General features: G+C 44.0%; 4 protein-coding genes and 1 non-coding gene across 11 annotated transcripts in view; 1 reads left to right on the forward strand and 4 right to left on the reverse strand.

Annotated features, from left to right (window-relative positions):
• Window positions 1-7653: 7653 nt before the first annotated feature.
• On the forward strand, window positions 7654-56024 carry ZDHHC3 (zDHHC palmitoyltransferase 3). Of its 4 annotated transcripts, XM_028750266.2 has the most exons (8): window positions 7654-7887; window positions 26965-27109; window positions 35182-35511; window positions 37466-37590; window positions 38969-39065; window positions 41422-41503; window positions 43197-43327; window positions 51344-56024. In XM_028750266.2, exons 3-8 carry the CDS (start codon window positions 35206-35208, stop codon window positions 51581-51583), a joined length of 981 nt encoding a protein of 326 aa, XP_028606099.2. In that variant the 5' UTR covers window positions 7654-7887; window positions 26965-27109; window positions 35182-35205; the 3' UTR covers window positions 51584-56024. The 4 variants fall into 4 exon arrangements, with proteins under 4 accessions (XP_028606099.2, XP_028606100.2, XP_077772545.1 ...); XM_028750267.2 differs by lacking the exon at window positions 26965-27109 and having other exon boundaries at window positions 7655-7887; XM_077916419.1 differs by lacking the exons at window positions 26965-27109; window positions 51344-56024 and adding an exon at window positions 48902-50565 and having other exon boundaries at window positions 7661-7887.
• A 592-nt stretch (window positions 56025-56616) lies between these two features.
• On the reverse strand, window positions 56617-89868 carry TGM4 (transglutaminase 4). Of its 2 annotated transcripts, none has more exons than XM_077916416.1 (14): window positions 89192-89861; window positions 81601-81780; window positions 80139-80245; window positions 79284-79413; window positions 76067-76185; window positions 73299-73406; window positions 71733-71907; window positions 69824-69962; window positions 69433-69536; window positions 67500-67751; window positions 65670-65972; window positions 62295-62464; window positions 60273-60409; window positions 56617-57464 (listed from the first exon to the last, which is right to left on the reverse strand). In XM_077916416.1, exons 1-14 carry the CDS (start codon window positions 89205-89207, stop codon window positions 57323-57325), a joined length of 2082 nt encoding a protein of 693 aa, XP_077772542.1. In that variant the 5' UTR covers window positions 89208-89861; the 3' UTR covers window positions 56617-57322. The 2 variants fall into 2 exon arrangements, with proteins under 2 accessions (XP_077772542.1, XP_077772543.1); XM_077916417.1 differs by lacking the exon at window positions 56617-57464 and adding an exon at window positions 59767-59895 and having other exon boundaries at window positions 60268-60409; window positions 89192-89868.
• Window positions 67167-67282, reverse strand: LOC114607939 (U5 spliceosomal RNA). Its single transcript, XR_003709259.2, has one exon. It is a non-coding gene; the product is annotated as a U5 spliceosomal RNA (small nuclear RNA).
• A 10654-nt stretch (window positions 89869-100522) lies between the features above and the next one.
• TMEM42 (transmembrane protein 42) lies at window positions 100523-112092 on the reverse strand. Of its 3 annotated transcripts, none has more exons than XR_013390255.1 (4): window positions 111886-112091; window positions 105485-105631; window positions 103741-104014; window positions 100523-101002 (listed from the first exon to the last, which is right to left on the reverse strand). XR_013390255.1 is itself a non-coding variant. In XM_077916420.1 (4 exons), the coding sequence occupies exons 1-3, from the start codon at window positions 112042-112044 to the stop codon at window positions 103877-103879; spliced, it is 444 nt and encodes a 147-aa protein (XP_077772546.1). In that variant the 5' UTR covers window positions 112045-112092; the 3' UTR covers window positions 100523-101002; window positions 103867-103876. The 3 variants fall into 3 exon arrangements, 2 of the variants coding, with proteins under 2 accessions (XP_077772546.1, XP_028606518.2); XM_077916420.1 differs by having other exon boundaries at window positions 103867-104014; window positions 111886-112092; XM_028750685.2 differs by lacking the exon at window positions 100523-101002 and having other exon boundaries at window positions 102184-104014.
• A 7400-nt stretch (window positions 112093-119492) lies between these two features.
• The window catches only part of KIF15 (kinesin family member 15), a 40992-nt gene continuing 17760 nt past the window's right edge, over window positions 119493-142724 (reverse strand). Inside the window, exons 15-35 of the mRNA XM_077916421.1 lie at window positions 141290-141422; window positions 140807-140948; window positions 140048-140242; window positions 138846-138953; window positions 138442-138547; window positions 137164-137329; window positions 135676-135826; window positions 134518-134603; window positions 133786-133861; window positions 133580-133666; window positions 132926-133030; window positions 131836-131958; window positions 130319-130465; window positions 129492-129596; window positions 128973-129128; window positions 128572-128681; window positions 126708-126780; window positions 125534-125571; window positions 121491-121656; window positions 120847-120978; window positions 119493-120099 (exon numbers count right to left, since the gene is read on the reverse strand). Of these exons, the coding sequence (XP_077772547.1) occupies window positions 120028-120099; window positions 120847-120978; window positions 121491-121656; window positions 125534-125571; window positions 126708-126780; window positions 128572-128681; window positions 128973-129128; window positions 129492-129596; window positions 130319-130465; window positions 131836-131958; window positions 132926-133030; window positions 133580-133666; window positions 133786-133861; window positions 134518-134603; window positions 135676-135826; window positions 137164-137329; window positions 138442-138547; window positions 138846-138953; window positions 140048-140242; window positions 140807-140948; window positions 141290-141422 (2477 nt within the window). The 3' untranslated portion in view covers window positions 119493-120027. The remainder of the gene's footprint in view (window positions 120100-120846; window positions 120979-121490; window positions 121657-125533; window positions 125572-126707; window positions 126781-128571; window positions 128682-128972; window positions 129129-129491; window positions 129597-130318; window positions 130466-131835; window positions 131959-132925; window positions 133031-133579; window positions 133667-133785; window positions 133862-134517; window positions 134604-135675; window positions 135827-137163; window positions 137330-138441; window positions 138548-138845; window positions 138954-140047; window positions 140243-140806; window positions 140949-141289; window positions 141423-142724) is intronic.

Below are 142724 nucleotides of genomic sequence, written 5' to 3' on the forward strand. Positions count from 1 at the left end.
GGCTGGGGACCCACGTTTGAGAAACACTGCGAGTTTAATGCCCAGTTTTCAGTTCTGGAGAAATCCTACGCTAGCCAAGGGAATGGATTCAGGGCAAAGGCAAGAAATCTCAGCCTGCCCTCAGCAGTACAGTGGTGCCTTGGTTCTCAGACTTAATCCATTCCGGAAGTCCATTCCAATACCAAAACGTTCCAAAACCAAGGCGCGCTTTCCCATAGAAAGGAATGCAAAACGGATTAATCCGTTCCAGACTTTTAAAAACAACCGCTAAAACAGCAATTTAACATGAATTTTACTATCTAATGAGACTACTTATGCATAAAATGAAAGCAACAATCAATGTACTGTACTATAAAATAAACAAGACAGTATTGTAGATGATAAAAAATAATTTTTTTTACATGCACTGTTGATACAGTCTTTGTTTGGATGGGGGGCTTTTATCCATTTCCGCAGTCACACAATCTATCAATCAACAGCTGAACTGAAGAGAGAGAGGAAAGGGTTGCTTTTTATATTTTGTACCTTTGCTTTCTATATTTTGTACCTTGTACCTAAGAAGGATCTTCATATGTACCTAAGAAGGATCTTCATATTCTTGTATACCTTGAATCTAAGTCAATTTCTGAGCTAGAAATAACTTCACCTGCAAAAAGGCCCCTCGAAGGAATGCAAGATAAGACAGAGACTGTAAGCTAGAAATAGCCTCGCTTTTTCACTTTAGGAATGCAAGATAAACAAAAGAGACACAGACGGGAGGAGACGGGAGGAGACGGGGGGGATGCAGGACGCTTAGAAAGACACTATAGGGAACAATAGGGAGGGCTGTTTAGAGGGCTATAGACATGCTAAAAATAAGTTGAAAACTTTCCAGTTGATTGGGAAAGTTTCTGGAGGGCGTGGGGAGGAGGGAGGGAGTTTCCTCAAGGTATAAGAAACTCTGCAGAGGCGTATTTCGGGGCAGCCAGATTTTTCAGAATCTATTCTGCTGGCTGTCTCTCTGTGCACAGATAATAAACTGCTTTCCTCCAAAGAAGAATCTTTTCTGGTGCTTTCTTTTGCTCTCTCTCCGGATCTGGGGACGCGGGTGAACGATTCCCTGGCATGGACTAGGCTCAGCCTACATCTTGGTTCCCTGACCGGGAATCTGCCCCACCTCAGAGGGCTGGGGAGAGCCAGGCTCGACCTCGGTGGACAGCTCGGATCGGCATTGCAGGCTCCACGCGCACCCTGCCAATTTGTGGGGGGAGCCAGCCATACCGCTCCGGAGCAAGGACCCAGGTCGAGGGAGGAAAGAGGACGGCGCCAAGGGGAAGGGAATCCGCAGCGGAAAAGGTAAGCCCGACGGAAAGGGCAGCCCGACGGAAAGGGCGAGGCCTGATCAGCCTCACCTGGTTATGCAGTAGTGTGCAGCCAGGAAGGGAATGGTTATGCAGTAGTGTGCAGCCAGGAAGGGAATGGTTATGCAGTAGTGTGCAGCCAAGAAAAAGGGGAACAGAGGCGTGGCAGTGTTGTGCCACCAGTAAGGTTTGGTAAAAAGGGGATTGGCTGCGCAGGAGAGTGCCAGCCACCAGGAATAAAGGGGACTGGTTGTGCAGGAGAGTGCCACCAGCAAAAATTTGGAACAGAAGAAGGAGGGGAAATTATTTTGGTGTGTTTTGTGTACTGCATGCTGAGGTTATTTTGGTGTGTTTTGTGTATTGCATGCTGAGGCTATTTTGGTGTGTTTAGTGTGTTACATGTTGAAATTATATTGATGTGTTTTGTATGTTGTATGTTGCATGTCAGATACTCTAGTGACTGAATGTGCGTGTGGGGACACTCCAGTGAATGTTTTGAGTGTGTGAGACGTTGAAAGCAACGTCTGGCCTGTGACTGAGTGAAAAAATAACGTTAGGAGGAGGGAGTGTCCCAGTATCCCAAGTGTCCAAGTGTTCCAGGGTCATGGAGAAAAAGCAGTAAAACAACTCCCATGACCCCCCTGCAATGCTTCCCTGAACAAATTGAAAAGATGCCACGAAGGGAGAAGAGTGGGGATTTTAAAAACCTGATGAAAAAATAGACTCCAACACTTATGTGGAGTTCCTAACCGTCTCCCATGGCTTAAGAAAAGTAGAACTGTGATTACCTGTGCCATGCCAAACTGTGCCCAGTATGGCAGCAAGTACAAGTTAAAAAGCCAGCAGTTTTGCCAGTCCCAGAAGAGAAGTCCCAGAAGAAAAGGAGGAAGGAATAATTAGCCCCCCTCCACCCTATGCAGCAACTGCACCAGGGCTAAATGAGGTTTCCCCTACCCAACCCCCAAGAAAAGAGACTGAGGGAGAAAAGAAAGAGAAGAGGAAAGTGAGGAAGAAGGTGGTATAGAGAATGAAGAATTCAGAAGGTGAAGTGGACAAGCAGTCCAAAAGAGTGTTTCAGTATGTAGAACCATGTGGCTTCTTGAGTTCTAGAAGCAGCACAATGCAAGGATGTGAATTGGCAGACAGAAAGAAACAGAGCAGAAGGCTTTGAGAGCCGCATGGGACAGAACTGTTAAAAAAAAAGAGACAATTAAACCCGAGGGATCAAAGAACCCTGGGATTACAATACTGACCATTGAGGAAATCTGCAAGATAAATGCCCTCAGGGCAGCGGACAATACTGATGTTGCAATTGAGGCAGCTAATAGTTGCAATTGAGGCAGCTAAAACTCCACTTTGATGGCCCCACTCCACTGAGTGTACGACCCCCTGGAGTCATCCGATGCCCAGGACCACAGACCTCCAAGCACCTTAAATCAGAATCCTTCTTTCGAAGAGGACCTGGCCAAAATAATTAGGGGTTTGTCTTCAAACAGCCAGAAAGCCAAAAATGCAATCTCAGAGCGAGCGAGGGTGTCCACGGGAGGGGCAGAGAACGCCTAGGGAAAAAGCCAGTGCGCCATCTGCAGGCAAGAGGGTCACTGGAAAATGGAATGCCCAAAGGCCCCACGCCCGACACACCCCACTCCCCACAGGGTGGGAACAGTAACCAAAGTTCCGATGCCTATGTACCCAGCCATGAGCCTCAGCATTACAGCCACAAGCCCAGCTCTGAACTCCAGAAAAATCAAGGCAGAGGGCAAGAACAGGGATCTGTGCAGGGATACCCCATGGCCTGAACCCCACCTCTCCAGTCCTGAGAGACGGAAAAAACTTACTAGGATAAACCAGGCCCAACAAACGCAGGTTCCCAGAAGCTGCCTGGCCCTGGTCCAACAATGGTTGCTCGGCACACAGAATGAGGTTTCTGAAAATGATTTGCTCAAAGACTGTTGCAGAAGCAAGTGAACTAACTGTTTCTCATTCATGCAAGTAACAGGACATCAGCCCCCCCCCCTTTTGTGCCAGGCGCTTGGAGGTAGCTTCAGAGCGTTATCTCTTGGCAGCTATTCCAAGAAGGACACTGCTGCATTCAGCCAGCTACCCTGAACCTCACACTTTCTGGATTTACAGTTCAGCCAGAAGGCCAAGAGTTACCCATCCCCCCTGCCCAAAAGTATTAACCTGAAGAAGTGACTTTCTTAAAAGCAAGTGAATGCTTTCTGTGAACTTTGTCAAGTTTTTCTTTTTAAGGTGCAATTTTACTCTGAAAGAGGAGCCGCAGCATAACATAGAAATTGATATTTTGAGGAATTTGAAGCTTTGCCAGAAGCAAGGAGCGCATTGTTCTTTCTACAGACACTGGCAAATGAACTGAAATTTGCAACATGGCTTAAAGCTCTGAAACCTAGAGCACACAAATGAGACTTTTAAAAATCTCAGCTGGCAAAACTTAACCCAAGGAACAGAACTGTTAACCCCTTGTGAAGTTTCCTGCCAAGCATACCTTTTGAATTAATGTTTGCTAGGCCTATTCCTTATGTGAAAATGTTATCTATGCAGTCGTTCTGCCGTGTGTTGTTTTCTCTTCTCTTAACAGGTGAGCTTTTGCTGGAACGCCTTGTGCCTTGGTCGAGCCTCTGCATCCCTATGATGAGGACCCAGATTTGACCCAGACGCCCAGACATTGCTCCAGCCTTGTTGGAAGGGACCCAAGATGCCCAACACCCACCAGACGACCCGACACCCACCAGACTACAGCCCTGCCTACGTCACTCCGGACGCTGACGCTTGGCACGGCTCCAGGATCCAGCATGGATTGAAAGAGAACATTTTCACATTTTCTTTTCTTTCCTTTCGCATAACTGAACTTTATTGAAGGTACCTGGGCCTGGTTTGCTTTACGCCACCCCTGCAGAGGAGGGTGTCTAGTGGGTCTTTTCTTTCAGCGTGATTATACCCCACTCTCTAGCACTTACCTAAGCCCCTCCCTGTGCATACAATGGCTCAAATACGACTGTGGGTCCCCATGCTGGTATTTCTGCTGCCTTTGACCTTTGAAATGCCAATACCACTCACAGTGACCAGACAACTGCTGCAATCGTGGGGGGGCCCACCACACATATAATAAGTGGATTCAGGTTGCTGAGATGGTTGCGTTCTCTGCAAATCGGACCAATTGTGCCGTCTGCACTCTGGCCCCTGTAGATGCTCTGGGAGGAATGCCACTCCTCCCTGTGCCTTGGAATGAATCCTTGGTTACAACTCCACTTGTTGCCTTCCAGCCTCTGGGCAACCATTCTTCTTTATGGAATCATTCCGTCCCTTTCCAGGTTCACAGGATCACTGGCTGCCTTTGTGTCAACAAATCAAATGACACAAGTGACGCTCAGACCTATGTGGGCACTTCCCACTGTGATCGTACCTTCCCAGCCCCGACTAACATGTTTGAGTCCGAGACAGGAACCTTTTCTGGTTCCAATTTGATTGCATGCCTGGCCTGCTTGCTGAGAGGCACCATATCTGCCCATGGTCAGGACGTTTACTGGGTGTGTGGCAGGAAGGCCTATCATGCCCTCCCAAGAGGATGGTATGGGGTCTGTTTTCCAGCCTACTTAATACCCCCCATGTGGATTCTTGACCAGATTGCCTCTGCACCCCGTAGAAGGAGGCGTTCGGCTGACCTGGCAACACTTGCAGGTGGCAGCTCCCAGAATTGGGGCAAAAATCAGTGGCCTCCGGAAAGGATACTGGCCCATTATGCTCCAGCCTCATGGAATCGGGGAGAGAAAATCTCTGGGGCAAGGGGGCCGATCTATAACTTGAACCGCGTAATCAGACTCCAGGCAGTGGTAGAGATTGTTGCTAACACGACAGCCACGGCCCTTAGGCTAATTGCCACGCAATTGGATGAGACACGCAATGCGTTTCTCTCAGTCCAATTAGCATTGGACTTTCTCCTGGCGCAACATGGAGGCTTTTGTGCAGCGTTAAATCTCACAGGTGGAGCATGTTGCTTCAACATTTCAGACCATGGCGAGGCTATCCGTGATCTGGCAGCAAGCATTGAAAAGGTAGCACATGTCCCTGTACAAACCTGGGAGGGCTGGGATATGTCTTGGTTGGACGGCATCTTCCCAGGTGGATGGATGGGGAGGGTATTTACTATGGTGATAGGTCCAATAATGCTTCTATTGCTTTTCTGCTTCTGTATGCCCTGCTTGATGCAATGTATGCAAAATATGATGGAGAAGATGATGTCTCGCATGATGGGACCTCGCGTGATTGCTTTCATGAGAGATTATAGACCCCTTCCCCAGAACGAATCTAAGTAATAGATTGTTCATAAGAAGAGGAGGGAGTGAAGAGAGAGAGGAAAGGGTTGCTTTTTATATTTTGTACCTTTGCTTTCTATATTTTGTACCTTGTACCTAAGAAGGATCTTCATATGTACCTAAGAAGGATCTTCATATTCTTGTATACCTTGAATCTAAGTCAATTTCTGAGCTAGAAATAACTTCACCTGCAAAAAGGCCCCTCGAAGGAATGCAAGATAAGACAGAGACTGTAAGCTAGAAATAGCCTCGCTTTTTCACTTTAGGAATGCAAGATAAACAAAAGAGACACAGACGGGAGGAGACGGGAGGAGACGGGGGGGATGCAGGACGCTTAGAAAGACACTATAGGGAACAATAGGGAGGGCTGTTTAGAGGGCTATAGACATGCTAAAAATAAGTTGAAAACTTTCCAGTTGATTGGGAAAGTTTCTGGAGGGCGTGGGGAGGAGGGAGGGAGTTTCCTCAAGGTATAAGAAACTCTGCAGAGGCGTATTTCGGGGCAGCCAGATTTTTCAGAATCTATTCTGCTGGCTGTCTCTCTGTGCACAGATAATAAACTGCTTTCCTCCAAAGAAGAATCTTTTCTGGTGCTTTCTTTTGCTCTCTCTCCGGATCTGGGGACGCGGGTGAACGATTCCCTGGCATGGACTAGGCTCAGCCTACAGAACTTGGGTTCCACACAGTCACAAAAGCAAATTAACCAAAAAAGCCTCAAAAATGCAAAATAAATAGCAAAAACAAAATCGCCAAATACAGTGGTACCTTGGTTCTTGAACTTAATCCATTCCGGAAATCTGTTTGACTTTCGAAATGTTCAAAAACCAAGGTTTGGCTTCCGATTGGCGCAGGCGCCCCGGAAACAATAGCTAACAGCCGCATCGGACGTTTGGCCTCTGAAAAGCGTTCGAAAACCAGAACATTTTGTGTTGTCATTATTTTCCTATGCTGAACCGCCCTGGGATTCTTGGGTCATCAGTTTGACAATAATAAATGCCTCTTTTTCTCCCTGGCATTTAGCTGATTAAGCATTTTGCGGCCTTTTAAATGTATTTGTGTGGTTTATTATTGGTTCATTATTATTATTATTATTGGTTTGTTTTTGTTTTGTGCTGTTTATTATTAGATGATGATGATGATTGGTTTATTTTTGTTTTGTGCGGTTTATTATTGGATGATGATTAGTTTATTATTATTATTGGATTATTATTATTATTATTGGTTTATATTTTTATTATGTATTTTGTGATGCCATTGTTATTTTTCTATGGTGAACTGCCCTGGACTCTTCTGGCGAAGGGCGGTATAAATTTATAATATAAAACAAATAACAATGAAGCAACAAAACCTTTCTTTGTAACCAGGCCTTGGGCTAAATAATAATAAGGATAATAATAATGATAATAATAGTAATAATAATAATAATGATAATAATAATAATAATAATAATAATAAATTACTTATACCCCGCCCATCTGACTGAGCCTCCCCAGCCACTCTGGGCGGCTTCCAACAGGATATTAAACCTCCTATGGCCTTTCCAATGTGTTTCAAGTGTGCGTGTGAGTTTCCCGCTGGTTTTTGCTTTTATTCCGTATTTTGTGTCTTTTTCCCTGTGGTGAACCGCCCTGGAATCTTCGGGCGAAGGGCGGAAACTAAAAAAAGGGCGGCGTTCGGAGCAGCCCGGAACGTTTACCCCGCGCACAACGCCGGGCAGCGAAGGGACGCCGCCTCTCTGGCAAGAGGAGGAATCGGACGGGGGGAGGGCGTGGCCTCTCTGGCAAGAGGAGGAGTCGGATGGGGAGGGCGTGGCCTCTAGGGAAGAGGAGGAATCGGACTGGGGGAGGGCGTGGCCTCTCTGGCAAGAGGAGGAAGCGGATGGGGAGAGGGCGTGGCCTCTTGGGAAGAGGAGGAATCGGACGGGGGAGGGCGTGGCCTCTCTGGCAAGAGGAGGAAGCGGATGGGGAGAGGGCGTGGCCTCTGCGCTGCTCACTTCCTGGTTCCTTCTCCTCCTCTCCCGCCCGCCCCCGGGAGCGTGAATGTAGCGCGTTGGTGGGAGAGGAAGGTGTAGAGGCGCGCGCTTGCCGGGGCGTCGCGAGCTGCCTTCCGCCGCTGGCGGGGCGGATGGAACGTCTGGCTGGGCGCTGGAAGGTTGACCCGGGAGGCGCGAGCGGCGGCGGCGGCGGCGGCGTGTTGCTCCATCCCCAGCCCTGGTAGGTTGAAGGGAGGCGAGTCTGGAGACCCCGGGGGCGAGGGAGGGGGATTCCCGGCGCGGGGTGGGGAGGGGGAAAGAATTGGCAGGACCCGGGGGGGGGGGGGTTGGCAGCCGTGGGCTGCTCTGCAGCAAAGCAAATGCAGGCGAGGTGGGGGTGCGCGTGTCGCGCGTGCACGTGTGAATGTGGCTCAGGAAGCCGCGGGCAGGTCCTGGGATGCCGCTTCCTGCAAGGTGAGTCGAGTGTCACACGGGCCATCTAGCCCAACCCCTTGCAAAGGCAGGGTTCTTTTGGCCGATGTGGAACTCGAACCCACGACCCTGAGAATTGAAATATGCTCCCCATATTGAGATATACAAGGCCTCTCGCGGCATATGTCCTTTGCAGGCAGTCTTGGGGCTACTGTGCCAAGTATATGCTGTACAAAACCACAAAATACATAATAAAAATAACAACAACAACCCAATAACCCCCCCAAAACTCCACATTTTAAAAGGGCATAGGATTTTAATGTGAACCTACCTAATAGGAACTTTTTGAATCAATATGCCCCCCCAAGCCCCATGTGTAGAATGGTAGAGTTAATCATCATCACCAGTGCTTTTTTTTTCTGGGGGACGCATACCCCTAAACATTTTGTGAATCTTTGTACTTTTGTCCGTTGGCTGTATTTGTTTTTCCCGATTTGAACTATAAAATGGTGATTTTCTTGAGTCGAAATGAGAGTACCCCTAAACATTTTTAGGAAAAAAGCAGGGGCCCTAAACATTTTGTGAATCTAAGTTTGGCCTCATTGAGGGGCAGAATTTCAATATGAGTAGGAAAAGGAGAGTATACCCCTAAACATTATTTTTTTGGGGAAAAAGTGCCGATAATAATAATTTATTACTTTTACCCCGCCTATCTGGCTGGGTTTCCCCTGAAGGGAGCTGAGGGTCATCTATCTCAACCCCCTGCAATACAGGAGGCCCGTACAGGGGATCGAACCCATGACCTTGGCGTTCTCAGCCCTGCGCTCTTAAACCACCTGAGCTAACCGGTTGGATTGTATGGTACTTGTTTTGGATGAAGTTTAACAGGGAAAGGGGTTGGATGAAACGCTTGAACCGCAGGCTGCTGGCTTGCGTTTGCTGGGCTACATTGCTTGCAATAATAATAGCAGTAAGAATAATTTTATTATTTATACCCCACCCATCGGGCTGGGTTGCCCCAGCCACTCTGGGCAGCTTCCAACACATACAAAAACGGAATAAAGCACAAGAGTTATATTCTTAGGAAAAATACAGAACTACTCTGTTTCCTTTGCTAATTTCTGTTAGCAGAAGTTCACGTTCACCTGCTTGGTGATCCTGGTGGAACTATACTACCATACAAATCTACCATCTATCTGTGTTGTGTTAGTTGGTGAAGCGCTGGAATTTGGGAAGACTTTGGGTCAAACAGGGTTCAAAATTATCAAGGCGCATTTTGCACCTAAAGATTCTCCATTTGCGAGCGCCTCCCAAAGTCTGGGTGCCGTTTTTTGCGCTTGGCTGACACTCAAGAATTACTGAAATGTACGGTATGTGCTTTGAAGCTTCCAACAATATATTAAGGAGTTTAACAATAAAGAGTGTTTTGAAAACTCAAGGACGGTACCAATATTTTTATTGTAAACACCAAATTAAACATGTATTAACAATTTCTGAAAAAACGTCGTATTAACAATGTGTCACTTATGTGAATTGCATAGTAGTTCCTGCTTATTAAAATAATAAATAAAATGTGTTGCCAATTCTCCCTGCCCTTGGTGGCGACTAGACATTCAGTTTTGGCACCTACAACCCAGGTCCGAGAAACCATTTGGCTCCTAGCTTTTCTATTCTGGGTTCTAACACTCGGGTCAAATATCTGCATATTTATGAAGTTCTCTTTTTAATTTTTTTTCATTTTTAAAACAATATTCTTATACATTCACACCCCAACCCCCGGTTTCCAATTTCTCCCTATTTTTTGCATCTAATTACATTTTTCCAATCCATATTATCTCCTTTTTTACCTTCAGTCATATTGCAAGTGCTATAACAATCCTCCTAATGTTTTTAAGTATACACAGCGGTTCTTAAGATATTCTGTAAACTTTTCCCGCTCTTGACTGAATTTCTTGTCCTCTTGGTGCCTGATCGTCACGGTCATCTTTGCCATTTCGGCCTAGTCCATTATCTTGGTTATGCACTCTTCTTTAGTTGGGACTTTCTATCTATGAAGTTCTCTTGAGTGATGTTGGACTGGTTATCATCTCTCAGCCTGTCTTGCGGGGATAAGGGACGGACTTATATGTGCCACCCTGAGATCCTTGTTCAAAGGGCAGGAGGAAAACATACCGTATTTTTCGCCCCATAGGGCGCACCGACCCATAAGACGCACCTAGTTTTTTGGGGGGAAAATAAAGGAAAAAATTTTTATTCCCCCCCCCCAAGGCGCTAGGCTGGGGAAGCCCGAGCTTCCCCCGACCCCAGCCCCCAGAACAGGCTGCTCTCCGCAAGCCCCCGCGGCTTGCGCAGAGCTACCCAGAGCCCCGGCGCGACTGCTCATCGCGCCAGGGCTTTGGGATAAGAGGCAGCTCTGCGCAAGCCGGGGGAGCCCTCCTGCGGCTTGCGCAGAGCTACCCGAAGCCCCGGCGCGATGAGCAGTCGCGCTGGGTAGCTTCCGGATAAGAGGCAGTGCTGCGCAAGCCGGGGGAGGGCTCCCGCGGCTTGCGCAGAGCTACCCGAAGCCCCGGTGCGACTGCTCAGCGCGCCGGGGCTTCGGGGTGCACACAGCGCTGCGCAAGCCGTGGGAGCCGGGGGGGGGGACTCCCCCGGGCTCGCAAGGCTTGCGGATAGCTTCCTGAAGCCTGGAGAGCGAGAGGGGTCAGTGCGCACCGGCCCCTCTCGCTCTCCAGGCTTCAGCGAAAGCCTGCATTTGCCCCATAGGACGCACACACATTTCCCCTTCATTTTTGGAGGGGAAAAAGTGCGTCCTATAGGGCAAAAAATACGGTAATAAACTATGTTATTAGCCCTTTAAATTCAGCGTGCTCTCAAATGGGGAAGTGTAATGATCAACATTAAGTATTGCGGTGATGCTGGAACTGAAAAAAGCTCAGCCTGAATTTACTGGCAGAGGAATTGCACGTGTGCATACACACGTGATGAATTCTGTGGGACAAAAAGGACGTTTCTATGAGACAAGAGCTCCAATCTCGACACACCCTTATTGCGTAGAGGAGTGTTGCAACATTATTCGGTCTCTGGAAAGAAGAAGCCTTCTCTTCATGTACTAAGCCCATGAAGTTACTCTCTTATTTTTGAGGACCTGGGCAAATACTTATAATGGTCGGGTCTGATTTTCCTGCTGCAGTAAATTCCAGAAGATAAAAGTTAAACACGGCATATTTTCCTGATAATCGGACAGCAACATGTTGCTTGAAGGGTAATTTTGTTAAATATATTCTGGATGGTGAGGTTTTTGTGTCCTCAAGGTTTGCCTGGTAAATGAATGTGTGGACCCGATAAAAGATTTCTCCTGTGTAGGTTTTTTCCTTCGTTGTTAAATTGATGGTTGAGATGGCTGGAAGGCTTCAATAACTCAAGCAATGTTTGCAGTGCTGAGCAGTGCTTTTCTTTTATAATGCTAGGGTCAGTATTCAGATCTTGATTTGTAAGTGGTTAATTGATCAGTAACCTAAATTTTAAGAGGAATGTAGAAGTTTGTCACTGTAAGCAACAGTTCTTTGTTAAATGTACAGTACTCTGTAGTGCAGCCTTGAATTATTTTCTGTTAGCATTCTTCAATATCCCAACAAAATGCTACTCTTTGGCCTGAACACTTAAAACAAATAGAAAGTTTCAGGAAGCACTTTTTTTAGATTGTTTCATCTCTTGGATTAATTTGTGATTTTTTAAGATATGTAAATTAATTTATTGCAGTGTTTTTCAAAAGGAGGCAATTGTATAAATTTGCAATAGGAGTACATTTTGAGTGGTGAAATGCTTATTTTTCCATTAAGTTTAGCAATGTATATCTGTAACTTTTCTTACTTGTACAGAGCTGTTTTATTCTTTGTTACAGCCTGTTCATGCTATCTAGACTGTGGGTAACCTTTAGTTACAGGATTTAAGATTTGCCTTTGTGTGGGATAGTAAATAACTTTATTCTGATCATCTGTTTGCTCTTTTACATGAGTGTTACTTCTTATCTGAGGTTGCAGTCCTGTGATAACATATTCTTAACCTGGGAGCAACTCTCATTGCACTTCAATTTGCATTTCAGGAGGCCATGTCTAGGACTGTGCTGTTAAAGAAACTACAGTATTCATTTTATACACACGTTCCGTTTTTGTCATTCTCCTCTAAGGTGTACTCCTGTTTTAAGTTAATTGGTTAATCGCATGAATGCAAAGAGAGAGTAGTGATCCAAAACAGGGATGGCAGAAGCATTGCATCTGCATAATCTGGCTCCGTGTAACTTGATCACACACAAATTAAAGTACAGTAAAAGCATGTCTGCCCTGAATTGTGATACCATAAGTGTATCACCTTTGCTGAACTAGTAGTTCCAAAAAACGTTCAGTCGACTGGTTCTGGCAGCTCCAACAGTAAACGGTTTCATATCTAGGATCACGGATAGATTTGAAGCATGTTTGGGAACAGAAGAGAAGCTACGCAGAATTTAACATATTTCGAGTCATAAATTTCCCTTGATTTTCCTATTAGAAGCAAATTTTATGTCCCAAGACATGTTGTCTAAGGTCACATGTCACTCCCCTGCAGTGCTCTTCACATCTGTTAGCCACAATAACTGTATGTGAAGGAAATTTTATGTGTTGTAGTTAGTGGATGAGGCCACAACCGGAGAGGCCAAGCTCACTAGATCTCTTGGCCTGTCCTACTTCACAGGGATGTTGTGAGGCTGCCTCGAATTCTCAGCGGGAAAAGTAGGATCTAGGATGCAAATGGAACAAACTGACGTATGGGATTTAAAACGATGGAAAATAAGATTGAGAGCTCATTTTGTTCCAGGCTTTGCGTGCTGGCGAAGTTCTAAATGACCCCTATAGTATTGCACAAATACACAGATACACCAGTTTTCGTGTTGTGGCGCAGAGTTGGCCAGGGGAAAGACCGCCGTCTTGACAAACCCTCAGACTCCTTTGGTACTTGTTGTTTGGCTTTACAATGGCTTCACAGAGCAGTTTCACAGGATAGTTACTGTGCGAAGCCACAGCGTATGAATTAATGGATTTTAGTATCTTAAGGCTAGAGTAAGCGTTAAATGAGATGAGTACGACGAGTAAATTGCTTTTCATTTGGCTGTACACTGTGTTTGCATAGAAGTAGCTAGGTGGTATTTTGTATCCCCATTATCTTTAATTTCACTCCCTTAAAGCAGTTTCTGCTTGCAGGAATGTGTTTACAGTGGTACCTCGGGTTAAGTACTTAATACGTTCTGGAGGTCCGTTCTTAACCTGAAACTGTTCTTAACCTGAAGCGCCACTTTAGCTAATGGGGCCTCCTGCTGCTGCAGTGCCGCCAGAGCACGATTTCTGTTCTCATCCTGAAGCAAAGTTCTTAACCCGAGGTACTATTTCTGGGTTAGCGGAGTCTGTAACCTGAAGCATATGTAACCTGAAGCATGTATGTAACCTGAGGTACCACTGTACTGCCTTTTCAGCCCAGTTATGGCAATCGGATGAAATAGGATGTTTCTTATGATCCCTCCGGTAGTCATAAACCAGTAGGTTTCCGAAGTAATACAGTGATTTCTTCTGAAGCTACAGGTGAATATAGTAGCTTTTCTGAAAGATAGTGACCAGTCCTGTATGTGGCATAACCTAATATGCAAAGAAACACACAGGGTGATACTATTTTTCCTTTCAGCTTGAGCTGAAAGCCCTGATGCAAACTGCGCATAAACAGCTCAAGCACCTGCCAGAATGAAAGTGTCACAAAGCGCTGATATACACTGAAATAAAATTATATGAAGATGATGTACCATTGGTATTTAACTCCAAGTAACTTCTCTTGGATCTCTAGCACAGGGGTCAGCAACCTTTTTCAGCCGTGGGCCGGTCCACCATCCCTCAGACAGTGTGGGGGGCCAGACTATATTTTGGAAAAATAATAATGAACGAATTCCCATGCCCCACAAATAACCCAGAGATGCATTTTAAAGAAAAGCACACTTGCTTCCTGGAGCACTTTTGCTATGGGGCAGCTGTATAAATTAAGTAGGTGAAGAAACATGGGGAAAGCAAAATGTTACTTGGAGAATGAGTGGGGAGTGCAGTTGAACAAAGATAAACAGGCAGTTGATGCTAAAGGAAGATTCAGCAGTACAATGCATTATGTACCAATGGAAATCTACATACAGCCGCACCTTGGAAGTCAAACGGAATCTGTTCCGGAAGTCCGTTCGACTTCCAAAATGTTCAGAAACCAAAGCGCGGCTTCTGATTGGCTGCAGGAAGCTCCTGCAACCAATCGGAGGCCCTTTCAGACGTTTGGGTTCCAAAGAATCTTCGCAAACCGGAACAGTTTGCGGCGTTCGGGAGCCAAAACATTTGACTTTCAAGGCGTTCGGGATCCAAGGTACGAATGTATGCGGACATGGTCTCAGAACACTCGATCGATATTTTGGACATCGCCTTAAATCACACAGATGTGTCAAACCCTGGTTAGCAGATCCTCCAGAAGAGTTGAGAATTCAAGGAGCCAGGATAGAGAGCACCTTTGTGATTCTTGCTGCACCCTCTGATCCACCTCAGATGGCCGGTGAATAGAGGAGATTTCATTACAGGAGATTACTTATCTCTGGTCTTCTCCGCAACTCTGGACAATGAAGGCTTTATTACCTTGCTTTGCTATGACTGGTTAAGAGATATACCAGTGGCTTGATGTTATACCCTGCTGCATCTGTTTCCAATTGCAATAGTTCAGAAAATAGGGTTTTCTGTTTCTGATAAATCCAGGAACACAGGGAGAAGATATCCTCCTGTGTTTTTAAACTGCTCATTTCGATCAAGTTTTTGTCTCGCCAGAGTGGTGCATGCTCTGGTTATCTCCTGCTTGGACTACTGCAATGTGCTCTACGTGGGGCTACCTTTGAAACTGCAACTAATCCAGAATGTGGCAGCCAGACTGGTGACTGGGAGTGGCTGCCGAGACCATACAACACCATCCTGAAAGACGTACATTGGCTCCCAGTACATTTCCGAGCACAGTTCAAAGTTGGTGTTGACCTTTAAAGCCCTAAATGGCCTCGGCCCAGTATACCTGAAGAAGCGTCTCCACCCCCATCGTTCAGCCTGGACACTGAGGTCCAGCTCCGAGGGCCTTCTGGCGATTCCCTCCCTGTGATATGTGAGGTTACAGGGAACCAGGCAGAGGGCCTTCTTCGTAGTGGCACCCGCCCTGTGGAACACCCTCCCATCAGATGTCAAGGAAATAAACAACTATCTGACTTTTAGAAGACATCTGAATGCAGCCCTGTTTAGGGAAGTTTTTAATGTTTGATGTTTTATTGTGTTTTTAATATTCGGTTGGCAGCCGCCCAGAGTGGCTGTGGAAACCCAGCCACATAGGCGGGGTATGTATGTATGTATGTATGTACAGTGGTGCCTCGCAAGACGAAATTAATTCGTTCCGTGAGTTTTGTCATCTTGTGATTTTTTTCGTCTTGCGAAGCACGGTGTCGGAAAAGTTTTGGAAAAGCTTCAAAAATCACCAAAGTCTTCAAAAACCTCAAAAAAGGCTACCACACCGCGTGCTATGAGTTGCTCCTCGAAGTCAAGTCGCAACTGTATTAACGGTGTTAAGAAAAAGGAAACAAACTTGCAAGACGTTACCGTCTTGCGAAGCAAGCCCATAGGGAAAATCGTCTTGCGAAGCAGCTCAAAAAACAAAAAACCCTTTTGTCTTGCGAGTTTTCCGTCTTGCGAGGTACCACTGTATGTATAAATAAATAAATAAATCTTCTTCTTCTTCTTCTTCTTCTTCTTCTTCTTCTTCATGACAGTCTAGTTTACATATATTATACTGATTCTCCAACGGCACACATGGAATACATAGCAGTCTTGCCCGCATGGCAGTTTTCCTGCCACTCTGTGTGAAAAATACATAATTCCAAAACCTTTCATTTAATACTTAACCCCAACTACAGGGTGTAGGTTATTAACCTAGGAGATAACAGTTTGCATTGGTGATCCCGAGAGCTAATATTTAATTCTAACCTCCTACTCAGCTTTCCAAACCTCTTGTTAAAAAATGGGTACGTTCTGCAACTTGCTCCTGCTAGGGGTTATTCTGTTGCTGCCTTGGGTGCTTCTGGGACATGACTGAATCATTTACAGGCACTTCAGAGGCATCACGAGTCTTGTTTTCTGATGCTTTTTGTGTTGTTGTGTGTAACTGCGTCTTTTGAAGTAATAAAACTCAAACCCTGTCCTATAAAAATGCAGCAACCATGCATCTAGCTTCACAACTGCCTGAATGTGCCTGAAATACCAGAATCGTTGCGGTACAGAAGACCTTAGCATTAAGCTGTATGTTATACAGTGTGGAAACCAATGTATTTGGGTGGCAGGTTTTTTTAAAAAGAAAATTGGTCCTCATCCTTATGCTGTTAATATCTCCACTTCCTTCAAAGTTTTATTTGGTGCAAATGAGGAGAAGTAGTGCGTGTGCAGTGGAAATCAGTTTTCTACAGCTTGTCACATCATAGCCATATTTCCTGCTCCCAGTCTGTTGATTAGACAATTAAACTTGGAGGCTAAATAGAATAACGCTTGACTCTGAAGTCCAAAGATTTAAAAATCTTTTTTTCCCCCTTAAGGGTTGTTACTTTTAAATACAGTGCTTCTGTTTGCATGCTTCCTTCAGAAATACTGTATACGTTTTTTATTTTTTACCTCAAGCTTGTTGCTACATAACAACAATCACAAAGTTATATTCTTCCTCTATGGAGTATTGGCTTGAGAGCAGATTTATATGCGCAAATGCTGGCTCTAGGTCTGTCTGATTTATGAAGATAATCAGATCTGTTCGGATAGCACAGCAGTATTCATGTGGGCGAATAGAAAAAAATGAACTGTAGCATCTTCCTTGTGTGAGTTTTCTCAGGCAACAAGTGTTCCTTCCATCAAATGCATGATTATAGAAGTACTTTCACAGACATAAATTGTGACTATTGATTTTGTTTATTATAGATGGTGCCTTAGACTCTCATTACTTTTTAAGTACTTTTGATTTGCCTTTTGTAAATATACTGGAGTGGTTGAATGTTACTTCCAAGACTACGCACATGTTGATTGTATAGATTATTTGAATGTCTGAGACCAGTTTTCTGAATTCTATAGTAGTTTGACTTTATCTACTCCCTTCACTTAAAAAATAATTAAAGTCAAGGGGACAAAATAGAACGCTTCAGGGTTGCCGAAACTTGGTTTTTTGACTATAGTTCTCATCATCCTTGACCACTGTTCCTGGATGATGGGAGGTGTAGTCCAACAACAGCTGGAGACCCAAGTTTGGGAAACTTTGCTAGCTTCTGCACACTTAATTGGAAGTAATTCCAATTGAACAAAGGGAGTAAGTATGTATACGATCTGCTGTAAGCCATGGAGCCAGTCCAGGATTTAATCCCGAGTGATGCTAGAATCTAGTGCAAGATGCAACCAAATGTCACTCTGTTTGGAAACGGGGGCCACACTGTCAAATTCAATCACAATGGAAGTGGAAGCTTGCCTAGAAAGTCCGACAGGGTAACATTGAATTTCTAAAGGAGTCATTTGTAAAAAATATATCGGAGGATTAGTTTAAAGCAAGTTGAAGTCAGGATGATCGAATATCCTCGGGACATTTGGAAGAAACCAGTATTATTATTATTATTATTATTATTATTTAAAAAATAAATTTTATTGAATGATTTTATGTTACAAAAACATTACAACCATACTACCACAACATATAATTGAGAAATAAAAACGACATACTACACCAATATTTTGTTTGTTATTTGTTATTTACCATCATATTTCCTCCCAAACATTCCATACAAAACACACACCCGCACAAACACATAATAATAAGAATGAAGATAAATATTTTCCCCTTTTATCTTACAAAATCCTTACTTCAATTTTGACTTCCTGTCAAGTCCCTTTGCATATATTTTATCTTACAACTGAATGTACACAAAACAAGTATTATCAAAGCTCAGATAAAATGAGCGATTGTATGAATATGACATAGAGCAGAGTGTGGACTGAGCGAAATCACAGTCATTTTATTGCGTGATTTAAATCACCAACCGAAGGTTTGTCTTTGGCTGCAGCTTGCAGTTGGGTTGGAGAACCCTGAGCCTGAGTTTTGAAGCCATGCTAAGCCAAACCTTGGCTTAGCTGGGTGCTGAACAGGGACAAAAAGGATCGAGGAAGCGTAGGGTAGCTACACGTTCCTCCTCTGGAGACCACATATCCCAGTAAGCTTGCCTTCTCGTTTTTTGCCAACAAGACCAGCGACTATTAGCCATGAATAGAACATGTTTCTGAATACAGTGGTTCCTTGGTACTCAAATGCCTTGGTTCTCAAACGCTGAAAACCCAGAAGTAAGTGTTCCGGTTTTTGAACGTTTTTTGGAAGCTAAACATTTGATGCGGCTCTCGGCTATTGTTTCTGGGGCACCTGCACCAATCATAAGCTGTGCCTTGGTTTTTGAACATTTCGGAAGTCAAACGGACTTCCGGAACGGATTAAGTTTGGCACTTTTGTTTTTGCTATTTATTTTGCATTTTTGTTTTTTGGGTTTTTTTGGTTAATTTGTTTTTGTGCCTGTGTGGAACCCAGTTCAGCTACTGATTGATTGATTGATTGTGTGACTGTGAAAATGGATAAAAGCCCCCCCATCCAAACAATGACTCATCAGTGCAGGTAAGGAAAAAAATGAATTTTAATTTTTATCATCTACAATACTGTCTTATTTATTTTATAATACAGTTAATTGGTTATTGCTTTCATTTTCTGGATCAGTGGTCTCGTTAGATAGTAAAATTCATGTTAAATTGCTGTTTTAGAGGTTGTTTTTAAAAGTCTGGAGCGTGTTAATCCAGTGGTACCTCGGGTTAAGTACTTAATTCATTCCGGAGGTCCGTTCTTAACCTGAAACTGCTCTTAACCTGAAGCACCACTTTAGCTAATGGGGCCTCCCGTTGCTGCCGCGCCGCCAGAGCACAATTTCTGTTCTCATCCTGAAGCAAAGTTCTTAACCCGAGGTAATATTTCTGGGTTAGCGGAGTCTGTAACCTGAAGTGTATGTAGCCCGAGGTACCACTGTACTTTCAATGGGAAAGTGTGCTTTGGTTTTGGAACGGACTTCAGGAACAAATTAAGTTTGAGAACCAAGGTACCACTGTACTAGTTGCTGGAGCTTGAATACAAAGGAAAGTTGTCTATCCTCTGACTGGCCGCTGTGAGAAACATGATGGTAGACTAGATGTTCAGATACAGTAGGGTTGCTGTTATGCCTTTAAAAAAGCACACACATTTGAGCTATTGGCACTGTTCAGAAACTCTTGGTAGATCACAGAGTTTGGGGGCGTTTCTTAAATGTAAATGAAGGCACTTGCCTCAACTTGAGGTATATTTATGGGGAAGTTTGCTCTGCCAGGCTCTCTCTCTCTCTCTCTCTCTCTCTCTCTCTCTCGTGGTTGGAATAATTAGTTGTACCAACAAGTAATGAGCTGCTGCTACCCTTGCATCTCATGTTATGGTGGTTTCCCATTCCGTTTTGCACAATTCGGAGGTGAAGGGAGTATCCTGGCAGCCTCATGGTTCACCTGCCAGCCAGAGGCACCTGGAAATCCCACGAAGACAAGCAGGTTGGCAAAAGAGAGATGAAATCTGTATTAGCCATGTTAGAAGCAAAGCTCTTTCCTCTGCAGTCGGCCCAGAAATGGAGCAGATTTGCAGAATATTGCTCTGTTGCTTCGCCACTAATCCGCTTGGTAGAAGACTTTTTCATGTTGACTGTAGAGGAGGAAGATAGGTTCCCTTTCTCCATATTCAGCATGGAAACACAGGCTGCTAATCCCTTGGTAGGCTAGAGGAATTGTTTGCAGGCTAGTTATCTTCTTTTGGCTTATTCGTAAGGTTTGATTTTGGCTTATGCTCTGGAGATGCCCTCAGGACCTGGAGTCCTAGAGCAGTGTTTCCCAACCTTGTGCCTCCAGCTGTTTTTGGCCTACAATTCCCATCATCCCTTGCCACTGGTCTTGCTAGTCAGGGATGATGGGAGTTGTAGGCCAAAAACATCTGGAGGCACAAGGTTGGGAAACACTGTCCTAGAGGATAAAGCTTTTTACCAAAACACTCGCCCAGGAGAGTGGGATTCAATGTGCAATATAGGAGCAACAAAGCCAAGGACAAGCACAGAGAATTACCGTATTTTTTGCTCTATAAGACTTACTTTTTCCCTCCTAAAAAGTAAGGGGAAATGTGTGTGCGTCTTATGGAGCGAATGCAGGCTGCGCAGCTATCCCAGAAGCCAGAACAGCAAGAGGGATCGCTGCTTTCACTGTGCAGCGATCCCTCTTGTTGTTCTGGCTTCTGAGATTCAGAATATTTTTTTCTTGTTTTCCTCCTCCAAAAACTAGGTGCGTCTTATGGTCTGGTGCGTCTTATAGAGCGAAAAATACGGTGCTTTAGTTCCCAGATATTATCGGAAGAAGAGCCCAAGGCATTATGGAGAACAGCAACATCTGACCAAAGATAGACATAATATTTTACAAGGACAGGGAGAAACATCAAGGACAGAATAATTGCCACACACAAGAACAAGAAAGAGAGAGTTTGAATACCTTACCTCTAGGACTATAAATCATTTAAGGTGTTAATGTGAATGGAAGTCGTTAAAATTGCAGCTGCGGTATAAGGGTTTGTGATTCTGACTGGAAGTGTACAGTGGTGCCCCGCAAGACGAACGCCTCGCAAGACGGAAAACCCGCTAGACGAAAGGGTTTTCCGTTTTGGAGGCGCTTCGCAAAACGAATTTCCCTATGGGCTTGCTTCGCAAGACGACAGCCCATAGGGAAATCTCCGGGACAGCGGGGAAGCGCAGCGCGTCTTCCCCACTGTCCTTGGACCTCCTCCGAAGCCAGGCGGCGGGGCGGGAACACCTCCTCCCGCCGCCGCCGGGCTTCGGAAGGCTCCTCCGAAGCCAGGCGGCGGGGCGGGAACACCTCCCCCCACCGCCTGGCTTCGGAACGATGCTCCGAAGCCGGGCGGCGGGGCGGGAACACCTCCTCCCGCCGCCCGGCTTCAGAACCCGTCCGAAAAGCCGTCCGGGACAGCGGAGAAACGCGCTGCCTTTCTCCGCTCTCCCGGGAAGGCAGGCAGGGGGGAGCAAAGACTTTTGCCCCCCGCCCGCCTTCAGAAGAGGTCCAGGACCTCTTCTGAAGGCTGGCGGGGGGCAAAAGTCTTTGTCCCCCTGCCTGCCTTCCCAGGGGCTTTTAAATCGCCCCGGACAGTGGAGAAGTCCTCCGCTGTCCCGGGGCGATTTTAAAATGCCGCCCGCCAGCATTTTAAGATCGCCCCGGACAGCGGAGAAGTCCTCCGCTGTCCCAGGGTTTTTTAAAATGCTGGGGGTGGGAAGAAAAGCCCTTGTCCCCCCCCCCCAGCCTTCAGAAGAGGTCGGGGGACAGACTGTCCCCGGACCTGGTCTGAAGGCGGTTTCCATAGGAACGCATTAATTGATTTTCAATGCATTCCTATGGGAAACCGTGCATCACAAGACGAAAAACTCACAAGACGAAGAGACTTGCGGAACGAATTAATTTTGTCTTGCGAGGCACCACTGTAATGGAAATTTATAAGATTTTGGAACGCAGAAATAGAGTAAATCGCCAAACCATCAATTCTCCCACCTAAATTGTACAATTTGGCTTTTGAGTGATTGGCATTATTAATGGTAGCATAATTTGGCATTGTTGTAATGGGGCTTTTATTGCACTATTGTAATTGAAAACTAATAAAAAATATTTTTTAAAAAACAGATCGGGAAACAATCTAATATTTCACCAAGAAGTGAAAGACTTATGTTGTTTCTAGCAACTGGAAAGTTCAAGAGGGAGGCTTTATTTTTTAAAATTTGTTTTTTTATTAAAGAAGTTCATAGAGTTCTTTCTACAGATCATTCATGTTCGATGTGAGTCACCAGTGTTATAGGCAGTATAAAGTTGGGGGAGAAGAGAGGTGGAGAAGTAAACTTTCATTCTTCTACATAGTGTATGCGTAAGGTTTTGTGTCAGTGTCACATGGGTAGGTTCTATTCATTTGTTGGTTTTTGTTGAAGAGGGAGGCGTTATACCAGGGGTCAGGAACCTAAGGCCCATGGGCTGGAAGCGCCCCATGGAGGTCGTTTGACTGGCCCATGAGCCGCCCCTGAACCGAGTTTGCCGCTTGTGCACAGCGCTAAACCCGTAGCTGTCAACCGTCCCTTATTTGGCGGGAAACTCCCTTATCCCAGCACCGTGTCCCGCTGCTGTCCCTTATTGATGATGTCCCTTAAATATCCCAGGTTTCAAAGGAAGCAGCTCCTCTCCCTCCCTCCCTGCCGGCCAGGGAGGAGGGAGGCTCCAACTTTGTTGCTCGGCTGCATTGCTCACCCAATAAGGAGTCTAAGAATGGCTGGGGAGTGGAGCTTGCATGCCTTGTGCTGATCAAATCGGCCGCGTTGCCTGGGGACACACCTTTGCTCAGCGCTTCCCAGCGGAGAGGCGATGGTGGTTTTCCTTGCTGCATCCCCTTTGCTGGGTTGCTGCGCTGTGGGAACCACCGCTTGAGGCTTCGTTTGGCTGCTGGCTGGGCTTTCTGCCTTTGGCTCGGAGGGGCTCAGAAGTTGAACCTACCTGTGCTTGGAAAATCCCTTATTTTGGCTGCTGATCCCTTATTTTCAAATCTGTAAGTTGACAGCTATGTAAACCGACGTAGCGCAGCACGGGGATTCGCTTCTGCAGCGCCAAAAAATTGCATCTGTGCATGCACATACACTGAAAATCACACCTTTTCGCAGACGCCGAAAAACATGCACGCGCAATCCGGCCCACGGTGGGATCTCCATGGGACTGATCTGGCCCAGGCAAGAAGATAAACCCTGCTTTATACAGTCGTACCTTGGAAGTCGAATGGAATCCGTTCCGGAAGTTGGTTCGACTTCCAAAACGTTCGGAAACCAAAGTGCGGCTTCTGATTGGCTGCAGGAAGCTCCTGCAGCCAATCAGAAGCCGCAGAAGCTGTGTTGGATCTCTGGCTTCCAAAAGAAGGTTTGCAAAACGGAACACTCACTTCTGGGTTTGCGGCATTTGGGAGCCAAAATGTACGAGTTCCAAGGCATTCGGGATCCAAGGTAGGACTGTATATTCTTACTGCCTAAGTCACACCTCCTGGCAGTGAAGGCACACCAGGGATTGCTTATTCATAAGCAGACATCTTACTCATTGACCCAGATGACCCATCAAGTGGATCCTCAGGACGCAAGACGTGTTTTTGACATGTTTGATGTCTGGTTTGTCCTCTGAGGACTCAGCATCTGATCCCAGGTCAAGGTTACATATGGCATCCAGTATGAATTCAAGTACAGTGGTACCTTGGTTCTCAAATGCCTTGGTACTCAAACAACTTGGAACCCAAACACTGCAAACTGGTTTGCAAACTTTTTTCAGAAGCTGAACATGCTCCATTTGAGTGTCATACTGAGGTCTGTCTGTTTTTGCTATTTATTTTGTGTTTTTGCGGCTCTTTTCGTTTTGTTTTTGTGAATGTGTGGAACCCAGTTCAGCTACTGATTGATGGATTGTGTGACTGCAGTACATTGTTTATTGCTTCCATTTTATGGATACATGGTCTCATTAGATGGTAAAATTCATGTTAAATTCATGCTTTGGTGGTTTTTTTTAAAAGACTGGAGCGGATTAATCCATTTTGCATTACTTTGTATGGGAAAGCACGCCTTGGTTTTGGAACGCTTTGCTTTTGGAACGGACTTCCGGAAGGGATTAAGTTTGAGAACCAAGGTACCACTGTACCATATAAGTGAGCACATTTTATACCAAGCACCCTGTTCTGGGCTGCTACGCATTTTACAGAAAAAACTAGTCCCTGTATTTATGCCATAGATTTTCTGCAATTTGTTTTGAGTGTTTTTTAAGGATCTGAACAATCTTGTACGTGGGAGTCGTGTTTGCTCGAGGCCTCTTGAGTAAATTTATTTTCAGACAAAATGTTCTTTAAATTTTACAGAAAAGACACGATCATTTCGTAGTGGAGGTATAGGAATCCCATCTTTTTCTGTACCATCTGAAGCACTTCTTAATTCCAAGCAGATTATTATTTTATAATTGTACATTAAAAAATTAAATACTGAACGTATAAAAAGCCATTTAAAAATAAAATAAAAGGCCAACTAGCACAGAGGGGGAAAACAGTGTACATGAAAATGGGGAGCTTGTGTCTCTTAACACAGCATTGATCTCGGAGTCAGTAAAAGCTAATTTCAACTAGCCGTTCTTAAAAAGCAGATGGAAGGGATTATTATTATTATGATTATTTGCACGGGCCACCCTGTGTGTTTTTGCAGCAGAAAAATAAAACAGATTTTCCTATAGACAAGCTGACGTTTACCCACTGAATCTGTTCTAAAATGAAGCAAAGAAACAGGACACTGTTAATTAAGCTATAAATATCTAGACTGCTTGGGGAGGACTCAAGCTACAAAGCAGTGATTGGGAAAGTAGGTGAGTATCTTTGGAAATATGAAAAATCAAAGAGGAGGAGACTTCTGCCTCTTCAGGGCTTGAGCTGGCAATGGGATTGGCCCTGATACGTTGGAGTTGTTGTTGTTGTCGTTTAGTCGTTTAGTTGTGTCCAACTCTTTGTGACCCTATGGACCAGAGCACGCCAGGCACTCCTGTCTTCCACTGCCTCCCGCAGTTTGGTCAAACTCATGCTGGTAGCTTTGAGAACACTGTCCAACCATCTCGTCCTCTGTCGTCCCCTTCTCCTTGTGCCCTCCATCTTTCCCAACATCAGGGTCTTTTCCAGGGAGTCCTCTCTTCTCATGAGGTGGCCAAAGAATTGGAGCCTCAGCTTCAGGATCTGTCCTTCCAGTGAACACTCAGGGCTGATTTCCTTAAGAATGGATAGGTTTGATATTGCAGTCCATGGGAGTCTCAAGAGTCTCCTCCAGCACCAGAATTCAAAAGCATCAATTCTTTGGCGATCAGCCTTCTTTAAGGTCCAGCTCTCACTTCCATACATCACTACTGGGAAAACCATGGCTTTAACGATACCTTGGAGAGCTGCCACTAACTAAGAGTAGGCAAAATTGGGTTGGGTGGTGGAGCAGTAGTTTAATCCAGTGTTTCCCAACCGGTGTTCCGCGGCACACTAGTGTGCCGCGAGACGTTGCCTGGTGTGCCGTGGGAGGGAGGCGGGCGAGTCGGGCGGCGAGAGGCGGGGCGGCGGCGGCGAGGAGAGGCCGCCCAGCGCGGGGCTCTCGCCGTCTGCCTGCCTGGCTGCCTGCGTGGCGCTGACGTCACGGGGCTGTAACGTGCCCCACATAGGCACACGCGGGGCGGCGAGCGAGCTCCCTCCCACATCCCATCGCCACTCGCTTCGGCCGGCCTACTGGGCTGTCGCAGGCGGAAGGCCTGCGCATGCGCGAGGTTTTCGCGCCTTCGGGATTCCCTTCACGCTTTCCTCCTCCCGGGTCCTTGAGAGCGCGGGAAGCGGCAGCGCGAGACCGGCCTTGAGCCTGGTAGGTATTGCGCTTGCCAAGGCAGTCATTTGGGAAATGAAAACTTGCAAAGCAAGCAACCAGTTCAATCTGAAGTACATGTATGCTTAATATCCTGTATCTGAAACCTGTTCTGCCCCCTCCCCCACACTTGGTGCCATTTTCATCTACACATGCAGCAGAGTAAGTTGACCCAGAATAGTACCAATTCAGATGGCAGATGGGAGAATGACAGTGCTGAATGCTTTCCCATGTAGAACAGTCCCTGCAAATAAAAACCCAGCATATTTGGAAGAGGGATGCTAGCCTAACCATTACCTTCTATGCTGTTACTATTTTTTTTTTTTTATTTTTTACATAAGTAAAAGTTTATATATAGTCAATATAGGCACAGAGTTAATTTTTTAAACATTTTCTAATGGTGGTGTGCCTCGAGATTTTTTTCATGAAACAAGTGTGCCTTTGCCCAAAAAAGGTTGGGAAACACTGGTTTAATCTAAGGTCCTTTTGTGCGTTCATTCTTGAAGATGGAACTAAGTAGGGGTCAAGTTACCTGTTACATTAGCTGCATAGTTAGTAGCCACATCAGGAGGTTTAAATTTTTTAAAACCTAGATGTGTTGATTTCCCAATTTTCATTGGCCCTGCACCACACCAGGTCCGTTCCCAGCCACGATCCCAACTAAAATCACCTCCTCCTTTCCCACTGCAGTTAATCTTTTTTAAAAAATCTCTTAACAGTATAGCCAACTGAAGACTTATTCTGTGGCACTGCATATCAGACGAAGGGTTTTGTGATTATCATATACCTGGCTTTCTGGGAAAAGGAAATGACTACAATAGAAAGGAAGGCAGCACCCAAAATAGCAAACACCCTAAATAAATAAAACAAGAGAGAGAGAGAGAGATTACCCTCTGTTGGATATTAAAGGAGAGTTTATTGATATATTTGCTATGTTAACAAATACCCTTTGCAAGCACCTGTTGCTATTTGTGAACTTGTTACTCTTAGCTGAATCACCAAATTCCGCGATGCAAAGATTCTGGATCCTTGAAAGCTTGCAGTCAGTCTCAGAAAGTTCAAGCATGCATGCTACTGGCAAAACTGACTTACTTAAAAGCAAATTTGCTTCAGCTTCAAGCCGGCCAACTATTTGGGCATCTGTGTGCACGCACCTATGTTATGTCAACAAAATCGCTGCTGAATGCTAACAGTTGCAGGAAAGCAAATACCTTGGAGAACATTTAGATCATTTTTATATCTTCTCAGGAATGGCCAGCTTCTCCCCAGCCAAGATGCGGAGGATCAAAGGCTCCTTGGTGATATTATCCTTATCAGGCCCAGAAGTTTGATGCCCCCTTCGCCCCATCCCACAGCCAAAGGCCCTAAGTTGGCCCTGTATCCTGGTTGCTAGGTAACCCTTCACATTCAGTTTTGTACTATATTTTGGAGGCTGGATGTTTGTGGTTAATTGGAAGTGGCTTTTAGCGATATTAATTTTTAAAAAAAAAAAAAAAAAAGACATGAGAGTAGGTTCCAGACTTGCAGCCATTACCTACTGAGCCTTGAATTAACTCGCTTTTACTCAGTCTAATTGAAAAAGCAAGGTTTATACAGTGACCAGGAATGTTTGTCTTTCTTCTGGCATTCCCCGCAGGTGGTTGTTTTTTTAAGCTGGTGGTTGTATTTGAATTCCTAACCCCTAACCTTCATGTCTGTGAGGAGATACTGTGAAAAATATAAAGGAATCCCAGTATTCCACAAGCAGGATATAAGTGCTACAAATGTTTGATGTATTACGGTATTTTAATATTTTGTTGGAAGCCGCCCAGAGTGGCTGGGGCAGCCCAGCCAGATGGGCGGGGTATAAATATTTTATTTATTTATTTATTCATACATACATACATACATACATACCCCGCCCATCTGGCTGAGTTTCCCCAGCCACTCTGGGCGGCTCCCAATCAAGTGTTAAAAACAGTACAGCGTTACATCTTAAAAACTTCCCTGAACAGGGCTGCCTTAAGATGTCTTCTGAATGTCAGGTAGTTGTTTATTTCCTTGACATCTGATGGGAGGGCGTTCCACAGGGCGGGCGCCACCACCGAGAAGGCCCTCTGCCTGGTTCCCTGTAGCCTCACTTTGCGCAATGAGGGAACCGCCAGAAGGCCCTCAGCACTGGTTCTCAGTGTTGTTGTTGTTGTTGTTGTTGTTGTTACAGTGGTACCTCAGGTTACATACGCTTCAGGTTACAGACTCTGCTACCCCAGAAATATTGCTTCAGGTTAAGAACTTTGCTTCAGGATGAGAACAGAAATCGTGCTCTGGCGGCGCGGCAGCAGCGGGAGGCCCCATTAGCTAAAGTGGTGCTTCGGGTTAAGAACAGTTTCAGGTTAAGTACGGACCTCCGGAACGAATTAAGTACTTAACCCGAGGTACCACTGTACTACTACAGCACCCTCTCTACAGGCGATTGTGCAAAAATACACCTTTGTTGTATTCTGACATTTCCAGCTTCTTTAGATGATTCCAAGTTCTACTGTTATATGAGAGGAAGAAGAACACCATGGAAAATTTTATACACTTCTCTCATAGCCCACACTTAAGTCCAAATTTCATAACCTTTCCTCATAAGGGAGTTGCTCCAGCCTCCTGGTTGGGTTACCCTTTTCTGAAACTTTCCAGCTTTTACAACATCCATTTTGAGATGCGGCAACCAGAGCTGAACACAATATTCAAAGCGCAGTCACACCGTGAATATTGGCAGTTTTACTTTCAATCTAAAGATCCCTAACGTGGAATCTTTTCATGGCTGCCATTAACTTGGTCGACATCTTCATCAAGCGATCTGCCACAACCCTAACCCTGGCGACTTCATATGCCGGAAGTGTCTAGGTGAAGTCATGTGTTATTTGTCAGTTTGCACTCTCTTACATTGAACTGCATTTCTGATTTTAACGCCCATTCATCCAGTTTGGAGAGGTCCTTTTTGGATTAAACCACCCAGAACAGCAAACCAAGCTATCCCATTCCTAACCCCCAAATGCCAATCATTTAAAAACAAGTTTAAAAAGCACCAGCCCCAATACAGACCCTTGGGAACCCCAATTCTCACACCCCTGCTTTGAGAACTGCCATTCCCCCCCCCCCTACTCTTGAGACTTCCAATTCTTTAACCAGTTACTGCATCACCCCTATTGATGTGCTTATTGATACTCTAAAAGTACAGTGGCACCTCGGGTTACGTTGCCCTCAGGTAACGCAAACTTTGGGTTGCAAAAGCGGCAAACCCAGAAGTGTTTTGCCGCTGGTGCATGCGCAGAAGCGGTCCTCCAGTTGCGAAAACTTTGGGATACGGCTGGACCTCCAGAACGGATCCCGTTCACAACCACTGTACTCTGAAAGGACAAGACCTAACTGTGTAAGCCATGATGTTTCTTCTCCTGCAAGACATTTTCTATATACTTGCTGATTATATCTTTAATAATTCTTTCCACCAGTTTTCCTGGAACCAACATCAAGCTAATTTCCTGGATTCCACTGGGACCCACTTCTAAAACTTGGTGTTCCGCCACTGGTTTTTGGTCCTTGCCAGTCGTAGGGGCGAATTACATATTTTTGTTAGAAAACGAGCAATTTCACATTTGAGTTCCTTTAAGAACTCTTGCGAGAATATCATCTGGAACTGCTGATTTGTTGGTTTTTAATTTGTCAGCAAGGCCTGGAATTCTGTCTCGATCGTCACTATTTCCTCGTGAGAAAATTAGGCATGGAGATTTCACTGTCAGCTTTCTCAGTCGGGGATGTTGTAGGTTTGTCGGATGGACAGGGACGGTTATTATCCCAATATCAAAATGTTTATTCGGCTTTACGCCCATCATGAAACACAACACAACAAAACAAATAAAAACAAATCAGATCAAATAAAACAGTGGACTCGTACAAGCCACAAGTAGTATAACACAGTTCTCAACTCAGAAGGACAGATATTAGCCATTCATAAGAAAAGTTTAACATTAAGATTTTAAAAAAATAAAATAAAAAATTTAGGCACTACACTAAAATCAATATCTCATGTAATTATAGAAAATTCTTATAACTATCAATAATCAGCTAACATTCCATTCCGTCTCTTGTACGAGAGGACGGCTGTTAGGAATTTAGCAACCTGTAGGGTGATATAAGGATCCACATCTTGAAGAACCCAGGCCAGCTGTAGGTCTACTGATTTGTCAGCCATAGGCTGGATTATGGAGTTTAGTATACTAGCACGGGCTGAACTGTACAAAGGGCAGATAAACATAACATGATGTAGAGATTCAGATGTTTTCATTTCACACGCACACATTGAAGGGACTTGGCCCTTAGTGAATCTATGTCTCAGCACGATTATCCCAATAATTTCAGTCACTTTTAAGGCACTTTCGGCTACGGTCAATAAGTACCCTGACTTTTTGAAAAGTCATTAAAATACTTGCTGCCTAGAGACAGGTACTGCTTTCAATGGAGACTGTTCGTTCTTCTGCCAAGACTTTCTGATTTTCTTTTCTCTTCCTCTTAAAGAAGTCTTTGCTCTTCATGACTGTATTATTTGATTATAGGCAGCTCTGCCCTTCAAACTGCATTATCTTGATATTACTCATTCTCACAACAGCTCTGTGTAAGGTGTTACATAACTAATACTGCAGTATTATTCTAGGTGGAGGAACAGGAATGAGTTCCAGTGATTTGCTCAAACCACAAAGTGCTTCTCGCTTCTCGCTTTAAGAATTGGTCTCCCAGAAGGTCACCCTTGTATTTTGACACCATAAAGTGAAACGGTTGATAATCCATAACTGGATCGGAGAAGGACTACAGCGCTGTAAGGCTAAAAGCAGGCAAGAGTTTGAAACAGTGGTTTGAAGGCACTTCGCTTATCCACACCTACGGCATTTTCCCCCAGTGTTGAACCTGGTCAAACAGGTTGGGGAGGTTTTGGGGAAAGAGCCCCAGCTCCCTTCATTGGCTTGGTAGATGATTTCCTAATTGTTAGGTTTATAGCTTTGGAGTCTCCAGACAAGAGACTGGAGACACCTTTTCCCAACCTTGGCTTTCCCAGATGTTCTTGAAGTGCAGCTCACAGCCAACATGGTCAGTGGTAGGGGGTTATGGGTGTTTTGGTCAAGCAACAACCAGAGGAGCCAAGGTTGGGGAAGGCTGATTTAGAGCAATAATGATGATGATGATGATGATGATAATAATTTATTATTTATACCCCGCCCATCTGGCTGGGTTTCCCCAGCCACTCTGGGCGGCTTCCAAACGAATATTAAAAACAATACAGCGTCAAACGTTAAAAACTTCCCTAAACAGGGCTGCCTTCAGTTGTCTTTTAAAAGTAAAATAGTTGTTTATTGCCTTGACATCTGCTGGGAGGGCGTTCTACAGGGCAGGTGCCACTACCGAGAAGGCCCTCTGCCTGGTTCCCTGTAACCTTGCTTCTTGCAGTGAGGGAACCGCCAGAAGGCCCTCAGCGCTGGACATCAGTTGGCTGGATGATGTGGGTGGAGACGCTCCTTCAGGTATACTGGACCGAGGCCATTTAGGGCTTTAACGGTCAGCACCAACACTTTGAATTGTGCTCGGAAACGTACTGGGAGCCAATGAAGATCTTTCAGGACTGGTGTGATATGGTCTCGGCAGCCTCTCCCAGTCACCAGTCTAGGTGCCGCATTCTGGATTAATTGCAGTTTCCGAGTCACCTTCAATGGTAGCCCCACGTAGAGTGCATTGCAGTAGTCCAAGCGAGAGGTAACCAGAGCATGCACCACTCTGGCGAGACAGTCTGTGGGCAGGTAGGGTCTCAGCCTGTGTACCAGATGGAGCTGATAAACAGCTGCCCTGGACACAGAATTGACCTGCGCCTCCATGGACAGCTGTGAGTCCAAAATGACTCCCAGGCTGCGCACCTGGTCCTTCAGGGGCACAGTTTCCCCATTCAGGATCAGGGAGTCCTCCTGGATTCCTGGAGGCTTGGTGGCTATTGCTGAGAGGATGGAGCAGGATGGATTTGATTTAAATCAAATTGATTTAAATCACTAGTCAGTAAGACTTGATTCAAATCATTTTTTTACAGAAAGGCTCAGTCTTGCTGGTATAATCTTAATATTTACAGCCAGATGAAGGTTTCATTTTTTGGAATAATAAATTTTCAGAGTAGTTTTTACAGTTATATAAAAAAATACTGATTTGGTTGTACTATTAGAAACACATAGACCGATAATTATGAAATTATTGTGAGGTTTATTAAGTTAACTGTTTATATTTGGGCAACTTTTCTGCTGTACTTTATTGGAAGGAGAAAAAGAATCATTTCCTTAATAACAATTTAAACAATTTATTTAACTAAAATAGATTCTGTGTATATAAACTTGCAGAGGAACAATGGGATTAAGGTTTTTCCTCCACTCTGTATGTTTATTTTATAACATTTTTCCTGTGAAGAAAAGGCATGTTATCTCTGCAGACACAAGTTCACACTTTTGAGAACTGCAAAAACAAGCATCTGTGATAATATCTTCTCGTTAGAAAAACTGCCCCAAATAATCTTTGAGAAACCTCTGGAAGAGCGTGACATTGTGAATGGATTAATGGAATTCATTTACCAAAATATTCCAAACATTGCATACAAAGCCTCATGCTACATACTTAAAAACAAATCCTTATTTCCTGATGAATAGCCATTGAACTATAGTGTAACTTAAATAGAAAATCTTTACAAAGATTTTTCCTCCAAAAGCATTTTATTTTTAAAAACCCGATTTGAATAAAAAAAATAAAATCCAATTCTTATTTTAAAATAATAAAAAGTCATTCATTTTTATCCACCCTGGGATGGAGGCAAATGTAGTTCTGGTAGGCTTTAAGAATAGGAAGCTGCCATCGCTGTGGTTGTCACTGCAGACTAAGCGTTGCCATCCGTGGCGGGCTGTAAAGGTGGAGTGTTTTGATCTTTAATTCTCAGCATTCGGACATTTGCCGAGTATGGGGAGGTGGGGGGGGGGCAACACAAGTCTGTAAAGCTGTTAGCAACATTACCATCCGTATCGCAGATTCTGAACGGAAGTCAGTGATTTGTTGTTGTTGTTGTTTAGTCGTTTAGTCATGTCCGACTCTTTGTGACCCCATGGACCAGAGCACGCCAGGCACTCCTGTCTTCCACTGCCTCCTGCAGTTTGGTCAAACTCATGCTGGTAGCTTTGAGAACACTGTCCAACCATCTCGTCCTCTGTCGTCCCCTTCTCCTTGTGCCCTCCATCTTTCCCAACATCAGGGTCTTTTCCAGGGAGTCTTCTCTTCTCATGAGGTGGCCAAAGTCTTGGAGCCTCAGCTTCAGGATCTGTCCTTCCAGTGAGCACTCAGGGCTGATTTCCTTAAGAATGGATAGGTTTGATCTTCCTGCAGTCCATGGGACTCTCAAGACTCTCCTCCAGCACCAGAATTCAAAAGCATCAATTCTTCGGCGATCAGCCTTCTTTATGGTCCAGCTCTCACATCCATATATGTAAGTCAGTGATAATCTTGTTTAATTGCTGAGTCTCACTCGCTGGATCATCACCTGGTCATGGTGAGTGGGCTTGCACGTTCCTATGACCCTTGTGAGCAAAGCTGTCGGGAATCTTGTAAAGAAGCAACGATCACCAGTGTCAAAGCAATGATTCTTCAACATCAGCTTCGTTGGACTGGTCATGTTGTGTGCGGATGCCTGATGATCGCCTTCCAAAGCAACTATTCCGAACTTAAAAATGGAAAGCGTAATGCTGGTGGTCAACAAAAGAGGTTTAAAGACTGTCTCAAGGCAAATTTTTAAAAATGCAGTATAAACGCCAAGAATTGGGAAACACCTGCGAGTGCTCCAGTTGGAGAACAGCCTTTACCAAAGGTGTCGTGGGCTTTGAAGACACTTGAATTCAGGGCGCAAGGGAGAAGCGCGCTAAGAGGAAGGCATGCTTGGCAAACCCTCACCATGATCAATTCCTGCCCAGAAACCTATGTCCTCACTGTGGAAGGGCATGTGGATCCAGAATTGGCCTCCACAGTCCCTTACAGACTCATTGTTAAAACCATGTTTATGGAAGACAATCTTCCTCAGCTAGGAGTGATTGCCAGAGAAGAAAGAATTGCTGTATTTAAATGTTTTCCCCATTGGCAATTGGAAATTGCAGGTTTAAAAAAAAAATCCATTGAATGTTTAAAGTGGTGGGTAGAAGGGAGGTTACTGGATTTCTAGGGCTTTTCACAATTTAAGTCTTGAATATGATTAACACATTGAAAACTAGTGTGAAGCTGTAGCACAGAAGAGTCTCTTCACAGAATGTAAATTCTTTTGTCATAGTTAAGATGCCAAAATAATGCAGAAATAGGTATTTCAGTAATTCAGCAACTTTCTTCCTCATGCAGTAGATTTGTTTTCACTAGTGTCCTAGTCATATTTTGTTGGAAATTGATTAAAAACAAAACACAAAAACCCAACCTATTCCAGCTAAAAATAAAGATCCTCTTGGTAACCATTCCCTCCCGGCCTTCTGTAATGGTAGTAAATGCAGAATACTTACTTGTGCATAATGTAGCCCATGCTCTGTTCAACTGGTTTTTAATTTGTGGACCTTGAGCAATTTGCATTTATGTGTTTGCTCAATCTGAACAGTGATAATTAGAATAATCAACTCACGGTTTTGCAATGAGATTGTCATTAATTACATATAACCCATATTAAGGAATAGAATTCCTCATTTGAATTTTTAGAATGTTCTCAGGAACTGATTCTGTATGTGGATATAGTTTTGCGTGTCTCTCTGTGTGTAATACAACATGGAACATTTCTTTATGGATTCCACTTGCGTATCCAAACAGCCTGAGAACTCATCTCAATTGTGCCTATACTGTAAAATAAAACTTGTCGCCATCAGCCTCTACAATGAAAATGAGCCATTTGTGGTTTGGAAATTACAAGTCCTTCTAGCATGTGTGGTAGAATAGTAGGTGCTTGTAGCATTCGTAGATGAACTCAAGTTTCATTAACAATTTCCCCTTATATCCCTGTGCAATATTGATCTTTTAAACTTAAAAAAGAATCAGTCCAAAATGGGATATATATATAAATACTCAAATTTATTCATATTAATTTTAATGTTAATGCATCATGCCAAAATGTGTTTGGTTGTGAAGTGTCACGTACATAACATTGGGTTGTTGTTTTTATTTTTATTAGGTATTTTGTGGTTTTATATCTTGATGTTATTCTGTGAACCACCCTAAGACCACCGGGTATAGGGCGGTATATTAAATAAATTCAATAAATCACCACCTTTTTGTTTTTTTAAACGGGCCACCCAATGAATCTCCCTTTAAGAGTTCCCTCATGAGAATTGCATGACCTAGAGGCGATCCCCTTTGACGAAGTTCACGAGACAAAAGACCGTTATTTATTTTTAATCTTTTTTCCAGATCCAAGAATGGACATTATAGCCTATGATGATTACTCCAATCCACCGATGCAGGGATATTGAGAGGAAACCGGAATACCTTCAACCGGACCAGTGCGTTCCACCTCCCAGCCGCGGTTCCTCGGGAACAATGTGGTTTATCCGTGATGGCTGTGGTATTGCCTGTGCGGTCGTCACTTGGTTCCTGGTCTTCTATGCCGACTTTGTGGTCATCCTTGTGATGCTGCTTCCCTCCAGAGACTATATTTACAGCGTGATCAACGCCATAGTTTTCAACACATTGGCGTTCTTGGCTCTGGCTTCACACATGAGAGCTATGGTAACAGATCCAGTAAGTTTCCTCTCGGAATATATTAACCGGCTGCTAGCTAGTTCTCTTGTTCTTTTGAGGGTGATTTAGGGACTAAATATTCTAGAACCTGTTGAACACACGCAAACACGATACACTGGAACATTGGTTCTCAAACAGCTTAGTTGACGAACAAATCAACACCGAAAACCCGGAAGTAAGTGTTCTGGTTTTTGAACGTTTCTCGGAAGCTGAACATCCGACGCGGCTTCCGCTTGAGTGGAGGAAGCTCCTGCAGCCAATCAGAAGCCGTGCCTTGGTTTCTGAACGGTTTCGGGAGTCGAACAGATTAAGTTTGAGAACCAAGGTTCCACTGTATTGATAAAGCGTCTGGGTTTCTACCAACCTGTCCCCATGAGTGGGAAGAACTTGATTTATTTGAAGCATTGTCCCTTTATATGCATTTTTGTGGGGGTGGGGCAGATCATAATACTGGGGTCGTGATTAAGAGAAGCGATGGAGTGGCAATAAAGCATCATTTGAATAAGATGAAGGAGGATGGAAAAGAAGTCTGTCCTTTTTCTTTCTCTTCAGTAGTATGTGCAACGTTGCTGACATGTTGTGGCATGAAAAGCTGGGGAAAGCCTGTCTTGCATTCCTGTTTCTTTGGGAAAGTTCCACCACGACTAAAATCTAATCTGAATAAAAGCGTTTGTGTTAGCACTGGCTAGTGGCTATTGAAGGACGCCCAAGTTTTATCCAAGTGTATTTGAACTGTCGTCCTGTCTAAAGTACTTTTTCAAGCTTTCAGCTCTTCAGAGGGCTGCGAGATTGAAATTTTCAGGAAAAAGCAGCTTTCCCCTTTGCGTGTAAGTCTTGACTTATGTTCTTATCTGGATTATTGCCCAAATGTTATCTGTTCAGCTTGCAAATTTGTAACAGATGACATAGGTGGGAATCTCCCAGTCTAGCAAAATGGGTGGGTCTGTTTTCGTTTTCCTAAACTTTTATTTGGAGTTCTAGCCGACCTCGAAAGAGGCATACAAATCCATGGTCTTCCCTCTAACCCTGTATTGTTTCACATTTCAAATGAACAGGGCTTCCATTAACTATAGCTTCCCATTACACTTGAACGGGGAAAGTGTGGCTGATGGCTTCAGAATAAGAAGCCATGGTTTGAAGTTGTCTTAGTTTCCTGCCTTGCTCTGAAGTCGTTAACCAGAGTTACCCAGTTTGGACGTACAGTGGTACCCTGGTTCTCAAACTTAATCTCTTCCGGAAGTCCGTTCCAAAAGCAAAACATTCCAAAACCAAGGCGCGCTTTGCCATAGAAAGTAATGCAAAACAGAACAACCCCTAAAACATGAATTTAACATGGATTTTACTATCGAACGAGACCATGGATCCATAAAATGAAAGCAATAAACAATGTACTGCAGTCACACAATCAATCAATCAATCAATCAATCGGTAGGTGAACTGGGTTCCACACAGTCACAAAAAAAAAAAAAAAAAGAGCTACAAAAACGCAAAATAAATAGCAAAAACAGACAGACCTCAGTGTAACACCCAAAACGGAAGTATGGCACTCAAATTGGAAGTGTAACCTTCAAAACGGAGCACGTTCAGCTTCCAAAAAAAGTTCGCAAACCGGAACACTTACTTCCGGGTTTGCAGTGTTTGGGTTCCAAGTTGTTTGAGTACCAAGGCGTTTGAGAACCAAGGCCCCACTGTAATGGGAAACTATAGTTAATGGCAGAGTTCGAGGCTGGCTGTGCCAACCCTGGAGGGGAGAGTGAAGGGCCTGTATTTTTTAACTTCTCAAAACATTTGCACTGGTGTTGAATACCATTTCAACAAAACTCTGTTGATGTACCTAGGAGAGCGAAGTTTGACTTACCCTGTGTAATCAGCAGTTCTGTGATGGGGCCTATTGAGGTTTTTCCCCCTGATAGTGACCGAAAGCGCTCCGAAACCCTTATATTTTCGTTTGCAGGGTGCAGTCCCCAAAGGTAACGCCACAAAAGAGTTCATAGAAAGTTTGCAGCTGAAGCCGGGGCAAGTAGTTTACAAGTGTCCAAAATGCTGTAGCATCAAACCTGACAGAGCGCATCACTGCAGGTACGGGCACATTCTTTCGTTTATGGTTTACTTATGATGATGAGCGGGATGGCTTGATGCATTAAATCTGCAGTAATCCAATATAGGGCGGGTTGTACCTGTCATTATTGTGATGCAAGCACATTTCCATCTTTCATTTGCACCTTGGCTGCATTTCGGCTCTTTGTGACCTCAAGCTTTTGGCCAAGTGGAAATAGTTCTATTGCGATCTGGTGTCTGGAGAAAACATGGGTCTTTGAAGCGGATGGGATTCCACTTTTGATTTATATACTGTTGTACCTTGGAAGTCGAACGGAACCCGTTCTGGAAGTCAGTTTGACTTCCAAAACATTCAAAAACCAAAGCACGGCTTCTGATTGGCTGCAGGAAGCTCCCGCAGCCAATCAGAAGCCGTGGAAGCCCTCTCGGACATTTGGCTTCTGAAAATAGTTCACAAACCGGAACAGTGACTTCTGGGTTTGCAACATTCGGGAGCCAAAACGTTTGAGAACTAAGCTGTTCGAAAACCAAGGTACGACTGTATAATTTTATTAAGTTTTCTGTTTTACAATTTACAGTCGTACCTCGGGTTAAGTACTTAATTCGTTCCGGAGGTCCGTACTTAACCTGAAACTGTTCTTAACCTGAAGCACCACTTTAGCTAATGGGGCCTCCTGCTGCTGCCGTGCTGCCGGAGCACGATTTCTGTTCTCATCCTGAAGCAAGGTTCTTAACCTGAAGCACTATTTCTGGGTTAGCGGAGTCTGTAACCTGAAGCGTATGTAACCTGAAGTGTATGTAACCCGAGGTACCACTGTAAAGCACTCATTTTTACATCCTTAAGATATCAGTGACTTCCCTTCTTCTCTTTCCATGGTTCATTTTACACATCATAAATCCGTGCATATTTTACAAAAACTATACCATTCAGTATTCCATTACTGCATGCATCAAAACTTGTTTGCACTGTTGAATTTATCTTAATGCTTCCATCGTTTTCAGCAGTACACAATTATTTCCCATATATTCAGTAAACGTTTTCCAATCTTCTTTAAATGTATGTTCTTCTTGTTCTCTTATTCTATATGTTAAGTCTGCGAGTTGTGCATATTCTGTCAGCTTAAGTTGCCATTCTTTAGTTGGGACCTCGCTCGTTTTCTATTTTTGGGCTAACGAAACACAGGCCGCAGTAGTAGCATACATAATAACCATTTTTGACACCTGGGAATTTCAGTCTGAATTATCCCCGACAGAAAGGACTGGGTTTTTTTGGGAAAGTACTTTTAAACACTTTTTTCTTCCTTCATTATGGATCATTTCCCAATACTCATTTACCCTTTTACAAGTCCACAAGGATTTTCCGTGTGCATTCGATTTACAGTGTGCATTTCTCTTTTAGTGTTTGCAAGAGGTGTATACGGAAAATGGATCACCACTGCCCATGGGTTAACAACTGCGTGGGAGAGAACAACCAGAAGTACTTTGTACTGTTTACAGTAAGTAGTTCATTGTGTGGATTTTTCCTGGAATTCATAAAGGGGCCTTGAAACGTCAAGTGGGACTTCTGTGGTTATCAGTATAATTACACTGCAATTCTTATGGGAAAGTAATGGATTGTTAACACTGCAAAATGTCCGGGGCAAAGTAGTTTAAAAGGATAAAAGCAAACTGGCAAAGGTATCCATTATTACCTATTTAAAGCATCCCATCTTGGATTGGATCAGATTTCACAGTGGTGGGCAACACACATAGATATATGTATATTTATGTACATATATATGTGTGTACACACACACACACACACACGTGAAAAAGAAGGTATACCCTCTTTGAATTCTGTGATTTTACATATCAGGACATAATAACAATTATCCATTCCTTAGCAGGAATGTTTGTTCTATATCTGCAGAAGTGTGCATGTTTGTTTGTGTATTTGAAGAAGTGTGCATGCACACGAAAGCTTAAACCCAAAACAAATTTAACTGGTCTCTAAGGTGCTACTGGACATTTTTTTAATTTATTAAGTTTTTATTTATTTATTTTGACTGCATCAGACCAACACGGCTCTTACCAGAATGAAAAAAACTAAGTTCTCCTTACGATTAAATAGCTTGTAGAACCACCTTTAGCAGCAATAGTTTGAAGTAATGTTTTTCTGTATGTCTTTATCAGTCTCTCACATCGTTGTGGAGGAATTTTGGCCGATGTTAGAACCCGGGATGGAAAAGCTAGGAGCAAAATGGCTTTTAGGACCTGGGTTGGGGGGGCAAAAAAATGTCTAGTCACAACTGGGGTGTGTGTGGGCAACACTTTTTATTTATTAATTTGATGAGCATGAACGAATATGCATTCAAATAAGTGACACATTGTTAATACCACATTTTTAGCAGAAAAATTGACACGTTTAATCTGGTGTTTACAATAAAAATATTGGTACCGTACTTGAGTTTTCAAAACACTCTACTCTTTATTGTTAAACTCCTTAACATACAGTGGTACCTCAGGTTAAGTACTTAATTCGTTCCAGAGGTCTGTTCTTAACCTGAAACTGTTCTTAATCTGAAGCGCCACTTTAGCTAATGGGGCCTCCTGCTGCCACTGCGCCGCCGGAGCACAATTTCTGTTCTCATCCTGAATCAAAGTTCTTAACCCGAAGTACTATTTCTGGGTTAGCGGAGTCTGTAACCTGAAGCGTATGTAACCTGAAGTGTATGTAACCTGAGGTACCAGTGTATTGTTTATTCTTAACGTATACTTCAAGGCCTCAAATCACATACATTTCAGAAATCCTCAAGTGTCAGCCAGGCACAAAAAACGGCACCCAGATTTTTTGAGGTGCTCGAAAATGGAGAATCTTCAGGTGCAAAATGCACCTAGCACCCTGCTAATATCGAACCCTGATTTTGGCCCGCTCTTTACAATGCGCTCTACATGGGGCTACCTTTGAAGGTGACCCAGAAACTACAACTAATCCAGAATGTGGCAGCTAGACTGGTGGCTGGGAGTGGCCACCGAGACCATATAACACTGGTCCTGAAAGACCTACATTGGCTCCCAGTGCATTTCCAAGCACAATAAGTGTTGGTGTTGACCTTTAAAGCCCTAAATGGCCTCAGCCCAGTATACCTGAAGGAGCGTCTCCATCCCCATTGTTCAGCCCGGACACTGAGGTCCAGCTCCAAGGGCCTTCTGGCGGTTCCTTCCCTGCGAGAAGTGAGGTTACAGGGAACCAGGGAGGGCCTTCTCAGTGGTGGCGCCCACCCTGTGGAACGCCCTTCCATGAGATGTCAAGGAAGTAAACTGTAAAAACTACTCTGAAAAAAAATATTATTCCAAAAATGAAACCTTCATCTGGTTGTAAATATTAAGATTATACCAGCAAGAATGACTCTTTCTGTAAAAAATAATAATGATTTAAATCAAGTCTATCTTCTACAGATTATTTTGCTTGCTTGATAAACCATCATATTTCCAAAGGGTTTGACCAGGCTTTGGGGGGGGGGACACCCTGCTATTATGGCATGGAAGAATAGATCCCCTCTTACCCTTGCCGTTATCTCATAATTCAGTATTGTTAGAGAAGAATAGACCTCTTGTTCAGTCAGTTTACTCCAGGTATTTTTCCACTGGATATAGCTTGGCCTGTTAATTCTTTGGCTGAAGTAATTTAGGAGATGAGGTTGAGGATAAGGCTATCTCTATAAGCATGTGAGCTTGAATATATTTATCTGTCCTGAATGCCATGTCTTTGATTTCGGCTTCAGCTTAAAACTGGCAAACAAATTTGGGGCATGCAAAAATGCGCCTTGAAGTCTGTGTGTCTTCATAGTTCAAAATCCTATTGTGTTTCAGATGTATATAGCACTTATTTCCCTGCATGCCCTGATCATGGTTGGATTTCACTTCCTGTATTGCTTTGAAGAAGACTGGACAAGTGAGTATATTGACAAATGCCATGCTTTCTTGTGAACTGGACCCGATTCTTTTCAAGCTAGCAAATTGCTTCGTGCCCCCGATCCACAAAGTTGCTTTGTGCAGGATTTGCCAAATCAGGATGGTATCCAGACCATAGCTGTCAACCGTCCCTTATTTGGCGGGAAAATCCCTTATCCCAGCGCCGTGTCCCGCTGCTGTCCCTTACTGATGATATCCCTTAAATTTCCCGGGTTTCATGCTCGCCCGGCTCGGGAGGGAAGCAGTGGCTCGGGGTCCTCCGCCACGTGAGAGCGCGCACGCACGAGCTGCCACGTCTCCGTCTCTCCCTTTTCCCCCTCAGGGGCGCGTCATGAGGAGACGGGTGGTGGCGGGCGGGCGGGCAGCCTCTCTCTTATGAGACTTCCACCGCGCTGCCAGGGGAAGCCGGAGGCGGCAGCAGCTGAGGAGGCGGCCTGAGAGAGGAGGAAGAGGAGGGGATGGGGAGGGACGCAGAAGGGCGATGCTTGATTAGAAGAGGAATCCAGATGCTATGAATTTGGGTAGTCTTTAGGGTGCCACAATACTTTTTTGTTCATGTTGCAAGAGACCAACACAGCTACTTCCCTTAAAAATGTCTTCAGATCAATAAAAATAACACTTGCCTAAATTTCTCACATCCTTTCCACAAAAGTGTAGTGTGTTCTAACTTTGGCAGTTGAACAGGTACCTATATAATATATATATATATATATATATCATACCATGCCTCCATTTAGTGCACAATGCTTAAAGCTTAAGTGCAGCCCAAAATCTGTACAATTTATACTGGAACCTTCTAGGAAGTGTATAAATTGTACGCTCTATATCTGTTTTGCTTAAGCTCCTGCAAAGAGCTACATGCTGAAATGATGTCTCTGGCTGCCAGCTTTCTGCTCATATCCCCCCTACCCCCCAAAAAACAGAAACAAACTTTTGCTACTGAGATTTCACCATGCTTTGTGCATTCAAATAATCAGAACAAAAGAGCCAGAAGCATTTATTTTTAAGAAACTGAAAGCTGAGGTTTTGACAAAGCTGAATTTCCAATTCTAACTTGACTGAAATACAAATGACAGGCTTTTAAGACTCATTTCTGTTCTTAACTATTTTTATTGCAGGCTTTTATGATGGGTTGAAAATATATATTTCTCTAGTCTATTGTTTTGTGTATTGCATTATTTCTTACTTGTAAGTCACTCTGAATTCAGTGGAACCTCGGAAGCCGAACACCTTTGAACTTGAACGTTTTAGCTCCCGAACGATAGAAAACCGGAAGTGATTGTTCCGATTTTCAGAAGCCAAACATCGGGTGCGGCTTCCAGTTGGCTGCAGGACAGTCCTGCAGCCAATCAGAATCTGCACCTTGGTTTTCAAACTGCTCCGGGAATCAAACAGACTCCCAGAACAGATTAAATTCGAAAACCAAGTTACAACTGTACAGATAATTCCCATTTCGCACAAGGATTCCGTTGCAGACCCCCACACACCTATATCTGCCCCGCCCTGTTCCGTCCCTTTTCATGGCATCTTTGTGATGTCATAAAGGCTACAGGCTACTTCCGGGTCCGGCGCTGTCATTCGGATGCACCTAAACAGGGAGTTACCTGTACTATAACAACATCCATTGGCTCCTGCTTCTGCCTGGAATACCGTATCACGCTTTGTTTTTGCAGAGTGCAGTTCTTTCTCTCCACCGACGACAGTGATCCTTCTTATCCTCTTGTGCTTTGAGGCTCTCCTCTTTCTAATCTTCACGTCTGTAATGTTTGGAACGCAGGTACACTCCATCTGCACTGATGAAACGGTGAGTGCGTCCTGATCTCTTGCTCCCATCCCCGATTCCGTACAGCTCGTGAATTTGCTTTATTCTATGACATGAATGCCGCTTTAAAGAAAAATGCTTTTCTCACTTTGGTGAGTGTGTTCCCCAGGCAGGCAGGCAGGTGTAAAAGTATTTTATGAATGGTAATCGGATTCGCCTTGCAGGTTTCTTTCACTCCACCAAATAGACTAGAATCTCACACAACAGTCTGGTATCTTAACGGCTTCTGTATTTCCAAATTCCCAGTTTTCACTGGGTTGTAGCAAAAGTCAGTTCTACTCAGAGTAAACCCATTGACATTAATAAACATGACATAACTATACCAGTGGGTCTACACTAAGCAGAACTTCATTGGGTATAACCTATTGTCTCTTATTATTGTTCACACCTTGACATGCAAAGACAATATGAGATACATGGTAGAAAGCCGTTTTTATTCATGAGCAGCTTGACTGGGGCCTGCAGGGGAGCTGTATCCTAAATAACTATATTCATCATCCAATTAGATGGGAAACATGCAAATTGTTAAGACTATATTTAGTTGGACCATAAGGTAAAGGTAAAGGGACCCCTGACTATTAGGTCCAGTCGTGACCGACTCTGGGGTTGCGGCTCTCATCTCACTTTACTGGCCAATGGAGCCGGCGTACAGGTCATGTGGCCAGCATGACTAAGCCGCTTCTGGCGAACCAGAGCAGCGCACGGAAACACCGTTTACCTTCCCGCCGCTCGCTGAAAAGCTCCTTGCCCACACACCCCACACGTGCTCCTTGTCCCTTCAGTGTTTTTCCTTCCCTCCCCACTTAAAATGTGGTTACAAAGCACGGATCCACATGGATCCTCAGGATTTTTGCATTGGGCTACCCCAAACTCATCGTCAAATCACATGTCTGTGGCCACAGCATGAACCACAAAAATCATACATCCACTGTTTCGTTCAGAATATTTTTTTTCTTGTTTTCCTTCTCTAAAAACTAGGTGTGTCTTATGGTCAGGTGCATCTTATAGAGCAAAAAATACGGTAGTCACTGCTTCCAATGTCACTCACATTTGTTGTCGCTACAAAATTTTAATTGGGTGCTCTTATTTATTCAGACTATTTATATACTACTTGACTACCATTGGCTCTAAGTGGTTTACAAGGAGACAGTAAAAAAACCTGCAAAATTAAACTTCAATTAAAATGTCTGCTGGAATATAAGAGTCTTCAGTAGGTGCCAGAAGCTCGATAACAGAACAGCATGCAAAACTCCAGCAGCAGCGGGCAGGAGTTAAAACTCAACAAAACGATTCTGTATAAAAATGGCAAATTACTTACTGATGGCAGCAAGCAGAAGGCTAAGAGCTCCACAGTTCTAAAAGGTATTAAATGACTTGAGCAAAACAAAGTTGTTCACTGGTGCCAAAGAGACGTCAGATTCAATAGCCGGTCAGTTTCCCTGGGGAAGGCATTCCAAAGCCATGATGCCATAGCAGAGAAGGCCTCGTCTCATGTGTATGTGTGTAGAGGGAATGACATGGAGAAGCACATTGGAGGGAGATCTTCATACATGGAAAGGTCCATGCAGAAGTCAGTCCATAAGGTACTCGGGCCCTAAGAACATTGCATCTAGAAAAGTTACAACTCGCATTTTGAATATAGATGCTCATATATGTGGTCAGCTTTAGAATGGCTTAACGTAAATCTTGACAAATTGCTGGCAACACACACAGAGAGAGAGAGAGAGAGAGAGAGAGAGAGAGTTGTACCTTGGTTTTTGAACACCTTGGGGCTCAAACGTTTTGGCTCCTGAATGCTGCTAACCCGGAAGTGAGTGTTCCGGTTTGTGAACTTTTTTTGGAAGCTGAACGTCCGACGCGGCTTCCGATTGTGTGCAGGAAGCTCCCGCAGCCCATCATAAGCCACGCCTTGGTTTTCGAACATTTTCAGAAGTCGAACGGACTTCTGAAACTGATTCCGTTCAAGAACCAAGGTACAACTGTATTTTACTACATGATAAGCTGTTGTTTTCTATGCATAGTCCTCCAGAACTACAAGATCTCTTTTCTGGGTAGTTGCATGTAAATTCAGATCCCACCGATGTAAATATGAAGTTAGACTTTGGGGTCTTTTTTTGGCCCCCAGCATCACTTTGCAGTTCCTTGAATATTGTTTGGCCCTTTTGTTGCTCATCACCCAGTTTGGAGAGATGCTCCAAAACTTCTCCATTCTGCTTTAGATTCCACCATCCTCAGTGCATCCTGCCAAACTTCGTTAAAAGCTCAAGTTATGCTTCCAGGCATGATGGCAAACAGTACTTTGCCTTCACAAGCATCAAGGCAAAGCCAGGATTTCAAACTGAGGTCTAATCCTGCTTTGCGTAAACCACAGTTTACTAGGTTTGCTGCAAGCAGAAGTTCCGAATTCCTCCTCTGTTTGAATGCCATAGGATAGAAGGGTGTGTGCAGGCCCAAGTTTATAGGTGTTCATAACAGTAAATCATGTTTTGCTGTTACAACTGAATGCATTCAGTATCTACCTGGCTCACACACCTGTTGAGACTCAAAAGATTCTTAAAATATTGTTAAGGCAGAAGTTGCCTTTCCAGAAGCCGTGCTACTTCATTCTCAGCGAGGCTTATTCTTCGATACGCTCCATAATTTTATCTTACCTGGCTCAGAAATTAGGCTGATGAGTCTGCCGTTACCCCAATTTGCCTCCGAATCTCTCCCTTAAAAAAAAAAGTGTTATATTTGTTGGTGATGAGGTTGATTTTGTAAGTAGATATTTAGATGAGCAATTTTACATTTGCATATGAATGTCACCCAGACCCAGCTATTGTTAGTTGAAACACATTGCCTTTCTCGGTTTGAGTTCTCGGATGCGTCAGATGTTGGCATCTCTGACATCTTCTGCGGTGTAAGCAGATGAAATTAATCTGTCTGGCTCTCTGCTGTCGCCAGGTCCTCCTTCAGATGACCCTTTTATATATTATCCAGAGGTCCTGCCATCTCCCTGACTCCTCGCCTATGATATTTCTTAAAGAAATATTTAGCTGCGTCTGTGCCTCCAGCAATTTGTTCCTCACATCTCTTCTCTCTATGCCTTAGCGATTTCTGCATTTTGCCAGAGCTGTTTCCCCCCACCCACCCATTTCCTTCAGTTTAGCAAGATTTCTGTTTCATTAAAGAAACACATTGGCAGCTCTTTTTGTATTCATACCAATTCTGATGTATTTATTGATTGAACCAATTTTCTGTACTGCCTTTGACTCCAGGAAGGGCCACAAAAAGACCCCAGCGAGTACAGTGGTGCCTTGCAAGACGAAAAAAATCCGTTCCGCGATTCTCTTCGTCTAGCGGTTTTTTCGTCTTGCGAAGCAACCCTATTAGCGGCTAAGCGGATTAGCGGTTTAGCGGCTTAGCGGCTATTAAAGGATTAGCGGCTAAGCTGCTAAAAGGCTATTAGCGGCTTAGCGGCTTAGAAAAAGGGGGGGGAAGCAGGGGGGAAATTGCAAGACTCGCAAGACGTTTTCGTCTTGCGAAGCAAGCCCATAGGGAAAATCGTCTTGCGAAGCAACTCAGAAACGGAAAACCCTTTCGTCTAGCGGGTTTTCCATCTTGCAAGGCATTCGTCTTGCGGGGCACCACTGTACTAATCTCTCCCCCAAATCATAAAACATCTATAAAAACCTTTCAGTCAAATATGAATATAAACTACAGGAATCAGGCATTAATGACCTGGAAAAGCCTGAGCAAATAAGTTTTTGAAGCGTTCCAGAAGCACCCATCAGTTGATGCCTGCCTATATTGGAGTTTATGTTCTGTTGGATCATTTTTTATAGCGGCTATAAAGCAATTTTTGGGCTTCCCGACTCTCCCCTTCAACTTCCTTTTTAACTGATCTCCACCCCCCTTTTTTGAGGAATGGCTGCTTCTGGAAATGCATTTGACTGTAGGGGACTTTCTAGGCAATTCTCTTCTGGAGTGCATATGATGAATTTGATACTGTTTTAGTTTCTCTTCAAGTGGCTTGAAATTGCTCATTGCTCAGATGAGAGCCATTCACTGCTGAACAATTTAAATCAAGGATCACCTTATCTCTCCTTGGCTTGCATGGCTATTTTTAGGCACAGTCATTTTTGTGTGTGTGCGTGCGTAGAAATATTTAGAAATATAGGAATATTTTATTTGCCACAGTGTGTACACTTAACCACCATGACAGGTTTTCTGCATAATTAACACCTGTTATCTCATGATCCCTTCTGGCTTGTACCCAAGATTCCAATATATTTCCAGGTCCCCATTTTGATAAATGTGACAACTGTAGCTCCTCTGTGTTTGGCCTCGTATTGTGAGTGGTCTTGTGAGTGGTATTCCTTTGGCTCTGTGACTTGGTTCTCCCTAGAGTTTCTCATTTCATTGCACTCTGTCCTTCCTACCTTTCTAAATGTCAGTGTGAAAAACGGGCCTCAAATCTTTGACACGGCATACAGTGATACCTTGGTTCTCAAACATAATCCGTTCCAGAAGTCCGTTCCAAAACCAAAGCGTTCCAAAACCAAGGCGTGCTTTCCCATAGAAAGTAATGCAAAATGGATTAATCTGTTCCAGGCTTTTAGAAACCCCTAAAACAGAAATTTAACATGAATTTTACTTTCTAACAAGACCATTGATCCATAAAATGAAAGCAATAAACAACGTACCACAGTCACACAATCCATCAATCAGTAGCTGAACTGGGTTCCACAGAGGCACAAAAACAAAACAAAACAAGCCACAAAAACGCAAAATAAATAGCAAAAACAGGTAGACCTCAGCATGGTGCTCAAATTGGAAGCGTGGCACTCAAATCAGAAGCATAACACTCAAAACATAACACTTATTTCCGGGTTTGCAGTGCTTGGGTTCCAAGTTGTTTGAGTACCAAAGCGTTTGAGAACCAAGGTAGCGCTGTATTTTGGAAAACCGATTCATCTCCCAGTGTTCAACTCTACACTCCGTGCCGGTGTTATTTCAGATTTGGAGTCGTGATTGCAAACGCTAACATGCAAGTGGTCAGCAAACAAATGATGTGTTATCGGAAGCGTCTCAGTTTGCTCTCCCCCTAACCGTTCCTAAACTAATGGGGTACCTTTTTTCACTTTGATATATGCACCGTCTTTATCCTGCAACTCTTTTTCCCTGCTGACACAGCCTGTAGCTTACTAGTCAGAAGATTCAGTGGGGCTTAAAAAGCGGGCATTTCTTGAACTTCCTTGTGGAGAACTTGTAAGTGGCTGGAGGGATTAACCATTTGCACAAACCTTTTTGGCTCCCATATCCAATGCTTTTATTTGGAGACTTCCCAAAACTTTCATAACACGTTCTATGACTTCCTCTTTGTTCATAAATTTGCTGCTGGATTGTGTTCGTTCTTTTTCTCTCCTTTTGCAAACTCACAAAGTGGGGAGTGTTCAGGGAATTGGTTATTTTCCTGCTGCAGCCATTTGATAAAAGGGTAGGGACCCTTTTCCCCCGAAACCGGAACTACCGAGTTAAAGTTCCTGACTGAAAATGTCATGTTTCTGTTTTCAGGGAATAGAACAGTTGAAAAAAGAAGAGAGAAGATGGGCTAAAAAAACAAAATGGATGAACATGAAAGCAGTATTTGGCCACCCGTTCTCTATAGTTTGGCTTAGCCCATTTGCCACTCCTGATCAAGGAAAAACAGACCCCTATCAATATGTGGTCTAAGAATCCATGAACAGCATTTCCACTAAAACACAAAAACCACATTTACAGCACTACTGTTATTCTACATGAATGTTTCAAACGAATTTTTTTAAAGGAAAAAAAAACGCCTATTAAATGGCTGACGATGGCAGAGAAAAGACAAAAAAAAAAAAAGCACCCTGTAGTCTAAAAACAACTAAAAAAAGAGAACTTTTCGGTCATTCTTTGTCTCTGGTGGCTAAAGCTTTTTTTTCTTTCCTTTTTTAACCTGTTAACTTGATGGGTCTGTTTTGGTTTCCTGTCTGCTTTCTGTATGACATAACTAATGGAAAAGGGGGGGTCTCTCTTTTCTTGGCGCCCACCTCCAGTCTTTACACACCCTGACTGGCACCCGAGTGACAGTCTGTGCCAACAGTGCCATCTCGTTGCGTAACAAATTATGGACTTTGGGATGGCAGCTGACACTTTCGGTGGGCTTTGGGGGTCTCTTTGTGTTGCGATATTCCCTTCCACCCCCACCCTGAGCTTTTAAGCCTCGCTAAGAACCGAAAGTTGGAAGAACAAAAGTCCGAGCCTGTCAAAAGGTCCGTTAATAACAAAATTGCCTAGCTTTTAATGTCTCAAACGTATTGCCGACATTACCGTACTTTGGGAAGCTACAGAAAGGATTCCATCTCCTCCCCCCTTTTTTCCATTTTTTTACGCTGTTTGGTTCCATCCTCTCCCTGGTTCCTGGGCTAAACGGCGGAAGGTTTTTGTCGGCGTGTGTGGGTTTTGATGCCTTACGACTGGAGGAGGGAGAAATCTTTATTTCAATGTATAGAATAGCAAGATGATGTCTGTCTTTGTTTTGGAAAATAAAAATAAAAGGAGGGATTCAACAGTGTTCATATGTATGTAGGCTTGCCGCTCCAAAAGAGAACCTAAGCACAGAATGTTTCCGTAGATGCGTTGTCTTTTTTTAAAAGAAATATTGCCACCTTTTTTATATCTCTGTAAATGTCTGTTCTCCTTTATATTTATACATATTATATATTTTACATTGGGGAGATGCCAAGTGTTAAAAGGATCATGCATGCCTTCTGTCATGGCTTTGTGGACGGCAAACTCTGTATGTAGTAAGATCTGGGAAACGGGGACTTGAGTAGAGGGCATTCTGTATAAGACAAAAGCGAGTAGAATTAACTAGATTACACCCGAAACGACTTGAGTCTGTAGAATTATTATTTTTTTGGTATCTCGACAGGGATTTTATTGTATATTTTGGATCCAAAAAAAAACTACTGATTAGAGCCATCATAGTAATTGCAAAAAAACAAAACAAAACCCAGCACTATAAGATGGTAGAACTGCAAATAAGCTATGCTCCTGAATTAATTCTCTTGACTGAATCAAAGCCGGGGTGGGAATCAGTGAAGGAGGCTAAGACTTGTCTCGTTTCAAAACTATGTAAATGCTGCATCTTTTTCAATTCTGTCAATGCTTCCATATGGGAAACAAATGCAATAAACCTTTTCTGAACACTGTTCCTGTGCCTTTTTATATTGTTGTTGCTGTTGTTGTTGTTCAACATCTTTGAACAACCACGTGCACCCAAGGAGGTGCAAGGAGGAAGAAAGTTGAGTACCAGAATTTGGGTTTAAATCATGTCTTTTAAAAAAAATGTTTGAAATCAACCATACACCGACTACTCATTTAAACTAGTTTTCACCGACTTGGTTCAATGAGTAAGCAGATATTTCTGTAACAAAATCTGTTTCGCTGCTCAACAGTTGGGTGTAGAAGTGTCTCTGTTGCTATAGGAATGCACAAAGTGGATTAGCTGATCTCACTGTGCTTAAAAGTAGAGCAATTTATTCGGATGAAAGATGCCTTTAGCAATTGCATGCTTTTTCACGGTTAGGAAAGACGGAGGGGGCATTTTTTTTCTTTCATAAGAGAGTTCCTTCCTGCATTGAGCCTGAGGCCTTTTTGGGCGGCCCTGGGCAACATTCAAGAAAAAACATCTTAAAAAAAACATTTTTGGGTGTCATGCCCTGTTAGTGTATAATACACACTGTTTTTCTCTCAGTAGAGAAAAATATATCACAATGGTTAGTTTCACAAGCTCCTTTCAGCTGCTCCTTCCCTTTTTATTTATGCCTGGACACTGTAAGGGGGAAAAAAATCTTCAGGAGTCTTCACAGCTCTAACTAGAAAATTCTATTTATGCTGTTATTAGCAGGTGATTAGTTAGCAATGTCCCGGGTTCTGTGGTTTTTAACTGCCGGCGATGAATAAACCCCAAACTTTTCTCTTCTGCAGGGCATAGAGCGGCTTAAAAAACAGGAGCCGACGTGGGAAAAAGTCAGCGGCTGGGAAGGGATGAAACTGGCTTTCGGGGGTGATCTTTCACCCAGGTGGTTCAATCCTTTTTCAGACCTGAGTTGCAAGAAGGCTCCTCCAGCCGGCACGGCAACAGTGGCTCCATCTGAGATGGCGGCCCAGGAAGCTTTTGAGCAGCTTTCTCCTCAAGAGGTTGTTGTGGGTGTGCTAGACGAATAAGGTGTCCTTGCAGATCTCCGTTTGCTTCTGTAACTCGAGCACTCGAGCCGTAGCTTTTTAACAGATTGTGACGCATGAAACCAACGAGGCTTCCCTGTTCCTTTAGCCAAGGACCTCACCTGACAAGAAGAGGTACAGCTACATTCCTGCGATGGTGACCTACTGATGGCGATGAGGATTTTAACCAAACTTCCGTAACTCAAAAAAACAACAACATTAATGGGTTGTCCAAAGTTGACCATGCCTAAAAATATGCAATAACGAAAACTTAGCTTAACTCTTACTTACCCATCAGATCTGGTGGTGAGCGCTCGTGAAAGACCGGCCAAGAAAATGGATTCAAGGACAAAAATCCAAGCCCAGTATTGGACTCTTGGAGACCAATGAAACCACATTATTCCCGCTCACGCCATTGAACATATGTAAGTGGATTCCTCAGGAAGTATTAATGTGCTATAAACAGTTGGGTTTTGCCACAGTTTTGGTGGCAGAATAACTATAAAGATTAGGTGTAACAGCCTCCCCCCCCCTCACGCACATTAAAAAAAACACCAGCATTAGTACAGCTAAGCTATATATACGTAGTTTGTAAAAACTACATTTTGGGTGTTGGTCTTTTGTGGTTTGGAATCTGGCATTAGACCACTGACAGTGGACCCTTGGGTTACGTTACCTTCGGGTAATGTAACTTTCGGATTGCGAGTGCAGCAAAACCGAAAGTGTATACTTCCAGGTTTCACCGCATGCACAGTAGCAGAACCTCTAGATGTGGACTTTTCTTGGTACGGATGGACCCCCGAAATGAATTAAGTTCATATCCGGAGGGTCCACTGTACTTACAGATGCCCCATTGATCTACATTTATTTCAAAGAGTACCGTATTTTTTGCTCTTTGTAAGACTCACTTTTTCCCTCCTAAAAAGTAAGGGGAACTGTGTGTGCGTCTTATGGAGCGAATGCAGGCTGCGCGGCTATCCCAGAAGCCAGAACAGCAAGAGGGATTGCTGCTTTCACTGCGCAGCGATCCCTCTTGCTGTTCTGGCTTCTGAGATTCATAATTTTTTTTTCTTGTTTTGCTCCTCCAAAAACTAGGTGGGTCTTGTGGTCTGGTGTGTCTTATATAGCGAAAAATACGGTAATTTGCAGCACAGAGAGTCTCTGGCTCTGAAAGAGAACTGTTGCACTTGTGGTTCTGGCCTGGTGTAGAAGCTTGAAGGCCAAAGCACATCTTTTTGTACAGTGTGTTCGTGAGGCTGGTTTATCATAGCGACTTGGCTGATCGCTTTGAATGGCAGAGCCTTGAGTGAATATTCTCGTGTATCTCAAAAGGGTTAACTTTCAGTGTTGAGGATACTGAGCATCTCTGATAAAAACAGAGAAGGGTTACTCTGCAGCTATAGGGCCTAGTGAGTGGCCTGGGAACAACCGGTGCTGCAATGTTATTGAATCTGGACCTCCATGCAAGAGAAGATACATGTAATGCAGTGTTTCTAAGAACAAGAATGTTTCTGGAAGCAAAGACTTAAGAAAGAGACAAATGGCTTCTTCGATCTTCCCTTTTAATACCAGGTGCTATAAAAAATAATAATTTACCAAGGGGATTTTTGCGTTTTATGTTGTTTATCAGTTGGGAGAGCCCATTTAGCACCTTATCTGTTGTCTTTTTGTAGAGGGAAAAGGGAGAGCTCTGTGATGGATGAGCTCAGTATAGCTAGGATCTAAAAACAACAACCTGTGTTCTTTTCTCTGTGCTTTGGGGTTTTGTGTTCCTTTAAAGTGTCAGCTCCCACTGCCTATTAGGGCATAGCAAGCCACTTTTTTGAAAGTGAAGGGAGTTTCTAAAGTAGCTTATGAGGAGGAGAACGTCCTGATCAAAGGAGCTGTGTGACATTTAAAGAAAAAACCAATCTATCCTGGAGTAGCTCTTTGGATCCTAGCCTATTACAGTGGTACCTTGGTTCTCGAACGGCTTGGCTCCTGAACAAATTGGCTGCCGAATGCCGCAAACCTGGAGGGAAGTGTTCGGGTTTGCGAACATTTTTCAGAAGCCAAACATCCGACGCAGCTTTCGATTGAGTGCAGCCAATCGGAAGCCGCGCCTTGGTTTCAGGAGTTGAACGGATTAAGTTTGAGAATCAAGGTATTAGGACTTAAAGCTTTATAGAGAACAAAATATAATCGAAATATAGCTAATTTTAAAACGGGAAGCTAATTTTCAGGTGTCAAAAAGGGAACTGAAAAGCTCTCAGAGATTCCCACCATTTTGGGACTGGGGGGGTTGAAGTTAAGCTAGGGCTATCTCGTAACTGGGAGCATATACGTGCGTACCTTTTTTAACTCCTGCTCATTCCTCCCCGGTCCCTTTTGCCTGTACTCTTCCGCCCACCCCTTACAGGACATGAGCAGGGGTCTGTGATGCTGTCAAACCACCGGTCCATTTAGCCCACATTGTCAACTCTGACTGGCAGGGACTCTCCCAAGATTTCAGGCAGAGGTCTTGCTGATCACCTGGTCCTTTTTAAACTAGCCGAGCCGGGGATTGAACCTGCATGCAAGGCATGTGTTCTGCCGCTGAACTATGGCTCTTTCTCCGTTGCAGTTGAGAGAGTTAGGCAAACAAAGGGGAAGGAAAATCTAGGAGCAGTTATACTTTCACTCCCTCCGCACACTGTCCAAGTTACAACTTGCCAGCCTTCAGTTAAATACCTGCTTGATTCTAAAGCAGTATATCATTTTAGAAGGGATAATGGAGCTATATAATTGGAGGAAGAGAGGCATTGTAGTTATATAAATGGAAATTGATAAATATAAATATATCAAAATGGCAGCTGTCAAAATATTTGGAATTCCACAATACATAATGTGAGTTCCTAATTCAAACCTGAGGACTCAATGAAGAAAAGAAACACAGCCGGCCATGATTGTTATATGCCTATTAAGTGTGTGGAATTATTTTCTGGCGGGATTTAAGAAGCATAAAAGCATCGGCCAAATAGAATGGATAGATCTGCAATGATGATTCTTGGCAACCTCTCCTGCTACATGGCAAAATTTTCAACTCACCTGGCTTTTGTGTCTGGGAGTTGCATTAAAAAAACAAGTCTCTTGAATTGGAATAAGACAAGGAATTCTTTGACACTGCGGACAGGCTATGTATTCGTGCCTGCCCATGTTTGACGGCTAAAGTGTAAAATAAATATTGGGAACATAGCAACTTGCTACTCAACAGTGATCCTAGCTCATATTTGCCGGTTGTCTTAGAGGGACCATCGCAATCCGTTCAGTAATCCGTATTTTTCTGTAAGGAGCCTCTCCACTGATATCAGTAGAGCACCTATTAGCAAAATGCCTAACAAAAATTCTAATTTTATTGCCCTAATAAATAGTCCTGAGCGTGGGGAATAAATAGGAAAATAATGTGTGGCCTTTAATATGAATTCCTGCCCGTGAACAGTTCAGGAAATGCTAATTTCTCAAATTCTTTAGCTCGCCATCGGTGTGGGAAAACATGCCTTTTCGAAATGGACCCATGTCGTGCCTTTGCTGACAGGATTGGGGTTGTTTTCATGGTGTGTTTTTTTTTGCATTCCAAAGTACTAGTGTTAAATCGTAATAGTTACTATTGCAGTGCTAAGGGCCTAAAGTGAGAACTGCCTAACAACTGGCAGATTTCTGCTTTGACGCTGCCTGCGTAAGGTAAATGAAGCAAGAGGCAGGCTCCCAGTGGCTTGGGCTCCAAAGCGGGGGCTCCGTGAGTGGAAAGCAATTCCACTCACACAAATTACACACAATTTCTCCTTCCCGTGGTTGCCAGAGGATTGAAGGAGAAAGCAACAGAGCCCTTTTCTGTGAAGGGAGCTGGGTTGTGTTCTCTGAGTAGAAGGTAAATCCAAGCCACTGAGGTCTTGTGACATTTATTAGTTTTTGACAGGGGTGCTGCTGTGTCTAACTGTCCTGTTGGCACAGGGGTGCCAACTTGGATAAAATACAGTCGTAACCTTGGTTGTCGAATGCCTTGGTACTCGGACATTTTGGCTCCCAAACTCCGCAAACCTGGAAGTGACTGTTCCAGTTTGCGGACTGTTTTTGGAAGCCGAATGTCTGACAGGGCTTCCGATTGGCTGCAGGAGCTTCCTGCAGCCAATCAGAAGCTGTGCTTTGGTTTTGGAAGTTGAACAGGCTTGTGGAACAGGTTCTGTTTGACTTCCAAGGTATGACTGTATTGGGGGCCCCACGTAAGCCCCACCCTGCACAACCCATCACAAGACTCACGGCATGCGCACCATTTGAATGGCAACGCCCAGCAACTGTGGAGGGGCTCAGCCCCCTCAAATATTTTATTGGGGGTGGGGGTTTGAAGGGACCTTGGCCCATGGGAATTGGCTACTATGGTCATATACCCTCTAGCAATGGATTTCCATTCTTCCCCTTCCATCCTTTTTTTTTAAAATTAAAACCAGGAAAAATTGAGGAATAAATGCAATTTGGGATTCAATATTTTGGCAGGAGCTATCTCCCTTACACTGAATAAAAGTGCCTTACTCAGGTCCCCAGGCCATTTTATCAAGCTTTACGGTTTTACAGAATACCAAGGTTAACTGACCAAAGCTTCTAATCTTGCCTTCCCCCTTTCCGAACCCAAATGAATTTGGACACTGTTCTGTTCATTTATCGGAGAGACTTTTAGGCTTGAGCCCAAGAAGGTACTTCACACCAAATGAGCTTCTTGATCTGAGATCCAGTGTTTACATTTCTAGTTGTATTTCCACCTACTGTGAATAGCTCAGTTGAAGCCAGCAGAATATCCTGCCTTAAGTGAAGTATCTTAAGTATTTGCACAAGTGGCACCTCGGCTGTGTTGAAAACGCTCTTGTGCATTTAACTCATCATGTACTGCAATATTGTGCAACCAATGACCCCCAGTGTTTGCTTGAAACCAGAAGTACGTCTTAAATAAGAAATGCATCTGTTCTGGAAGCTAAAGGTGCCTTCGTTTCAAAGGCTTTAAATAAATGATGGGCTGGGAGCCAGCATGCAAGAAAATATTCTTTTATTTTCACAAGCAGACTGTGCACTAGCCTATTCTATGCAACTAAAGAGTGTGTACATTTACAAATCTCACGTCTCACGTGTTCTATTTTTTTCTCTTTGTACCTCGTTTTCCGACTTCGACTGTGTAACAGTACTTATTAAAGAATCAATATTTTCATCTCACACCTGCTGTTTTGTCTTTAGTTGCTGGTGGTTGTGATGATCTTCCCCCCCCCCCCTCTGTATTTTGGGGCTCAGTTTGTAGCCGCACTAGTTTGCTTTCACATTCGTAATTTACTACAGTTGGGCCTACAAACGATGTGAAGTAAGAAAATGGCAGAAGCAGCCACGTACGCCAAAAGGAGTAAGAAGTCACAAGGATTGCTGACGTTACACAAAGCTCAGAAGTGCATGCAAAAGGAAAACAGAGACAGCTCTAACCCACTCCAGAGTTCACAGATCATGCTTTTAGTTACCATAAGCTGCTAAATCGCCACACATGCAAGAACAGATTTGAATAATCTCTATTAAATTCCCATTAGCTAGAATCAAAACAGCTTAAGCCACTTTAAACTCCCTTAATATCGCATTTATGTCTCTCACTCTCCTATCTTTGGGCACATAATCAAGACTTCAGGCAGCGTCAACAAGGCTCTTTCATTGCACACACCGCCACTGACAGCGCCTGGTGGCGTTTTGGAATGACAGCTACTCTGTGATTGAAATAATCTTTTCCGCAGTTATTCCTTTCAGCTGGGTGGAGTTCAGTTTGGCCACAATCTTCTTCAGCCCGGCTCTCCTTGGTGCGCACACAATTTTTGATTTAAAGATTCCACCCGGCGCTATGTCCCTACAAAGGATAAAAAATAAAATGACAAAGAGTCACATATCATAGCTCTATGTGTGCTAGATTCCTTGGGGGAGAGTATCCACAATCAAAAGCCCACGCGAAGGAGCTCCTACACAAGTAGGATTGCCCTTTTGGTGCTCTCCTCGAATCAGGAGAGGAATGAAGAGGAAAACGCCTGGAAGTGGCTTCATGAATTGCCGTACTTACAAGGCAACACTGGGCTTGGGTGGTAATGAGTTGGGGAAAACTGATTGAGGGCTCCATGTCATGTTTACGAGCTACGTGGCAACCACAACATGGTGCGCGTGAATTGTGTGAGATATTTGTAGATATGTGGATCTGTCAAACTGGGTATCTTCCAGTCCAGGAGACGACGAATGAGAGATGTTGCAGAGATGTCTCTCTGCGTCAGGTCCATCATTTACTTTAAAGTTATACAGGGCTTGGGAACGGGCACCTTAAAGAATGCCAACTCCTGTATCACCCTTCCAGCAGTCTCCTTTGGAGGCCCATCTCTGGGTGGTCTCACTTTTAGAGAGGGGGCAGCTTTGATTGGGGAAGAAGACTCCTTCGGTGAGGAGCTGCATCTGGGAAATTCCTTCAGGAGACTGATATGCCTGTCTGTGTGTGTGTGTGTGTGTGTGTGTGTGCGCGCGCGCGCGCGCGCGCTAGGCAAAAGCCTTTTTATTTTCCCAAGCTTCTTTTAAATAAACCTTTGCTGCTTTTTACTTGCCATTTTGGGACGCAGGTGGTGCTGCGGGTTAAACCACAGAGCCTAGGACTTGCCGATCAGAAGGTCGGCGGTTTGAATCCCTGCGAAGGGGTGAGTTCCCGTTGCTCGGTCCCTGCTCCTGCCAACCTAGCAGTTCGAAAGCACGTCAAAGTGCAAGTAGATAAATACTTCCGGCGGGAAGGTAAACGGCGGCATTTCCGTGGGCTGCTCTGGTTCGCCAGAAGCGGCTTAGTCATGGTGGCCACATGACCCGGAAGCTGTACGCCAGCTCCTTCGGCCAATAAAGCAAGATGAGTGCCGCAACCCCAGAGTCGTCCACGACGACCTAATGGTCAGGGGTCCCTTTACCTTACTTGCCATTTTATCTGTTTGTGATCTTTTATCGATTTTTAGAATTATGCTATTGTTACTTTGCCAACTGCCTCAGAAATATTCATACTGAAGGGCTGTACACAGCTCAATAAACAAATAACCAACAGGCGGACTAGTCTTGGAGAATTATGCTAGACAAGTCCAACATGGCACTTCTTAAGTTCTTAATGGTCCATCTGGTTCGTTAAAGGTAAAGGACCCCTGGACAGTTAAGTCCAGTCAAAGGCGACTATGGGGTTGCGGCACTCATCTCGCTTTCAGGCCGAGGGTGCCGGCGTTTGTCCGCAGACAGCTTTCCAGGTCATGTGGCCAGCATGACTAAACCGCTTCTGGTGCAACGGAACACAGTGATGGAAACCGGAGCACACGGAAACACCGTTTACCTTTGCACCACAGCAGTACCTATTTACATGCTTTCTAACTGCTAGGTTGGCAGGAGCTGGGACAGAGCAGTGGGAGCTCACCCTGTTCTGTGGATTTGAACTGCCGACCTGATCGGCAAGCCCAAGAGGCTCAGTGGTTTAGACCGGGCATGTCCAACAGGTAGATCGTGATCTACTGGTAGAACGCGGGGTGTTCCTGGTAGATCTCTGGCCCCTCAGTGTTCCCCTCCCCCCCCAAAAAAATGCTCAACAACTTCGGCTTTCCCAAAAAAGCTCAAAATTTTGGCTTCCCAAAAAAACCTCCACAACTCTGGCTTCCTATAAGAAGCTCAACAACTTTGCCTTTCCAAAACAAGATCAACAGCTTTGCCTTTCCAGAAAAAGCTCAACCACCTCAACAGCTCTGGCAGATCACTGCCAGTTTTTTTATATTGTGAGTAGATCGCAGGCTATTGGGAGTTGGACGCCCCTTATTTAGACCACAGCGCCACCTGCATCCCTTTTTAACGGCTGTATGCAGCTCAAACAAATGATCAACAGTCTGGCTAGTCTTGGAGAGATGATGCTAGACAAATCCAACATGGCGGTTCTTTGGCTCTTAATGGTCCAACCTCCTGTTCTCACAGGGAGCATCCAGATGCCTTTGGGAAGATGCAAGCAGGACCTGAGGACGACAGCATCCTCCCCTTCTGCAATTCCCAGAAATTGGTACCCAGAGGCCTCTGATGGAGACAGAACATAGGCATCATCTTGATAGCCTTGTCCTCCATGAATTTGAGTAATCCTGTGAGTGATTACTGCAATAGTAGGGGGGGGGGGGGAAGAACTCTTACAATTTGAAGTTCTAGACTGAACTTCTCCTTTAAGGTCCAGGGGAGGAGGTCAGAGAGACAGTGCCAGCAAAACAGTGCACAGCATGTCGCCCCCTTTTAGCTACATGCACCTTAAAGGTAAAGGTACCCCTGCCCGTACGGGCCAGTCGTGTCCGACTCTAGGGTTGTGCGCCCATCTCACTCAAGAGGCCGGGGGCCAGCGCTGTCCGGAGACACTTCCGGGTCACGTGGCCAGCGTGACAAGCTGCATCTGGCGAGCCAGAGCCGCACACGGAAACGCCGTTTACCTTCCCGCTAGTAAGCGGTCCCTATTTATCTACTTGCACCCTGGGGTGCTTTCGAACTGCTAGGTTGGCAGGCACTGGGACCAAGCAACAGGGAGCGCACCCCGCCGCGGGGATTTGAACCACCGACCTTTCGATCAGCAAGTCCTAGGCGCTGAGGCTTTTACCCACAGCGCCACCCGCGTCCCATACATGCACCTTACCCTTGATCAAACGTTTCCATCGTAAAGATGCCAAGGCCTTCTACGTGAAGTTTGCAGTTTTCCAAGGGAATGCACAGTGTGTTCTTGAAAATAAAGGCACAGGTAAAATCCTGGTTGATCTTTGCAGTGTCTGCCATCTGCAAAAGAAAGAAGGGCCGCTGAAGAACGGGTTCGAGATGACGAAAGGAAACGTCAAGTGCATGCAATCCATGTTCATATAAAAGCAATAGTAAGGTTATGATTGTGAATGTTCACCATCCACAAACAGCTGCTGAAGGCACAATATTGCAGGGAAAGGGAGCCGGGTTAGGGTAGGAGGAAAATTGTGGGGAGTTCAAACCATCCCCTTGCTTGTGTTACATGAATTTTAAGATCTCAAATATAGAATATTCATAAGTGCACACATATCTAAATATATGGACCATGTGTCTGAAATAGTACTGGAGAGCAATCCTGAAGCCATTTTGACTCTCCCAATGACCTCAAATATTCCTCTGCAGTAAGGGAGGCAAATGGGGAAAGCCTTCCCATTTGTGTTTTTTTGCTTGCAAATCCTTTCTTAAGAGCACATTTGTGTATAAATAGGGTAAGCCTGTGACCTGGATTCAGGAACTAAAGTATTAACCATCATAAAATCATGGCCAGACTGGCCAGGTAATACAATCAGTGACCATTATCAGGTATCCTGGCAGGCAGGATTTCTGCTGTAGACCACCTCCTGTGATGTCTTTCTGCTGTAGACCGCCTCCTTCTGTGATGTATGTATGATGTTTTGGGGTGGTGGTCTTGGGCTACAGGGTGGGCAATTTCAAAAGTCTATATAAGGGCTTGCACACCATTGTTTGGGGTTCTCCCTCCTGCATGTGGTGAGTGGGGACCCTGTTGCAACAGTTCCTTTAATAATATTGAGAATTTGCTTCTCAATATACTCTGGTTGGCCTCTGTTTTCTCCTACCAATAGGAAAGCCACTTAAGGACTCTATACAGGCTCCGGAATACCCCAAAAGGGAAAGGGAGCAGTTTTTCTTATAACACTTGCCTCTCTTTCCCCTCCAGTCAACCTCCTAGATGGCTGAGTAAGTACTGTAAGTGTGTGATTTCCTTGTTCTGACAATGTGTAGATGCAAGGTCTGCTATGGAAGGGAGTTCCACTGGTTTGGGAAGAACTATAACCTAGAAGAAGTCGGTTCCTAGTAGCCAGTTCTGGGACCTAGACTGACCGGGTGCACTGAGCCACCATCACTCCAGAAGTAAAACTTGGAATTTATTATGGGTCTTGGGGCCACAACACACTTCCTCTGAGCCCAGTTCCTGCCCCATCTGAACAGATAAGGTAAGTGGAGTCCTAAGGCAGCAGTGTTTGCCCTGCTAGCTAATATACCACATTTTTCACTCTATAAGATGCACTTTTTCCCTTCTAAAAAGTAAGTGGAAATGTGTGTACGTCTTACGGAGCGAATGCAGGCTGCACAGCTATCCCAGAAGCCAGAACAGTGAGAGGGAGCGCTGCACAGTGCTCCCTCTTGCTGTTCTAGCTTCTGGGATAGCTGCGTGAAACCTGTTCAGGGCAGCAGGATGAAGGCTCCCCCACCCTGAAGAGGCTCCGCGCGGTTATACCAGAAGCCTGCACAGCAATCCCTCTCGCTGTTCTGGCTTCTGGGATTCAGAATTATTTTTTTTTTCCTCCTCCAAAAACTAGGTGCATCTTATGGTCTGGTGCATCTTATAGAGCGAAAAATATGGTATATAATTCAGTGGAGCCCATTCTCCATCTATCTATCTATCTATCTATCTATCTATCTATCTATCTATATCTATCTATCTATCTATATCTATCTATATCTATCTATATCTATCTATATCTATCTATATCTATCTATATCTATCTATATCTATCTATCTATCTATCTATCTATCTATCTAATCTATCTATTTATTTATTTTCTCCTTCCAGCTCATCTGCTCTTGGGTTTGACATAAACTGGCCACCCTGCACCGAGCTAATATTATTTAACTTCTTACCTCCACTTTCAGAGGTGGGTACTTGAAGGTTAAAGACAGCTCTTCCGTGAGCTTCTCATTCGTTTCTTGAACCTCAGCAATAATGTTGACATTGACCAGCAGTTCATCTTCTATTGACATCATTGCTTTCAGGTAAGCATCAGCTGCTATTTTCAGAGGGATGGAATTAACTGCACCAACAGAAAGAAGAGACAGCTAGGAAGAGAAACAATGCAGAAGAAGGAAGCCCGCGGGCCTTGCATATGGGATGGTGTTATAGAGTCACAGAGTTATATAATTTTTAGAGATGGAAGGGACCAGAAGGGTCATCTTTTTTGCCCAACGTGGAGCTCAAACCCATTTTCAGAGTAGTGAAAAAATAAAATCAGCATTAGTTTCCTCCTTTGTGTTGAGCCCACCCTCCAAAGCTGGCTGATTGATGCTCCAGGCTAGCCAATAGAGCTTGCCAGGAGGCTCTTTTGAATTGGGCCAAACTCTTACCAATGGCTCTAAGAAGAAATGTTTCCTAGAGCAACAGTCTCAGCCCCTTCAAAGCTAAGAATTTGCTGCTATCTGTCTCCACCTTCCTTCCTTTTTTGTTTTGACTGGGTTTCTACATTTATCCTCCTCCCGGCAGGCAGAAATTCAGCAGGTGAGGAGCACTGCCTTTCAGTATTGTTGCTGGATTGTTTGCAGGTACTGACAGCTTCCATTTGATGATTGTAATGGGTCGCTTTGAAGTCATTTCTTCACCAGGAAAGAACTGTATTTTTCGCTCTATAGGACGCACCCGACCATAGGACGCGCCTTGTTTTTGAGGGGGAGAACAAGGGGAAAAAAATCTCCCCCTCTCTGCTCAGCGCCCCTTCACTGAAGGGGCGCTGCGCAGCTCTCCCTCTCTGCTGAAGCCAGGAGAGTCTTGCTCTCCCGGCTTCAGCAAAAGGAACCCGAAGCCTTTGGAGCGCAGCGTGAGTTCCCGCTGCGCTCCGAAGGCTTCAGGCCAAGGAGCCTGCATTCGCTCCATAGGACGCACAAACATTCCCCCTTAATTTTTGGAGGGGAAAAAGTGCGTCCTATAGAGCAAAAAAATACAGTAATCTTTAGCTTCCAAATCCCGCACACACCCCAACCTGTCCCTTATTTTGCCCAAAGGTGGCAACCCTATTCCTCAGTGCCTCCCACTTCCAACTGGAAAACACTACAAATAAACCAGTGAGAGAGTGAAAGACCTGGAGAGAGAAGGGATATCACTACAGTGGTAGATCCTTGCCTGTAGAAGGTCCCAGGCTTATTCTCTGGCATCTACAGAACCCTGCCAGAAACCCTGCAGAACCACTGCAAGTCAGTGTAGACCATGGGTAGGCAAACTAAGGCCCGGGGCCTGGATCCGGCCCGATCGCCTTCTAAATCCAGCCTGCCAACAGTCTGGGAATCAGCGTGTTTTTACATGAGTAGAATGTGTCCTTTTATTTAGAATGCATCTCTGGGTTATTTGTGGGGCATAGGAATTTCCCCCAAAAAATATAGTCCGGACCCCCACAAGGTCTGAGGGACAGTGGACCGACCTCCTGCTGAAAAAGTTTCCTGACCCCTGGTGTAGAAATTAGTGAACTAAATATAAAAGGTAAAGGACTCCTGGACGGTTAAGTCTAGCCAAAGGTGACTCTGGGGTTGTGGCACTCATCTCACTTGGGGGGGTGGCGCTTGGGGGGGAATTGTCATCCCGCCACTCCTTGGTGTGTGGAGTGCCTCAGGGTGCGATTCTCTCCCCGATGCTTTTTAACATCTTTATGCGCCCCCTTGCCCAGCTTGTCCGGAGTTTTGGGCTGGGCTGCCATCAGTATGCTGATGACACCCAACTCTATCTGTTGATGGATGGCCATCCTGACTCGGCCCCAGACACACTGATCAGATGCTTGGAAGCTGTGGCTGGATGGTTACGTGGGAGCCGGTTGAAGTTAAATCCTTCGAAGACAGAGGTCCTCTGGCTGGGACGGGACGATATGAGATTGAGGGGGCAACTCCCTTCTCTTGCGGGGGTGCAATTAGTGCCAGCACCGTCCGTTAAGAGTTTGGGTGTAATCTTCGATACCTCCCTCTCCATGGAGGCGCAGATTGCAGCTATAACAAAGGCGGCATTTTTTCATCTCCGCCAAGCTAAGCAGTTGGCTCCTTACCTCTCTCGCCCTGACCTAGCCACTGTGATCCACGCGACGGTCACCTCCAGACTGGATTATTGTAACTCGCTCTACGTGGGGCTGCCCTTGAGACTGACCCAGAAACTCCAGCGGGTGCAGAATGCCGCAGCGAGACTCCTTATGGGGTCTTCGCTGCGAGATCACATTCATCCGGTGCTATACCAGCTGCACTGGCTCCCGGTGGAGTACAGGATCAGGTTTAAGGTGCTGGTTTTAACCTTTAAAGCCCTATACGGCCTAGGACCCTCGTACCTACGGGACCGCCTCTCCTGGTATGCCCCACAGAGGAACTTACGGTCTTCAAATAAAAACATCTTGAAGGTCCCAGGCCACAGAGAGGTTAGGCTGGCCTCAACTAGAGCCAGAGCTTTTTCGACTGCGGCTCCAACCTGGTGGAATGCCCTGTCGCAAGAGACAAGGGCCCTGCAGGACTTGACATCTTTTCGCAGGGCCTGTAAGACAGAGCTGTTCCACCAGGCCTTTGGTCAGGGCGCAGCCTGACTCCCTCCTTTGGCAATCTCTACAAAGCTTTAGTCTATGGTTGCCATCAATTTGTATTTTAATTAATTTTTAGAATGTATTTATAATGTTGTACTGTTTTAGTGTTGTTAGCCGCCCTGAGCCCGGCTTCGGCTGGGGAGGGCGGGATATAAATAAAATTTATTATTATTATTATTATTATTTCAGGCCAAGGGAGCCGGCGTTTGTCCACAGACAGTTTTCCAGGTCATGTGGCCAGCATGACTAAATGGCTTCTGGCACAATGGAACACCGGGACGGAAACCAGAGCACACGGAAACGCCGTTTACTTTACCGCTACAGCGGTACCTATCTATCTACTTGCACTGGTGTGATTTTGAACTGCTAGGTTGGCAGGAGCTAGGACAGAGCAACGGGAGCTCACTCAGTCGTGGGGATTCAAACCGCCGACCTTTCGATCGGCAAGCCCAAGAGGCTCAGTGGCTTAGACCACAGCGCCACCGGCGTCCCTTTTGAGATAGATTTACCAAAGGTCTGACTTGGCATAAGGCAGTTCTCAATGTTCTAACTCTGCAAAAGGAGCTCTGCACATTGCTCAAAACAGCTGTGTTTCCAGCAGGGAGATGAAGTTTGAGGCTCTCCTCCTGCAGGGAAGTGGGCAGCGATAATGGCATCAAAAAGAATGTGGTTTAGAACAGCCATTTTCAGGTATACACACCTGCCTTGTCTTTTGTTTGGATAGTCTGTTTGATGGTGGCAAGGCTGGCCTCGACTTTCCCAGTATACGATTCTAACTGGCACGATGCTGCAACGTTGACTGTCCAGGCACCTGCAGACTCGTTGGTTATAATAAGATTCAACTCAATCGGCTGCCCCGGCCACAATTCTTTCTCTCCTTCCATTCCAAGTTTCAAGTTCGCCTTGAGGGGTTCGGGGGGAGGTGTCACTTCACAGGTCCCCAGATTGTTAGACTGCAGATAGGAACAAGCCGTCTCCACAGCTTTCCTTTCCTCTGGACTCTCTGCAAAAACAGGAAAGCGGGGAAACAATTGACCCTGGCGTCATTGGAAACATTTTCCGTTGTCAGCTGCATGGCATGGCCAGAGCAAAAATACCCTTTGTTTTTGTTTTGGTCAAATATAAAGAGCATGGCAGACCATGTTCACTCTCTCAGGATGAAGACATGGCGTCTGAATCTCTAGCCAAAATATTTTATGAGTGTGTATAATTTCTGACTAAGGGCACTTCAAACACTACCTGTTAGCCAGGTTTCTGTGAAGTCTAGAGGATGGCAAACCCATATTAGTTACCTGACAAGCATAAGATATATGGGTTTCCAAACCTGTTTGCCCTATGAATCCATTACATTTTAGGTGTACACTTTGCAAACCTGAAGGTTCTGTTCTGTTTGTTTTACTCGTTTAAGGCAATAAATGTCACCCATTTCTGAGACTGAGGTTGAATCCTGACAAGACAGAAGTACTGTTTTGGGGGGACGGGACCTGGCAGGTATGGAGGACTCCCCGGTCCTGAATGGAGTAACTGTGCCCCTGAAGTACCAGGTACGCAGCCTGGGAGTCATTCTGGACTCACAGCTGTCCATGGAGGCACAGGTTAATTCTGTGTCCAGATCAGCTGTCTACCAGCTCCATCTGGTATGCAGGCTGAGACCCTACTTGCCCGCAGACTGTCTCACCAGAGTGGTGCATGCTCTGGTTATCTCCCGCTTGGACTACTGCAATGCGCTCTACGTGGGGCTACCTTTGAAGATGACCCGGAAACTACAACTAATCCAGAATGCGGCAGCTAGACTGGTGACTGGGAGTGGCCGCTGGGACCACATAACACCGGTCTTGAGAGATCTGTATTGGCTCCCCGTATGTTTCTGAGCACAATTCAAAGTGTTGGTGATGACCTTTCAAGCCCTAAACGGCCTCGGTCCTGTATACCTGAAGGAGCGTCTCCACCCCCATCGTTCAGCCCGGACATTGCGGTCCAGCTTCAAGGGCCTTCTAGCGGTTCCCTCATTGCGAGAAGCCAAGTTACAAGGAACCAGGCAGAGGGCCTTCTCGGTAGTGGCACCCGCCCTGTGGAATGCCCTCCCATCAGATGTCAAGGAAATAAACAACTATCTGACTTTTAGAAGACATCTGAAGGCAGCCCTGTATTGGGAAGTTATAGATGTATTAAAATCTATTTTTTACAGCAAAGGAGTAGCCGCACCGAAGCGGGGCCTCCAAAAATTAGTTGTAAACTCAGAACTGTTCTTCTCCACGGAAATCTTCAGTAAAAGCTGAAGGATTTATACGATCTGAAGAGAAACCAGAGTAAGGGAAGTTATTGATGTTTGATGGTGTTTTTAATATTCTGTTGGGAGCCGCCCAGAGTGGCTGGGGAAACTCAGCCGGATTGGCAGGGTATAAATAATTTATTATTATTATTATTATTATTATTATTATTACCCAAGAAGCCTCCATCTGAAATTACTAGTCTGTGTGGAAAATAATCACTTCCTCCCCTGACAGATAAGACTTCGTGTTTTGGTCACCTTCAGGAAATTTGTATTGGCCCGTGATGTCTTCACGAGTGTCCTTCCCAACAGCTTTGGTGCTGATGCTCTTCCCGATTACTTTGGTTTCTTCACGCAGTTTGGTGTATGTTTCCTTCCCATCCACATTCTTTACAAGCCAAAAGATTCTGTCTGCATTCACTTCAGCAAACACAAACTTGGAGTCATAGGGAAGATAGACTTCTCCCTTTCTGATTGCATTTACTGGGGTAGGGCCACACTGGTAAATCCCTGTAAAAAAAACAACACACACACACACAACCTACATCAGCTATTTTACTATTTGTATGTTCACCCAGAATTCAATGACAGCTAAATAATAGCAATAACTAATCTAAAACAGCAGCTCCTGGTGTGCTATGTTTTCAATTAACCTTCACTTTCATTTGCAGGTCTTTGTCGCCTGCAGTTTTGCGTCTCTATGAAAATACTTTGATCATGTCAGAAAGTCCATAGAAGTTGTCTGTTCTAAGATTATATCGAGCTGAGTCTTAGCGTGGTAGAAAAGGTGGATATTAGAATATGTTGTTGGGGACACCCACCCACACACACCACTGTACCACATTTTCATAATTCACATGACCAAACAAAACTTCTTGCATGGAATCGTATTGGGTTGTGAATTCAATTCTGACAAATCCCAAATTCTGAGACAAACTGGGCGACTTTGGAGAAATTCAGTGATCCATGTGACGGTCACCTCCAGGCTTGACCACTGTAATTCGCTCTACGCGGGGCTGCCCTTGAAGCTGTCCCAGAAACTCCAGTGGGTGCAGAATGCAGCAGCAAGGCTCCTCACGGGGTCCTTGCCATGGGATCACATTCATCCAGTGCTTTACCAGCTGCACTGGCTCCCGGTGGAGTACAGGGTCATGTTTAAGGTGCTGGTTTTGACCTTTAAAGCCCTATGCGGCCTAGGACCCTCGTACCTAAGGGACCGCCTCTCCTGGTATGCCCCGCGGAGGACCTTAAAGTCCATAAATAACAACACTTTGGAGGTCCCGAGCCTGAAGGAGGTCAGATTGGTTTCAATTAGAGCCAGGGCCTTTTCAGCACTGGCCCCGACTTGGTGGAACGCTCTGTCACAAGAGACCAGGGCCCTGTGGGATTTGACATCTTTCCGCAGGGCCTGCAAGACGGAGCTGTTCCGCCTGGCCTTCGGCTTAGACTCACTGTGACCCCTTATATGGGATTTGGTATATAAATTTTCACTTGGCTTTTTTGATGGCCCATGTAGGACCAGCGTGGATAGCTGGCTCAGGTGAATATCTGATGTTTCCTCCCTTTATGGTCTTGATTTATGGGTTATTACTAAAATGAGGCTGCATTTTAAGCTGTATTTTAAGCCGTATTTTAATTAACTGTTTGTTTTGTTGTTGTTGTTGTCTATTACGTTTTATTGTAATTTGTATTTGGTATTAGCCTCCCTGAGCCCGGCCCTGGCTGGGGAGGGCAGGGTATAAATAAAATTATTATTATTATTATTATTATTATTATTATTATTATTATTCCAAGATGAATCAAATGCACTTCAAGGCGTCTGCAACTCACTAAATCTGCTAGCTAAACTTTAGGGCCGCCTTGAAACTGCAGCAGTCCAGAGAACTCAAGACTGTTTCTTTAAAATTGTTACATATCCCAAGCTCTTCATATAATGAAAACACCAGAAGAGAAGATGGGAAAGAAGGAAGGTTTAGTTTTGGGACTGACAGCTTTAATTTTCAACCAGGAAATATTATCATACGTGGTATTTTCAAATAAAAACACAGAACAAATCTCTTTACTTCCTAACTTTAAAGAGTTCCCTTGCTTGCGCATCCACACCACACACACAGCACCTGTCAGTCTGAAATTTGGCAGGCTTCATCTGCACAGAAGACATCCATTCCTGCAAATTTCAGCCAAGTCTTACCTTGGCTCTTTTCCTGAGGGGTGGCATCAATCGCCTGCCAGCCATCAAAGCCCTTTGGTAAGTCCGGCCTTTTCATCCAGACATCGTTCCATACGTGGAAGTTCCTGTATTCAGTCAGGTTTCAGAATTAAAATCAAAAATTATCATCAGCTGCACTTTCATGATCAAACAGACATTAGAATTAGACGGTATAGGAAGGCATAAATAGTAACTGGCCATCGATTTAGCTGATGAATTTCTAGGCATCTCAATATATGTTACTAGACCAAGGATGGGGTGGAGAGGATCATATTAAATGCAATAAGGGTTAGGCTCTCAACTTCCTCCTTGCAACCATTTTCCCCCCACGAGTGGGAATTTCAGAAAGTTAGTAATCTGTAGCGATGATTACCAAATTGAGTCTGTTGTTAGATTCTCCATTTTTCCTCCGTTTTCATTCAAGTAAATGTCAACTTTAAGATTTTCCTCTGTGTCGTGAGCTGAAGCAAAATTGGTCACGCTCCTGGCTGGAATCCCCAGGCTGCGCATAACTGAAACACAGAGAAGGATGTCGGCTCCAGATTCAGTTGGCTCCCTTCAGCCACACTCAACACCCATTAGGGTTCAGATATTTTTTTTTTATTTTTTTCTTAAATACTTTTATTTTGCTTTAAACAAATACATATAAATATAGACATCCAAAATTACAGAAGAAAATTCCTTAATAATAATAATGAAAAAAGCTAAAAAATTACAAAAAATATCAAAGTACACGGCATAAAAGATAAGCCATTATGGGAAAGAAAAAAGAAAAGGATGAGAAAAAAGGGGGGGAAATAAAAGAAAAAAGAAGAAAGGGGGGGAAAAGAGAGGAAGATGAGCCAAAACACAAGAAGGCTCATCTATTGTATGCTTCCGTCAAGGTCACAACAGATCATTATTCTTATCAATTCTCTGTCTGCATTCCAAAGAATCCCTCATCTTGGTATCAGGGAACATTTCTCTATGCAGTATCAAGAGTTCAGAATTTAATCAGGGGGAATATTCCAAGGGATAAGAATGAGCTCTGTTCCCAGAAGGAGATACAGTGGTGCCCCGCAAGACGGATGCCTCGCAAGACGGAAAACCCGCTAGACGAAAGGGTTTTCCGTTTTGGAGGTGCTTCGCAAGACGAATTTCCTATGGGCTTGCTTCGCAAGACGAAAATGTCTTGCGAGTTCCTGCAGGGTTTTTTTCCTTCCCCCCCCCCTTTTTCCCAAGCTGCTAAGCCGCTAAACAGCTGATCCGCTAAGCCGCTTATCAGCTGATCGCTAAGCCTCTTAACAGCTGATCCGCTAAGCCCGCTAAGCCGCTAATAGCGCTAATCCGCTAATGGGCTTGCTTTGCAAGACGAAAAAACCGCAAGACGAAGAGACTCACGGAACGGATTCTTTTCGTCTTGCGAGGCACCACTGTATGAGGTTGGGCTGGAATAAGAGGGCAAATGGTGCCGTGACCTCAATGGTGCAGTTGTACAACAGTTTTAGATCTTCAAACTGAATAATATAAGGAAAGCCCTGTAGTATCAGACCAAATGTCCATCTAGTCGGGGAATCTCCAACCTGAAGTCTGCAGGCATCATGGCACCCACAAAGGTCTTCCTTGCTGCTATTGGGCACTGAGGAGGGAGTTGGCAAGAGTGACTTCCCTGCTTGTTTAGTGGCCCATTTTATTTCCTTGCTTGTTGCCCGCCGGGTCTGTGAAGCTGGCAGCAGGTGGAGCTGGCAGCAGGCACCACCATGAAGGGAAGGACAGGGAGAGATGTGTGTGTTTTTGAGTGAGAAGCAGAGACGCTTGTGTGTCCCTGACCTGCGCATGTGCAGCAAGTGAGTCTGTGTGCAAGAGAGATAGCAATGTGGCTACCTTGTATATTTTTCCTGGTACAAGGGAATGAACCCCTTTGACCTCTACAATCAGGACCAGTGGGACATAGAAAGCATGAGATAGTCCTTGGGGTAATGGAACAGTAGTAATGGTACACTACATGCAGTTCCCCTCACAGCACCCATGTTGTGGCACAACCTGGCAGCCATTTTGTGACTGGCGCCCACAGCACTTCCTCAGAATTTGAAATGTGCCCACTGGGGTCCAAAAGGTGGGCGACCCCTGACCTAGTGCAACACCCCGTTTCCAAGATATTAGGGGGGAGCCTGCAAGCTTGGTTTGAGGGAAACAGCCCCACTCTTATTTCCCAGTTTCTTGTATTGTATCTATCAAAAGAAGGCTGCTCACAAAGATGGAGGATTTGGTTAGTTGAATTCCCTCCAAGGTGCATGCCTCACCTGTGGTAAGCACTCCAGAGAAAACCCAGCACTGACCATACAAGACACTTTTTTTGGTTCTGTAATACTGCTGCAAAATGGGGACACTTCCTGTCCAGGCTAGAGGCGGCGTACCACCAGTATATTTCCCTGACCAGCTTGCAAACACCACTCCACGATCATCCTCGGAGTTAACCTAAAAAACAAACGAAGATAGCAGAACCATACAACAAAACCTCTAAATGGCTTTGTTTACCTGAAGGAGCATCTTCACTCCCATCGTTCAGCCCAGACACTGAGGTCCAGCTCTGAGGGCCTTCTGGCGGTTCCCTCACTGCGAGAAGTGAGGTTACAGGGAACCAGGCAGAGGGCCTTCTCGGTGGTGGCACCCACCTTGTGGAACGCCCTCCAATCAGATGTCAAGGAAATAAACTATCTGACTTTTAGAAGACATCTGAAGTTTTTAATGTTTGATGTTGTGTTTTAATTTCCTGGAAGCCACACAGAGGAATTGATATACAATGAATTGGGGGGGGGGGTGTTTAAAATAACATTTGTTGAAAAACCAGAAGCTTTTCTACTAGGAATTACAGGTTCTGACATTTCAAAAGACCAGAAAAGACTGTTTATATATGTGACAACAGCTGCAAGCATACTACTTACTAGTCCAAAGATGGAAAAAAACAGCAGTCCCAACTAGGGAAGAATGGCAAGCCAAACTACAGGACTATGCTGAAATGGGAAAACTGACTGGGAGACTCAGGAATCAAGAAGATAACGACTTTTAAAAAGAACAGGGAAAATTCATAACTTACTTAGGAGACCATTGTAAACAAATAAAAACATTAGCTGGACTTTAAAAATGACTTGCAAAGAAACAAAAGACATGGATAATTTAGAGAGATGAAAACTGTGGAGAACGTAATGATATTTAGCTTTAAAAAACATTATTTTAAGGACCCATGCAAGATGGGGGCAAGTCACAAGATTCAGAGAATCTCATATATGGATATGTTAAGAGTTTTTTCTTTTTATTATTTTAAATTTGTTCTTGTGAAAACCAACAACAAATATTTCCAATAAAGAAAAAAGAGGGGGAAAGCAAGCCGTGCAGAGTGGCTGGGGTAAACCAGTCAGATGGATTATTATTAATAATTAATTAAATTTATACCACTGAGCTATAGCTCTGGAAGGCCACACATGCCCTATCTCTGTATTATGCTATGGCCACGACAGGTATACAGGGCATGATCTGAAGGTATTTGTTAAATTGTGGGTGAACATATGAGACGACACAGCGATTCTTCAAACAGCTCTTGTTTATTCACAGGCCAGGACAGAACTGAACTGAAGGGTTCAGTCAGCCTGCTTATATAGAGCTCCAGTACAACGTTACTGTAACAACTTTATTAAACTATCCAATCAGTGAACGTCACTTTCGATCCCTTATTTGCATAACTATCTACAGTATCCCCCTGCTGGCCCAGGGTGAGAACTTCAGTACATAACAGTATTTGTCCTTCCCCATTTCTTGTCCTAACCTCAAAGAATCCAATCTTGAGTTAAAAGATACGTTTAAGGACTTACCAATGCTGACATGGCCCTGGAGATGATCACGGGATCTTTCTTTGCCTTTGGCTTGAGCTGGCTTTTGTCCAGAAGGTACATGCAACAGTCCAAAACATCTTCCTCAAACTGTTTTGAGACAGAAAGCAAAGTCTTACATTTAAGCTGCGCACCGCAGGAAAAACAAACTAGCAAACACCCTTTCCTTCAATTAAGGTAAAGGTAAAGGTACCCCTGCCCGTACGGGACAGTGTTGACAGACTCTAGGGTTGTGCGCCCATCTCACTCAAGAGGCCGGGGGCCAGCACTGTCCGGAGACACTTCCGGGTCACGTGGCCAGCATGACATCGCTGCTCTGGCGAGCCAGAGCCGCACACGGAAACGCCGTTTACCTTCCCGCTAGTAAGCGGTCCCTATTTATCTACTTGCACCCGGGAGTGCTTTCGAACTGCTAGGTTGGCAGGCGCTGGGACCGAACAACGGGAGCACACCCGCCGCGGGGATTCGAACCGCCGACCTTTCGATCGGCAAGCCCTAGGCGCTGAGGCTTTTACCCACAGCACCACCCGCGTCCCATTTTCCTTCAATTAACACAGCATAAAACTGCTGCTGAGATGTCAATACATCATACGCAAACTTCAAATGAATTCAATGCTTGCGAAATGTGCGGTGTTGACACGCAGAAGGAAAAATGGGACTGTCTCTGAAATCATTGCCGCTGTTCGGCAGCAAACGATATTTAATCGGCGGCCTTGGCAGAGAACAGCAGTGTCTAGAGACAGACAGGTCATGCATCCACAGCAGTGAGCAGAGGAGAAATGACTGCTGGGTGGAGCAAAAGAGATCTGTAGCTGTTAAATCAGATGCTTTCATCTGCCCCAGCTGCAACGAAAAATGTCTCTCCCGTATCGGTCTCTATAGCCACACCAGGCGCTATAACTCTCCAATGGTTTGACTTCACTCCCCAAAAGTAGATTGCCATTGGGGGCCGAGGGCTCTTCTTGGATTTTTTAAGCATTAAAAAATAATAATTGCCCGGACATATTGCAGATTCACCGAAAATCTGCCCGGACACCATTTTGCAGCCAGGTTCCCGGGAAAACCAAGACATACGGCAGCCCTACACAAAGGTATACTCCTCCATTGTCTCTTGAGGCAGACGGATGCCAAGAGATGCCGACATAAAGCATTTGAGATACACAACATCTCTGAATGTATAAAGGGGTCTTTTTTTTCCATGCACAAAATACAGCAGTGCATCACACAAATTCCGTCTCTAAAGGCTTTCGAAAAGCCTGATGAGAATTGTTGGGTGTATGTCAATATGCTACTGCCCTCTACTGGTAGGAATACAATCTGTTTAAATGCAAGTTTTCAGAGTTGCAGAGTTGCAAAGGGACCCTAAGGGTCATCTAGTCTAACCCCCTGCAATTCAGGAATCTCAACTTGCGGTCCCCCATCCAACTGACATGGTATTGTGTAGATGTGGTACAAAAGCAGACACTGGTGAGTGTCAGAGGCCAAAGCCTATTGTTTACCCTCAACACATCCTCTGTTGTCCCCACTGGCAGGGCATAATAATAATAATACTAATAATACTACAGTGGTACCTCGGGTTACAGACACTTCAGGTTACAGACGCTTCAGGTTACAGACTCCGCTAACCCAGAAATAGTACCTCGGGTTAAGAACTTTACCTCAGAATGAGAACAGAAATCGTGCGGCGGCAGCAGGAGGCACCATTAGCTAAAGGGGTACCTCAGGTTAAGAACAGTTTCAGGTTAAGAATGGACCTCCAGAATGAATTAAGTTCTTAACTCGAGGTACCACTGTAATAAATAATAAATAATAATAATAATAATAATAATAATAATAATAATAATAATAGTTGCTGTTCTATCAACAATGCTGAGGCGTAATTTTCCTGGGCTGCGTACAAAATTGTAAGTTGTTCAGGGGGTCAGGGGGTGCTGATCAAATGTTGGGAGGAAAATCAGAAAACGGGTTGGTGGGGTTGGAATTAAATATCCTGAAGAGAGACATGGCTCCTCAGTGTCTGCAACACTGAGCAAGAGCACTCCAAAATGCGGTTTTGTTGCTGCAGGCTTCTCTAATAGAGGACATAGGTTTTTGAGTGCCTGGAAGTAACTTGGGGCTACCCTAAAAACAGGGGCAAATGATTGCGGCGTGACACCCGGGGTGGGGCGTCGCTACGTAGGGCGCATGTGCAACACCGCTATGTATGACGCATGCACCGTACATAGCGACGCCACACATGCGCTGCACATAGCGGTTTGCCGCTGCCGCTGCTCCAGGAATCCCTCCGTCGCTGCTACAGCCGCGGAGGTTCCTCTACATGCGGCTGTAGTGGCGACGGAGGGATCCCACCCTCCGTCCGTACGGCGCTTGAGCAGCGCCAGCAACAAACCACTATGCACAGTGCATGTGCAGCGTTGTTACAGTGCAGGGGTGCGACGCCGTACATGCACTGTACATAGCGGTTTGCCGCTGGCGCCGGGATCCTCTGCTCGCGACTGTTGGAATTTAGATATTATATTTTATGTGAGGAATCATTGGGCAACTGATCGTTTTAGTGCAACAAGTGAAGATGTCCTTTTCCCCCACTCCCCATGTCCCCGCTCCTGAAATTCCTCTCCTCCCATCTCAAAAAACAAACAACCCCAAGCCGAAACAGGATTCCAAGGCTTCTGTTTGTGGTTGCTGGAACCTCGCACAGAAATTGCAACCTGCTCACATCCAGACAGAGAGAGAAACATGCGAGTCTGTACCTGCCCAAAATTCCAAGGTCTTCCACGTATCATTTTTGTTGATCCAACGTAGAGATAGCCAGTGTCATTGAGCACGTACTCTGCTCTTTCAGCATCACCAGGCATGAAGACAGAATCCGCTAAAGAAAATATGTGAGTGTGTTATTTCTTTTTTTCCAGGAAGTCTGACTGGGGAGAAACTGGGCAAACGACATACTTGCGGCTTTCAGACAGTAAGAAACGGATGGATAGACAGATAAGTACACTGATGGGCTCAAAACTATCAATTTGCATTCTGGCTTTCCAGTCCCAGCTATGGATCCCACCCACATTAACAAAATGGCCCGCTATATGTATTTCTTCTTCTCATTATAAAGTATGTTCAGTGCTTTTTTTCTGGGGATATTCAACAGTATGAAGTACCAACATGTTTTTCTAGAAGAAAAGCATTTAATAACAAAGATAAAGGACCCCTGGACAGTTAAGTCCAGGAAAAGAGCTCACCCTGTCGCGTGGATCTGAACCGCAGACCTTCAGATTAGCAAGCCCAAGAGACTCAGTGAATAAACCTCTTTTTGAATCAGATATAGAATCTAACTCTTTTTTCTTTACTTTCCCCTCTTTTTTGCCCTTAACTTAGCTGGTTTTATTTTTAACTTTTAGAAGTCCTCTATCTTGGACTGACAAAGACATACACATAGAGACGACAGGGGGGATGATGAGGGGCTTGGTGTGGGAGACAGAGAAAAAGGGATCTCCCAGGGTGGGAGGCTGGGGGAAGAAACAGAAGTTCCCAGGTGAGAGCTGGGAAAGGTCTACTTTTCTGTATATGGATAAATTATATTGTGATAGAGAGTTAGTTAGAAGAAGAAGAGTTTGGATTTGATATCCCGCTTTATCACTACCCGAAGGAATCTCAAAGCGGCTAACGTTCTCCTTTCCCTTCCTCCCCCACAACAAACACTCTGTGAGGTGAGTGGGGCTGAGAGACTTCAGAGAAGTGTGACTGGCCCAAGGTCACCCAGCAGCTGCATGTGGAGGAGCGGGGAAGCGAACCCGGTTCACCAGATTACGAGACTACCGCTCTTAACCACTACACCACACTGGCTAGTTAGTTAGTTACAGTCATACCTTGGGTACAGACGCTTCAGGTTTTTTGGGGTTGCGGACCACCAAAACCCGGAAGTACCGGAACGGGTTACTTCTGGGTTTCGGTGGTCGTGCATACTCAGAAGCGCTAAATCCCGCTTTGCACATGCGCAGATGCACCGAATCGCAACCCACGTGTGCGCAGACCCGCTGCTGCGGGTTGTGGACACTGCGGGTTGTGGACATGCATCCCGCACGGATCACTTTCGCAACCTGAGCATCCACTGTAGTTTCTTTCTTTCTTTCTTTCTTTCTTTCTTTCTTTCTTTCTTTCTTTCTCTTTCTCTCTCTCTCTCTCTGTTTCTTTTATCCCTTGCCTCTTTATTTTTTGTTTTTTTATCTTTCTTTCTCTTGTTTGGCTTTTCTGTATCTTTTCCCTTTTATAAAGATTTGTTTGGCTTTATTGTACCTCACGTTGAAAACTTTCTATAAAAATATTTACCCAAAAAGAAAAGGAAAAAAGAATCTGCCTCTGCTGGACTCACTCCATCCATGACTCGGAAACAGGCTGCCTAACTCACGCCTGTGTGCGCACAAGGGACGTGGCTTTTCTCCAGAAACAGCTACCATCTGGGTAAGGGCTGAGCCTTAGTTTGACCAGGGCTTTTTCCCGCCAGCCAGAACTCTCTGGGACTCAGTTCCGGCCCATCTCAGGTGGGCGCCATTGCCATTATAACAAGGGAGGCGTTCATGGTGAATTCTGGCTCCTCTTTTTCTAGAAAAACAGCACTGAGTTTGAGAGTGGATGAATGGGAGCATGCACACCAGAAAGGGGGAAATATTGCTGCTTTTCAGAACTACTTCTGCCAACTGTTGTGCATGCTGAAAGCATGACCCTTTTGTGGCGGTTTAACCTGAGGTACATTTGGCTGCAAAAGGATTAAGAAACAAGATTTGAGCTCCACTTTTAAATATGGAGGTCTGGCTGGAAGAAATATGGACCCTATTGGGACAGAGCTTCTCCGAGATTTGGTGTTTAATACAAAGGACTATCAAAAAAACCGGCAGAGAGGAATGGAGAGAGAATTAAGAGCCTCGGACGTGTGGTCTCCAGGCTGATAGCAGATAGACTGATGGACATTCGTTGGGGATCGAAACCGGGAAAGGGGGGGTGGGGTTTGGGAATCCAAAGGGTGTACAATTATATTCTGATTCTTTTTATTCTGTTTTGTTATTAGTATAAAAATGGGGAATTCGTGGAAGGGAATTTGGGTCGACCTTTGAAAAAGGTTTTAAGAATGAGTACTGACGTATAAAGACTGATGTTTATAAGTTAAAATTGGATACATAAAATGAACTAAATATAATAATGAACTAAATATAATAAGGTTAAAAATTGGGGACAAGAACTTGTTGAACTAACAATTGGAAATGGAATACAAGAAGGGGAGGCGTGGGGAAGTCATGGAAATATGTTATTGAAAATAAGGATTGTAAACGTTGAGTGTTTTTAATTTTTTCCCCTTTTTTTCTTTTTTCTGGATTTTTTGAAAATTTCAATAAATATCTTTTTTTTTAAAAAAAAAAGCAGACAGCCAATAAAACAGATCAGATCCCCAGTAGCAACTATGCCATTTATACCCACCCCTCTGTTCATTCACAAGCACAATATTTTCAAACACATTATTGGAACAGAGCGGTTGTTATCCACGCATCCCAAGAGAACGCCAAATAAAACTCTTGTCTCCACAGCATTCAAAGCAGATGAATGTTGGGAACTGTAGTTTCTTAATGCTTCTAGGAATGGTGGCTCTGTGAGGGGAAAACTACAACTCCCAAGATTCCATGAGAGACATCATGTGTTTTAAATGTCCCACAGGCAGGGTTTTATGGGCAATTTTTCAGGGTGTTGAAATGTACCCCTGCTTACGTTTAAACTGGGTTGCAATAATTATACTGTGAGCAGCAACAGAAGGAAGTTTCATAACCTGATGACCTCATTAAAAAATATCATACACCTCATGGAATCACTGCAAAACCAGCTTTCATTGCACTTATGAGGAAAAGAGCTAAACAAGAGACACATTTTTTAAAGTTAACCTTCTATTATAGCAATATGAATGAAATCTCATTAGGTCACATGAATTACCTTCGCACCAGGGATTGAACAAAACGTAGACACATTTTTTATCAGGAGTATAAACGCTAGGTCCCGTGATCACATTAAGAAGATATTTTCCAATAATTGCATCTGCTGGACTGGTTACAACTATGCGGCACTAAGAAAAACACGAGAACATCATAGGGCTATAATAGTGTACATGATAATTAGGTATCCCCATTATTCCATTTAAATGTGAACACACCCTAGTCCAGATGGTCTAGTGTCTTAGTTATTAAACAAACAGCTTCCAGAAAATACAGAACAAGCAAAACTAACATCTGCCCAATTTATTTATTTCATGAAATTCACACACCAATTGATTGTAAAACAAAAAACAAAAACACCTCAAAGCAGATTACAAAAATATTCTGGTTAAAGAGAGAAGAAACTGTTCTACTGAACCTCTTCTACAGGAGATGCAAATAATGGAAGTTGGAAAGTGGGATGGCAGAGCTCACCCCATTGCGGGGATTCAAACTGCCGACCTTCTGATCAGCAAGTCCTAGGCTCTGTGGTTTAACCCACAGCGCCACCCTGGGTACTCACGTGTAACTTACAGAAGGGACATCTCTCAGAAGTCCTACCACACATAGAAACAGGGCTCCCCCCCTCCAAGTTGGAACGCAACTGAACTCAGGTCTTGATGACCTGGGTCCCTTGAGCACCCCTATATCACATTCTGGATATCATGAAGGGTATCACAAATAAAATACCGTAGTGAAAAGTCTTGACCGGAAATGACATTCACCCTGAAGAGCAATTTAAACCACCTTCTGTGTGGTGGCCATAAAATGTAAATGGCCATTTCAGTCTAGGCTATCCCAAACATATGTACGGTACCTCCTTCCCATTTGTTTGACAAATCTTGGCATTCCAGGATTGATCTGCCTGTCCTGATCTTGCATTCATGGATAGAAGAGTCCCATTGGACTGCATTGGTTTTTCACCTGGAAGGACATAAATTCAAAAAGAACAACATCAATAAATTCCAAAAAAAGTGTCAGCAGTGAATATGACAATAAAGGTAAAGGTAAAGGTACCCCTGCCCGTACGGGCCAGTCTTGCCAGACTCCAGGGTTGTGCGCTCATCTCACTCTATAGGCCGGGAGCCAGCGCTGTCCGGAGACACTTCCGGGTCACGTGGCCAGTGTGACAAGCTGCATCTGGCGAGCCAGCGCAGCACACGAAACGCCGTTTACCTTCCCGCTGGTAAGCGGTCCCTATTTATCTACTTGCACCCGGAGGTGCTTTCGAACTGCTAGGTTGACAGGCGCTGGGACCGAACGACGGGAGCGCACCCCGCCGCGGGGATTCGAACCGCCGACCTGACGATCGGCAAGTCCTAGGCGCTGAGGTTTTACTCACAGCGCCACCCGCGTCCCCTGAATATGACAATAGCCTTTGTTTTTAGGCCCCATCTCTGAAGCATTTTCTACTGCGCAGAGAAGGGTGCAAAATAATTTTGCTAAGTGGCTTGTGTGTTTCCTCTAATACAACAGTCCCAGGAGGTAAGCAGTACATTGTATTCACAATCTCTTTACCACACAATTTGGCATCTGATGTAGAATCACAAAACCCTCGATTAAACAAAGCGTTCCTGTTTCTAATCCTTAGAAAAATTAAAAGCTTAGCAGTGTGTGTTGTTCTTTCTGTACTCAAGGAGTAGCGTGGCTTCGAAGATTATGATATTGTTACATTGCTAAAGCCAAGCAACTCTCAATGTGATCAGTTCCTGGAAGAGATTTAGTTGAGATTCCCACATTGCACTAGAAGACCCTTGGGATCTGTTAAGTTCACAGGCCAGAACAGAACTCAACTGAAGGGTTCAGCCAGCCTGCTTATATAGAGCTCCAGTACAATGTAACTGTAACAATTTTCTAAAACTATCCAATCACTGAACGTCATTTTCGATCCCTTATTTGCATAACTATCTACAGTATCCCCCTGCTGGCCCAGGGTGAGAACTTCAGTACATAACAGGATCCCTTCCGATCTATGATTCTATGGTAGTCTACCTGGAAGAGATTACCTGGGAAATCAGTGGAATAATAAACGACAACATGGATCTCCCGCTCTGGTTCCCCGCTTGAGTTCCATTTCTCTTCTCAAAACATATAAAAATATCCGCATTGGAAGCCATTCAGGAAACCAAACAAATGCTTTCAAATTTTATTGAACTTGCCCACCGTGTCTGCCTGACCCTGATAGCAGATTGTGGCATCTCTGAAGGATAAATGTCTGAATTGCTCTGCTGTATTCCCAGACAACCTGGGATGAATCAAGCCATGTTTTGCTCGCTTACCAATTCTGAGCTGCAGTGTGACTTTGTCATTGTTGTTCAGCTCCCTGCTTAAAGTCAGCTTCAACTCAAAAGGCTGCCCACGTCTCACAATCAGGCTGCCGTTGTTGTAGTCGCTGGTGTGATGGAGGCGGGTATTCTGCTCTCGGAGGAAATCGATTCCAGTAACCTTCAGCGGATCACCTGGAAATGATGGCAAAGAAGGCAGCAATCAATCAATCAATCAATAATAATAATTTATTTATTATAATAAATAATAAATAATAAACCCATCTGACTGGGTCTCCCCAGCCACTCTACGTGGCTTCCAATAAAATATTAAAAATACAACAAAACACCAGACATTAAAAATTCCCTGTGCAGGGCTGACTTCAGATGTCTTCTAAAAGTTGGATAGTTGGTTATCTCCTTGACATCTGGTGGGGGGGGCGTTCCACAGGGCAGGTGCCACTACTGAGAAGGCCCTCTGCCTGGTTCCCTGTAACCTCACTTCTCGCAATGAGGGTACCGCCAGAAGGCCCTCAGAGGTGGCCCTCAGCCTGAACGATGGGTGGAGATGCTCCTTCAGGTATACTGGGCCAAGGCCATTTAGGGCAATGGTTTTCATGTTTGCCTGCGTATTAGAGGAGGCTGGCGTCTCATTCAGCTTGGTGGTTTCTGAAGTTTAAAGGCAATGTTAATGCTACAACATGTATAAGCTTACAAAAGGTAAAGGACCCCAGGATGGTTAAGTCTAGTCAAAGGCGACTATGGGGTTGCGGTGCTCATCTCGCTTTCAGGCCAAGGGAGCCAGCGTTTATCCAAAGACAGCTTTCCAAGTCATGTGGCCAGCATGACTAAACTGCTTCTGGTGCAATGGGACACAGTGATGGAAACCAGAGCGCACAGAAACACCATTTACCTTCCCGCCGCAGTGGTACCTATTTATCTACTTGCACTGGTGTGCTTTCGAACTGCTAGGTTGGCAGGAGCTGGAACAGAGCAACGAGAGCTTACTCTGTTGCAGGGATTTGAACCGCCGACCTTCTGATCGGCAAGCCCTAGGCTCTGTGGTCTAACACCTGCATCCCTTCTTTGTACCCAGCATGGAAACGCAGCACACCAGCGGAGGAGAGATGCAGCAACCCCTCACTATTAGGTCCAGTCGTGACTGACTCTGGGGTTGCGCCACTCATCTTGCTTTATTGGCTGAGGGAGCCGGCGTACAGCTTCCGGGTCATGTGGCCAGCATGACTAAGCCACTTCTGGCGAACCAGAGCAGCGCACGGAAACGCCGTTTACCTTCCCGCCAGAGTGGCACCTATTGATCTACTTGCACTTTGACGTGCTTTCGAACTGCTAGGTTGGCAGGAGCAGGGACTGAGCAATGGGCGCTCACCCCGTCACGGGGATTCAAACCGCCGAACTTCTGATCGGCAAGTCCTAGGCTCTGTGGTTTAACCCACAGCGCCACCCGCGTCCCATGCCAGTCTGCTTAGGAGAAGGCAAATATTTTTACTACCCTGCTAGCAGCCTGTGTTTCTGTGCTGGCCGCAGAGGAAGGGGCTTTCTCCCCACTGCATAGAAACAGAGACTACTACCAGTGCCTTAGTACTGATATTACAATCCTGCGTAAGAAACATTACACAGGTTTGTAGTTTTTGATACCACCTTTACTTAATATCAAAGGAGAGATAGAAATGATCCCATGCCATCTTTGTGCTTACACCTAACAGGTGACATTGTTTTAGGTCTGCCCAAACTTGCATTCTGATTCCCCAAGGAGCTGGTTGCAGAAGTGGCCATGGAAAATCAATACAAAAGCACCATGGCCTTATTTCTCATTTCTGGATGAGCAATTTCCTGCTTCTTAGAGCTGTACCTGTCCAGGGCACTTAAGACGTGTACAGAGAGAGAGAGAGAGGGAGTGGGGACAGCAAACGTTTTCTTTTTTAAACTATTGTTGCATTGATGTGATGACAGATGTGCTAACTATTGCGTGTCTCCCTGTCGTATAGTTACTAAAAGGCACAGGCACACCTTTGCAGGCAAATGTTGACCATTCTAACTTTCAAAGGCTACCTCTTCCCTCCCATTAATAAATCTCTCAATCTGACCTTGAGTTGGCTGTGAGTTAGACACATTATTTTTTTTACAGTGGGGTTTGAAAAAGTTGATTTGTCAGGGTTAAATATATGTTGGAAATGTAAGGAAAAAGAAGGCACTTTCCATCATATGTGGTGGACATGTAAGGTAGTAAAAGAATTTTGGGAAATAATATATAATTAATTGGGGAAAATGTTTAAAATAACTTCTTCTACAAAACCCGAAGCCTTGCTTTTAGGAATTCTAGGTGCCGAAATCCCAATGGAGCAGAAAAGACTATTTATGTATGCGACCAAAGCTGTGCAGATGTTATTGGCCGTGGGATTGAAAGAGGACAAAGTCCTGGCTGGAGAAGAACAGCAGATTAAGTTGATGGATTATGCCGAAATGGCAAAAATGATCCGGAAGAATCAGAAATCAGGAAGACCAAAATTTTAATAAGGATTGGGGGAAATTATAATTGAGTCAAAATGAGAGTACCCCTAAACATGTTTTTAGGAAAAAAGCACTGCATTAAATTACCAATAAAACCAGATGTTAGAAACAAGTTAACCATTGCCCCCCACCAAATATAAATAAAATTAGCAGTTTTCAAAAATATGTGCTGTAAAACAGATTTACCTATTAAAACATCTCTCAAAGTTACATTTCTAGGCAGTATTTATTACATGCTTAGGTTCTACTTTAACATAATGGATCGACGGACAGAACGTAATATTTGCTTGTGTCACTCAATGCAAGACAGAATATAAATCTTTCATTCCGCTTACGATGACATTTATTAACACTAGCAGAAAGTTTAAGCATGCTTTCTATTTATATGGACAGAGGCTGACTCGCTGTCTTTAGCAGCAGAAACCAACAGGAGTAAGTTTTAGCAATGCAATGCAATGCAATGCAATGCAATGCATGAATCTTTATTTGCATCAGCCACCAGCCATAGCAATCAAACAAAATGCGGTATACAGAAGATAAAGGTAAAAAGTCAACTATATAAAATACATTTTGGGGGTTTGGATCAATAGTCAGATAATGGATCTTATTCTAATTGCCCCAGCTAAAAGCCTTGCAACCTTTGCTGTCACCTGTTCATCCTGATCTGCCAAGAGAAAGGACATTGTACCAGCGGTTGGGGAACCCGGAATGGACAATAGTGGGGTGATAACTTCACTCCTCAAATCTTTATAAAGAGTGCAAGCCAGAAGGACATGCGCTACCGATTTGGTACTGCCAAATCCACAGGGACATAATCATTTTTCCAGTGGAATTTTTTGGAATCGTCCCTCAAGTACAGCCGAAGGCAGTATATTCAATCTTGCAAGAGTAAAAACGCATCTATATTTTAGAATTATTAAGTTATGCAGATAGGGTACCAGAGAGTCAAGATGACTAGGTGGAAAATAGTCATACCACGGGCAAAGTTCCCTTATTGCGGGCAGGTTGTTCTGTCACTTGATATCATATAGGCACTTAAATTAAATTGCTTGCTTTACTAAAACCCAGCGTGAGCAGCTGTTGTGGTGATAAACCACAAGAGTGAAGTTTTTGGTAGACAATTTTAGTCCAGGCGCTCTTAGCAATGCAATGTTCTTGGCCATTTGAAAGAAAATGGTTGGGCCCACACATCTCAGCAAATGAGCAACAGGTACCCCTAGACTATTTCACGGATAGGCAAAAGACACCTGCCAGATAAGAGTTAAGACTACAACTTCTACCAGCTCCATCTGGCAGCTGGCTGAGACCTTACCTACGCAAGGACTGTCACGCCAGAGTGGGGCATGCTCTGGTTATCTCTCGCTTGGACTACTGCAATGCACTCCATGTGGGGCTACCTTTGAAGGTAACCTGGAAACTACAACTAATCAGGGGCGCAGACTTATAAAAAATATTGGGGGGGGCCCATACCGGGGTCCTGCCCCGGGAAGTTTTCTAAGCGAATGATCAACGGGAGGTTGTCTCGCCTCGGCTTTCCCCCTTCTGGCCAGCGACGGCGGATTCTCCCTTCCCGAGAAAGGGGGCGGCGCTGGCGGGCCGGGAGAGGCGAGGGCGGGTCGGGAGGGGCGAGGGCGGGCCGGGCGGGCGGGCCATGGGCAGCCGCGCCAGCGTGAGCAAGGAGCGCCTCGGGGTTTCGCCGGCACTGCGAGGGCCGGGCGGCAGCATCCCGGGCGGAGGCCGCGGAGGAGCGAGGCGAGGGCAGGCAGCCCCCGACCCCCGAGGGGACTCCCGCCCGGCCGCGGCGCAGCTCCCCGGGCAGCCTAGATCTCGCCGCCGCTTCGCCGCCTCCGCCCGCTTTCGCAGGGAAGCAGTGTGCGAAACTAATAACTTTCTTAAATTATTGGGGGGGCAGAGCCCCCCCAAACAAATTTTTGAGGGGGCTCGGGCCCCCTCAGGCCCCATGGAGTCGGCGCCTATGCAACTAATCCAGAATGCGGCAGCTAGACTGGTGACTGGGAGCGGCCACTGAGACCACATAACACTGGTCTTGAAAGACCTACACTGGCTCCCAGTATGTTTCCGAGCACAAGTCAAAGTGTTGGTGCTGACCTTAAAGCCCAGTATACCTGAAGAAGTGTCTCCACCCGCATCGTTCTGCCTGGACACTGAGGTCCAGCTCCGAGGGCCTTCTGGCGGTTCCCTCGCTGTGAGAAGTGAGGTTACAGGGAACCAGGCAGAGGGCCTTCTCAGTAGTGGCGCCCGTCCTGTGGAACGCCCTCCCACCAGATGTCAAAGAGAAAAACAACTACCAGACTTTTAGAAGACATCTGAAGGCAGCCCTGTTTAGGGAAGCTTTTAATGTTTAATAGGTTATTGTATTTTAATATTCTGTTGGAAGCCGCCCAGAGTGGCTGGGGAAACCCAGCCAGATGGGCAGGGTATAAATAATAAATTATTAGTATTATTATTCCATCAGCCACAACCAGCAAGGCCAATTGTCAGGGATGATGGGAGTTGTAGTCCAACAACATCTGTAAAGAACCACTTTGGCTCCTGTTCTGAAAGAGCTCATCCTCTGCCATTTTCTACTGAGAATCCTCCTCTCTTCTTCACACTGTTGGACAAAAAATTGACCCAGAACACCCCAGATTTTGGTTGTCTCTGCTGGAGGAGATACTACTTCCAGTTATGCCAGCATAGCAAGTGTGGCAAAGATCAGGCTGCCAATTTGGTGCCCCTCTCTCTTTTCTTTACATATAGAAGGAAGTTAATTAGCTTATGTCTGATATCACCTTTATACCGTATTTGCCCGAATATAAGCCGCACCCAAATATAAGCCACACCTTTAAAATTCAAGGGGGTGGGGGTGGGGAGAAAAAAAGACAATACCCGAATATAAGCCGCTCCCTTAAAATCCTGCAGGCACTCATACGCATTCCGTTTTACCATAGGTCTGCTTCAGCAGCGATATCGTAAAAGCCCATTTTTGTAAGGTCGCAAATTTAAGCTGCACTTCTAACTTTTCACAGTCAGAATTAGGGGGGGGGGGGTGAGGCTTATATTCAGGCCAATACGGTAATATCACCACAGCTGAAGGAAAGCAGGAAATAATAAAGGTGCCCCAGAAATATCCTCTAAATGCCGACCGCAATTGTTTGCTCATGACAAAGTGGAGAAGTTCCTTTTAAAGAAAATAAAAAGGGAATTAGTAAAGGCATTCTTCTCTGTTAAGCAAACAAGAACAGGAAACAAGGGGTAATAATTTGGCAGGGGGGAATTGTGTACAAGAGGAATTTATTCTCTATGGCTAGTCATGCATGATCCGCTCCTCAAAAACTGCGTACGCTGTCAACACCGGGAAATTATTTTCTACGTCAATGGACGCTTAAGCTTGTATTCTCCATGGGCAGATTTCAGGTGTGCTTTTGAGCCTCTCTTCATCTTTTGATGTGCTTATGTGAAAGACAGGTTACTTCTACTCTAGCCATTTCTCTGGAATTGCCACAACCGGCTCCTAATTTTTTTACAGAAAATCCATGCAACGTCATTGTGACAATTATAGTGTTTTCTGTGTTTCCCCCCCAATTCCCCCCTCCAAAAACCCTGATTTTATTTTTGCAATAAAACACAGCAGTAGTTGAAAGTATGTACAGGAAAGCACTACTGCAGTTTCAAAGAGCAACTGTGCCTTTAATTAAATGTTTCCGGTTTGCTTTTTTGCTTTTTACTTGGCATGCGTGCTCACAAAACCATTAAAAAACTATTAGTCATGCTGATAAGAAAATAGGACCTTTACCCTGTTTCCTTGATAGCACAAGGATGGAAAAACGAGGAAATCCCAACGAAAGAACAGTGGCCAGAAAAATTGATGAGCTACGCAGAGCTGGCTAAATTGACATACAAATTGCGGGACAAGGACAACTGTGACTTTAAGGAAGAATGGGAGCTTTTTACAAATTATCTAAAAGGACAACAAAATGAATTGGATTCCTTGGCAGGTTTTGAATAAACATACACAAATTTATTGGTTGATAACATGGCAGATAGATAATGTAAGGATATGTATAATTTCATAACATGCAGAGAATAATATGTGCTGAGAAATCAGAGAGAGGCGCTGAGGGAAGTTTTTTGGGGGGGAGGGAGGGTTTGAAGGGGGAGGGGGAAAATAATGTATAGGATATGTTTTTATAATTTGTTATGTTGAAATGGCTAATTAAAACATTAAAAAAGAAAAAGAAAATAGGACCTTTACTACATAGTAATGTACATGAAGGGATGCGGGTGGCGCTGTGGGTTAAACCACATAGCCTAGGACTTGCCGATCAGAAGGTCGGCGGTTCGAATCCCTGCGACGGGGTGAGCTCCCGTTGCTCGGTCCCTGCTCCTGCCAACCTAGCAGTTCAAAAGCACGTCAAAGTGCAAGTAGATAAATAGGTACCACTCTGGTGGGAAGGTAAACGGCGTTTCCGTGCGCTGCTCTGGTTCGCCAGAAGCGGCTTCGTCACGCTGGCCACATGACCCAGAAGCTGTACGCCGGCTCCCTCGGCCAATAAAGCGAGATGAGCGCCGCAACCCCAGAGTCGGTCACGACTGGACCTAATGGTCAGGGGTCCCTTTACCTTTAATATACATGAACCCAGTGCTTTTTTTCTGGGGGAATGTGGGTGTACACATACCCCTAAACATTTTGTGGATCTAGGTTTGGCCTCATTGAGGGGCAGTATTTCAACAAGAGTAGGAAAAGGAGAGTACCCTTCAACAATTTTTAAGGGAAAAAAAGCACTGCATGAACCTCAAAGGCTTTTTAATGGGTCTGTTAGTTCTTGTAGAGTATATAGCATAGGGACACAAACTTAAAGGGCATTATACCCATGTTATCTGAAGATCAAAGAGCAGCACTCCAACATTTATTAAACAATTATAGGTGTTGGCTCTAAATCTCAGGGGCTGATGTGCCCATAAATCCTCAGCAGTAAACTCATAAAATCATTTCATTGCAGGTTGTGTTACCCAGGGCTATCAGATAGAAGAAATCAATTCGAGGAGAACTAAACATCCTTTATGTACTTACCAGCTGCTTTGCTCATGGTTTCTCCTGGGCTTTGCTTCTGTAAGATTTGCACAGGCAGGAGCGGCTGGTCCCACGTTTTTCTGACTGGGCTGAAGGAAGCTGCCTCCTATTTATCAGGTTCTTTGAGGTGTTAGAATGCACATTGCAAGGGGGGTGGGGCTAGGAAAGAGGAAACTGAAATGCAAGAACAACTTTCAAAGTTTGCAAGGAGCATGAAACCATCCTAAGTAGCCGAAAAGACATGTGCCAATTAAGGCCGTGACAGGTGGCTTATCTGAAATCAAGGGAAAGTCACTCACATGCCTTGTTTCTTCATTCACAATTTGGATGAAATGGACTGTATCAAAATGGCCATCAGAAGAAGTTTACTCCTTAAGGAAACGTCATTTCTCCCATTAAGTCAAAGGTTTGGTCAACTTATTGGTTTAATCAACTGCTCTGGTCATGGATTTTAGTGGCGTCAGGATCAAGGACTTGCTAAAACTCGATCATCCTCATCTGTAGCCAGTTGAGGCTGAAAGCAGAGGAAACTTGCACAGATATTTATTTAAGGTTGGCATTTTCAAATGCAGAATATTTTATTCGTTTATTAAGTTTGTTAGTTGTTTTGTCTTGCCCAGGGCAACCCAAAGTGACTTACAACCAAACAGACAAATGACCCATGCACAGATACTTTAAAACTAGGAGGTGGTGGGAATAAAAATTAATTTTTTCTTCCCTGAGTAGTTCAAATTTCCTGCTCAACCCAAGCAAAATACAATGGGGTGGTAAAATCATGATGTTGTTAAGCTTGACCCACTTCTCAAGAGCGGTAAGAAACACAAGGGCTGCAACGATTACCTGAGTTTTATGTGGTTTTCTTTGGAAGAGAGTTATGGAGGTGTTAGAAGTGTTAGAAGCTTAGATATATCATCTAGGCACCAAATGGCTCCTTAAACCAGGGTTACAGTTGCCAAAATGGAATGCCTAGTTGCCATGTTTGGACCAGACGGCTTGAAAGTTGTATTTTTCAATACGACTTTGGGTTCCTGAAATTCATTCTGATTGTGTAGATAAAGTACCACAGATAGAATTCGAAAGGATGTGTTGCTAGTGTGTGGAAGCAGTCAAGATCCAAGGATGTCCAGGCATGCGCCTCCAGATGGTGGAGACGTCGGGCACAATCCTGGCGCCTGGCAATCTTCACTTGGTCGCAAGTGGCTGAAAGCAAGATTCAAAATGTACTTGGTGAATTTCGAACCCTGTTGTTGTTGTGGTTTAGTCGTGTCTCACTCTTTGAGCGCTCCAGTTGGAGAGCAGCCTTTACCCGAGGTGTCGTGGGCTTTGAAGACACTCAAACTCAAGATGAAAGGGAGAAATGTGCTAAGAGGAAGGCACGCTTGGCAAACACTCACTGTGATCAACTCCTGCCCAGAAACCTATGTCTCCACTGTGGAAGGATGTGTGGATCCAGAAGAAGTAGTAGAAGAAGCAGAAGCTAGTTTCTCTGCTGTGTGCTGAAAACAGGCAGCCCCTTTCTTAGCTCAGTGAGGAAACACTGCAAACTCTTCTGGCATGGCCAAGTTATTGTGTCATTTGTGTGCTTTGGTCTTTGGGTCTTTGGGGCTCACCCACCACTGGTATGTGGCCCCCACTTGCCCCTGAGAAAAAAAACCAAACAGATGTAACCATTAGTCTCCATGGAAGCACAACATTTGTCATTCCCCTTACAACAGGAGGATGTGCCTGGCTGAAGCCTTGCCAGCCAGATTGACCAACTTTAAGCAGCTCATCTGAAACCATTTTCTTTCTTTTTTGTATAATTTATATTAATTTTTTTTCTATTTTACATTTTAGAATACTCATTTGAACAACCTTAAAACAGCAATGACTTCCCTTCTTCTCCTTCCATGGTTGAATTTGCATGCCATAGATCTATGCATATTCTACATAAACTAAGCCAGGCATAGGCAAACTCCGGCCCTCCAGATGTTTGGGACTACAATTCCCATCATCCCTGACCACTGGTCCTGTTAGCTAGGGATGATTGGAATTATAGTCCCAAACATCTGGAGAGCCAGAGTTTGCCTGTGCCTGAACTAAGCCATTCAGTATTCCATTTTTACATCCATCAAAACTTATTTACACTGTTGAATTTTTCTTAATGCTGCCAACGTTTTCAAATGTGCACAGTCTTCACCCATATATACATTAAACATTTTCCAATCATCTTTAAACATATATTCTTCTTGTTCTCTTATTCTATAAGTTAAGTCTGCCAGCTGCGTGTGTTCAATCAGTTGTCATTCTTCTTTAGTTGGGACCTCACTCATTTTCCATTTTTGGACTAACAAAACACGGTCTACAGTAGTGGCATACATAAATAGTCTTTTTTGACACCTGGGAATTTCCATCTGAATTATCTGAATTATCCCCAACAAAAAGGACTTTGTTTTTTTGGGGAAAGTACTTTAAAACATTCTTTTTTCCAATTCATTATAAATTATTTCCCAGTATTTTTTTACCCTTTTACAAGTCCATTGTCTGAAACCATTTTCAGCAGAATAGCAACACAAAGAGAAAGGGTTAATTGCCTTTGCATAAACACTGAAATTATGCTTCCTGCTTGGGCCTTAATGCAGCTGATATTTTAAGGACACACAAATACAAATGCGTGAGTGTCTGGAGATGGTTGGAGTATGGATGGCGGCTAACAGATTGAAGTTGAATCCTGACAAGACAGAAGTCCTGTTTCTGGGGGACAGGGGGTGGGTGGGGGTGGAGGACTCCCTGGTCCTGAATAGGGTAACTGTACCCCTGAAGGACCAGGTGCGCAGCCTGGGAGTCATTCTGGACTCACGGCTGTCCATGGAGGCGCAGGTCAATTCTGTGTCCAGGGCAGCTGTCTACCAGCTCCATCTGGTACACAGGCTGAGACCCTATCTGCCTGCGGACTGTCTCGCCAGAGTGGTGCATGCTCTGGTTATCACCTGCTTGGACTACCGCCAGGCGTTCTACATGGGGCTAACTTTGAAGGTGACCCGGAAACTACAACTAATCCAGAATGTGGCGGCTAGACTGGTGGCTGGGAGTGGCCGCCAAGACCATATAACACCCGCTGAGACCCTTCTTGCCAGAGTGGTGCATGCGCTGGTTATCTCCCGCTCGGACTACTGCAATGCGCTCTACGTTAATCTTCTCTATTTTAAGGAAGTGTTTGGTAAAAAGGAAGCATTCGTTCACAGCATTTGCCATTTATGATCTTTAAAAGGGTAAAGAAGAAGAAAAATAACCATTAAGTTGAAGGGTGCTAATTTCAGTCCTGACTTTCAAAGGACTATTGCTGAAAAAGTGTTTTATTGCCCATTTCAACCTAGAGAGTTCTTATTATATAAAGTTAGTTACCTGTTTCTTTACACTGCAGAGATTGCAGAAACAGACACCACCTTTTTTCTGAACCAGTCAACACCTAAAGCAAATAATAATGTTTCAGCGGTCATAAGTTGTGGACTGCTGAGTACAGCAAATATTGATTGGGAGTAAACATATCTAAAACCCATAATTGTCCAAGAGAAGAAGAAAAATTATTGACCTAACACCTCTCCACCTTTGGTATATGACTCTACAAAGTGGCTGGTTTGTGAAGCCTCAAGGCTAGGTTTTCCAAGGCCAGCTCTTCGGAAACAATTACGTTCCCACTGCTGGAATATAGGTTTATTTTAAGGCATATAGACATAGCATATAGGTTACACATTTTCTGTGATACAAGTTGGTATAGATAGCTGGTTCTAACACAGCTTCCCCCACCATCACACACAGTTAAAAGTGGTAATTAGTAAAAAAAAGGGGGGGAGGTAAAGGACCCCTTGATGGTGAGTCCAGTCAAAGGCGACTATGGAGTTGCAGCGCTCATCTCGCTTTCAGGCCAAGGGAGCCGGTGTTTGTCTACAGACAGCTTTCTGGGTCATGTGGTCAGCATGGCTAAACCGCTTCTGGTGCAATGGTGACCATGACGGAAACTAGATCACATGGAAACACTGTTTACCTTCCCACCACAGTGGTATCTATTTATCTACTTGCACTGGCATGCTTTCAAATGGCTAGGTTGGCAGGAACTGGGACAGAGTAACGAAAGCTCACTCCGTTGTTGGGATTTGAACCGCCGACCTTCTGATCAGCAAGCCCAAGAGGCTCAGTGGTTTAGACAACAGCGCCACCCACGTCCCTTAGATACAATCAGATACAAATGTTGACTGGGGTTGCTAGTTTGGGTAACTACATCTGCCAAGCAGTTAGTGGTATTAATGCTTTTAATTTGAACATCCTAGGGGCAAGCATGGATAACCTGTGGCCCTCCAGCAGGCTGGTGGTGATGAAAGTTGAAACCTAACAACTAAGTCGTGTCTCCCTTTTTTTAGGAGAAAAGTTAAAATTCCCACCCTCCTTTCACCGCAAGTTTTTATTGTGAGAATTGGGAATATGAGTGATGTGCTCCCTCTCACAACTGCTGCATTATGGGACAGACAATATAAGAAAACTGGGAATCCTAATAGTTTTTTCTAAGCCTTAGTGGAGGAAATTCACCCAGGAAAACCTATTTCTGCACAAGCAATAGAAGCCCCCCCCCAGGCTTCTATTTTTGCAATTTTCAACCCCCCCAGGCTTAGGGTACTGTTGTTGGAAAACTGCCGTTTTCTATATGCTCATTTGGCAATGAGCTACCTCAAACTAAGTGGAACTTACTTCAGAGTAAAGGAGTTTTATCGGAAGTCAACTTCTGCAAAAGAAGTGGTATGAAAATTGAAGACTGAATATAAAAAGAGAAGCATTGATCACCTCTTTATATCATCATCAGCTGGGGAAATTTATGAGGCTATGCATTTTATTTCCTTATCGCGCAAATGTTATTTCAAGATTCATCTTGAGGCATAGCCAAGTTGGCTTTGGCATTCCTGGAATAGATGCACTTAAGGATTCATTTGTTTTAGATATATTACGCCAAGGCCCAGCTATCTACATGCTCAGTATTCCTTCCACTCTGCCAGTGGGAAAAGCTGCAAGTATTATATAGCGCCTGACCTTTGCAATTGGTTTAGCATATTTGGTATGTCCAATAGGCATTATTTTATGTGTAGAATCCAGGCTAGAGCTCTGAAAATCTCCTGAATGCTCAAGCCTTTTGCGAGGGCAAGTTACTACACTTCATAATTGATTTAAAAAAAAAAAAAATATGGACTATGGCTGTTGAACACTTTCATCATTCAAAAAGATCTAGTCTTTAGTAGGGATGGGCGAGAGATTTGTTCAGTTCACGTTTCAATACAAACCTGCCTAATTGGCACTTCCAAAATGAATGTGAGATGCTGCTACCTTTTCTATTACTATTATTGTGACGTCACTTTCCTCACAAAAGTGACCCAAAGCGACTTTTAACACAATATTAACCATAAAACCAATCACAACAAAACAAAACATCTATACAAATAAAAGGCAGATCCTTATAGAACCTGCCCCACTAAGGGAGACCACAAGTACCTGAAACCCTTCAAAGGAAGGGCCAAAAGCCCAGGTAACACCCCCCCCCCAAGATGTCAGTGAAGATGACATACAAAATTGCTTTCTAAAATGGCGGACTGGTTGCAAATACATGCGTATTAGGCAAAACTGGGAATAAAAAGGTATAGTGGAAGAAATGTGCATGAAGAAGTATAAGAATTTTTTGCAGACTGTTTCTAAATATTAAAAACTGAAGCAGAAATGGCGAGAGGTAAATTGAAGATAGGCAAAACAGAAAAAAGTCAGAAAGCAAAAATGTTAGATTTATCTATCTTTGGTCTCTAGAGGTGTAACACAACCCTCCCCCACAAGACCTGTTTTAAAACTCTGGTTTCGTTTTTTTAAAACCTGAACCAGACTTGAAATGGGCCATCTTTTTTATTTTTTTTAAAAAACATTTTTTTATTTTCCAATACAAAATTATAAAAAAATTCAAATATTCAAATATTATGATTTTCCCCCACCCCATCCCTGGAGCCCCATTTTAAACATTTAAAACGGCATCTTCTTCCAAACTCTAGCTATTATGTCAATCCATATTTTCCATAGTAATTGTTACACGACGAGTGAAATCCAAATCTTGCCAATGTTCCCATCTGCTTATAGTGGTCTCTTAAATAACTTATACATTTCCCCCATTCTTTTGTAAAGTTTTTGTCCTCTTGGTTCTTGAGTTTTCCAGTCAGCTTTGCCATTTTGGCAGTCCATCAGCTTGGTCTACCATTCTTTTCTGGTAGGGACTTGATCTTCTTTACATCTCTGGGCTGTTGTTCCATACGTAAAAAAAAAATTTCTGCTCCTTTGGGATGTCAGTACCTGTAATTCCTAATAAAAAAAGCTTCTGGTTTTTAAACAAAAGTTATTTTAAATGTTTTCCCCCAATTCATTATATATCATCTCCCAGAAAGCTTTTACCACCTTACAGGTCCACCACGTATGATAAAAAGTGCCTTCTTTATCTTTACATTTCCAGCAGGTATTTGTACTTGTCGTATACATTTTTGCCAGCTTGGTAGGGGTCAAATACCACCGGGTACATCATTTTAATGTAATTCTCTTTCCAAGTACAACAGGTGTGCTGGACCCGGGGGGTAACCTGTGAAACGCGGTCCAGGACTGGTCCAGAATCCGAAGGTTCCGCTAGGAGTCAGTCCGACAGGGTCAAGGCAGGATATGAGGCAGGAAACCAGGCAAGGACAGGTACAGGATCTCAGGCAGGATTTGGCGTACAGCAATGTTGCTCCTGCAACCTGGGATGGGGTCCGACAGCCTTTTATCTTTGTCGGGGTAACAGCTGGTGCTTATTCCCAGTGACTCACGTCCCTGTTTTGCCTGAAGGCGAACGCTCCTCCTGCGAGTATCAGGTCTCTCCTTCTCTCAGACCTTAGTCTCTGCAGCTCGGGAGACGTTGGTGGGTTACTAGACCCAGGGGCCGCCTCAGCCTCCCCTGACCAAACCGGTAGTGGAGCAGCTGTAAGTGGTGGCCCAGCTGAAGGCAACAAGGTAATCCCTGCATCTGGAGCCAGGGCAGGCTCAGGCCCCTGACTCAGCCCAGCTGGTGCTTCTTGCAGGGGGACCTGTGTAGACTGGGACTCTTCAGGGTCAGGCCCCAGACTTGGTTCAGGTTATGCCTGAGGCAAAGGATCCGGTGCAGACTGAGACTCCTCTGGTTCCAAGTCCAAGCCCGAGTCCCAGGCCATCACAACACGCTGTGAATTTCAGGTCATCGTAAAACAAAGGGAATTTCACTGGGTAACAATGGTGAGGATGCCACTACTACTGTTGTTGTTTAGGTGTTTAGTCATGTCCGACTCTTCGTGACCCCATGGATCAGAGCACGCCAGGCACTCCTGTCTTCCACTGCCTCCCACAGTTTGGTCAAACTCATGCTGGTAGCTTTGAGAACACTGTCCAACCTCGTCCTCTGTCATCCCCTTCTCCTTGTGCCCTCCATCTTTCCCAACATCAGGGTCTTTTCCAGAGAGTCTTCTCTTCTCATGAGGTGGCCAAAGTATTGGACCCTCAGCTTCAGGATCTGTCCTTCCAGTGAGCACTCAGGGCTGATTTCCTTAAGAATGGATAGGTTCGATCTTCTTGCCACTACTGTACAAAATTTTTGAAAGTCCTGGCTTCACTTGGAGGAAACCCACATTTGGGAACCTGCAAAGACTATGGTCTGGCATGCCTGGAAGAGTGCATCATCAACTGGACTTTCTGGTTTATCTTTCACGCATCAATACACTGCCAGGAAAAAAGAGAGAGGGGTGATTTTGGGTCTCAGCGGAGAAAAAGATGCCAGTGTCTCCATCGACTGCATGAGTGCAAGTCAAAAGGCAATGCTAGGTGTTTGTGGCAGCCTAAGGATTAAGGCTTTTGTCAACACAAATGCCGCTTTTCAAGAGCGCTACCAGTTCTCCATAGACCTAACCTGGAGAGTAAACAGTAAAGACCTGATGAAGAGAGAACAGAACAGGTTTTATTTTCTGAGAATCCTCTGGAAAAATAATCTCTCAAAGGACCTGTTGGTGGCACTTTACCATTGTACCGTTGAGAGTGTATTAACTTATGGTCTCTGTGTGTGGTTTGGGTCAGGGGAAAAACAGTGCTGTCCAGGGTTGTAAAGACTGCGGAGAGAATAATTGGGTGCACTCTTCCCACCTTGGATCAAATCTATGCTTCCAGGTGCCGTAAGAAAGCTGCAGAGATAGCGCAGGATAGTGCACACCCCGGAAATGATCTCTTTCAGCTTCTGCCTTCAAGAAGGTACAGGGTTATAAAGACTAGGACTAGCCGCCTGAGAAACAGTTTCTATCCAAATGCGATTTTGGTTTTAAACGCAGTGTAAGGTAGTCTCTATGGGAGTATATTGTATTTAATTATGAGGTATCAAGAGTTTTTAGGGGGTTAACCAGGTTGGGATAGATGGGATAGCAGGCTTGTTGGTTTTTGAATGTCTGATATAGATTTTTTCAATTTTGTTGTTCTGTATGGGACAATGAAGGGGACGCGGGTGGCGCTGTGGGTAAAAGCCTCAGCGCCTAGGGCTTGCCGATCGAAAGGTCGGCGGTTCGAATCCCCGTGGCGGGGTGCGCTCCCGCTGCTCGGTCCCAGCGCCTGCCAACCTAGCAGTTCGAAAGCACCCCCGGGTGCAAGTAGATAAATAGGGACCGCTTACTAGCGGGAAGGTAAACAGCGTTTCCGTGTGCGGCTCTGGCTTGCCAGAGCAGCGATGTCACGCTGGCCACGTGACCCGGAAGTGTCTCCGGACAGCGCTGGCCCTCGGCCTCTTGAGTGAGATGGGCGCACAACCCCAGAGTCTGGCAAGACTGGCCCGTAAGGGGTACCTTTACCTTTACCTTTATGGGACAATGACAATAAAGATTATTGTACCGTATTATAGACTTGGCACAACAGCCCCCAGGACAGCCTGCAAAGTACATATGCCAAGAGAGGCCTTGTATATCTCAATCGGTAGAGCACAAGACTCTTAAATCTCAGGGTCGTGAGACTCACATTGGGCAAAAGATTCTTGCATTGCAGAGAGTTGGGCTAATTCTTCCAACTCTACCATCCTATTATTCTACTCCTGCCTTTCGCCTCCCAAGGGCTGGCAGGCTAAGGATGCATCCAGAGAAATAATTTAATTTTTTAATTTATAAGACAATTTATAAACCAGCGACACATAAAACAGTTATCATGGTGGACGGTGAAAATATCAGCGAGCCACAAAACCCTGAACAGATCGCCAACACTGATTCAAATAAACTGTCAATACTATCCTTTATCAAAATGGATTTTTCGGGCAGTTTACAAGCTAAATGCAGCCTTATAGTATCTTCTCCTTTTCCATTAAAGTGCTGGTGTTCCTAAAGAGCAAATTTTATTCATTTATCTCAGCAAATCTCTGTTTCACTTCCCCATCAAATAGATGCCCAAGGCTTTTAACAATATAAGTATCAGTGATTTGGCAACATTATGAGAATTGCTTATAATGGCCAAAATATCTATGGAAATATTTCAGGAAGAAATGGTTCTAATGGCCGATATATGCTGACTCTAAAACAACGATGCCCTGTTAAAACTCTCTCCTGTGTGATTTTTCATGCACAACCTGTTCCACTTTCAACAAATTTGATATCTAGTGACTTTGAAGAGAGAATATTTGATGGCTACACTTGTAATGGGTACAATGTGATGTTTGTTAATGTATTCTGCTCTCTCCTGTAATGGAAAAGTCTTCAAACTAATACATTAATTATTCCCCCATGATGTTTTAGAAAACAAAAAACCAGAAGCAGCGTTGTATTTTCAAACAATACATTTGTGTTTTTCTTCCCACAGAGTTAGCAGGCCAAATAAAAATATGTGTCTCTTCATTTCTCTCTCTCTTTCTCCATGCTGTCAAAATCTTGCCAACAATTCTTTCATCATCTATATTCTTCCAAGACAAGCAAAAGCCTGAATAGCTTTGTGAGAGAATCAGGAACTGAAAAGGAGGTGCTCTTTGTCACCCAAGGAAGGTGACAAATGGCACAAGTCCAACTCCCTACTTTGCTTTTTGTAGGTCACCTTTAAGCTTTTGTCAGAGATGGAGGAGTCTTGCCAACTGTGACAAGCCCGGGAGCTCTTGCTGGTAAGGCTTCTAGCTGTGGGACTGGCACAGAAAGGAACTTGGTTGAAAAACGATGTTCCAATTTGCTGAGATTGCCCAAACGTATTTAAAATGTCAAATAACGGATGGGCTGCCAAGCTGCAAATGGCTCGATTGGAGTGATAGAGCAACAGAGTCTCTTCTCCAAAATCACTGAAGCAACTGTTACTTAACCTTTCTTATATTCTTATATAACACATTTATTTGAAAGGAGGCTCCACCGGTTTCAGCGGAATTTACTTTTTGATCAATTTGCAAGCAGAGATAGAAAGAAGAGAGGGAGCAGACAAGTAGCAAACAGGCCATAGCTCAATTGGGAACAAGTCAGGGTGCCAGGCTGTCAAGCTAGTTAGCAGGAAAGACTGATGTGGTGGTCTGGGTGGCGCTGTGGTCTAAGCAACTGAGCCTCTTGGGCTTGCCGATCAGAAGTTTGGCAGTTTGAATCCCCGCAATGGAGTGAGCTCCCGTTGCTCTGTCTCAGCTCCTGCCAACCTAGCCATTCGAAAGCACACCAGTGCAAGTAGATAAATAGGTACCACTGCGGCGGGAAGGTAAACGGAGTTTCCATGCACTCTGGTTTCCATCACGGTGTTCTGTTGCACCAGTAGTGATTTAGTCATGTTGGCCACATGACCCAGAAAGCTGTTTGTGGACAAACACCATCTCCCTTGGCCTGAAAGTGAGATGAGCGCCGCAACCCCAGAGTCCCCTTTTAACTGGACTTAACTGTCCAGGGGTCCTTTGTCAGTTTTTAAGCTACAATTTGGTCAAGCAGCAGAGTCAGTCATTGGCCTCTTGTGCTACCGGACCCTGGTGAATTGGTACTTTCAATACCAACCTTTTGGTGATCTACAGTGATGGGACTTAAAGCAAACCAGAGATCAGACCAGCTGCTCCTTCCTCGAGTGAGCAACAATTATTTTTGTATTTTCCTTTTCTGTAAATCAGTGTTTCCCAAAGTGGGCGATACCGCCCCCCTGGGGGACTCTGGAATGATCATGGGGGGCGGGGCGGTAGTAGCCTTGGGTCCAATTGGGGGGGCGTTGAATAAAAATAAGGGGGGTGTGTGGAAGCATAAAGAAAGAATTTTTTGAAAATTCATGTTTCACCTGTTGTGTAATGACGCTTACCAATGTAACGCAGAGTTGAAGTCGCAGTGATTACTTTATTTTCCAAACAAACACACAAAATGCAAGTTATAACCGATCAGTGGTCAAGTCCGTCAACAGCATCTTTCTTTCCTATGTTGTAGGATGTAGGTAGAAATATAGATACATAAAAAGAACGCCAATTTGTCACTGCATTGTTCGCTTAAAGATGATAGATTTCCAGGGGTGCGCTGGGTAATTATTATTTTTTTCTGAGAAAGGTGCGACAGACCCTGATGTAGTGTGTTCTATGGAAGAACAGAACAGACACGAGAAGTCTTATGAACAGGCAAACAGTGGTGTCACAGAAAATTAGGTGCTTTTGAGATCCCTGTGCTTTGAGATCTTTTGCTTTGAGATACCTGTACTTTCCTTTAAGATTCTTGAGTTCTGATCGCGGCAAAATGGAAGAGTAATGAAATCCCCTCTATTCAAGATTGGATCCAAAAGCTGACAGAATATGCCGAATTAGATGGTCTATCAGAAAAAATAAAGAATAAATCAAAACAGGAATTTGTTTCAAAATGGGAAGTTTTCAAAGAATATCTGAAAAATAAATATAGTAGTTTAAATTCTGTTGCAGCATTCGAGGAACTTCAGTAATAGTTGCAAGGTAGATATAAGAAATTAGATATATTAAGAAAAAGTTTAATTATGATAAAAGCGTGTATTGGCAATAAGTAATATGAAATCAAAATATGGAATAGACAGGAGGTCGGGTCTTTAGTGTTAAGACCAATATATGTTTTATTCTTTGCTAAGAAAATTATGTGTCTATGGTTATTCCTGTGTGTAATTTGGTATTTGTGTTTTTTTCTTTTTTCTTGCTGTATCAATAAAAATCTTAAAAAAAATAAATAGATTCCTTAAGATTCCAGCCTAAACCACACTTCCTTGTTGCATTTATTCTTCACCACTTGCATGAAATGAAGACCATGTTCCCCACACCTGGTCTACCACAAACCCTAAGGAGGTCACATACTCTTTCCATTTCACAGATGGGCAAATGGGCATCATGGTTGGTGGTTAGCTCAGTGACTCTGGCTGAATTTGGGTTCAAATTCAGCCTTATCAGGGTCTGATTACATTTGAACAAATGAAGGTTAGGTGCCAAGAAGACAAAAAAGGTGTGCTAACAGTTGCTACGGGATTATACCAAGCAATGTTCCCAGAAACATCAATCCATATGTTTTCAAGTTTGGCTCTGTCATTTAAAGTCTATTACGTGCAGTTAGACTGGAACAGATAAAAGAAAGACTAGGTGTAAAATACACACACAATCTGTGAAGTGGGAGAGGCAAGCAAATGTAGAATTAGTGTGAATAGGTGTGTGTCCATCTGAACTTTTTCTATTGTTTATTACGGTAGATCACGACATGAGTAAAGGCTGGCATAACTTAATATGAGTAAAGATCCCCATTATGAACTTTTCTTGAACCCGGTGCCAGTCTTATCTCTAACCTGTCCTGGAAGGCATCAAGGAGACATTTTGAGCTCCTAACACCTGTGCGTCAAGATCAGCACATGCAATCTAGTTACCAGCCAAATTTAATCAACACCTCCTGTAAAAGAATGGTTCCCACCTAGATAAATAGCAAGATAAGTTTAAGACAGTAAACAAACAAGGATAACCAGTTTAGTCATTTTGCTCACTAGGATTATATTCTTTCAACTTTTAATTAAGAAGAATAAACAAAACGGGAAACAGGCAGGACACTCTAGGAGGAGACAACAGAACGATAGAAATATTGAAATTATAAGAATTGCTCATCTAAAAGCCCCACTTCCTTCGCCATTAGAATGCACTGGTTCAGAACAGTATTTCAACCCTGGATTTTCAATGGCTGGTTAGCTCTCAAAGCTCCAACACTGACCATTTCTCACAAGGACCAGGCAGATTGTGTGCTTCACTACAGATCACATATACCCTTCTTCAGTGCTATTTTTCTAGAAAAAAGAGGTGCTGGAACTCACCACGAACACCTCCCTTGTTCTCTTGGGTCGGAATTGAGTTCTGACAAGTTCTGGCTGAAAAAAGCCCTTCCCACTAGTGTGGCTTCTGCGGCAAAATCGTGCCCTCACTTTCTGTCGGCTTCTGGGAATAGTGAGGGATCCCCCCCGCTCTTTAGATCAAGGAGTACAGGATAAGCTGTTTGCATAAATTGTAATTTTGCCGTCTGAAGCAGCGTTTGTATATTCTGTCACTTTCATTTCATGTAATAAACCAGCCTTCCTTTATTTCAGAGGTGCCCAAACGTTTTTCAAAGAGGGCCAGATTTGATGAAGTGAACATGCATGAGGGCTGACCAAAGTTGACTTTTTTTTTTTTGGATTGAAGTTATTCAGCTTTATTTAGGGTTTACCCCAGGAAATAAACTGCCACAGGGGCCGGATTGAACTGAACGGCGGGTCGGATTAGGCCCCTAAAACGGACTTTGGACATGCCTGCTTTATTTCTTCTGTGTGAGAACCTCTTGTGGGCATAAGATTACAAGTAAACACACATTTGTAACAAACACATGTTATAATGCTAGCGGTCAGGGCTTTTCTTCAGCTGGAACTCAGTTCTGGCACCTCTCAGGTGGCGCCATTGCCATTCTAAGAGAACAAAGGAGGTGTTTATGGTGAGCTCCGGCACCTCTTTTTCTAGAAAAATGGCACTGCTAGCCGAAGAGCCTAAGCCTATGGGTAGTGCATGTATGAATACATGTCAGTGGTCAACACGCATGTTGATCTAGACACATGCATTGACTTGTCAGCCTAGCCAAAGGGACCAATGGCATCACCTTTAGAAACTGTGAAAGAACATTTGCTTCAAGAAGTCCTGGTAGCTCTGGGCCTCATTTGACGTCTAGCTCAGTGGTTAACTGTCATTTACTGAATAACCTGAAGTGTTATCTCCGAGGCCAGGGAGACGCCATGTCTCTCCTCAAAGGCCCTCCTCCTTCATGCTACGTTGCACTGTCACCTTGTCACCATAGTCCAGGCATCAGCAAACTTTTTCAGCAGGGCGCTGGTCCACTGTCCCTCAGACCTTGTGGGGGGCCGGACTATATTTTTTGGGGAAAATATGAACGAATTCCTACGCCCCACAAATAACCCAGAGATGCATTTTAAATAAAAGGGCACATTCTACTCATGTAAAAACATGCTGATTCCTGGACCGTCCGTGGGCCGGATTTAGAAGGTGATTTAGAAGGCCTTAGGTTGCCTACCCATGCTGTAGTCTTTGCAGTATGATGACGATATTGGCTCAAAATCCATCTCCGTGAAGGAAAGTGAGAGGTAACAGGCTAGGTAAAGCAAGCTGGAAGGCCCAGGTGGTTGTTGTTTTAACCCACAGGCGAGTTTTCATCTCTTCTTTTCCTTCTTTTCTTCTGCCAAGGGTGGTGCAGTGTGGAGCAGCAGAAGCCCAAGAAGGGTTAAGGATATTCCTATCCACCACAACAGGGCATGAGTCTCCCCAAAGAGCAACTTGCCAAGAAAAGCCTGAAAAGAAAAGGGAAGAAGGAGACTTCCGCTCAAGGAACTGCCGCCCTGGACTCCTTCGGAAGGAAGAGCAGCAGATAGACATATTATTAATAATAACAACAAACTTGGCCCATCGGCTGGATGTTCCCCATCCCTGGGGTCTGGGCAGCTGAATACAGTGGTACCTTGGGTCTCAAACTTAATCCGTTCCAGAAGTCCATTCCAAAACCAAGGCGGCTTTCCCGTAGAAAGTAATGCAAAATGGATCAATCCAATCCATACTTTTAAAAGTAACCCTTAAAAAGCAAGTTAACATGAATTTTACTACGGGACCATTGATCCATAAAATGAAAGCAATAAACAATGTACTGCAGGTCACACAATCAATCAATCAGTACCTGAACTGGGTTCCACACAGTCACAAAAAGAACCAGAAAAAAAGCAAAATAAATGCCCAAAACAGACTGACCTCAGAGTAACACTCATAACAGAAGCGTGGCATTTAAATCGGAAGTGTAACACGTTTGGCTTCTGAAAAATGTTCGCAAACTGGAACACTTACTTCAGGTTTGCAGTGTCTGGGTTCCAAGTTGTTTGGAAGCAAGGTGTTTGAGAACCAAGGTATCACTGTACGTTGAAATCGGGAGAAAAATAGGCACTTTAATCCCAAAATTTTACGTTGCATTTACATTTGGACGTTTCATTTTCCTTCTTAGGAACAAATAAGCTTCTTCTTAAAGAATCCCTCAGCTAGAGTGCCTTGCTCACACACCTCGCAAGCACCTATTAAAGGGGTTCTACTAAGCAAGTTCTTGAACCAAGGACTTTACAAGAAGGCACTATTAAATTAGGACTGAATTATCAGAGGTTCGGTTAAAAGCAACTCTGAAAGGTGGCACTGAGTGAAGTTGCCAACCTGGATTCATGTAAGTGCTCAGAGGCATTTTTTTAAAAAGTAAGGAACACCACTAAAAATACCACTGGGGTTCAATTCCTAAATTTCATTGTGTGGCTCTTTCTCCTAGCCTGATTTATGTTACAAAAGTAGGGAAGTGAGTACCCAAGAACAGAAAAGGTGTACAGTGGTACCTCGGGTTACATACCTAATTAATTCCAGAGGTCTGTTCTTAACCTGAAGCACCACTTTAGCTAATGGGGCCTCCCGCTGCCGCCGCACCACCGGAGCACAATTTCTGTTCTTATCCTGAAGCAAAGTTCTTAACCTGAAGCACTATTTCTGGGTTAGCGGAGTCTGTAACCTGAAGTGTATGTAACCTGAAGCGTATGTAACCCGAGGTACCACTGTATAGGAATTTCCTGCCAATTCCTCATCTCACTCAAAAACTGGTCTTCCAAAAGTATCACGCAAATGTACTTTGTAATTCAAGAAAATCTTTAATAAAAACAATAATAATTATTATTTAAACGCAATCAGGACATGCTTTGACCAATCACGCTGGCTGTCCCTAAGGCGTAACTTGTACTTACGGAAGAGATGAAGTTAGACGCTGTTGAGGTCAAAGTCGCTGTAGCCGAGGAGGAGGAGTACCTTAAGGCTTTGGCAAAGAAAGTCCACATGATTGCGTTGCACGCAAGCACGAGGCCACCACATCCAATGCGAAGCATCATGGGCAACTGTGAAGAAGAAGAAGAAGAGTTTGGACTTGATATCCCGCCTTTCACTCCCTTTAAGGAGTCTCAAAGCGGCTAACATTCTCCTTTCCCTTCCTCCCCCACAACAAACACTCTGTGAGGTGAGTGGGGCTAAGAGACTTCAAAGAAGTGTGACTGGCCCAAGGTCACCCAGCAGCTGCATGTGGAGGAGCGGAGACTCGAACCCGGTTCCCCAGATTACGAGACTACTGCTCTTAACCACTACACCATACTGGCTCTCATACTGGAACACAATTGGGGAGGGACATTTTAACCGCACTGCATTTCCCACCCATTTCATGAGATGCGAGATCTGAGAGAATTGCATTGCTAAAATAGGGAGCTCTGCGGAGGCAGAAAACATGTTCTGGATCTGCTGTGCCAATGGCGACGGAGCAATTTCCATTCTTCGTTTTCAATCAATCAAATCTTTATTACGGTCATAGACCAGCATGAGTAGGGTGGGGTACAGTAATTTTGGAAAGCTAAAAAGTATTAAAGCAGAAGGTATATAAAAAAACACTACAAGAAGCTAAAAGAAGGGTTAGGAGCATTAAAGGGATGTGGAAGAGCATAAAAGTTTAGTATATAAAAGACTATAGGTATCACTTTACAGCACACTCTGATATGAGTGTGCATTAAATCTAGTTTGTGGCACAGGTCAATTCTTCGTTTTGTATGAAGTTCTTCAGGGGAAGAATGAATGAATGAATCTTTATTTGCGTCAGCCATCGGCTATAGCAATAAAACAACAATACGATATACAAAGAATAGAAAAAGTCAATTATATAAAATACATTTTAGGGTTTTGAATCCATAGTCAAATAGTGGACCTTACTCTGATTGCCCCAGCTAAAAACCTTGCAACCTTTGCTGTCACCTGCTCCTCTTGATCTGCCAAGAGAAAGGACACTGTGGCGGTGGTTGGGCGACCCGGAATGGACAATAAAAGAGGGGTGATAATCTCATCCCTCAAGACTTTATACAGAGAACGAGAGAAAGGAACGAACGAATGAAGGAGAATTGCAGAAGAGGCCAACAAAATAGTAGTAGTATGTCTTCCTCCATACAATTTAGGATCACAGAGGCGATGGCTGGAGTTTGGAGGAAAAGAAGGAATATCCTTATGGTCTCTAGGAGCCAGAGCTACAAAGTCAACTTCTATAGTCTATCCTTCTGGAAGAACAAACTCACAGCCGTGCGTGGTGGCATAGATTTCAGAAGTACAAACAGACATTGGTCAACTTTATTCAGATGGTTATGATGCATCTGACAGAGCCTTGTTTTTAACCACTCTTTTGGTCACCGCTGGTGACCAGGAATTCCCTCCAGGTAAGTGACTGAGCTGGCCAAGCAGGGACAAAGCGTTCTGGCTTGCTAGCTCCATCGGCTTCTGTCCTGTGGAGGAAATGGCTTCACTTCTTCTGCAACAGCTACAGAAACAGGCTTGCTTGGGCAGGGGGGAGAACCAGCTGCTTTTTACGCATAAGTGTAAAGAAAGCAAAATGGGTCAGTAGAAACAAGACCACTCTGGCCCCAGTTTAGATCTTCGTTGGTTTATTATATATAATTACCTATGTGCCCCATATTTCCTCAGAGTTAGCTAAAGCCAAGTTCTGATCTGGATTCACTCTGATTCAGAAGCCGCTGATATAAACAACTCAGAGCGGAATACTAAAAGATTATGGATGAGCCTTTCAAGAGTTTTAAATGTGAGAAGACGTCACCCAATTCAAGCATTCTTGAGCAGGATCTTTCTTCCACAGTTCAGGAAATAGCTTAGCCAAATGAAAAAAAAAACTGACTAAGCATTTCTCAACTAAATTTAGCATTCCAAGGAACCCTTCTTCAAACAAACTCTGATTGGCAAGTTCTGAAGTATTTACTCTGAGCGAAGTCCGATTGCGCTTGGCAAATAATCTTTCCTATTAGCAAATAGCTTTTGCAACTTCAGGTGAGATTTGCATGCTTATTGCCCTGTTGCGGGGGACAGAGATATCCATACGCATGCCATACGCACACAGAGCAAATTGATTTAAACAGAACCACACACGTAGAGGCAAAGCAACTTACACCCTCACGCAGGCCCGAGGAAGCACTGGACATATGTCAAGGGCACTTTCCAGGCAATGCAACTCTTTGTCAACTCTTTATTGACAAAGATAACACAGTCGCTTCTACAGCTCTGGATTCCTACACACACCAATCTAGTGAATAGGCAGCTGTTCCCAGATCTGCACTCTATGGACCAGTTCAGCAACAGGGGACCACTCTCCCTCCACCAGTTTATGTACCTTCCCCTGATGGGCTCCATGCATGCAGCCAGAGACTGTGCCTGTGTGGCAACGTCCTCTGCTCATCCCTTTTCAGCCCCCTTCTGGTTCTAGGGAACAGCGGTGCAGGAGAGGGTGGGGAAACACTTCCGTTTGTCCGGCCTGCCTCTCCCTCCAGCTCTGAAGCTTCTCCTGCCTCTGACTCTTGTCTCCCGGCCGGTACAGTTCCCCACAGACCACTGCCCCCCTCTCTCTGGTGTGCTCACTGTCAGCATCCTGCCAGACTACACAGCATCTTAGGCTGGCCCGAGGCAAAGGAGGACAGGGCTCTGCACCTTTAATGGGTGTGAGGAAGAGTGGTAGCTCGTCATGCAATTCCCTCTTCCACACTGCTATTTTAAGGTGCAGGATCCCTGCTCGGGCCACCATAATATAAATGCAAACACACAGGGGAATACGATTGTATGATTGTATGTCCACCTTCATGGATGGCCTAAAAGATAGCCTCGTTTCCCCTTCTTGAATGGTAATGCGAAGGCAGCCCTGTTTAGGGAAGTTTTTAATGTTGGATGCTTTATCGTTTTTATTATTACTATTATTATTATTATTCTGTTGCGAGCCACCCAGAGTGGCTGGGAAAACCCAGTCAGATGGCTGGAATATTAATTAATTAATTAATTAATTAATAATAACTTATTTATAGCCCACACATCTGGCTGGGTTTCCCCAGCCACTCTGGGTGGCTCCCAACAAAATATAAAACAGAATAAAACTTAAAACATTAAAAACTTCCCTAAACAGGGCTGCCGTCAGATGTCTTCTAAAAGTCAATAAATTATTATGATTTATAATTATTATGGACTTGCAGCATGAGCCAAACCCTGCCTCAGGCATTTCCCACTGCATCTTTGGGTCCCAAGTGTGTCTGCCAAGGATGAAACTCCACGGGCAAATGACCCTGAAAATCTCCTCCGTGAATATGTACAGGGACATGTGGTTTCTGTTGTTAATGCAAATCCTGCCTTTGTGGGTATGCCCTACGCAGCAGGCAGCTTACATAAGGTGGACCTGACAGAATACTAGAAGGAAAAGAAATGGGTGCGGGTGGGAGAATCAAGCACGGAATGGGCACAAATAAATGGTCCTTTGAATAAACAGAGAAGAGAAAGGCGTTGCTTCACCGTGGGGATTAACTGGCCTCTGCCACACCTTTGGGTGCCTTCAGTTACCTGGTGGCCACCCAGGCAGGCTTTTGTGTTGTACCTTAAAGATGAATGGGGAAGCAATCCATTTGCCACTGTGTGCCAAGAGAGGAGGAAAAAAGCATCTTCCAGGAGGATCTAAGGACAAACTACATGTTACACAGGAGATCTCTGGCTGGGTGCATTTCTAAGGAAATGCAGGCTACAAAACTGTAAAAGGTAAAGGTAAAGGTACCCCTGCCCGTTCGGGCCAGTCTTGCCAGACTCTAGGGTTGTGCGCCCATCTCACTCTATAGGCCGGGAGCCAGCGCTGTCCGCAGACACTTCCGGGTCACGTGGCCAGCGTGACATCGCTGCTCTGGCGAGCCAGAGCCGCACACGGAAACGCCATTTACCTTCCCGCTATAAAGCGGTACCTATTTATCTACTTGCACCCGGGGGTGCTTTCGAACTGCTAGGTTGGCAGGCGCTGGGACAGAGCAGCGGGAGCGCACCCCGCCGCGGGGATTCGAACCGCCGACCATGTGATCGGCAAGTCCTAGGCACTGCGGTTTTACCCACAGCGCCACCCTAGTCCTGGGGTATTTCACCCTCTCCCACGTACAGTGGAACCTCGGGTTGCGAACGTGATCCCTGCGGGAGGCACGTTCGCAACCTGCCGCGTCTGTGCATGTGCGGGTCACAATTTGGTGCTTCTGCGCATGCACAAAGCGTGATTTAGTGCTGCTGCACATGCGCAGAAACCTGGAAGTAACCCGTTCCGGTACTTCTGGGTTTGGCGCGGTGCGCAACCCGAAATCGCATAACCTGAAGCATCTGTAACCCAAGGTACTACTGTATTGATTTTCTGATTTGCCCTCCTCCACACTTACTGTTTGCCCCATGCTTTTAGTTATGGTTTTGTTAAGAACAGCATTTATACCTTCTGTGAAGCTGAAGACAAGAGTGTTGCTTCCTGCTCCTCCAACTACAGGGCAAACATACTGAGGAGGAGGGCAATTCTGTGCCGGAAGGAAAGAATGAAGAAGCTGGTGGCCCACGGTGGCTGCGTTTCATCTATTTATTTTTTTAAAGAAAAGATCAGGAGATCCACCCAACTTTACTTTGATCCTGAAATTTACCTTTGCAGGTAAGCTGCACTGTGGGAGCTGGAGTCCTGTGAAAAGCTCAAGGCAATGCAGCCCAAACTGTAGCTCCTTCCAGCACCACAACCATCAGGAAGCTGGCTGGCTGGCTGGCTGGGGAGAAGCCACAGAATGGGGGTCTCACAATCCTCAGGTTTCTTATGGCATCTGCAAAAAAAGGGGATACCATTTCCCACAAGCTGCAGCACTTGTGCACTCTGTGTTTGGACGCCCTTAGCAGACGACTCAGCAGAAGGTCCGTATAGTTAAAGCTATGGTTTTCCCAGTAGCGATGCATGGAAGTGAGAGCTGGACCATAAAGAAGGCTGGTCGCCGAAGAATTGATGCTTTTGAATTCTGGTGCTGGAGGAGACTCTTGAGAGTCCCATGGACTGCAAGAAGATCAAACCTATCCATTCTGAAGGAAATCAGCCCTGAGTGCTCACTGGAAGGACAGATCCTGAAGCTGAGGCTCCAATTCTTTGGCCACCTCATGAGAAGAGAAGACTCCCTGGAAAAGACCCTGATGTTGGGAAAGATGGAGGGCACAAGGAGAAGGGGACGACAGAGGACGAGATGGTTGGACAGTGTTCTCGAAGCTACCAACATGAGTTTGACCAAACTGTGGGAGGCAGTGGAATACTGGAGTGCCTGGCGTGCTCTGGTCCATGCGGTCACGAAGAATCAGACACGACTAAACAACAAAGCAGAAGACACTACGGTTCTTATTTCTGAAAGCTGGAGTTGACTTGACCAGTGGCAGACTTGGTAATTTGGTGCCCTGAGCAAAGACCTTCGCCACTCCCCCTAGATATTTCTTATTTTCACAATAGTTCCTTTTGGTAACAGTTCCTTTTTAAATAGATCTTCTTGATATTATTATTATTATTCGCCCTGTCAGAAAGGTGCCCTATGTGGGGGAACCACCAACAGCTCCCTAAATTCGGGGCTGACTTTACAGCAAGGTTCCCCATCTCTGATCAAATTGCAATCCTACAAGAACCTCAGTATTACGATTCTTCACCATATTGCAGCTGGAGAGCGAGAACTCGAGAGCCACCTCATGGCAAAAGGGAGATTCGCACATGAGATTTCCCAACGCACAGCTCAGTCTCTGAAGCCCCAATGTGATGCTTTTGTTTCACTGAAAAGCCATGACTCCCCTTTGCCTTAGAAATTTGCCTCCCGCCGGAAAATTAATTCCTAAGACACCCCAAACCCCAGACTAGACTGGCAAGTCTGGCGCGCGCAAAGCAACGTGTTTATAAAGACGTCTCCAAAACTTTGCACAATCAGGAACCATCGGGGCGCTTGCCGCGTTTCTTTTAAATCTCCTGCTTTCCCCTATGTAAAACCCCGTGTGTGTGCGTGTGTGTGTCCTTGATCCAGGATACGGATCAAGCCCAGAGACACTAAAAGCACAGCGTAGGATGAGACGCACGGATGAAAACTGATGCGCTTTCGGAGGGTCGCTTGGAGAGACTTCTCAGCTGTTTTGGGGCGCGTCGCTACATCCATCCATTAAATCTTTTCGTCTCTTCCGGGACAAACGGGCCACAAATCCCTCCCCAGCTGCCCAAATATAGCGCTGCTGCGCCCGATCCTGCCCTCGGGAGGGAGCAGATCCCGCTTCTTACCCAGGAGCAGGCACCAGAGGCCGCCTCCTCGCCTCCGACGACCGCGGCGCAGGCTCCCTGCAGGTAATCCGCCCCCAGGGCCAGCTTTGCGGAGCAGGCGGCCAGCGCCCCCAACAGACCGGCCCCGGCGGCGAAGGCAGCCCCCCAGCCGGCTGGCATGGCGACTCCGACGCGCCAAACACACGTGCGCAAGGGGACGCCCACCACGTGGCTCCAAGACACGCTCTTCCGGGTAGGGTCAGCTCACGTGACAGCCCTGCGCCACCCTCTTTTAAAAACTGGCTGGGATCGTAGACAGTGTTTAGTTTTAATATATTTCTGTACCACATTATTTTTAAGGGGGGGAAATCCCTTTAAAAAATGCCCAACATGCGCAGAGGGAGGGAGGTGGAAGATATATATATATATATATACTTAGTATATATATATATACTTAGGAGAAACATATATATATATACTTAGGAGAAATATATATATACTTAGTATATATATATACTTAGGAGAAACAAGGGGGAGGGCAGAGAACACACGGACAAAAAATAATAATGGAAAAGGAGCCCAGGTAGAAAACTCCACCCCCTAAGCAGGAACAGGACTAGCTACCAACTAGCAGTAAGGAAGTTGAAAAGGAGGGGGGGAGTGAAGAAAATAGAAGGAAATCTGCGATTAGTGGGATCTGGAAAAGGTACCTGCTGCATTCAACAAAAGGAGGAGAACAGAAGCAGGCTTGCAGCCCTACCTCCCAAAAGGTTGCTCATCCAGCAGAAGCGAACAACCCATTATACTGGAAATGGGGGAAAATCCATTACAGTGGTACCTCGGGTTACATACGCTTCAGGTGACAGACTCCGCTAACCCAGAAATAGTACCTCGGGTTAAGAACTTGGTTTCAGGATGAGAACATAAATCATGCTCCGGCTGCACGGCAGCTAAAGTGGTGCTTCAGGTTAAGAACAGTTTCAGGTATGGACCTCCAGAACTAATTAAGTTTCAGAATGGACCTCCGGAACCAATTAAATACGTAACCAGAGGTACCACTGTATTTTAGAAACAAGTTATAAGAGCGGATAGCTATGCAAATGGCTTAAAAAGAACAGTGGGATGAAAAGAGGATTGAAAAAGAGCAATGAAGCAGCTACATCAGGAAGATTTGGACATATGTATGTTATAAGAATTTTAAGGTCAAAGTGGGAAACCTCCCCCATTGTCTCTTTCCTCACAAATCCTGTCTTAAGGGCACATTCAAGATATGAACAGGGTGTGAGCCTGTGACCTAGATTCAGGAAGTAGTTATAATAACAAAAGGGGGCGCTGGTGGCGCTGTGGGTTAAACCAGAGCCTAGGGCCTGCCGATCAGAAGGTCGGCGGTTCGAATCCCCACGACGGGGTGAGCTCCCTTTGCTCGGTCCCAGGTCCTGCCAACCTAGCAGTTTGAAAGCACGTCAAAGTGCAAGTAGATAAATAGGTACCGTTCCGGCGGGAAGGTAAATGGCATTTCCGTGCGCTGCTCTGGTTCGCCAGAAGCGGCTTAGTCATGCTGGCCACATGACCCGGAAGCTGTACATCGGCTCCCTCAGCCAGTAAAGCGAGATGAGCACTGCAACCCCAGAGTCATCCATGACTGTGTTGGGAAACTGCCAGGGAGATATAGTCCATCATGGCCCCAAGCCGGCTGCCGGACTTCCATCGATCTCCCGTAGCCAGGCAGATCCAGCAGTTAGCGACACGAAGCCTCAGAAATAGATTGCCACATTCCAGGCTTGTGCACACTGTTCTTTATCAGCAGAAAACACAGCCAGAAAGCTTGCACCGAAGAAGAGCATAATTTACAGATTTTATTTAGCGTTGAACAGAACAAAGAGAAAACATGACCGTTCTGTGTCAGTGTCTCTGACCGACTGAAATCGAAAGGAAACAGCAAGCATAAACATCCTGTGACTAGGACATGCGCAGACTCTGTGACTCTCAAAGCCTGCTCTCTCTTAAGGTGGAACGGAAATATCCTAACATCCTCCCCCTTTCCGTGTAACCTGTTGTACCTGTGGTTCACTCAATTGCAACCTTTGTACATAAACCTTATGTTGTTCTCTGTTAACAACCTTAGACAACAGATCAGCAGGAATTTCATTTCCTGGCATGTAGGACACCTGAATCAGTCCTTTCTGAATACACTCTCTTGCACGATGTAGCTTAATCTGCAAGTACTTGGTTCTTTGCTTGCAACTCTCGGAGTTCAGCAAAGCCAAACACGATCTATTGTCTTGATACACTTGTATAGGACATTTCACAGAAACCCCGATGTCCTTAAACAGTTGCATCAACCATTCACAATCCATGAGTGAAAATGACAGAGCATTGAGTTCTGCTTCACAGGAACTTAGGCTCACTGTTGTTTGCTTCTTGCACAACCAGTCAAACAGGCAGTGGTTGTACATGTAGCATACTCCAGAAGTGCTTGTACCATCTGTGGTGTCACTTCCAAAACTTGCATCTGCAAAGATTTCAAGACCTCCAGTCTTCTGACTGGTGAACCTCAGCCTGTAGTGCATAGTCCCTTTCAAATAGCGGGCTATGCGCTTCAGAGCTTTCCAATCCTGAACCGTAGGATTGTTGGCATGTCTGCTAAGCAGATTACAGCTTACAGCTATGTCAGGTCTTGAACATCTGGCAATGAAATTCAGCTTGCCTAGAACGCATCTGTATAGCGTTGTGTCAGAAAACGCTTCAGCAGTACTGTCTACCTGGTAACCTGTCACCATCGGTGTGTCTGCTGGGTTTGCATCAACCAAATTCAACCTGGTTAATACATCAGCAATTTTCTGTGTTTGGTGTACCAGAAAATTACCTGCTTGGTCCTTCTCCACCTGCAGAGAAAGATAGTTGGATACCTCACCAAGATCCTTCATGTCAAAGTGCTCCTTCAGCTGAGCTAGGGTGCTTTGATAGAAAGCCTGATTTTTCCAAAACGTCAGAAGATCATCAACAAAACATAAACAATACAGTTTGTTTTGCCCCTCCTCCTTGACAAACACACATGGATCAGCTTTGCCCTGGTGAAAACCTAGAGAAAGCAATGTTTCAGTGAGTTTTGTGTTCCAACACCTAGCACTCTGCTTGAGACCATACAAGGATTTCCGCAATTTACAGACCATTCCCTTCTGTATCTCCATCCCATCTGGTGGAAGCATGAACAGCTCTTCGTTCAAAATCCCGTACAAAAAAGCTGTATTAATGTCGTGGTGGGAAACATGCAGTTTCTCCTCCGCAGCAATCTTGAGCATCAGCCGAATGCTCTCATATTTGACCGTGGGTGAGTAGGTCTCGTGATAATCCTGTCCTGGTACCTGTGAAAAACCTCTGGCAACCAATCTGGCTTTGTGTCTGACAACCTTGCCATTCTGGTCTGTTTTGGCCTTGAAGACCCATTTGCTGCCAACCAGTCTCATACCTGGGACTACCGGTACCAGCTCCCAAGTTTGGTTCCTGTTCAAGGAATCAACTTCAGCCTTCATGGCATTAAGCCAAGGCTCAGCATCTTTAGAGGTTAACTCCTGAACCTCTTTGAAGCTTGAAGGTTCCCACACCTTCTCTGAGCTACTAAGAACAGCAGTTGCAGTCTTAGCAAACTCATCAGCAAATCTCTTAGGAGGTCTGCCTTTGGTCGCCCTTTCAGACCTACGTACTTGACGCAAGTCTTCTGGACTCATCTCCTCTTTCTTAGGAGAAAAATGACCAATGGTGAACAGTGGTTCTTCCAGTTCATTGTCAGACGCATCAGATGGTCTGACTGAGGCCTTTGCACTCTTGTAGTCTGCTGTGTCATCACTCTCACTGACATCAGCAGCAGCGCCGCCCAATGAACTGGAATCCGAACTCTGATCATCATCATCATCATCATCCTCATCCTCAGTTTCCTCAGCTTTCTCAGCATGATCTGCTTTCTTCACATCACCTTCATCCTCCTCTGGGTAACTCTGGAAAATTCCCACATTTTCCCCCCACTTAGGATTGTACTCAACACTCCTTGTGAACTTTATGGATTTAGAGTCAGTCATCCATACCCTGTATGCACCTTTTTCGTACCCCATGAACAAACCATGTGCCCCACGCTTCCCAAGCTTGTTGGTTTGTGGGGTGCGTACCCACATGTCAGAACCAAAAATTCTCATGTGTTTGGTGTTGGGTTTCTTGCCAAACATCTTCTCATAGGGGGTACAACCAATGGGTGATGACAATCTGCGATTAACGGAGTAAACCAGATTCCCTAAAGCCTCCCCCCAAAACTTATCAGGGAGATTGGCATCATGCAACAAGGTTTTCATTCCTTGCAGCAATGTCTGATTTGCTCTCTCCGCAAGCCCATTCATCCATGGCGATCTGGGGGTTGACATGTCATGCTGGATTCCCTTCTCAGTCAGGAAAGCTTCAAACTGCTGAGAAGTGAATTCCCCGCCCCGATCGGTAAAAAGACAGGAAATACGTTTACCGTGAGCATTCTCCAACCAAGCACAGAATGCCCTGAACTTCGGAAACGCTTGCGATTTCTGTTCGAGCAAAAACACATGAATGTACCTAGAAAAAGAATCAATTAGAACCATGAAGAACCTTGCTCCTCCTAAAGAGGGCGTAAGTGGCCCAACCAGGTCTGCGTGCACTAGCTGGTAGGGCTTGGAAGCCTGCCTGCTAGACTCCTTGCCTTTTGGAGCAACCTTCACCTTGTTCTCTGCACAAGATACACATTTCATGTGAAATTTACAGGGTTTGATGTTCAAACCCTCAACCACCTCTGGCATCTTGGCCAGTGCCTTCCAAGAGAGGTGACCAAACCTTCGATGCGCTTCATGAATGCAACCTGCATGAAGAACTTTGTTAGTTTGTGCAACACAACAAGAATTAGCATTAGATACAACAGCAGTGTCCTCATAAGTTATATGGAACAAACCATCCATAAACTTTGCATGCAAATAGTCCTCTTTGCCTTTACTGATGACACAGACGCTCCTCTTGAAGGAAATCTGAAAACCACGTCCAGTAAGCTGCGGGACGCTCAATAAATTGCTTGCAGCTCCAGGAACATACAGTACATTACTGATGGTTGTATGCAAACTTGCAAGTTTCACAGTCCCTTCTCCTGCAATTTGCAACGTCCTTCCATCAGCCAGGTGGATCTCACCTTCCTGAGGCTTGAAGGAGATAAAGAGGTGCCGATCCTTCGAGATGTGGCGGGTACAGCCCGAATCAACAACAAAGCTGCCTTTGGCTGTTGGAGCAGCCTTCACAGCAAGCAAACCCTTGTTTTCCACTTGCTTGGGCTTTTGCAGCTTGCCCCCCTGCTGCTCCTGGCCAGCAGACGTGCCTTTAGCCTTTGGTGAAGCTGTGCCAGCAAACATCGCTTTGTTTTTCCCTGGCGCGGGCTTTCCACCCCCCTTCTGCTTCGGGCCACCTGCAGGCTTTTTCTTTTGTTTATTTCCAGTCTTTGGACAAAACCTCTGAGTATGACCTTGTTTCCCACAGTTCCAGCACTTCACAGCTGCCAACGCTTTGGCTCCCCCTGGAGGCTGGAATGCTGTCCCACTTTGCTCCCCCTGAAGCGCACAAGCCGACTCAGCTGCATTCCTTCTATCATATTCGTTTTGCAAAGTCGCCAAGACCTTTGTAGCAGTGAGGTCTTGTGCTGGGAGGGTCGCCAGCTGACTTGCCACGGCATGATAGCTTTCATCCAGGGAGTCCAGGATGAGAATTGCAAACAGTGACTCAGGCATATTGAAACCTCTCTGAGTCAATTCCTGTCTGAGATGCTGCAAATGTAAAACGTGGGCTCTAAGATCTTCCCCTGGCTCTAAACGCTTCCTGTGCAGTTTTCTGAAATAAAGCAACACAGACCCAGCCTCTTGTCGGAGATGACAGGCTTTAAGCCCGTCCCACATCTCACGGGCAGTTGCCTTGCCAGCCAAGGTGATTAACTCTTCAGGAGCTACTGAGAGCAAAATTATCCCCATGGCTCTCGAATCCTGTGCTTTCCACTCATCTGTCACAGGGGCTGGGGGGTTCTCAGAAATGGTATTCCACACTCCAAGCCTTCTCATCTGGCCCTCACAGTACCTTGCCCAGGTCTGATAGTTGTGGCCATTTAGCTTCGGTGGACACGGAGCTACTTCTGAGGATTGTAAAAGATCCATCTCAGGTCTTTACGTGAGCCCAAGTCTTTATGCCTTCAAAGACTTATTATCTCGGCAGCCCATTAATCACGAACTCCCTGGCTTGGCTCCCAGGCCAATTAAGCCTTGCCGGAGTTCAAAGGCTCCTTGTTGAGGTAAACAGAAAAGCCTCCGCTCTCGCTGCTTTCGCTTTTCACATACCTCTCAAACGCAGTCTGTTGCAGCTTTACTCTCCTGTAGGTGCTGTGAATCTGGGCCCGAAACCTTGTTGTTGGGAAACTGCCAGGGAGATATAGTCCATCATGGCCCCAAGCCGGCTGCCGGACTTCCATCGATCTCCCGTAGCCAGGCAGATCCAGCAGTTAGCGACACGAAGCCTCAGAAATAGATTGCCACATTCCAGGCTTGTGCACACTGTTCTTTATCAGCAGAAAACACAGCCAGAAAGCTTGCACCGAAGAAGAGCATAATTTACAGATTTTATTTAGCGTTGAACAGAACAAAGAGAAAACATGACCGTTCTGTGTCAGTGTCTCTGACCGACTGAAATCGAAAGGAAACAGCAAGCATAAACATCCTGTGACTAGGACATGCGCAGACTCTGTGACTCTCAAAGCCTGCTCTCTCTTAAGGTGGAACGGAAATATCCTAACAGACTGGACCTAATAGTCAGGGGTCCCAGTGGGCAAAACCCAGATAATGCAATCAGGTAACTTGCCAGACAGGAGATAAACAACTCACTCAGATTTCTGTTGTAGACCGCCTTTTCTGTGACGTAGGTATGATGTATCTGGGGGGTGGTCTTGGGCTACACCCCTTCTGTGATGTATGTATGTTGTTTCTGGGGATGGTCTTGGACACCAGGGTGGGCAATTTAAAATGTCTATATAAGGACTTGCGCGTCTGTGCTCGAGGTCTCCCCCCCCCCCACATGTGTGTGGGGAGTACCCTGTTGCAACAGCTTTAATAAAGATCAGGCTTACTAGCTGCCTTGCTTCTCAATATTCTCTGGTTGGCCTGTTATTTTCTCCTAGCGATAGAGAACTTAAATAGGGGACTCTATATGGGCTCTTGGGTACCCCATGAGGGAAAAAGAGCAGTTTTTTTTCTTATAACATGTATGCAACAGGATGGAAAACCTAATCGTTTTTAAAAATGTTTAATTAATTTGGATTTATTTGTTAAAATTTGGAAAACTAATAAAAATTAAATACAAAAAAAGAAAAGAAAAAGAAACAACTTATTATCCAGGTCAATTTCTGCAGAGTCAACTTAATTTCACAACATATTTTCGTTTATTGCCTCTGGTGCCCATGCACCAGTTTTAAATTCTAACGTTCCCAGTCTTCTGTAATAGGCGTCCATGAATTTTATTCAGTCTGATTAATAATGTTTGTTGTGATCTTCCAAGATGAGCTGGGTACACTTGACACACACAACCACTGCTAGTTAGATGGCAATTATGTTTAATATTGGTCTTGGACCGTTTACAGGAATGTTTTTATATTATAGGGCGTTTGGCTAAAAATGACCATTAATTACAAATAAAAAAACAGTTCACACTGCCTATAGTATCAAATATAAACTTAGTTTTGTTTTACTGAAGAAAGAAAAACCTACTAGTAGAAAACATCACTTAACAATTAAACAATTCATCTAATTTTCCTCACATTCAGTATATACACATTCTGAAAGAAGTGCTACAGGGATTCATCTAGGAAAGGTAAGGAACTTAAAAATTCATACCAATACAGTACATCAATAAGGAGTCATGGTGATAATCCCAACACCTACGACATGAGACTGAATTAGCACCATGGCTCAGTAAGAAAGGAGAGTTTCACTGAGGCAGAAGATCTGCCTGCAGCAAGAATGCTTTACTCAGAATTCATAACATAATTCGTAACAACCCTGATCGAGGCGTCTCGCTAGGAAGGATGAAGCCCATGTCTTTGTGAATAGAATTAAAACTCTTGGTGCCGTTTCAGGATGGTTCTTGACCAAATTCACTCTTTCTTTTCAAAAAAGCGTTTTCAACACGAAGCACTTGAACTGTCTGCAAAAGAGAGAAGAACACTCAACGAGAATTGCAAGGCATCCTTACTGTGGCGATCACACAGGGTCCCCGGACGTTTGACGGTCTATTGATCCCTGTGCCACCGCTGTGATTGCCTCTTCGCTGCCACCAACCCGTTTCTCATGGGTATACACGGAGTCCAGACAGTTGTTAACATTAACAAATAATCAAGTTTATTTTTATAAGCATGAACACGTTTAAGGTTTCAGTTAATTTTTCTTGGCAGTTTCTTAATCTTAGTTTCCTTACTGACCCAATGTTCCTAACAACTTCAAACTGATTATCCCAACTATCTATCGGACTCCACCTAACAAGTTCCTCTCACTTTCTCACCACACAACTCGACCAACCCACAGACTTATATCCTCCCTCTTCCTTCTCCAACTCCCCACTCTCAACTGACTTTTACACAACACCCACTCTAACTCTAACTCCTCCTATCAGTTTCCACTCGCCAATCACATCACACTCATTTTAACCCTTATGACCTACCTAGGAGGCAAATGCCACACTTACATATTAAGAAACTTGGATCTGTGAACCAAGCTACTTGAGTCTGGGCTCAAGAAACTAGAAAGAAGAGCTTCTATCTCAAAGTATGAACCCCAGAGAATGTTGAATGGAAGGGTCGAAAGTTAGATCTGTTAAGTGTACAAAAGTATTTTCTTCATCAAGTATTTGTTCCAGCTCCCATCAGAAGCTAAATTGATTCTCATCTCATTTTACCTCCATCAGTTTAGCATTATCTTTCTTCAACTTCACAAGGTACTGGATCTTCTGATTTAAATTCTGGTGACCAACCAACTTCCCGTTCTCTTCTGCAAGATACTCAATCTGCTTCCTTAGCGAGGACATCTCCTGCATTTCAAGAGAAGCACCAGAGCAGTAGTGAATGGAGCTTAAATGGCAAAGAATACAACCCAGGAGTCAGCAAACTTTTTCAGCAGGGGGCTGGTCCACTGTCCCTCAGACCTTGGGGGGGGCTGGACTATATTTTGGAGGGGGGGGGGGGATGAACGAATTCCTATGCCCCACAAATAACCCAGAGATGCATTTTAAATAAAAGCACACATTCTACTCATGTAAAAACATGCTGATTCCTGGACCATTGGCGGGCTGGATCCGGCCCCCAGGCCTTAGTTTGCCTACCCATGAACTATATCTTTAATGCTTTCTTGAAAGCAAGGATGGCTATCCTGTGGTCCTTCTCCAGATTTTGCTGGACTGCAAATCTCATCATTCCCTGACCATTTGACCACGCTTCTGGGGATCATGGACTTACGACAACCCCCGCATTTAAGGTTACTTGAAAATCTCTCGCACGTGGTACGGAATTGCTCTATTTTTGTTCAAACTCACAGCAAACAAACCTTTTCAATTTTTGCCCTCTCTTCGTAGGTTTCCTCCAGTTTTGATCTCATTTCTTCTTTCTCGGTGAAGGCCTTAAACTCCAAAGCTCTTGTTCGTTCCACCTCTTGAAGCATTCCCTGAAAAGCAGCCTCCTTGTTTCTAAGCTCCCTCCTGGCTTCTTCTAACCTGTCAAAAGTGATGGTACACAGAGACATTGTGAATCTGCCTGCCACTGTAAGAAGTTTATTCACCAGGATTTATTCTGCAGCAAGAGTTTCCAACTTTTCTTTTTCCAAATGCAGAATTTTACACTTTTAAAATATAGCTGGGAATTTATCACCAACTAGAACTTAATGAGAGTCCCATGGACTGCAAGAAGATCAAACCTATCCATTCTTAAGGAAATCAGCCCTGAGTGCTCACTGGAAGGACAGGTCCTGAAGCTGAGGCTCCAATACTTTGGCCACCTCATGAGAAGAGAAGACTCCCTGGAAAAGACCCTGATGTTGGGAAAGATTGAGGGCACAAGGAGAAGGAGACGACAGAGGATGAGATGGTTGGATAGTGTTGTCGAAGCTACCAGCATGAGTTTGACCAAACTGCGGGAGGCAGTGGAAGACAGAGGTGCCTGGCGTGCTCTGGTCCATGGGGTCACGAAGAGTCGGGCACGACTAAACGACTAAACAACAACAACAACAACTTAATTGCCTGATCTTCCAGTGTTTGCTACTTAGAAGTAAACCTTAGATGTTTTACTTCATATCCTGAACTCTCACCCTCGTTTGGGTCATGGGAGTGCGGGGAGGAAAGAACACCTCTTTTATTTGAGAATAATTTGGTGAACTGACACATTATTAGCTCAGTTGGTTAGAGTGTGGTAACGCCAAGGTTGCAGGTTCAATCCCTGCATTTTCCTGCATTGCGGGGGGTTGGACTAGATGATCCTCAGGTTCCCTTCCCACTCTACAAGTCTATGATTCTAATCCCTTCATCTGCCCTCATGATCACTAATGTAATTCTACCACATCACACTGTAGCTTTACAGACCAAGGATGAGTTTTACCATACATTTGTTCATACAATAGATAAAAATAAAGGGTGGATTTTCTCCTCTTTCAAAGTAATATCACAGAAGCATGTAGATTCTCAATTATTCTGAATCACTTCTCTGCTCTTTAGGGAAAAGAAACCCTGTGTGATCACCGGAACATTGCCGACAGGGCTGGAGAATCAATGGCCAAGGGGGTCAAATTGGACCATTGCTTCATTTTATCCAGCCTCAGATACCCTTGAAAAGTGTGGATCAGGTGTTATGTCAGCTGACCTGATCTGTACCTTCAAAGCTCACTTCAGGTGAGGAGGAATGCCTTTGAAAAGCCGTCAGCACTTTCAAAGCTTTCTGCAGGTGCTGTTTGTGTGTGGACCCCAACTGATTTTTGTGTGTGAGAGAGTCACGGGGCCCTGATAGGAAAAAAATAAATGTTTCCCACCCTAGGTTTAAGATGTTGCTTTTAAAAAAACCAAAACCCTCTTGTGAGAGCTTTGGACGATACTCAAATTTCACTGGGTCTGCTCCAAGATTAATGCTGGGTTATCACCCTTAATGTATGTGTAAATAATGCACTGCTTCTTTACAGTCATTTTATTGCTGTCATAAGTTGTACAGAACATTTTTGGAAAACAAATTATAAATAATAAAAAAAAAACCAAGTGGGAATACAGCTTATGATTTATTTAGGCCAAACTGCGTTATAGTTTTAGCATTTTCCCTTCCTGCTCAAAGAAGCAAGAGCAGTGCTATGCGAAGGTGTTCTAAGAAAATGAAAAAGATTGGCAAGCTATGCAAGATAAAATCTCAATTCGTATGACAAAAGGTGTAGCAGAATTATCATTACCAATCGTGGAATAAGGACACAATCCAGCCAAAGCTATGGGTTTTTTTACACACTGCCAATCCCTGTGAGTGATTGTGTTCTTAAAATTAGGACAGCAAAAAAACCCAGTGCCATTATTTCACTGGTCACCCCAGGCGCATTAGAAACTTTCACTTTGATTGGAACTTACATCGGAGACAGAAAAAAGTCAGTACCTTTGATAGGGTTTAGCGCTGTGTCCTAAATCAGACAGTGATGCTTAGTTGCATACTTAGTAGCAGCTTTCACTAATTGAGATTACAATCCTCTCCTATCCTAGTTTCAGGCAAGTCCCACTGAGCTCAGGGAGACTTATTTCTGAATAAACATGTAGAATTGGATTGCATGTCCCCCATATTCTGCTGGGAGAAGAAACCACACAGGTTTTATAAACTAATGCAAGTATAACAATATTTAAACTTCGGAGAACACTGAAGTGCTTAGCTCAATAGGCAGATGATTTGTACCTCTGTATGGCTTTCATTAAACATTGATTGACTAGACTAAAAAAATTGCAACACACATTGATTTAAGTTTTAATTAGAAGCTTCCTTTGCTGTTGACAATTCTGGAAAGAGGAAAGGGGTAGAACAGCATGTTCCATGTCCAGGAAAAATGTTTAAAATCAGAATCGGGCCCTCAAACAGAGAAGACTGCACCCAAAGAAAATAATGCAGGCCTCTTGATAATTGCCTGTCACTATAATCTACTATTGCATTACTTTACAGCTGTTATTTTCACTTCAACTTTTCTTAACAATGGTACTCCAATTATTCTACCTGCCCCTCCATCTCAAAACTGATGCCATGAATTCCTTTGTTCGCCAGAATTAATTTCTGGAAGTAGCTAATAGCTCCTGCATTTTTGTCAGTTTCTCATATCAGTTACGAAACTTCTTATGCATAAAATCCTGTGGGACGCGGGTGGCGCTGTGGGTTAAACCACAGAGCCTAGGACTTGCCGATCAGAAGGTTGGCGGTTCGAATCCCCGCGACGGGGTGAGCTCCCGTTGTTCGGTCCCAGCTCCTGCCAACCCAGCAGTTCGAAAGCACATCAAAATGCAAGTAGATAAATAGGTACCACTCCAGTGGGCTTAGTTATGCTGGCCACATGACCCGGAAGCTGTACGCCGGCTCCCTCAGCCAATAAAGCAAGATGAACGCCGCAACCCCAGAGTCGGTCATGACTGAACCTAATGGTCAGGGGTCCCTTTACCCTTTTACCTATGCATAAAACCCTAATAATTGCAACTGATCGATAAGTATACTGCTTTTGCCACGTAGGCAATTTATAGTGTTGTAATCCAGGTAATTTTCAACATAAGCATTAAGGTATGAATTATAACGGACGCAGGTGGCGCTGTGGGTTAAACCACAGAGCCTAGGACTTGCCGATCAGAAGGTCGGCAGTTCGAATCCCTGTGACGGGGTGAGCTCCCGTTGCTCGGTCCCAGCTCCTGCCAACCTAGCAGTTCAAAAGCGCAAAGTGCAAGTAGATAAATAGGTACCACTCTGGCGGGAAGGTAAACAGCGTTTCCGTGTGCTGCTCTGGTTCGCCAGAAGCGGCTTAGTCATGCTGGCCACATGACCCGGAACCTGTACGCTGGCTCCCTTGGCCAATAAAGTGAGATGAGCGCCGCAACCCCAGAGTCGGTCACGACTGGACCTAATGGTCAGGGGTCCCTTTACCTTTACCTTATGAATTATAACCATGTCTGCTAACTGCCAGAAAGACTTGCCTCCGTCATTTATTGTGAGAACCTTTTGAAAGCTGCTTTGAGGGCCATAATGCAGGATATAAACATTATAAATCAATCAATTAAAAACACATTTCCTTCCTTGTAACCTGGTTCTACTGTACTCAGTTCAATCTTCAGTTCCAAACCAGGTTCATGTGATTTAAATTTGTAAAAAGTACTTAATTAGAAAGCAGTCTTGTGGCAAATATGCAAGTTTTCTGCTGCCATCTGCTGGCTAAAAGCAAGGAAGAAATTGATGTTTCAGAAAGCCAAGTCACTCCATTTGGAACCCTTGTTTTCTTAACCTTAAAAGTGAGTATTTCGTGCTATGCATACTTAGCTGTGTAAGTGAATGGTTAACATCTGTGCAAATGGTTAATCTTTTTAATCAATTCAGAAATTGTCAGCTTACTCTGATGTAACTTTCAGTGTTTCTTCCAGGGCTTTACTCTGAAAAGAAAGAAAGAAAATAGAACTGTACTTAACTGCGGTATTTAGAAGTTATAGCAGCAATGATACATTATTCAGCAACAGTCAAGTAATCTGAAATTGCCAATGACCAATTTATGCATGTCCATGCACAAAATCCATGTGACTTTTAAAATGGCCCTAAATGAGCCCAGAAAGGGCAAAAGGGGCATGAGAACAGTGCCTAGCAATCCCATGAGCCTTTGCAAATGCAATCCCAGGAGCCCTTGCACCAACCATTGTGGCCTGTGGAGAGCAAGGAGATTTAGAGGGAGCAGTTGTGGCGGAGTTTGGCATCTGGTAGGTGCTGCTGGTTTTTAAAAGGGTTTTTCAAGGGTTTCCAGAGGTTTAGATGCAGAGGTTTGGGCAGGCTTTTTCCAATGGTGTTTCAAATGTACAGTGGTACCTCGGATTACAGACGCTTCAGGTTACAGACTCCGCTAACCCAGAAATAGTACCTCGGGTTAAGAACTTTGCTTCAGGATGAGAACAGAAATCATGTTCTGACGGCGCGGCGGCCCAATTAGCTAAAGTGGTGCTTCAGGTTAAGAACAGTTTCAGGTTAAGTACGGACCTCCGGAACGAATCAAGTACTTAACTCGAGGTACCACTGTATGTGATTTCACTTAAAAGCACTGCGTCTTGGAACATAACTCCCGTGTAAATGGGGAGTTGCCTGTATCTGTAACTATAGCCACCTATAGAACCTTGCAATATTCTTGAAGAAAAATGCAATTTATCTCCATTTCAGTGCTTGCTGTTACCTCTGCAACTGTTAAAAGACTTGATGTTGATGGAAAGTACATTGTAAAGATAAGTTTCCATAGTAACAACATTGCTTTTTTTAAGCATATGACTGTGATATATGCATCTACCAGGGTTTGTGGTTAGAACAACTCCCCCCCCCCCGAAAGTCGTGGGGGAGCAAGCAGGGAGTTGTATCCAGAGCAATCCATCCGAATTAACTAATTTCTTTTTTTACTTTTTCTGTATAATAAACTTGACTGAAATAACATAATCAAAATAGTCAAAGTTAAACCAATAGTTCAAGTCAAGGACATGAGCAATAACCAAATTCAAAACAAGACAGCCATAATTAAACCAAAAGATGCAAGTACCTTTGCTAGTTTTCCTTCCGCAATTTCCTTATCTCTTTCCCTTAGGTCTTTAATATCTGGATACTTTGTGCCGCTGTTAAGAAACCCAAGGATGAGAAATAGTTTATTTTGTTTTATTTCTTTATAAATAAGACTTCTTGCCCACTGTTTGCAAAGTCCCAGGGCAGATCGCAATGTTACAATCAATGGCAACTGAAAACATGCAAAACACTTTATACAATTATAACAAGTAATTATTAATTACCATTTAAATATCGGGTTTTTAGGAGCATGTGAAATACAAGATCTTCCAGTATCACTATTCCCCATATTGCAGATGGTGGCAGGGCAAGGCTACCTATTGAGTTTACGGATTAGGTATGCTATACCACAAAGACAAAGGAACGTAAAAAGACCAGGAAATAAGTCGTGATCCCACGACATCATCTCTCAACTGCAGCTCCAAAGTATCTGTGGAAACAGAGGAGTGTTGCCAGTGTGCAACAGCTCACCTCCATTTTGGGTCCCTACAGGACCACCTTGGCTCAAGTTTCTATTTAGTCTGTGTATGTAAACTGGCAAAATCTAGCAAGCTAGGACAAAATGCTTTTGCAGTTTCCTGCCAGCATTCTATATCAAGATGGGTATAGGAGTGTCTATACATTGGACTGGGACCTCTTGGAATCACCTACGCTTAGTCTCCTCAATTTTCTTATTTAATTAAGGCAACATGTATTGCTTCTCAGTTGGATATGGAGAACCCTGGGTGTTCTTCTTACGAGAAGTAAGCCCACCTAGAACCCACACCTCCTTCTCTGTAAGTTCAGGGGAGAAAGACAAAGATAACCATACCCCCATTGTTCCCCAGGAAATTCCAGGACCCAATCCACTCTTTAGTATTGTTTTCAAAGACTGTAACTGGTCTTAGACCTTGAAACTTGGTGTGAGATTCAAACAAGACTCCGAGATCCAAGAGTGGCCTTGCTGGGAAAAGTTCAGTCTGGCTGGCTCTTGAGATTGGCGCCCAAACTCACACCTTTAAGCCCCTAAACTCTAGGTGATTCCTGAAGATGTCTTACTGCAACTTGACTAACTCTGAACTCCTAGCTCTAGGTGGCTTGTTCTGTACTCCTGCACCCAGTAGGTTCTAGCTGTGGTTGAGAATAGTCTTTTCCCTTTTGCCCTAACACTATGGTCCACACACTTCCTGGGTTTTGGCAGGGCATAAGGAAAGGGGTCAACTTTCCAGCTTCCACCAGTTCAATCTCACCCCCTGCCCTGCAAACACTGACGCCTCCTTCTCTTCCTCATTATTGTCCCCACCAGTTCTTCTTTTTCTGGGACAGTCTTCAATGGTTAACCTGCAAATTGCCTGTGTTTTATTTTCTGAAGAAAAGCTCAAATTCTGGAAAAGCTCTCATCTTGTCTCTTTTGTTCCCTCCAGGGCACCTTAGAAGGGCACTCTGATACCTAGGGCACATTCCTATAATTACGCATGCTGTGCTGCTGCATATTTTGAAACATGTGCTGGTTTCTGAGCTAGCTCTACCAGACTGATAGTTGCCTGTCCTCTGGCAGACCAGAACCAGTGCCACAATGGGGAAAGGCCCCAAATTAAAGTGCTTGAGCGATCTACACCCCCCCCCCCGCGCCTCTCATTTGTGCTGCAGAAAGACTTGTTCCCTGAACAAGAGAAAAATAGGTATGTTGGAAGGCAAATATCCTTGGAAAGGACAACAATAAAGTTTTAAAAGTCAATGTGCAAAGTCCAGTAGCATTTCAAACTATTGGTTCAAATTCTGCAAAACAAAACAAAAAATGTTCCCTTTAGTTGTTACTGAAGAATTGTACACAAACGATCCTATTATTTGGCACTGATTTGTACCTGATCTTTCTTCCTCTCTTCACTTCTTCAAGCTGGCTCTGCAGATTTCTGTTGCTTTCCATTAATTCCTGCATTTCCAGACGGAGGTTTTCCAATTCACATAACTGAGCCTAAGCAAGAGGACAATAGGATTCCGTTGATTTGAAATAAGCGTTTCATAACAGTTCCAGGTATTCTTGAAGTCCGTACCAAATTTGCATGCTTCACATCAACAAAAAAAGTCACAAAACTCTCTCCAATCTCTGTTTGCCCAATGGCATGTTTGCTCTCCGCTCCTTTTAAAAATACGCTCCATCAAGATTATTAAGATCGTATTTTCAAAATGGCAGCACTTTAAGCATGTACACTACAATAGTTCACAAATGATCAGATTCAATGTACAAAGTGCTTGGAGCATTTACCTTTAGTCTTAGAATTTCACTATTTTTAGCATCTCTTTCTTCATTTAATTCGGATACAAGACATTCCAGGGTAATTGCAGAAGCTGTCCTATCTGCTATCTCCTGCTCGTGTGTCTCGAACAATCTTGCCAGACTGTTGGGAGGAGTTCGAGGGCTCTATCAAGGAAACACAAAATCATTTGAACAGTTAAGCAGGAAACTCTTTTAGAATATACGACAAGTGCTTATGGGACAAATTTATGAAACCCTTATACAGGCATTGCTCAGTCAAAACAACACAAATTCTCGCCGTTTTTTGCAGCCACTTAGTCCAAAGGCTCAAATTACCATTTTATTTGATTGGCAATGAAAAAGGGCATTCACAACAGGGGCAATAATGAACAGCCTTTTACCTCTAGCACAGCTCTTTGCCTAATTATAGATCAGGACCTCTCTTTTGACAGACAAACTTGCAGGTATTTCATGGAAGTAACTGTAGGTAATAATAATAAAAAAAAGATTTCCTAAGAACAATCCTACCTGTGGAAGGGTTGTGACTGCAGAGTCCATAAACTGGTCTATTTGGCGCACTTTAGCTTCATATTCACTTCTCCTGTTTTCCAATTCTCCTGTCCTTTTGTCCAGCTGTAGAAAACGGCAAAAGATCAAAATACTGGTATTCAAAGGTCACAAATCGTTGCCTATCTTGACTGACATAGGCAGCAAACATGGTTCTAGATATTTCTCCTGAGAATCTGGAATACTTCCAAATGTTTCATCCTGCTAGTGTTGAATGGTCACTTTAAAATGTGAAGGTTCATTATTGCTTCACAAGTTGTGTATGTCTTTAAGGGCCAGGGCCAGGGCAAATAACGAGACTGCATTTGGGTTTCTAGCCATAGCCGGTGCAAGCTGCAATGATGGGCTATGGTTGCAATGGCGGAAGAAATTAAAGGGTGTGTGAGAGAGGAGAAACCCCATATTGCAAACTTGCTACTGCAGTTACTGGACCTCATGGTGCAAGAAGCACCATAGGTGGGGTTCTGGGGGAAATGACTTTGGCAATCTCACCCACCCCTGGTTGACTGGCACAGAAAAAATAATCTGGTGCTTGCCATGAGCTTAAAAAAAAGAAGGGGGAAAAAGACCCTAGGCTGGGAGCCACCATTTCAAAACTACCAACAGAGTTGGTCTGTGATTTGGTGGCTGTTTTGAGGACACCACACAATTGTAAAAATAATGGCAATCCATGAGATCCTGAAGTGGGAGCTCAGTCTTGGCAGGAACTAGGAGAAAACCTCAAAAGTGCCACTCTGCCCACATTAGTGACCCCAATATTTCTCAGAGGTGGTAATGTTCATATTTACCTGTTCCTGAAGTTCTTGGATCAATGCTTCTTTCCTAATTAGGTCTTCTTGTGCAGACTGAAGAAGCGCCGCATGTTTTTTAGAAGCTTCTGTTAAACTGCTCAGCTGCTCAGTAGTATGTTGTAGTTCTTCACAAATAATCTCTTTCTACGTAAAGCAAAGAACAGCAGCAGCAACAAATAGCCTAGTGATTATATGGCCAATGGTATAATTAACATGGTAATATACACATAGCCTTCACTGCCCCTCTATTTTTCCTCAGCTGCCCTTTAAAAATAAATGCAATAGTTTCCATAACTGCAGTCCGTTATCCAGAATTATAAACACAAAACTAGGTTGATAAGTGGTACCTTGGTTCTTGAACATAATCCGTTCTGGGAGTCTGGTTGACTCCTGAAACCGTTTGAAAACCAAGGCGCGACTTCTGATTGGCTGCAGGAGCTTCCTGCACTCAAGCGGAAGCTGCGTCGGCCATTCGGCTTTCGAAAAACATTCGCAAACTGGAACACTTACTTCCGGGTTTGCGTTGTTTGGGAGCCGATTTGTTCAGCAACTAAGCTGTTCGGGAACCAAGGTACGACTGTATATTGTACTGCATGTCTAGAAAAAGTGATCTTATTCTAAAGTAGATGTGTGCAGTACATCACTATCTTATTTATTCCCCATCCTGGTACTATTTTTAACCACACAACTCAAATATAGTTTAAATTGAGGCAGAAGCCAGAAAAAGCGTGCAAAATGAAATTCGTAACCTACTATAGAGTTATGAATCTAAACTAGATTTACTTATGTGGTGTTGAGAGCATTGATACTTCTGAGTCAGTTTAGGAAAGAAGAAAAGGATGTAGAAACAGATACATTTATTTTTAAAAAGCTACTCCTTGTGAGAGGGTGACAAAGTTACCCAGAATCTGAACAGAAAGCTAGGCGGGGGAAAAGGAAGGGGTTATCTCTCCACATGGTGAGATAAGGGTGTGTGATTCGTGTTCATAAGGGAGGGGCAATTAATCCAAGGATCCACTGCAGTGCTAGGCTCTGTGGTTTAACAGCCCCACCCGCGTCCCAGTGGAATGCAACCTAAATGTCTCTTCACTGGTTTCCAACCACCACCGCTGACGAAACCATTATTCCACACGGCAAGGATTCAAATTTTGATTGTTTAAAGCAGGGGTAGTCAACTTTTTTTATATACCTACCGCCCACTAATGCATCTTTCTTCATGGTAAAATTTCCTTACCGCCCACCAGTGCTCGATGGAAGGAGGATTTAGCTTGTGCCGTAGAACCTGTGATTGCTCACCTAGAATCCTGAAACGCCCACAAGTGGGCGGTAGGAACCAGGTTAACAACCCCTGGTTTAAAGGGTGGCAGTTGAGATTCGATCAACAGCACTCACATCAGGAAATAGTATGTTCATTCCCAATTCTTGCTGAACGATTGTACAAATATATCATACACGCTATAGGCAGCTTTAAACAGGGATACAATATGAAATAGCACCATAAACAAAGACTTTACCTCAATTCTGTCAGCAGCTTGTGCTCTTTCCAAGGCCTCTCTCAACTCCTCAATTTGCTTCTCCTGATCTTCTATAACTGCTCTGCTTTCCTCTTTTGCAGCCAAAGCAGAATTATATTTACACTAAGAAAGCAGGAATGTAGAGATGTCAGGAAAACAACGTATATTAGATCTATATTTATTTCTACAGGTCAGTAAAGATAATTGCTGACTACATCCATTCTTCCAGTTACAGATAGGTAGCCGTGTTGGTCTGCCATAGTCAAAACAAAAAAAAATCCTTCCAGTAGCACCTTAAAGACCAACTAAGTTAGTTCTTGGTATGAGCTTTCGTGTGCATGCACACTTCTTCAGATACACATGCACACGAGTGTCCATGCACATGAGTGTGCATGCACACGAAAGCTCATACCAAGAACTAACTTAGTTGGTCTTTAAGGTGCTACTGGAAGGAATTTTTTTTGTTTTGTACATCCATTCTGATACACATCACAAAGTCCTCCAATTCTTCATAATTAGTATAAAGCAGGTGAATAAATGAGCAAATTGAATTAATTTGGATATGCAGAGGATATTAAAAATAAATTTAAGGAACCGCAGAAAGAGGGGGAAGGAAGTTTTGAAATGTTAAAATGATTGTAAAATTAGTGAAAGGTATAAACTTGAAAAGTATAAATAAAATTTGAAAACTGGAAAAAAACCCACAATTCTTCATAATTAGAAGACTAAGGGGGGATAAAAAAATTGAGTGACTCAAAAAATACCACAAAATAATTCACCCAAGATGATGGCCGTCTAACAATAATAGTTATATACTTAGTTAAAGACCATCAGCTAGAATATCCTATTAACTGTTAACAGTTTCTCCATGCTCTGTCACTAGACTTCTTTTTCTGACTTTTGGAACATCTAGGTTACTGCTCTATCATGTACATTTCAAAGCTGTTTTTCTGGTCTATGGAGATGATACACGAAGTTCAGTCATCAGCCCAGCCAAAGAAACCAGAAGCACTCAGCACAACCTGCTGTTGATCTGTTACTCCACTTTGACACATCACTCTGGGTCACTATAGGAAAGAATGGAACATACTTTTATGTCCTCCAGCTCACTTGTAAGCCCTTCTATGCACTCTGTCTTCCGGCTAATGGATATCCTCATGTCCTGGATCTGGTTCATCAGGTCTGACACAACTTCCTACAACAAAAAGAACAACGTTGTATTGATCTTGATATGTTAAGGCATATAATTCCATATAGCAACTATGTATTATTGTGTTTTTAATATTCTGTTGAAAGCCGGCCAGAGTGGCTGGGGAGACCCAGCCAGATGGGCGGGGTATAAGTGTTGTTGTTGTTGTTGTTGTTGTTGTTGTTGTTGTTGTTGTTGTTATTTTTAATCTCCTTGGGCCAGCATCAGGATGGTGTTTGTAAATGACTCTCTCTCATACACCCACAAATGTATCAACACTTTAACCAAAACTTTACCTTTAAAAAGTGTCAAGTTTGTTAGAAAACATTTCTCTCTCTCGTTAGGTTCCACACATCTAAATAAATTAAGTAAAGGAAAGTTTTTTTAACTGGGATTGCAAAACTTTGATTTACTGTATACAGAATGCCTGCTACAGCAGGGAAACCTTTTCTTTCCTGAAGAACAGATAGTTTATCACCCAAGCAACAATATCAACTCTCTCTCTCTTGCTCACACACACACTTAGGATATTTTGTGCACAAGTTGTATCCATACCTTATCAGCAGCATTTGTTTTCTGCAGAGAAACAATAACTTCTTCAGAAGCAGTTAGATTTTGCTCCAAATTCTCCAACTTTACTTCCTAGAGGGGAAAAAATGGCTTCAAATTAACTCTCCTTGCATTTGCAAATATAGCAGTCAAGTACATTTACCGAAAATCTAATTTTAAAATGCTCCATTTGTAAGCACACACGGCTGTACCTGCTGCTCACATCTTGACACCATTTCGGAATATTGCTTCTCTAGCTCCACGATTTCACTAATTTTCAGGTGTTCCCTAGCAGAGAACAAATACAATCACTTATAAGGGACAGAAGAAAAGGCACTAACCAAAGTAAACTTTGCAAGTTTGTATTGTGCTAATTTTAATTCAGTTATGCTCTATAGTATGAAAATGGCACTACAATTGTTGTCAGAAGAAAGCTCTTCCCCAAACTTACTGGAATTGCTGTTAGCTATCACTTACTACTTCTTGTGGCAAATCTTCCACGAAGAAATGCCATTTAATAATGAGAGCAATTAAATTTCTATTTCTAGTTTGCAAGTGCAAACAAACAAAACTTTGGTTGATTTAATTTTCAACTATTTTGATTCAGGTTCATTATTAGGGAACTAAAAAAATTGAACGATAACCCGTTCCTTCTAACTATATAGAGTAGCTTTAATTGCTTTTGAAACACTGTCTCATTTTGCTGCCCAGCATCTTAAAACAGCTAACCCACAATAGGGTGTCCGCTACTGTACACCATCTTGGGAAGGGTGGGATAAGACTAAAATAGTGGGCATTTCGGAATTGGTAGAGTAGAACATCTAATGTACAGGGCATATTTCAATTACTTCCTCCACAAAAAAGGGATACTAATCAAAAATGTTAACATGATGCAACCACCAGCCCAAAATTGAACTCTGTGATTTCATACGGTTAAGACTTACTTGGAATTATGCTCTTTATCTTCTTGTAATTGCATTGTTAATTTTTGATTATGTTCTTTTTCACTTTCCAACAGGCCCAATGCATTCTAAAAGATAATAGATGTAACAAACATTTGGTGAACGGTTGCAGTGTTTTCAGTTCTTTCTTTAACGTTCCTAAGTACTTCAGTAAATATATAATATTATTAACCTTAGGAAAGCCTCATTAGTGAGACAGCAGCGCAAGGCTGCCAGTCCTGGCGTGTGCTCCCTCATTTTGCCAGTCATTGCAAGGGCAGTTAGGGGGTTTATTTGTTGATAAAGACCCTGAGCAATTTCATAAGGATCCAAATCGCTGCTGAGATACAGCCCCTGCACCCGTGTATGATCTAACACAGGGTGAACACAGAGCTTCCAAAAGCTTTAGACAGGAAGTCAGTGAAGGGAATTTGTTCTGAAGGCCAAGCTTTTAGAATTAGTGAGTTTTTGCAGAAATACATAGGCTCATCTTCAGTTCCACCAAAGAATTAACTGTCTGTGACAGTAGTAGCTGTTTTATCATAAGAGGGTATTCCTTAGAAGCAGATAGACAAGTAAAGGTAAAGGGTAAAGGGACCCCTGACCATTAGGTCCAGTCGCGGATGACTCTGGGGTTGCAGCGTTCATCTCGCTTTATTGGCCAAGGGAGCCGGCGTACAGCTTCCGGGTCAATGGGCCAGCATGACTAAGCCGCTTCTGGCGAACCAGAGCTGCGCACGGAAACGCCATTTACCTTCCCGCCAGAGCGGTACCTATTTATCTACTTGCACTTTGATGTGCTTTTGAACTGCTAGGTTGGCAGGAGCAGGGACCGAGCAACGGGAGCTCACCCCGTCGCGGGGATTTGAACCGCCGACCTTCTGATCAGCAAGCCCTAGGCTCTGTGATTTAACCCACAGCACCACCTGCGTAGACAAGTAGAAGCCTGGAAATGCATGGCTCCCCCTCCTCGTCTTCACCTGTGTAATGCATGTTGCATAAATGTTTACACTTATATGTGTCCAATCCGATCTTGCAGTAGGTGGAGGGATTGGGGCAAATTGATAGTTTGCTCCTTTCCCACTGCCACGAATCTTTTAATTATGCTGATCTATACAATGTACAGTTAAAGGTGAAATCTTTTTCGTATTCATTACTTACCCAAAGCTCAGTTTTCAGTGCTTCAGTTTCTTGCTTGCTATCAGTGAGCTGCTGCGTTAGCTGGTCAGTCTCAAATTTCAGTATTTCCTGCAGGTTGTCATAGTCATCTTGCAGGCTTGTCTTTCTTTCAAGTATGTTTTCGTATTCAAGCCTTCGGTGAAAGAACATTACATTAATCATAAGGCATCTGGTTTTGTCTTGCACCTTTCGAGTTTCAAAACAAAGTTAGTATATCACTTCAAGGATTAGTGTGGGCCCAAAAACCAGCTGGAGGAGAGAGAAATACAGAGCAAGAAGGCAAAGCAAGTAGACCTAGGCACACTGGTGAAGTCACATCATACAGATATATTTTATATCTTTCAAGTACTAGAAATCCTTTCGATATAGGCCAGAAAAAAGACTAACACCACTTCCAGAATGCAGCTAATTATTAACAAGACTAAACTGGCTGTTGGTATCCGTTTTTTACACAATACCGTGGTACCTCAGTTTTCGAACATAATCCATTCCGGAAGACCATTCGACTTCTAAAAGGTTTGAAAACCGAGGCACAAAGGGCGGCCTGCCAATTCAGTAGAGAAAATTGTGAAAAATAGATACACACAGCGGAAGCTGTTCAACTTCCGAAGGGCCTTCGAAAATGGTAGCATTTACTTCCGGATTTTTGGCATTTGAAAATTGAAACGTTTGGCAACAAATGTCCGAAAACCCAGGTACCACTATAGACCAAAAGGAGGCCTTTCTATACGATGCAGTCTAAAATCAGTGGTTTTCAATGTCCTTCCAGGAACTCTTTCTACCTCAACACATGCTGATTTCCAGATTCTGGGCCATTTTGTGGGAGGTACCCTGTCAAACAAGGCAGGACCCTCACGATTGCCTCATGTGAATTGAGGACATGCCCTAAAGCACAGCCAGCACTCCCCTGTAGCTGTGCAGTGTAAGAGAAGATTTCTCTGCCACTACAGATCTTCTCACTGACAAGTCCCTGACAAGTTGCCAAAGGACCCCTAGGTGTCCTAGAACACAACTTGAAAAATCAGATGTAGACTGTCATCTTAGCTTATTTTCTGATAAAGGAATAGTTTCTTGTGAATATAAGCCCAATTGTTGAAATAAATTACTGTATAGACACCCCGTAAGGTTCATTTTATTTTAGCAATCTTCTGCTAATTTGAGCCTGTGGAACTTGAAGTTAGCATTTTAATCCCCCCACAAACCAAGGTGACGGTAAAAGGAATAGCACATAACCAAATCTTCCTCTTGAAAATATTACACAGCTGGTACTTCAGTGTAGGAGACAGCAGTTCATGTGAATATCATGACATATGTAGATGGTTCTGCAGTCACCACACGTGGCAGCTTACACAGAGACATTTGTGCACATTTTCTCTTATTCAGAGGTGCTGTTCATATGGAAATATATCAAGTTTGAAATAGCCCTTATTCTCATGTATTTAAGAAGCTTTTGTTAAAATAACGGCATACCTTACGTTATCAAGCTGCAGTTGTACATTCATATGTCTGCTAGAGAGTTCACCCATTTCTTTTTCTTGAGTCCTTCTGAAATGGTCATATTCCATTTTTACAGCAGACAGATCCTTGTCTGCAGACTGCAGGACTATTCGTAAGTCACGAACCTCAGTGTTTAACACTGTTTGGAAAAAACAAACAAAATCCTTGTAAAATGCACTTGTAAAAAATTCCATTATTAGATACCAATATTCACTTGATGTAATACCAAATATTCCAGTCTTCCCTGAAAGCTAAAGAAATATGCGAAAGTTCCAACTAAAGCCATTCTTGCCATCTTTCAGAAGAAAAATACTCAGTAAGTAGTAAAGTCAAATTATAAATTTGGGGGAGCTATGAAAGGCAAAACCCTACGAAGATCACAAAAGCACTTCAGTAAGTAAAGAATTCAAGGAATGATGCCAAACCCTTTTTCATGTCCAGTTGTATCGACTTGGGATTAAGCTGTGCTTTTTAGCATATACTTCAGAAAGCATTTACTGCCATAAAAATTGTTTTATCATACTAGCTGAGTCACATTCATTATGCAAGCAGAGATTCGTTCCTCCACTATTAGCAGTGTTTAGAGAAGCAACCAATCTTCAAGAACCCAATATTCCATTCCATATGTGGTTGTTTCTATTCTATGTGATATTCTAGAGAAAATGCCACGCTTTGAGAGAAAGAAGTGCCTACGTCCTCTTTTCAGATTTTTCTGATTAATGGAGTGCCTCAGACTCTGTGTATAGCAGATTTCAGAGCTTTAGCAAATGCACTAATAATTCTGAGTGAAGCCCAATAACTCTCATTAATTTAAATTCTTTTCTGTCTTTCTACCCAGAAAGCAGCATGGCAGCTTCCAACAAATACATACACATACATGGAGGCAACATCTATCTCTTTACCATTTAGGGGAACATATTTTCCTCCCTCCACCCAATTCTATTGGCTGTGCCCACTGACTCCCATTCCATTGCAATTTTCAGACTAAAGACAACTAAATGATCCGCTATGGGGTTACCTACAAAGAACAGTGACCCATAGCTCTACAGAAAAATTGAATTAATTTTGAAAAGATGAAGGTAGTAGACCTATCTACCCCATCTCAGCAAAAGACAATTTTCAGCCATACATTTTGGTCACATGAAGGTAGTAAAAACAGTGCACAAAATGGGACTGTTTTGTGCTGCACTAGAAAAAAATACATCTTTGGTAAAAAAAATCAGGCAGAAATCTATTGTTATCCAAACTTACTGTCCGCTTTGCTCTGAGTGTCTTGGTATTGTTTCTCAAGATTGTCTAGCTTTTCAAGAAGCCCTTGCTTTTCAGTCTGCCAATTGCTTCTTTCCGAGGCAAAGAGCTTCAGTTGGAAAAAGAAGAAGTCAAAGAATGAGTGCTTGAGTATGAGAATGCATATGTGTATGAAAGCATAGGATGTACAAGTTACAAAGGAACATTGCCCGGCTCTGTTGTTCTGACTGGATGGTTAAGTCTTGGATTCTGTTAAGTCTTAAAATGGTATAAGCAGCCATGGACACTTCAAGAAAAATCTTTGCATGCAGTTAAAGTAAATAATGAAGTATTACGTCAGATAGTAACAATAACTGAGCTAAGTTTTCTGCTTCCTCCTACAAGAGTCCTTGCACTAGTTCTTTTACCTCTTGCACTTGTGAAGAATGGTGCTCCAATTTATTAATATGCTGCTGAAGTTTTACAGTTTTACTTTCTTCGGCATCTAGTTTGATCTGAAGAGTGCTTAATTCTTCCTGCAACAGGACAAATAGGGAAAACTAAGCAAATTTATAATCGTACTAGCAACTGCTTTGCCGCTACTAAGTATTTTCTTCTAATGCATTTATATATTCCTGCACAAACTTATGGGGTATGTAAATACATTGTAAATCTACAGGAAGAGTTCTAAAGCCCTAGCTTTACTGTATTGTAAATGCAGTCAGAATCCCAATGTCCAAATACAGCTAAACGGCTAAAGAGGAAAGTTTCCATAGAAAGATGAACAGCGTCAGATAGCTCTCTCATTTGAACAGCCTTTGCACGCATTTTCTAAAAGCACTCAAGTAAAATCTGAGCATACGTAGTCCCTGCTGGATCAGACTAAAGGTCTATCTAGTCCAGCAATCCGCTCTCAGTGGCCAGCCATTGTTTCCCTCATTATTAATTTTCAGGAAGAAATTAAAAAAAATACTGTTTACCCAGGCATTAGATGGCTTAAAGGTTCCTGGCAACCTTGAAATTATTAGCTTAAAATATTTTAAAATTTATTTTTAATGGTATTGTTTTACTATGTTGGTGTTTGCTACTCCAAGCTTCTTTGAGAGGAAGAGTAGCAATTTAACAGACAAAATGAAGTTATCCAAGCTGGTGGACATCGCCACCTCTTGCAGGAGCAAATTCTATAGTTTAACTATGTCTGGTGCGGAGAAGCATTTTCTTCTATTCTCCTGAATCTTCCAACATTGTTTTATTAGATGGCCCTGGGTTTTAATATTACGAGGGAGGAAAACGGTTTCCTATCTACACCATGCCAAATCTTATGCACCTCTATCATGTCCCTCCCTTACACACCTTTGTTCTAAACCGAAAAGACCAAAATATTGTAACCTTTCCTCACAGGAGTCGCTTCAAGCCCTCGATCATTTTGATTGCCTTTTTCTGAACCTTTTCCAGTTCTTTTTGAGCGGAAGCGAGTAGAACTATATGCGGTATTCCAAGTTCAATCTCACCACAGGTTTGTGGATCAGCCTGAGACTGCTGACTTAACTCTGCCCATTCATACCTCCTAGTTCACAGCATCTTGATGAAACAATTTTAGAAAGCTGCATTTTGCATCCTGAAACTTCACCTGTGCCATTCTCAGCTCTTCTGCAACAGCCTCATAGGCTTGTTCATTCATCTCAGGAGGCATGGGCTCATTAAAAATATAATCGTTATCGCCTGAGCTTTGAATATCAACAGACTCCGGGCTCAAGATTTCAGGGGTTAATCGTGCCACCAGTCGAGATCTTAGCTGATAAGCCTTTGTTGGGGTAGAGATATTCTGTAATAGAAATGATATTTTTTAAAAGCGCGCGCGCGCACACACACACACACACACACACACACACACACAGACAACATTTACATAGGTAAAAATACAGGAATAACATGGAAGTAAATTTAGAGGATTTGCGTCATATGGTAAGTAAAGTTAAGGAACTTCATGAGATGAAAATTTTCCTGCCCTCCCTCCTCTTGCAGCCACTTATTCCTGCCCCCTGCCTCTGGTGGGTTAGGCAGCCCTCCTGAACAGTGTAGGATGGAGCATATGAGCTTGCTGAGGGAGGGGTAAATCACCCAAAATTGTATGTAAATAAAACAAGTGCACTCTCAGTTTGCTTGAATCTCTCCTTAGCTCTTTTGTAGTGTTCAGACTCCTGAATTCCAGGTTCTTTTCCTTATTTTTCTCAAATAGCATTCATCTATGAAACAGTGCATCCCTATTATAAAGCATGAATCTTAATGCATGCACTCCCTAAATGATAATTTTCTTTTTGCACAAAGGTCATTAACATTCCTGATATTTTAAACAGCTAAATTAGCTTTCCTTATCATAGCCTCATACCTTTAAAGTTTCTCTGTGTATTTTATTAAGATGGGAGACTTCCTGGCGTTTGCACGCCTTAGTTGCCTCTAAAATTTTCTCAAGATGCTGGTTTGCCTTCTGCAGAGACAGAAGTTCTGACTCAAGCTCTATCTGTTTTTTCCTGTTAAAGAAATGAATGCATCATAAAATCAAACATGGTTATCTTATTAAAATGACTCTCATTAAGAAAAAAAAATCTCAAAAAAGAAAAACACAGCAAGATTTAAGATGGTGTTTTCTGCTTAGATTGGAGACATCCAAAAAAAAACCTCCTCCCATGGATTTGTTAGATACAAGGCTTGTTGATGCTTTTAACTTCTGTCTCAAGAGGAACCCATACTTTTAGAAATATGGTTTTGGAAATTCTGGTTGGAACCAGAATTTTGCCCTTGATAAACAGCTGTTTATATTTTCAGGGAAGGGTATTTCGTAGAATAATGTTAGGACACAGATTCATCTTACTTTGTTAGCTCTTTAAATTCTTCATGTTCCTGTTTGGAACTTGCCAGTTCACTCTGTGTAGCGAGGAGGCGTTCCTTCAGCTTTTCACTAGAGCTGCTGTCTGTGGACGAGGCAGTAGAACACATCTGCTGACCTGTTTGGGATTTAAAAATTAACGCTTTCTTAGATGTGCAAAAGTGAACACCTTCACCTGTCTGTGCAGCATATTAAAGTTGCAATTATTTTTATTTTTTAATGTTAAAACTTGCATAAGATCAAACATTGTACTCCTTACAGAATGTATTGGATTTTGTTTCTGAATGCATATTGAACAATTGTCACATGTTTTTTTTACATCTATAGCTTTGCTGTCCTGCGCCACTGGCTAATTAAGTCAAAAAGGTGCTCAGCGTGTGCTTTCACTTTGATATGATAGCCTTGGGCCTAGTTCTCAGAAACAGCTGGTAAGTATGCCCAGGTTGTACCACATGGCACTGTAAGGTGGGCTATGCCCACACCTGTACAGACACTCCATTCACATAGATGGATGGGGTATGAATAATAAAATTATTCTCTTTCTTTTTTTGAAACCTTATAATATTTTTATTAAGTAAAAACTTAGGATATTTATATTTTAAGTAATGCTTTTTCGCAGCGGGAAGTTCAAATGAATCAGTTTTGTTCCTGCAAAGAGTTGTGATGACATTCCATCTCCAAAGGAAACACTTCCCAAGATGGAGTTAATAGTGCAGATTTCATCTGTGCAGCCATGTTCTAGGCCAGGCACAGGCAAACTCGGCCCTCCAGATGTTTTGGGACTACAGCTCCCATCACCCCTAGCTAACAGGACCAGTGGTCAGGGACGATGGGATTTGTAGTCCCAAAACATCTGGAGGGCAGAGTTTGCCTATGCCTGTTGTAGGCCATATTATGTCAGACACCGGGTTATGCAACTGCATAGCTCAGCTGGTCAGAGCGTGGTGCTAGTAACACCAAGGTTGCAGGTTCGATCCCTGTATTGGGGCAGCTTCCTATTCCTGCATTGCAGGGGGTTGGTCTAAATGATTCTCAGGTTCCCTTCTAACTCTACAGTTCTATATTTCAGGCAGCCGTTTCTAACTTTCCTTCATTGTATGCATAAAATTTTATTCTATCAGCAACTTGTTGTTGTTTAGTCGTTTAGTCGTGTCCGACTCTTCGTGACCCCATGGACCAGAGCACGCCAGGCACCTCTGTCCTCCACTACTTCCTGCAGTTTGGTCAAACTCATGCTGGTAACCTCGAAAACACTATCCAACCATCAGCAACTAGCTCCTATTAATTCACAAGATCTTAAACATGATGCCAGACAGACAATTGCCTTTTAAAATATGCAGAAAGCATTGCAGAGGGAGATCAGCCCGACTGCAGTATGTTCATTTGAAGCAGTCTGTCTTGACAGGAACTGCCGCCATAG

This window comes from Podarcis muralis, chromosome 12, assembly GCF_964188315.1.
Source record: "Podarcis muralis chromosome 12, rPodMur119.hap1.1, whole genome shotgun sequence".
In the NCBI taxonomy this organism is placed as follows: Eukaryota; Metazoa; Chordata; class Lepidosauria; order Squamata; family Lacertidae; genus Podarcis; species Podarcis muralis.

Excerpts from the sequence above, each read along its gene's own strand:
- TGM4 (XM_077916416.1), bottom strand. Across the intron at positions 65,973-67,499 it reads CCAATACAAATTTCCTGAAG|AGAGTCCAGAGGAAAGGAAA; the intron begins GTGACCAAAACA and ends CTGTTTTTGCAG. Across the intron at positions 57,465-60,272 it reads ATGGAAACGTTTGATCAAGG|GGACATAGCGCCGGGTGGAA; the intron begins GTAAGGTGCATG and ends TATCCTTTGTAG.
- ZDHHC3 (XM_028750266.2), top strand. The coding sequence starts at position 35,206 with ATGATGATTACTCCAATCCACCGATGCAGGGATATTGAGAGGAAACCG. Across the intron at positions 37,591-38,968 it reads GACAGAGCGCATCACTGCAG|TGTTTGCAAGAGGTGTATAC; the intron begins GTACGGGCACAT and ends TTTCTCTTTTAG. Across the intron at positions 39,066-41,421 it reads AGTACTTTGTACTGTTTACA|ATGTATATAGCACTTATTTC; the intron begins GTAAGTAGTTCA and ends ATTGTGTTTCAG.
- TMEM42 (XM_077916420.1), bottom strand. The coding sequence starts at position 112,044 with ATGCCAGCCGGCTGGGGGGCTGCCTTCGCCGCCGGGGCCGGTCTGTTG. Across the intron at positions 105,632-111,885 it reads CCTCTGGTGCCTGCTCCTGG|TTGCCCATGATGCTTCGCAT; the intron begins GTAAGAAGCGGG and ends TCTTCTTCACAG. Across the intron at positions 104,015-105,484 it reads CGTCTAACTTCATCTCTTCC|GCTTTTCTTGGCAAGTTGCT; the intron begins GTAAGTACAAGT and ends TTTTCTTTTCAG.